The sequence below is a fragment of the Boleophthalmus pectinirostris genome, unplaced genomic scaffold (assembly GCF_026225935.1).
Source record: "Boleophthalmus pectinirostris isolate CB_2022bp ecotype Guang Dong unplaced genomic scaffold, ASM2622593v1 HiC_scaffold_21, whole genome shotgun sequence".
NCBI classification, from domain to species: Eukaryota; Metazoa; Chordata; class Actinopteri; order Gobiiformes; family Gobiidae; genus Boleophthalmus; species Boleophthalmus pectinirostris.
The window spans coordinates 158163-287494 of NW_026571175.1; the positions used below are offsets into that span (position 1 = coordinate 158163).

The 129332-nt window shown below is 42.2% G+C and overlaps 8 protein-coding genes and 1 pseudogene across 21 annotated transcripts in view; 4 read left to right on the forward strand and 5 right to left on the reverse strand.

Moving 5' to 3' along the window:
- LOC129410099 (uncharacterized) overlaps positions 1 to 5826 on the reverse strand; it is a 17005-nt gene extending 11179 nt beyond the window's left edge. For both annotated transcript variants that reach the window (XM_055157431.1, XM_055157430.1), the window contains exons 1-4: positions 5568 to 5826; positions 4730 to 4846; positions 4517 to 4630; positions 3583 to 3639 (exon numbers count right to left, since the gene is read on the reverse strand). In XM_055157431.1, the coding sequence (XP_055013406.1) occupies positions 3583 to 3639; positions 4517 to 4630; positions 4730 to 4834 (276 nt within the window). In that variant the 5' untranslated portion in view covers positions 4835 to 4846; positions 5568 to 5826. The remainder of the gene's footprint in view (positions 1 to 3582; positions 3640 to 4516; positions 4631 to 4729; positions 4847 to 5567) is intronic.
- A 686-nt stretch (positions 5827 to 6512) lies between these two features.
- On the reverse strand, positions 6513 to 33873 carry sema4ab (sema domain, immunoglobulin domain (Ig), transmembrane domain (TM) and short cytoplasmic domain, (semaphorin) 4Ab). 7 transcript variants are annotated; one of them, XM_055157276.1, is made up of 16 exons: positions 30419 to 31356; positions 30183 to 30325; positions 29446 to 29903; positions 25553 to 25713; positions 23146 to 23205; positions 22954 to 23052; positions 21840 to 21933; positions 19944 to 20066; positions 19400 to 19527; positions 17825 to 18006; positions 17397 to 17541; positions 14310 to 14496; positions 10160 to 10269; positions 9583 to 9749; positions 8227 to 8315; positions 6513 to 7436 (listed from the first exon to the last, which is right to left on the reverse strand). In XM_055157276.1, exons 3-16 carry the CDS (start codon positions 29549 to 29551, stop codon positions 6784 to 6786), a joined length of 2304 nt encoding a protein of 767 aa, XP_055013251.1. In that variant the 5' UTR covers positions 29552 to 29903; positions 30183 to 30325; positions 30419 to 31356; the 3' UTR covers positions 6513 to 6783. The 7 variants fall into 7 exon arrangements, with proteins under 7 accessions (XP_055013251.1, XP_055013253.1, XP_055013252.1 ...); XM_055157278.1 differs by lacking the exons at positions 30183 to 30325; positions 30419 to 31356 and adding an exon at positions 32773 to 33873; XM_055157277.1 differs by lacking the exon at positions 30183 to 30325.
- Positions 33874 to 34293: 420 nt separating this feature from the next.
- LOC129410131 (uncharacterized) lies at positions 34294 to 36408 on the forward strand. Its single transcript, XM_055157562.1, has 3 exons — positions 34294 to 34536; positions 34621 to 34660; positions 34830 to 36408. The coding sequence occupies exons 1-3, from the start codon at positions 34431 to 34433 to the stop codon at positions 36406 to 36408; spliced, it is 1725 nt and encodes a 574-aa protein (XP_055013537.1). The 5' UTR covers positions 34294 to 34430.
- A 282-nt stretch (positions 36409 to 36690) lies between these two features.
- On the reverse strand, positions 36691 to 39632 carry s100v2 (S100 calcium binding protein V2). The gene is made up of 3 exons (XM_020933318.2): positions 39213 to 39632; positions 37978 to 38109; positions 36691 to 37313 (listed from the first exon to the last, which is right to left on the reverse strand). The coding sequence occupies exons 1-3, from the start codon at positions 39219 to 39221 to the stop codon at positions 37143 to 37145; spliced, it is 312 nt and encodes a 103-aa protein (XP_020788977.1). The 5' UTR covers positions 39222 to 39632; the 3' UTR covers positions 36691 to 37142.
- A 10-nt stretch (positions 39633 to 39642) lies between these two features.
- Positions 39643 to 44940, forward strand: ssr2 (signal sequence receptor, beta). The gene is made up of 6 exons (XM_020933317.2): positions 39643 to 39784; positions 40185 to 40345; positions 41694 to 41792; positions 42624 to 42732; positions 42860 to 42937; positions 43625 to 44940. The coding sequence occupies exons 1-6, from the start codon at positions 39734 to 39736 to the stop codon at positions 43733 to 43735; spliced, it is 609 nt and encodes a 202-aa protein (XP_020788976.1). The 5' UTR covers positions 39643 to 39733; the 3' UTR covers positions 43736 to 44940.
- A 673-nt stretch (positions 44941 to 45613) lies between these two features.
- si:dkey-240h12.4 (death-associated protein kinase 2) lies at positions 45614 to 69741 on the forward strand. 3 transcript variants are annotated; one of them, XM_055157282.1, is made up of 13 exons: positions 45614 to 45744; positions 56007 to 56142; positions 61153 to 61374; positions 61913 to 62051; positions 63144 to 63270; positions 63665 to 63713; positions 63842 to 63868; positions 63968 to 64120; positions 64329 to 64374; positions 65065 to 65154; positions 65231 to 65317; positions 66093 to 66184; positions 68101 to 69741. In XM_055157282.1, exons 2-12 carry the CDS (start codon positions 56081 to 56083, stop codon positions 66171 to 66173), a joined length of 1083 nt encoding a protein of 360 aa, XP_055013257.1. In that variant the 5' UTR covers positions 45614 to 45744; positions 56007 to 56080; the 3' UTR covers positions 66174 to 66184; positions 68101 to 69741. The 3 variants fall into 3 exon arrangements, with proteins under 3 accessions (XP_055013257.1, XP_055013258.1, XP_020788980.1); XM_020933321.2 differs by having other exon boundaries at positions 45656 to 45850; XM_055157283.1 differs by lacking the exon at positions 61153 to 61374 and having other exon boundaries at positions 45653 to 45850.
- On the forward strand, positions 64578 to 64695 carry LOC129410235 (5S ribosomal RNA; annotated as a pseudogene).
- tpm3 (tropomyosin 3) lies at positions 69630 to 84264 on the reverse strand. The gene is made up of 10 exons (XM_020933311.2): positions 84080 to 84264; positions 83878 to 84003; positions 83006 to 83139; positions 79608 to 79725; positions 74078 to 74148; positions 73913 to 73988; positions 73771 to 73833; positions 72996 to 73065; positions 70833 to 70911; positions 69630 to 69822 (listed from the first exon to the last, which is right to left on the reverse strand). Exons 1-10 carry the CDS (start codon positions 84191 to 84193, stop codon positions 69819 to 69821), a joined length of 855 nt encoding a protein of 284 aa, XP_020788970.1. The 5' UTR covers positions 84194 to 84264; the 3' UTR covers positions 69630 to 69818.
- A 3505-nt stretch (positions 84265 to 87769) lies between these two features.
- Positions 87770 to 121186, reverse strand: arhgef1a (Rho guanine nucleotide exchange factor (GEF) 1a). Of its 5 annotated transcripts, none has more exons than XM_055157141.1 (22): positions 120915 to 121186; positions 119170 to 119329; positions 118609 to 118676; positions 118451 to 118505; positions 118249 to 118378; positions 117284 to 117414; positions 114046 to 114189; positions 111153 to 111403; positions 104886 to 105011; positions 103502 to 103619; positions 101538 to 101611; positions 100886 to 101057; positions 100694 to 100770; positions 97153 to 97325; positions 96661 to 96728; positions 96406 to 96591; positions 95638 to 95703; positions 94544 to 94584; positions 93957 to 94007; positions 89707 to 89997; positions 89468 to 89573; positions 87770 to 88979 (listed from the first exon to the last, which is right to left on the reverse strand). In XM_055157141.1, exons 1-22 carry the CDS (start codon positions 121134 to 121136, stop codon positions 88954 to 88956), a joined length of 2736 nt encoding a protein of 911 aa, XP_055013116.1. In that variant the 5' UTR covers positions 121137 to 121186; the 3' UTR covers positions 87770 to 88953. The 5 variants fall into 5 exon arrangements, with proteins under 5 accessions (XP_055013116.1, XP_055013115.1, XP_020788983.2 ...); XM_055157140.1 differs by having other exon boundaries at positions 114046 to 114192; XM_020933324.2 differs by having other exon boundaries at positions 117284 to 117396; positions 120915 to 121185.
- Between the last annotated feature and the right edge of the window lie 8146 nt (positions 121187 to 129332).

Below are 129332 nucleotides of genomic sequence, written 5' to 3' on the forward strand. Positions count from 1 at the left end.
CCCTCGTGGTGTCCTGTGGGGGGTGCTCTGGGAGTATGGGGTCCGGGGCCCTTTGCTAAGGGCTGTCCAGTCCCTGTATGACCGGAGCAGGAGCTGTGTTCGCATTGCCGGCAGTAAGTCAGACCTGTTCCCGGTGCATGTTGGACTCCGCCAGGGCTGCCCTTTGTCACCGGTTCTGTTCATTGTGTTTATGGACAGAATTTCTAGGCGCAGTCAGGGGCCGGAGGGGGTCCGGTTTGGGGACCACAGGATTTCATCTCTGCTGTTTGCGGACGATGTTGTTCTGTTGGCTTCATCGAGCCAGGACCTGCAGTGTGCACTGGGGCGGTTTGCAGCCGAGTGTGAAGCGGCTGGGATGAAGATCAGCTCTTCCAAGTCTGAGGCCATGGTTCTCGACCGGAAAAAGGTGGCTTGCCCTCTCCGGGTGGGTGGAGAGTCAGCACCCTCAAATCATGGGAAATAGCATGTTTACTGACTTTTCCTCAAATTTGCCATTAGAACTTTTTCTGAACATATTTCTCAGAACTATTCTCAGTCTATTATGACCACACCAACCAACTATTAATCACTTCAAAAATTTTAAAACTTAAGGATGTGATAAGCTTCCAGACAGCAAAAATAATGTACAAGGCAGAAAGGAAAGAAAAAATATTCAGAAACTTTTTAGGGAAAGAGAAAGTTCTTATAATTTAAGGAGAAGTCACCTCTTTAAAATGGCCAGATTCTGCACAACAAGAAAAAGTTTTTGTATTTCAGTTTGTGGGGTCAAAATCTGGACCTGAGTGGTGAGCTCAAAAAATGTCCAAATATGAAAATAAACATAAATATAAAGAAATAATTATAGCTATGTATGTATGTATGCACTAGAAGGAATTTAAGTTTATTTCTTCTCTGAATGTAAACTACGCTATATTTATTTTTGTATCTGGAGTAATAACGTACTATAAGAGTCTGACAGAAGCACATTATTGCTTTAGTGGGATTGTAAAAGGGGGTGGGGGTATATATTGCTTCTCCCCACTCCTTTTTCGGAATAATTGATTTTTTTTCTTAAAATGTTTATTTTTGGAGATTATAGTTGTGATGAGCAATGTAAAATAATTGCCTTTATGTATCTGTTGATTAATGCATAATAATGCAATTCATTATTTATGGAAACATCTGAATAAACTTATCATCATACCATAACATGTCTGAACCTCAACAGAAATGTGTTAGGAAAGTGACTACACTACAAACCTTTTAAAATTAGCTATTTCTGTTTTTCATATTTTTAAGACAAAATCAGGTAGAACATTTTTAAGGAGGAGGAATTTTGCTTCTGAGGGGTATTGTTACCGCATAACATAATTAAATCACCATGTAACCTTTTGTTGTTTTGAAAATGCTATATTTGCCAAAAAAATTTTTAATATATTTCAGTCCTGTTTTTGACACTCCAAGTCTCCCCTCCCTATGCTCCTCGGGCTACGTCACTCCCCCTTCAGAGTGCTATCCCTACACAATCAGCGTGCATCCGAATAATGAAAATACACATCAGGATATCAAGTTGTTATGCGGTAAGGATGTAATGATATCAAAATCTCTTTATACGATATTTTCATGATTTGTATCTCACAATATTTATTTTCGATATTTATTGCAATATTTTGTGGAGGCTTACAAAATTGTGTATATGTTACTTTTTCCTTTTAAAAGCCTTGGAAAAGCCTTGAAAAGCCTTTGGTACTGTTATAATATGAAAAATTGAAATGTAAAAGTGCTTAATAACATGCAGTCTGACAACACCAAAGGATCATGATCTGATCCTGTTTTTGCACCATGCTATTGCTGCACCTTGCCAAGGCAAGGCAAGTTTATTTCACACAAAGTAATTCAAAGTGCTTTGCAGAATGAGAAAGATATTAAAATCACAAAGAAGGACATTAAAATCACCATAACTATTAATTTAAGTAAAGAGACTTAATTCAATATATTGTAATGGCATCTGATATAATTGTGAGACGTTTGATGATGCGATTTCATGATATTTTAGTTATTTTTAGATCCTTATTGTGCACACTTTTGCATCATGATTTTGTATATTTATGGAGAATTGTCATGCGGCAGCTTGGGTGACATAGGTTTGTAGGCAGCGCATTGGCCAGAATCTTACAGCTAACTGTATGACTGGTTCAAATAGGACCCAAGAGAGATCTCTAAAATGCTCAAACATGCATTGTTAGAGCCATGCCCCTTGTGTGTAAGTCACCAACAGTCGGTGCCATGGGGTTGGCAATATTTGCTCCTCAGGTCTTGCAAGCATGTAGTTTCTTGCCATGCTTGATGTCTATGATTTGAATCTGATACTGATACTGATCCTGGACTTTTAACTTTGCAACTAATAAAGTAAAATTTTTCGGACAATAAGTTAAGCACTTTTTTCATGGTTTGGGTGGTCCAACTGGGCGACTTATATATTGGATGGTCTGGTGAGCGACTTATACTGTATATTGAAATTTTCACACTGACAGATGCAAGAGGGCACTCTCAGCTTGTGTGTCAGTATCTGCTGCTCCTGTTACTCCTGTACCACTGTCACTTGGCTCTACTGCGCATGTCTCCTGCACAAAGAGCCTCTGTCCTTTCTGAATCATGTCAGTTGATCGCACTATTACCACTGAACAATCTAACATTTAAACAAACTTATAAAGACAACCGAAACCATCCTGTCAGGATTCAGCAAGGCCAGAATAATTTTAACTGGAACTGATTCTGAGTCTTACGACAGCTACACAGAAGAGGAAGCGGTGCTTTGTTTACCTCCAGAGGTCGCGGAGTTGCTCAGAAGTGATAGAGGATGAAGAATTCAATGGATTTCATTTTTTTAAAAATATATATATATTTTTAATTAATACTTTAGAATCCCAGATACAAACAAAAAGGCACCACACAAAGATCACATTGAAACATAGCAAAAATCAAAACACAATTGTGAATAAAAAAAAATAAAAATAATAATACATTTATGAATAAAGGGGGCAATTCCAAAGCTCCTGATCAAAGGAACAACTTAACATAGTTCAGAAAGGACACAAGAAACCCAGCTTCTTTTCTTTCAATTTGGTTTCAATGGATTTAGTGATTTGGAGTGAGATGGAGAGTTTGGTAAACTTGTTCTGTTCTGTTGTTTATGCTATAGTTATCTGAAGAACTGTTCATATGTGACGTTAACAGTCTGTTGTTCTCTGTTCTATTGTTATTACTAGAACTTGCTTTTCAACATGAAATGTTGGTTCTTGGTCTGATTTTATAAAATAAATTTCCTCCAAAAAATGCGACTTACAGTCTGGTGCAATTTATAGTCCGAAAAATACAGTAATACATTTTATTAAGACTATTGCCTATGGACTTGTCTAGTCAGACAACAGAGACAAGACAAGTGCTTCGCTTACTATTCTGATCTGCATCACTCAGCGGTCTATTGGAATTTGAAGTTTCATGCATGGATGACATCTAAAACCTCTTCAGGGATGTTTTTGATGGGGGAACAATATTAAAACATGGTATAGTGTTGGCCTAATTGTTTTAGCTGAAACTCACCCAGAACAAGGTGGGCTTCCTCCCACTGTGGATAAGCACGGACCCTGAGAGAGTGACCTGAAACCAGTACAAGGAATTATCACTTGCAGTCACACTCATTCCCGTCATACTCTTCTCTATCACACTCATTGCAGTCACACTCATTGCCACCATACTGATCACCGTTACACTCATCACCATCATATTCATCATCTCATACTCATCACCGTCATACTCCTCGCCGTCATACTCATCTCCATCAAACTCATCGCCATCATACTCGCCATCATACTCATCACCGTCATACTCCTCGCCGTCCTACTCACCGCTGTCATGCTCATCACTGTCATACTCATCTCCATCAAACTCATCGCCATCATACTCCTCGCTGTCATATTCAACAGCGTCATACTCATCGCCGTCATACTCATCGCCATCATATTCATCGCCATCATATTCATCGCTGTCATACTCATCGTCATCATACTCATCGCTGTCATACTCCTCGCCGTCATATTCATCGTCGTCATCATCCTCATCGTCATCAAACTCATTGTATCATACTCATCGTCATCATACTCATCGTCATCATACTCATCGCCATCAAACTCATTGTCATCATACTCATCGCTGTCAAACTCATCGCCATCATACTCATCACCATCATACTCATCACCATCATACTCATCACCATCATACTCATCGCCGTCATACTCATCACCATCATACTCATCACCATCATACTCATCACCATCATACTCCTCACTGTCATACTCCTCGCCATCATATTCATAATCGTAACACTCATTGCAGTGACACTAATCCCGTCACGCTCATTGCCGCCAAACTCCTTACTGTCACACTCATCAACATCATACTCTTCTCCATCACATCAGACAGATGACAGAGACAGAGACATAGACAGAGAACATGAGACAGAGGACAGAGGACACACCTGTATCACAACGATGAGGAAGAGTGCGATGTCCCCGGTGAAGTGCACTTCATGCACATTCAGCACAGACACACTCAGGCACAGGATCAGAGCTGCTATCACAATCTGGATGGCCTGAGAGTGGATAGTGGACAAGGGACAAAGGACGTAGGGCAGAGAACAGAGGTCAGACTGTTGCAAACACTATGGACATATGCGTTCATTGCTGCTCACCCCCAGAGTCTTGGGCTCCATCTTAAGGTGGGACTGCAGCTGTCCTGGCGACAAAGACCCCAAGACAGGAGCGACAGGAGCGGTGTCTTTATCATTCTGAGACATCTTTCACTTGAGCTGAAGGAGACGGTTGAGGGGACAAAGGGGGACAGGGGAGAGGACAGAGAGGGACAGATGAGAGGACAGAGGGAGACAGGTGAGAGGACAGATAGTGACAGATGAGAGGATAGGAAACAGGTGAAAAGACAGGTGGCAGGGGATAGGGGGAGACAGGTAATATTAGTCTGTGGCCATACTGGCTTGTAAAAGCTTCATCTCATTAGATCTCAGAGGCTAGGCAGAACCAGGCCGGGTTAGTAGTCTGCTTGGATGGGAAACCGCTGAGGCGCCAGGGCTAAAAGTGTCATTGTGCCCTTAGGCAAGGTTCTTCACCCTGTCTAGTATGAATGTGGTGTGTTCAAGTGTTGGTGGTGGTTCTATGCTGTTAGCGCATTCTATGGGGCAATTACTTCACTCACTTTGCATAGAGCGGCCCATCCCGCTGTAACTTTCCCACTTGAACGCCATGCATCCCAGTGTGTGAGTGTGGTGCGGCCGCAGAGGACATGACACATCCCCGCAGGTCTGTCCTCATAATAACGGCCCGCATATGTTCCGTGCACACGGGCTGTTGTGCTGAATCACTGCCGTGCGGCATCCGAGCATCCATCTTTTCAGTGTGCTGCAGTGCGACCTGAACGGGAGCGACACGTCGCGATATGCAGTTTGCCTTGGCATGCAGTGACGCCGGGTGAGAGGTTTGAAGTTTGCTTTGCGTGCGTTCCGCGGGTGCTCTTACCTGTACCGAGCAGCGGTCAGCCGTATGTCCTTAGCTAAATCCCGGTGATGTTATGCTGCGGCAGGGTGTGTTCACACGCTCATGGCGCTGCTGCAGCGGCTGCTGTCTCAGGACTTCTCCAAAGTTACGGAGAGGCGGTGCTCAGCTCACTGCGGACATGCGAGTCCACACATCGACATGAATTCACTTAGAGAACTGTAGCTTATTTATGACACCAAAGCTACAAGGGCGCAGCGAATAGATCCAACCTGTACTTACTGCTGTGATAAGAGTGCTTCAAACACACAAACAGCCCATTTGACAAGGTCTTCATACCCTCAGCGACAGCAGATGAAAAACAGCAGTTTAGGCCAATTCTTGTACATTTACCCTACATAAATGTTTATGAAGGCACAATGTCCTCTTAAAATAAACTAACAGGCCTAAATGTCCTAAATAATGTCATTGAAATTATTATTTAAAAAGACTACTATTACTAATTTGCCTATTTTCCCCTCGCAATTGCATTTTTGCTTGTGACCATGATTTTTGCAGCTCCTGCTTAAAGCCTTATTCAAACGGCCTTTCTCATTATGGTGAAGTAGAATAGAATAAAAGAAAAATCTACTCAGTCATCCAAATCATAATTAAATGCTTTTCTAGTGGAGACACTCTTCTGCTTTGTATTAGCTCCATGGAGATAATGCTTTGCCCATATTCTTCCATGGTATGGCATCCTCAAAATGACAAACATACATTATTAATGTGAGCAGGGTCACCTCTCCACTTGTAACCATGGAGCCAAACTAGGACATTCCAGGCTAAGAATGAACATTTCCATGGAGATGAGCAGTATACGTAGTACACCTTTAAACAAGGCAATACATTCACACTCCACTTCTCACTAGCCTTGTCTTTGACCCTGTCTGCTGTCAAGGTTTTAGTCAGTTAAATGAAACAATTCCATAAGAGCTTTTCTTTATTTCTCTGACTTATAAACAGTGAGCAGACTGACTCTCTTGTAGAAAATACACAAGAAAACATAAGTTTGGTCTAAAATAATCTTTGTAAAAGCACAAATATTGAACACAAGTCTCAACCATGACACAAGTCCTCTGTCCCTCAACTGTGTGGGCCGGTTCCAGACTCTCCTCTTATGTCCTCAAAAAGCAGGACAGTAGCAGGTCCACAAGTCACAGTGGGACACTGGCCACGTGTTTTCTTTTGTCCACATGAGTCACAGTGGGATATTGGGCAGGTGTCCATTGGAGCTGGTGCTGCTGCGCTGGCCTTTGGGATGTGGCTCTATGGTACCCCCTCGCGGTCGGGGAGGAGTAGGGGGTTGTGGGGCCGTCCTGTTGTGGCAGTGCATACGCACAGTGTACATGAGCAGTGTGAGCAGCAGGCTGAAGCACAGCACCAGCAGCCCACTTACTATGAGGAGCTCCTTCAAATAACATGGCCCCTCAGGAGCTTTCCCAAAGCCCCTGTCTCTGTGCACAGACCGGACAGTGTGCAGTGGGAAGGTACTTGTCGGAGGTCCGCGGGGGTGTGTGCGGTGCTCTGTGAAGGGCTTGGTCAGGTGCTCTGTGATGAGCTGGGTGGGGGCATTGCTAGAGGAGGAGATGGGGATGCTGTTCTGTCGGACCTGGTACACGGCCATAGTCTGTTGGAAGCCTTTTTCAACAGATACACACAGGTAGTGTCCCAGTGTGGCTGGGGTGGCCACAAAGCTAAGGCTGCCGTCTTCCAGCTGCAGGTACAGCTCCTCTGACAGGCGACTGTTGGGACGCTCCCACTGCTGCCGGGACAAGAGGGAAGGGGCTGGGCAGTGGAGCCGGACCACCTCATTCAGAGAGACAGTGACGAGCACACCAGGAGGGCACGGGGCTGCAACACACACACAACAGTTACATTTCTGTGGCCCCAACACTGTCCTAAGGGCTGTAACACACAGACACAACAGTTACAGGTCTGAGGCCCCAAGTGAGAGATACCTGTGTTTTAAAATGTTTGAGTGAGAGATGTGTGTGTTTTAAAATGTTTGAGTGACAGATGTGTGTGTTTTAAAATGTTTGAGTGACAGATGTGTGTGTTTTAAAATGTTTGAGTGACAGATGTGTGTGTTTAAAAAATTTTGCGTGAGAGATATGTGTGTTTTAAAGTGTACGAGTGAGAGATGTGTGTGATTTAAAGTGTATGAGTGAGAGATACCTGTGGAAGCTGTTATTGTGTCTTTTGTCATGTTTTATGAATAAGGTGGGTCATGTGACTGGCCTTGGCCCAGCATGGGACTAAGGATGGAAATTTGCTTAGCTTTGTACAAAACACAAATGTAGTACCCACATTAAGCTTTTACCAGCTGTGTCCCCTTGTCTCTACATGTCTGGCTCTCGACTCCTCATAATGTCATCCACACACTCTTACACTTTGCTTTTCTATAGTGAAATACCATTTAAATCTACCATTTGTAATTAGACTGGCTGACCCACCCCTCTTGTATTCACAGGCGAGCCTGAAAAAAGACCATATGAGAGGAGTGGTCACATCTGCCATCTACTGGTGAAAAATCAAATTTAACACATCCTTAAATACCAAATACCATTTACAATAACAACAAGCCTGGGAGCCATTATGTGTAGGTTGTGGTGGTATAAAATGTTAAGTGAACAATTGTTACCTGTGGGCATGTGTGATCCAAACAGAGTTCTATGTGTGAGGGAGCTCACACACACGTCATCCACCTGCCCCTGCTCCACATCCTGGACCCTGCACACAAAGCACTGGCTCTCAAAGGCTTCATCTGGCAACACACTTTTACTAATTGGTCACCTCACACTTTCAGTAATTGGTCATGTAGGTTATAGGTCTGTAAAGAATGTAGTGTTTAAGGACGCTGCAATGCTGTTGTGGCAGACAGAGTTTAACTTTTAGTGAGGCAACATTTGTATCTGCACAGTGGTGCACACTCCCATGACAGTACAAGACCTATGCAAGAAACAATAGAAAACACCCATTTCTTGTATTGAACTAAAACACGTGGAAATTAAAGATGCAATGTAAACTCAGATATGAGAACTGTCACAGAGGAAAGTTTTACAATTGGCCTTGGAAATAGACAAGTGCATTGTGAGTCTCTAAAATAGAACTCATCTAAAGATAAACTAAAGGGAAATCAGTCTGAGGCTGACGACAGAGGCACAAGTCCTCTGCACTGCTCTCATGCTCAGTGTGTGTTCTCTCTTTGTCTCAAGACAGAAGTCTAGTTCCCACATGAACTATAAGGTCAAAAATGGAACATGAGGAGAGAGAGCACATTAATGAAAGTCTGTGGCTGGAAAGCAAACCACGTAGAACGAAGGAGAAGATAAGAAGAGATAATGTCTGTCAGTGACCAGTGCTCCTTGTAGTATGACCACTCTCATCGGGCCACGTCAGATGCAGATGACCGGCTGGTGACCTGCTTCCATGGTAGCAACCTGGAGCTCAAGGGCCCAGAAAAAAGCCCAGCAGAGGATGGACCTCCTGTGGAGAAAAGCCAAGCTTCAGCCCAGATGATGGTGCAGGACCACCCCTGTGGCCCCTGTGTACCACAGGAACACACACAGACTGTAACAAAGCATTGTGGGTCTGCTGAGAAGGTGATGGGCGGCAGCCTCTTATCTCTCCAGGACCTATGGGCCTCCAAGACTTTGGGCAAGAGGCTACAGAACCTCACACCACAAGAATGGTTTCTTCAACTCTATTGTTGGATGAACACTCTATAACACCTGCTACTTTAGAACATCTGTCACTGTCACTTTAAACAACTCCAATGAACCTACTTGCACTGATAGTTGTAGACTGTTGTTCTGCCATACTGCATTTCACAGTATACATGTACATGCTCTTTTTACCTTATTTTAATGCATTCCCTTATGTTTATTATTATTATTATTATTCTCTATTACCATAACTGATCAATCAGCAGGGCATTTTTTTCAACAAGAATTTCTTTAGTCGATTACAGCCCTAAACTCTAGTGTGTGATACTTACAGAACAGTGGTCACAGAACGGCCCACTTCCGCACAGACACGCCTGCCACTGTCCCAGCCACAGAAGGGGTCCTGACTCAGCACACACTGGGCACAGGTCCGGTAGAAGGAGCAGTTGGCCATTGGGAGGCTCAGAACCCCTCCCGACATGCCAATAAATATGACATCCTGCAGGAGAGCACGTACTTCACACTAGGATTGTCAAAAGGATACTAATCGATATTAAAACTAGTATCATCTAGATATTAATTTGAGCAAATATTGATGATATCGGGTTGTACCAGCGTAACACTACATAGCCTGGCATATGCCCTTAACCCACTATGGCGACTGAGGGATTACACAGATATAAGGCAACATGGTAATACAACAACTGATTGTTGATCATTGTAAAATTATGTTGAAAATGACATTCCAGTGTCTAAATGTTTTTATTATCATTCTGGTATTGAGTATTAAGCCTATTCCTTAATATCAAAATTGAGTTTGAAATGTGTACACTCAGCTCTGCAACATCAGGTGTATTTGTAGTATTTGTAGACTTTACTGCTGATGATACACCAGGTGGAGGTGAGTACCTTGGAGAGCTTCATGCTAGTGATGGTCTGCGGCTGCTTGAACACTTGAATCTCCTCAATGATGTGAGGCCCAGTCTGCAGCAGCACCACCTTGTGGATGAGCCCTGTCACTGACAGAAGAGCAACGGTGAGGGTGACCAGTTTGTATTAGTCTTTACCATAGACTGTAGAAAGAAGTGGACTAAGGGAGTATGTTGTCAGCCATAGCGTTCGGCTCCAGTCAAATGCAGCTGATCGAGGCTGGCAGTTAGAGGGGCAAATATAGGAGACAATGAGTATCAACTGTAAGTATCGTAAAAACCAAAGAATCAATCCAGAGTGAGGCTTTTGAAGGTACTGTCCCTTCTCACCTGCACTGCTGGTTTGGCAGGGGGTACGTGATTAGCAAAGCTAGCAGATGTGACCTTGGGGAAAGAAGGTGCCTGATTAGTCTGTTATTAATGTTCATATCTTGATTTAGCAAAAAAATTGTGAAATAGGACCAGCATCATATAGAGAGGTAATCTGAACAGTGGTGGTAATATGAACATTTTAAAGATCAAAATGACAAGCCTTACAGTTGGATTTTTCAATAGAATATTACTCGGACCCAAGGTCAATGGAGCTAGAAGCACCCCCATGCTCACTTCTTATTTGGAAAATGGCAGCTAGCTATATACTATGGAGGGATTAAAATGGCAATAAGTACTATGTTATGACCCTGTTATGGAGGTTTTATCACTACTGTCCGGTTCAGTAGAGTTGTGATCACAGAGTGGTACTGTTTTAGTTGCAGACACATGTGTGCTAGCGTTATCAATAGAAACACATGCAATGTCAGTGCACTAAATGAGTGTGCAGCTGGATCAGAGCGAGGGAAGGAGGACACCACACACACAAAGGCAGATGCACACACAGAGACAGAGGGAGAGGAAAACTGGACTTTTAGTCAAATTGTGCAGATTTAAGTCAAATCTTGTGAAGAGGAGACAAAACTAGGAGATAAAAGAACACACTCTGCTCTCTAAAAAAGAGAGTGTAAATCCACGAGCTCTTACTGACACACGATTAGCTGTAGACCTGCTGATTAAAATGTGCAAGTCTTATCAACCAAAGCAGAGATCACGATTTACTGATCTTTCGATTTTTAGCACTAGGTTTAAGAGAAGATAACACTGAGGTAGTGCACAGACTAATAATGAAAACACTGTAAACTTTGCATATGCTCACAAAATGGCAGTGCCCCACGCAGGCTTGGTACTTGGTAGTTGAAACTTGGTAAATATTAGTATATTACAGCCCTGCCTTCATAACAGTTGCCCCAAACTTATGCCAGCAATTTTGAAGTATGCAAAATTACTGTCCATCTTGGTCCAGAACTGCAGTGAGTCAAATGAGGCGACTCACTGGTCTCACATAAGTCCGGTCTCTCACCTTGACCTCAGCCAAGCACCATCAGGACCTGGGAAAACTTTGCTGATCTGTCCAATGGGCCAAGATACTCTGGGGAGAGAACGTGTGTGTGGTGTGTACATTTGAATTAAGTCTGAGCAGCTCAAACTTCTGAGCACATTTCATAAGAACTGCATTCAGCACTTTAGGATAGGTGCAATACATCATATTATTTTTAGGTCAACATTATGGCATTTTATAAATATTCTTAATATTTATAAATATAATGTAACAACTAGGGATGCACCGAAATTAAAATCTGTGGCCGAAACCAAAAATGAATATCAAATGCAGTTACTAAGTTTTTCCCTATTTTTTTTTTTTTTTTTAATATTGCATAAATAGCCCAGAATAAACTTTTATACATATTTTTAAAAGAAAGTAAATGTTTATTTAATATTCTTTATATATTCCAGTAGCCTTTCCAGTAAGTATACCAGAAAGTTTTTCATTCACATTAGGCTAGGCCATCAAACATAACAACAATTCCAAAAAAACGTAAGTGCATTAAAGTGGATAAACCCAAACAAATTAATTATTGTCCTTTTGGCACAAGTCTGCTTAGCCACAGTAGACAGGCTCATAATGTAAACAGAAGGCTCAAGTAAATGTCAATAAATGTGTGCTTGTACCCTCATACACTTAGGGTGTGCTCACATTAGGATTTTAGAACCCACGCATGGATTGCCCCGACAGCACGCTACATTTGTCCAGTGTAAGTGCAACTGAACTGTGCCCAGATACGGATTAGAGCCTGGCCGATATTATCGGCCAATATGGGCACCTGGAGACATATCGGCTATTGGCCGATATGCTTGCTGATATGGGCCGATATTTCACGTGGGCATGTTATACCTCGTTATAAATATTAGACTCTCTACATTATGTTCATATAATCCAATTTATAGACAGATAAATGTCCTAATATGTGGCTCCGCATCAGTATTTATTTGCGGTGTAATTTGTCTGTGTCCGTACTGTCCCTGAACACACCCCCAGAGTCACGTCACTTCACTCACGTGCTATTGTTTACACCCGCAGCGGTGCGCAACACTGAGATTATATTCTTTTTATGGACAATCGTCTTGAGTCTGGATTAAAAGGACTTTTATTAGTGCAGATTTGTGATGTGAGGAGGAGCCTGTGTAAGCAGTGAGTGTTGGAAATATGTTAACTTTGAAGCTAGTTAGCTGTTAGCTTCTGTAGCTCCCGCACATAAACAGGCTGTTTTCTATTGGCCTATTGTAAAGTGACTGTATTGTCCGTATATTTGCTACTGGACCAGCATTGATATGTAAATGAGCTGTGAATAGACGTGTGAATGATCCACATTTATGCATATAATTAATTACCGCGGTGCGCACGTTTTTACGGCTAAAGGCTAATAGCGATAGTTTACTAGCTAGGAGTTATGGGTCGGTCGCGATCGAAGCGGCTCTTAGAGCCGACTCTTTGAAGCGAACAACAGGAGCACGTTTCTTATTGGGAGCCGTGTTTTCTCTTTTTCTCACTTTTTCTCTTCAAGTCGCTTGTAGACCCGTAGTTTGACAGCAGCAGCGGCTGAAAACGAAACTTTCAGAAATATACGTGTGCATAGGATTTAAAAAAAAAGTGTATATTTGGCTGCAGTTCAGCATAAAATGAATAAACCAGGACTAATCTTGGTCTTGAGAGAGAGATAGAGACCGAGTCCCGACACTCAGTCCTGGTTCAATTCTGGTTTAGTCCTGTTTCACACATGGTTTAAATCTGTTTTAGTCCTGGTTCAGTTTTAGTTTAGTCCTGCTTGCAACAAAACAATCTCAACGAGTCGCTTGGGAGCCGAAAAAGCCGGCTGCTTTAGTGAGCCGAGCCAAAAGAGCCAGTTCTCAAAAAAAAAACTGGAATACCCATCACTAGTAGCTAGAATGTGATGCAAAAATGCCATTAGGCCAATTTACTGTATGTAAATATGATGTAAAGAGTCAGAATAACAATAAATGTTGCCTAAATAAACCCAATTTAGAATCCACTAGAGCCAAACCTAAGTTTTTTAAACAATTCAAGATTTACAGTGAATTTTTACATCACTAAATATAGCAGCGTCAACTCCCATTATATCAGTTTCATATCGGCCACAACAAAATCCATATCGGTCGGGCTCTAATACGGATGGTTGGGACCTTGGCCTGTTTGGAGGAAGTGGGTCAAAACACGGCACAGTTGCTCATGTACACACAGACACACGACTTTACTATACAATCCCTGTGTGCGTGTGTGTGCGTGTGTGTGCGTGCGCTGATGTTACTCATACGAGGAATACAGTAAATAAACTCCACTCCAAAACATTTACCTTCAGTGAGGACTGTGACAGACAAAAGTTTAGCTGCCTCTTGTCTCTGGCTGTCCTCACTCCTCTGCTCTCTTTTTATATCCATAAACTCATGGAGGAGCACGCATCATAAAAGGACGCACATCTGTCTCACTATTTAATAGATATTTCTGCTGCTGGAAATGTATTGTCCCTTTTCCACAAAAAGAAAAAAAGAAAGAAAAATAAATGTACTGTGGGGCCAGTCCATTTAAAGCTCTAAAAAAAGTGCTTTACAGTAGTTTCAATAAGTGATAATAAATTCTGATTATAGTCAGGCTGTTCCTTTACACACTCTACATGCTCTTCCTCCTCCCTATTGTTACTGTGCCTTTGGGGGGTTACTGTGAGTTTAGGTCTGGCACATACCTGTGAGTAGAAAGAGTGTGGTATATGGCCTTCCGTTGGCTGCTTGCACCCTCTTCACACTGATGTGACTGTAGCTGTGCTGTGACACTAATGTCAGCCTCTTGTCCACCGGGCGCACACTCTCATCGGTCAGAAAGTTTTCTTTAACAAATCGCAGTGCACTATCTGAGGCATTGTGCAGGCCACACTGGACATGGCAAGAGAAACAGCAGTTATTTGAGAGGGGGTATTATACTTCTTTGGAGTATTTAGTGCTAACACATAACATATTTAGATCACCTTTTATGGTTTTGTAAGTGCTATATTTCGCAGTTTCAGAGTATTAATTAATCATTGCATTTATATTGCGCCTTTCAAGATACCCAAAGCACTTTACAGTTCATTGTTCATTCATTCCACACTCAGTGATGGTAAGCTACTAGCCACATGCTGCCCTGGGGCAGACTGATGGAAGAGAAGCTGCCAATCTGCGCCATTGGCCTCTCCGACAGATTTTGCCACTGCCCAGTACTACCTAGGCCTGGCCCTGCTTAGCTTCTGTAGGAGCTATTTGCTTATTTTGTTGATTCTAAAACTAGTTTATTATTTTTGTTTGTTTAATTAGCTTACTAATTTAGTTTTGTTAATTTGCATAATATATTTTTGCTATGTTAAGATTATTCTTGCTAATTTCTTAGTCTAAGTTAGTATTATTTACGTTAGCACCTTTTTGCTTTTGGTTTAATTTGGGTCACCTAGGGGATAAAGGAGGGTGGTACACATGGACCAGAGTGCACGTGGGTGGACCTATGTTTTTTTACCAGTCAAGAGGAGAGGCAGCAGAAGTAGGCCTTCAACATGTATTCCTTGTTGCTTGCCAAAAAAATGGAAAATAAATCTTGGAAAATCAGCTCTGGTCATGGACATTGATTTGTACTGCGTAAACCACATACCCATGGTGCCCAAAGGTGATTATTTGAGTTATGTTTAGTTCTGAGTTTGCTCACCGCTTTGTTTGTTACTTTTATTTGACAAATAGTCACTACAGCTTCTGAGATCTGACGGGATCAGGCTTTGACAAGTCAGTATGGCCACAGAACTATTAACATGTTTAATTATTTTCAGTTTCTCACTCCCTTTTCAGAGCTATCATAATATTATCAGCATGCATTCCGCTAATATAACTACTGCACATTGGGTTTGTTAAGTTGGAGTGTATTACTTTGTATCTTCCTTTTGTACATTTATTGAAACTGTTGTGCGGGAGCATGGATGATTGGATTGTATGCTGAGTTTTGAATAGGCCCAAGAGAGATAAGTAGATTACTCAAACATGCATGGATGAAACCTCTTCAGGCATGCTTTTGATGAGGGAACATTAAAACATGATAGAAATGAGATGTGTGATATTTTTCCTGGGATTTGCTGTAGTAACTCCCCCAATTTGGGGGTCACTGAGTTCTTTGATGTCCACGGGCACCACTGATGCCTTCACCTTCCAAGCCTTTTTCAGCTCTTCTTTGGGTGCCTGGTATTCTTTTTAGTTTCTCATGTTTCTTTTTCCTTATATTGCCATCTCTTGGTATTGTGATGTCCACCACCACGGCTCTGCTCTGGTGCTTATCCAACACCACTATGTCTGGTTGTTTCGCCATCACCATCCTGTCAGTCTGTATCTGGAAGTCCCACAGGATCTTGGTTTGGTCATTTTCCACAACCTTTGGAGGTGTTTCCCACCTTGATCCTGGGGTCTCCAGCCTGTACTCTGCACAGATGTTTCTGTACACTATGCCCGCCACTTGGTTATGTTGCTCCATGTTTGCTTTCCCTGCCAGCATCTTACACCTGCAGTTATGAGCTGGACTGTCTCAGGAGCCTCTTTGCACAGTCTACACCTTGACTGATGTGGTAGATCTGAGCCTCTATTGCTCGGGTACTCAAATCCTGCTTCTGTGTAGCCATTCAGACCAGCCCTCGCAAGCCACTGGTAGGATATCCTGATATCAGCCACTTCAGTATCTTCATGGCAGGACAAGAACATAACTGAAGTGGCTGATATCAAGAAATCCTACCACTGGCTCAAAAGAGCTGGTCTGAAAGACAGCACAGAGGCACTTATCCTGGATGCAGAGGAACAGGCCTTGAGCACCAGAGCAATAGAGGCCCAGATCAACCACACCAGACAAAACCCAAGGGGTAGACTGTGCAAAGAGACTCCTGAGACAGTCCAGCACAGAACTGCAAGTGTAAGATGCTGCAGGGAAAGCAAACATGGAGCGACATAACCAAGTGACGAGCATAGTGTACAGAAACATCTGTGCAGAGTATGGGCTGGAGACCCCAGGATCAAGGTGGGAAACACCTCCAAAGGTTGTGGAGAACAACCGAGCCAAGATCCTGCGGGACGTCCAGATTCAAACTGACAGAATGATGATGGTGGAAAAAAAAGAGACATAGTGGTGTTGGACAAGCAAAAAAAAACAAAGCCATTGCAATACCAAGCATATTGATATGTAATATCAGGAAAAAGGAACATGAGAAATTAGAGAAATACCAGGAGGAAGAGCTGGAGAAGATCTGGAAGGTGAAGGCATCAGTGGTGCCCATGGTGATCAGAGCACTAGTGGCTGTAACCCCCAAACTGGAAGAGGCTACAGCAGATCCCAGGAAAAAACATTAGACATCTCACTCCAAAAAAGTGCAGTACAGGAATAGCAAAGATACTGCAGAAAAACCTTAAACTTCCAGGTCTCTGGTAGAGGACCCAAGCTGGATGAGACCACCTACAGAGAGTGAGTATGTACAGTATGTATAGTATAGTATTCTTACTGGAGCAAACATGGAGTATACATTTTGGTTCCTCTTCTCACTGTTGCGATGTGCCGTATTTCATTAGTGGCACGCACGCGATTGTGTCATGTTGTGAAATGTGATCTGAAGGGGACTGACTTAATGAGGGAGCAAAGAGAGGGGAGACTCACAAAAGTGATGTTGTTTTCAGCAAAAAACATATTCAAAACAATAAATGGTAACACAGTGATCTAAACATCTTATGTGTTAGCAGTTAATACCCCACTCTTAAAAAAGTAAGAGTATGATGGAGCTGACCTCTCCAGGACTGGCTATTTTCTCATGGAGTCTCGAGCTCCATTGCAGCGTATCCCTATTCAGGACTTTGTAACTCCCAGAGAATGCTGACCTGAAGCTGCCAAGACTGAAGACACAGACGGCCGAGAGACCAGACTTTAACCGCCTGGAACAGAGGGGACAGGGAAGACACAGTCCCATTAAATTACAGAAAGGACAAAGACACAATCCTACCGCAGAAAACAAGCTCAGACACGGCGCTACTCGAGGACAGAGACACAATCCCACCACAGGGGACAAGCTCTGAGACACAGTCCTCAAAGACACACAGTACATATCGGTATCAGCAGACAGAGGTGTCAGAGGGACAGAGACAGCTGTCCTGTTCTCTAGTAGGACTAAGATCTCACTCAAGTGCAGTGTGGGTAAGTCCTGTGTTGTTTGCTCACCACTGAGAGGTGAAGACACCGTAGAAAAGCGTGTCTTCAGGAGCAGCACCCTGTTCTGGTGGGAGGATGTCCATATCCTGGATCAGGTTGTAGGGCAGTTCTCCGTCATCCTGACAAAGCAGCTGAGCTTTGGCGAATGTTGTCCAGCGTCTCTGCAAGGTCCTCTGTCCCCCCACATCACTCTGCGCATGGGAAAAGGGATATCAGCACATGGGACATGAGCACAAGGAACATCAGACATTTTGTTTTTGAAGTTCAAATGTTCAAATAAACTTAAATATCTGTACTTTCACCATCACAGCTGAGACAGTAACAGCCTATAAAAAGTTATCATTGCCAGATGTGACCACTAGGGCTTGAAGAAGTTTTAAGCATCCAGGTCAACACGTTTGGCATTTAAGGAGACTGGCCTCTTCCAGACAGTGTCAAAACATCCTCTTAGAATTATAAGGTTCTATTTGCGTTGTGGGGAGTTCTTAAATATTGAGGTTTAAAGAAGGCTACAACAGTTATATGGGGTATTAAAGGGACAGTTCAGAATTTTGGACATAGGGTCTCATTTCCTTGTGAGCCAGAGTGCTGGAGATGTGTGGATATACTTTTTGAAATAATCCATCCAGTCCTTGTATTTGGAGAGGTTGCTGGTGCTAGGTTAGTGCATGTCAATGGCCACTGTTGGTCTTACCCATTCCACAAAACACCCGAAGCAAATCTATTATTACACCAGACTGTCCATGGAAATGTTTGTGTTGATAGAATAATTTTAGAAGTAAAATTAACCTTGCATCGCATGAATCGTTGCATGTTGAGGGACTATTTTCTCAGCAGTGGAATTTTACTCTGCTATAGTTAGTTGTGATGTAATCAATTCACTTCAAAATAGAGTCGCGAGAGACCCGTTGTAGCTAGTTCCACTACAGTTGGATTGATCAGTGGATTACAAATGATGTGGCAACATGGTAAATCAGTGTGCATTTATCAATTGCAAAAATAAAGCCAGCAGGTGGGCACCACAAAGTTTTCACCACTTTCCAGTAAGAGACCCAAGAAAACTATGACTTCTAAGTTGCTGGTTTGGACATGGCGCCAGGTGATATCACTCCGCCGCTGCCGAGCTTTCTATCAGGAAGTACAACTTGCTGCTGCTGCTCAGACATAACAGACTTCAAATGCAAGGTTGGTTTTACTTCTAAAATGATTCTATGGACACAAACCTTTCCATGGACAGTCTGGTGTAATAATAGATTTGCCTCGGGTGTTTTGTGGAGTGGATAAGACCAACAGTGGCCATTGACTTGAGCTAGACTAGCACCAATAACCTCTCCAAATACAAGGACTGGATGGATTATTTCAAAAGTGTCTCCATACATCTACAGCACTCTGGCTCACAAGGAAATGAGGTCCTATGTCCAAAATTCCGAATTGTCCCTTTAACTGCTAAGACATTTAGATCACATATATACATATATTAATATGTTTAATAAGTGTTAACTCTCTGAGCAACTCCTTTTCTCCAAACATACCAAAACCGTAACACAGGCCAATGTATACTAAAGCATGGTGTGAAATGCTTACAATGCAAATCTGAGCCACACGGGACACCAGGAGCCTGTCGATGAAGTCATACTCGCGCCCAACTTCACTGAAAAAGAAGTAGATCTTCTCCTCCACTGGGACAAACATGGAGCGCATAAACGTGGGCTCTGCACAAAAACAGGTGTCAAGAGTCACCTCCCCTTCATTAGAAGTTCTGCACTGACATCATTTTGCTTGAAAAACTCTCCTCAACATTCTGAGTAGCACTGAAGCAGCACTATAAGCAACATAACAGGCAAAATTTATTTATTTGCTTTTTAAGCCTTATTTTGTCTGTAAAGCTGTTGTTTTCGCTCCACAATATTTATTTCCCCACCACACGAACTCAGAAACATTTTTCTCTAAGACAGAAGTCGCAACTGGACTTTGTTCCTTTTGACCAAGGAAGAGCGATCAGTAGTGAACGCTTGCCGGCCGCACACAGGATTTGACAGATTGTTTCAGTACAATTGTGTGTTTGTTAAAGACAAAGTAAATAAAACAATGATGAATGACTAAATGAAGGATCTTTAAACAGACTTACCCTCCAGCCAGCCCAGAGTGTCGTCTAGCTTCAGATCCCCGCGGGCGGCTTCGCTCAGGTGTCGAGAGATGACAGGCCGGTTCCCTCTGTAGTCTGCCACTGTGGCTGTGTACAGCTCTCCCTCTGAGACAAAGCACATGGCATACATCACAGGTGGGTACTACTCACCTAAATTTAGTAAGTTACATTCACTTACATTGCTCTTTCTTTCCCCAAATACTTTTTTACTCTTACTTGAGTAATTTCTTGGACAACTACTTTGTACCTCTACCTGAGTAATATTATATTGAAGTTACTTTACTCTTACAATTTTTGCATGCTTTACTCACTGTCATTGCCATACTGTCCAGTGTCCTCGCTGCCCTGTACTGTGATCTCTTCAGCTCCTACTCATCGAGGCAAGTGCCAATGAGGAAATACAGTATCTATATATAACATTATCACTTATGCTGTAATTTCCCATCTAGATAGATATCACGGCCATCCTGCCCGCTCCAGTACATTTGGCATTTAAAACCAAAGCATGATGCAGGCTGACAAGCTTTGTACTCATTATTGCCCATTATCTTGTGGCTGAATGTCTATCTAACTTTGTGGTTTATTAAAAAATTTATATTATGCATTACTTGTATTGTTATTGGCTTTCAGTGTTGGGAAGGTGACTTTTAAAATGTATTCCCCTACAGATTACAGATTACATACCCCAGAATGTAATTTGTAACGTAATCCATTAAATTACTTAAAGTGAGTAACGTAATCTGAATACTTTGGATTACTTGATTTGCTGTAGAGAAGCAAAGACTAGGATATTGTAACATAAGATGTTTTGTTTGCTAAAAGAAAATAAAAAGCCCAGACTTTACTTAACCGTATAAAAAATATTATTGATAGTTTAGTCCTGTTAAATCAATGTCAAATCCTGGTTTAGTCCTGGTTTAGACCTGGTTTAGACCTGGTTTTAGTCCTGGTTTAGATCTGGTTTTAGTCCTGGTTTAGTCCTAGTTTAAACCTGTTTTAGTCCTGGTTTAGACCTGGTTTTAGACCTGTTTGAGACCTGGTTTAGATCAGGTTTAGATCAAGTTTAGACCTAGTTTTAGTCCTGGTTTAGATCTAGTTTAGACCTGGTTTTAGTCCTGGTTTTAGATCTGTTTTAGACCTGGGTTAGATCTGGTTTAGATCTAGTTTAGACCTGGTTTTAGTCCTGGTTTAGTCCTGGTTTAGACCTGGTTTATTCCTGGTTTAGTCCTGGTTTAGTCCTGGTTTAGGGGGATATAGCCCAAAATGTGAAACCAGTAAAATACCGCCCTGTAATTCATTTATTTCAACAAAGTAACTGTAATCCAATTACCACTCACTGAAACAGTAACTGTAACTGAATACAGTTACTCATAATTTGTACTCTGATTACGTAACTCCGGTACATGTAATCTGTTACTCCCCAACACTGTTGGCCTTAATGTTTTAAATCTTTGGACAGACATGCTAATAGAAGTGTGCAGTATTAATGGAAGGCATCTGAGAGCAGAAATGCTCAGATTTTGATTGATGGACAGAAGAGGAGCGATTTTCACCTCTTACATCACAAAACTGGGAAAATACAATTCCAGGTACGTGTTTGATGAGGGAGACATGTTACAACATGTCTTAAAGCTTAATAAAGAGCATTTTACATAATATGTGTGCTTTTTTGTTTTGAAATAATTCATATAAATAAAATGTTGTGTCTTATGCTTATTCGTTGCAGTGTATTGCTGAGTAGCCCACAGCAAAACGCAAATTCTATGGAAAAAAATAATAATTGGAATTTTATTTGCGGCACTTGAGAGAGTGAGCTCCATCTTCTATCAAGACATTGAGGGCACTGAAGGGGGCTGAGTCCTCAGATGTGTCCCTTACCCACAGCAATGGCCGTGTTGGGCTGATACGGGTCATACGGGCAGCGGCCTCTTCCTTCATCTGACCGCTGGCTCATGGACAGTGTCTCCGTGTCCTGGGGAAGAGAAGAGGCTGGAGGTGACCAGAGCCATACAGGGGTGTGTGTGTATGTGTCTATACTGATGTGCATATGCGTGCATGTTTGTGTGGGGAGGGAGGAGTGGTGCCAGAACTAACCCTGTCACAATAACAAGTGTGATATATTTCTGAAGTACAGTCTATCACCAATTATTGGAATAGAATGAAAAAGTTTAATATTTTACTCATTTCAGAAAGTCAAACCTATACAAACTCATTAGAGAGAGAAGGAGAGAAAGAGACGCAGAGAGACAGAGAGAAACTTTACTGATCCTGAGGGAAATTTAAGTTTTGCTGGAGCAAACTGTTGCAGTTTTGCAGCAGCGTTTCCACTGCACTTCTCTGTCACCTTTGTGTCTCAGTCAAAGGTCTCAAAGGTGCAGTTTAACAGATGGACTATGGACTGGACCCTCAGGCAGGGTCAGCAGATTAACTTTTTTTTTTGGCTAGGAAGTGAAAACCGTGTCATATGAATTCATCTGCACATAGAGAGAAGGCCAAGGGTATGTGGCACTGGAGACAAAGCAAAGGGTGGCTACATTGAGCATTTCATTTAAAACTATAAAAAAATAAAAATAAAAATTAGTTGAGCTATTTTCATAGCAATTTCCAGGGGAAACCAGGCAAACACAATAGGAATGGCCTCGTTCTTACTCTGCTCTTTCTCTCCGCAAACAGCATCTCAAATGTCCATAGCTAACTACTTAGCTACCTACTTAGAGGTAGAAACGCAGATTTAAAGCACAACAAAGATTTAAATATAAAAACCAAAAAACAAACAAAAAATAAATAAATACATAAATAACAGCAGAATGAAAAAGTTCAATACTTAAATTGCATCAGTAATGAGCCGCAGAAATGATTAATTCAACCTTATATGACTGTAACCTTACCAAAAGTGCAAAAGCAGTGCAAAAAACAAAAAGGTACATACGAATATTGAACAATAAGTCGATCTAGTTATTAATGTGACAGGCTTAGACAGCAGCAGACTCACGATGTAGACACAGCGCGGGCTGAAGGCGAATGTCCCACATGTGTAAATGTGAGTTCTGTTCAGGAACTCCAGAACACGGATGAAGTTGGCACAGTCCTCCTGTACAGAAGAGCATTCTGTTACACTCTTTTACACTGAGATCCATAGCAACAAGAGTTCATGTAAGTAAGCAGGAGCCTTGGACATTCTCACCACTCTCTTGCCTTTCATGGAACATTCCTCAGTGTCTTTTTCCGTAGGGCTCCACTCCAACTGCAAACACCAACATACAAATATACATGTAAAGTGCTAAGATAAATAACTGCTTAGCTATTTTATATAACCACTAGCCTCTCAAGATCATACTGAAGTGTGGTATATGGCTAACATATATAGATGATAAACAATAATACTGAAAGTAACTATAAAGCAGAATTATCCCCCAAAAAGTCACTAGATACTAAATGTATCTAAAATGTGTAGATCTATAATGAGTTACTGATAACTCTTTATTTTGGGGTCCACTTATTAATATCGAACTAACTGCTGATTTGCATAAAGTGGTCAATTTGGTGTACATGGTTAGTACATTTCTAATTAGCAGCAGGGTAAGGTTATGCAGACATGAAAAAGGGTTGAATCAATACTAAATATCAGTAATATTAAATTAAACACTTATAAATATGCAAAAGAGCATCTAGTTAAATTTTAATATGCATACACTAAAATAAATTGCTACCAGGTTATTTATACAAATCTCTACAGCGCAAATCTAATGGTGGTACAGAAAAAGGCCCAATAACCACTCCTATAGTTCATCATTGTACAGAGGTCAAGTGAAGAGAAGGATAGTGATCACAGCTTCATAGATACACACTAACAGAAAAATTACAAAAGATTTTTCTTCTTTCTTATTATTGTTACCATCTTCTTCAATGACAATATTGTATAGTGGATAGAAGGAGGGATAGGATGGAATAATATTTTGATTGCAGCCTACGAAAGCCTTCTCTACACACTAACAGGTTTAGTTGTTCATTATTTTGCTTACATTACATCATAAACTAGCAAGTTGTAGTAATACAAATATTCATTAAAGGTATCAGTTCAAATAATGTGATATTTTTCCTCAGTAGTTCTTAAAAAGTGGTAGCTCTTAAACTGGTGCTGCCAGTTTTATTGCTTAGTTTAGAGTCCAATATCTCTACACTTTTGTCCTTTGGGTAAAAAAAATACTGTAGCTACGGTGTGTCTCAACGTATACACTGTTCAAAAAATTTAAAGAACACTTTGAAGACACATCAGATCTCAATGTGAAAAAAAGTTGGATACAGTATCTATACAAATACGAACAGGGCAATGTCTAAAAGATACTCCCTTTTTTAATGGAAATTACATTTTCAGCCTACAGAGGGCTTCATTTTATAGACACCCTGAAAATCAAAGTGAAATAATGATGTGGCAGGCTGGTCCATTTTGTCAACATTTAGTTTCTGCAACTCAAAATGCTTCTCTTGTGTGCCCCCCATGTGCTTCTATGCAAGTTTGACAATGTTATGTCATGCTCCTAATGTGTCATGTAGGATGTTATCCCAGATCTGTGTAAAGGCATCACTGAGCTCCTGTAGAGTCTGAAGAGCACCCTGGCATTGTCTGATGGACCCAAACATAATGTCCCAAAGGTGTTTTGTTGGGTTTAGGTCAGGTGATCGTGAGGGCCATTCAGTTGTATCAATCCCATTCATCGTCCAGGTTCTGCCTGCAGACTCTTGCCACATGAGGCAGGACATTGTTGTGCATCAGGAGGAACCCAGGACCTACTGCACCAGTGCAGGGTCTGACAGTGTGTTCATGGATTTCATTCCAATACCTAATGGCAGTCAAATGTTTGGTTGTTTTCTAGCCTGTAGAGGTCTTTGCGTCCCTCCATGGACATGCCTCAAATGAGCATGGCTGCAACCTGCACACACAGCTCCTTCCACCTGGATAAGCTGAGGCTGGCTCCTTTTGTAGGCCACCTCCTTTAATTGGGTGAGAACATTTGATAGGTCAGGTAAGTACAGGCAAGTTATTTTATTGTTTAGTAATAGTTAGCAATATCTAAACAGTGATGACAAATATTCAATTACATCTAATACAAAAATATATGTGTTTTGATTATAGAAAAATACTAGGAAGAAAAACCTAAAATATTTGTGCACCATCCTAACAACATGGTTACTTTTCTTACTTTTTGTAACAGGTAACTAAACTGCACTAGGCACATTCTAAGTCAATAAACATTTTAAAATTTTCTATGTTTGCCATTTTTTTTACATGGTAAGAACTCCACATGCAAAACCATTTCTGTTTTAGGGGTTGTCTCATCATTGCCGCTCTAGAGCACCTGTTGTTCATTTCCATTAAAAGAGATGGCATCCTTTTCTTCCAAAGACATTGCCCTGTCCATATTTGTACCAACAGATTTTTTTTCAGATTGAAATCTGATATTCAAAGTGTTCCTTTAAGTTTTAGAGCACTGTATATAGTTCTGCCTTAATGGTTTAGACCTGATTTATACCAGTTTAGATGTGGTGGGAAACTCCACTGAGATTAAACCTGTAACCTTCTGCCTGTGTACCTTTCGTATGAGACTGATGCCCTGGCGGTGTCTAACGTCCAGCACTAGCACAGCGTCTTGCGCTCCCACATACAGTATGTGGTGGTCTGGGCTCAGCAGTAGAGTGGTGCAGTTCTGGACATCATGAAGGAGGAAGGAGGTCAGGGCTCGGCCGGGGCTACCTGCATTCACAAACATGGAGCATCATTCCTGAGAAATCACAAAGGCTACATTTGATTTATGATTTTATTGTTCCTCATCCTCAGTTTACAGTGCTCAGCAGGAGACTATGGACCAGTGGACTCACTTGGTCATTGCATCCAACAGATCAGTGTGTGGATGCAAAACAACTTTCTCCAGCTAAACTCTGACAAGACTGAAGTCATAGTGTTTGGTCCACAGAAACAAAGGGACAGTGTCAGCAGTCACCTCCAGTCTCTCTCTCTAAAACCTTCAAATCAGGCAAGAAATCTCAGGGTAATAATGGACTCAGACTTGAACTTTAACAGCCACATCAAATCAATAACATCTGCAGCCTTTTACCATCTAAAAAACAGAGCAAAAATCAAAGGTTTACTGTCTAAAGCAGACTTGGAGAAACTTATCCATGCGTTTGTCTCCAGTAGGTTAGACTACTGTAATGTTCTGCTCACTGGTCTCTCCAAACGAGCTGTGAGACAGCTGCAGAACATCCAGAACTCTGCAGCTCGGGTCCTGACTCAAACTAGGAAGTACGAGCACATAAGTCCTGCGCTCAGGTCTCAGAGAATAAACTTTAAAGCAGCTCTGCTTGTGTACAAGTCTCTCCATGGCTGAGCACCAAAGTCCATCTGTGACATGTTAGTGTCATATGAACCATCTCACACTCTGAGGAGCTCAGGGACCGGCCTCCTGCTGGTGCCCAGAGTCACGACTAAACAAGGGGAGTCAGAGTTTCAGGTTCATGCAGCTAAAACCTGGAACAGTCTTCCTGAACATGTGAGACACACTCTTCTTTGACGCCGTTTAAATCCAGGCTCAAAACATTTCTGTTTAACTGTGCAAATAACTGAAAGGTTTTCATTCCGCACTCTTCTCTCCAATTTATGTCTCTCTTTTTTAATTTTAATCTTCATGATTACTTATGTTTTGATTTGTTTTTATTATGATTTTAATGTATTTCTTATTCTGTAAAGCACTTTGAATTACTTTGTGTACGAATTGTGCTATACAAATAAACTTGCCTTGCCATTTGAAACACATCCAGCAGCAGTTTGAGACAAGACTGAAATCTGACCTGAATGAATAGTAGAATGCCATATGATGTTATGCTTTCAGATGGCTGTTGAATTGGTGGCTCAGTGGTTAGAGCTCTCGTTCCACCAACCCGAGATTGGAGATCCACTTCCCAATCAGTACTCTCGTTGTGTCCTTAGGCAAGAAACTTCACCCATATTGCCTACCATGAATGTGGTGTGTGTGTGTGTTGGTAATGGTGGTCTAGAGAGTCAGTTCTGTCAGTCTTCTCTGAGCAGCTGTGGCTACAGAAGTCTCTTACCACCACAGTGTGAATGAATCCTGACTACAGCAGAGTGATAGAGCTATAGAATGAGAGATAAGAGCTAGATAACCACCAATCCCCTGGTAATTGGACATAATGGGTTGCATTCACATTCTCAAATTTGATGAGGTCTTAATTTCAAGGTCTACTGTCTGGAAGATTCACTTCAAAAGAAATAACGAAACTTGTAATATAATATTTATTTTGGATTGGCTCCATATACTTTGGGATTGAATAATGGCACCATGTTCTGAAGTTATTAAAAAAAACTTTTTTGTTTTTGATTTATGTTTATAGAGGTTGAGCTTTGTGACAGTTTTTGTTTCATGTGGATAGAGCCAGTAGTTACAGAGATATTAACCATAAACAAGATCAACAAATCTGCAATGTGACAGGTAAACAGCAAAGAATTCTACCATTCTGACTTGTTCTCTAGCTGTTAACTAGAGGGATGCTAGAATATGCTTCATCTGAGCCACAAATGCACATGTATTTTAGCAAAATAGTAAGTGGTAGGATTATGTATAGTTATAAAATGCTCATGTCATTTTACTTTTACATTTTGCTAATTAGCATGGAGACATGATCCCTTATCAAAAAGCTGCCTGAAGAAGTTTCACACATCATCCATACATGTTTTTGTAATTTAGCAATCTCTTCTGGGCCCTTATCTTCCTTATGGTTAGGAGTACAATCCTATCCAAAGCTCAGCCCTCAGCATACAGCAATTTTCCATAAATATACAACAACATGATACAAGGTAATATACTACAGCTTAACAAACCTGATGCAATGTGCAGTAGTTTCACAAAATGCATGCAAGTTGTGATAGCAAGGGTGGGTGATTTAACATGGAGAACAAAGGGAGGGAGGACTCAATGCATCATTAAAAGGTAAACTAGTGCTCTAAATATATTATTCATTAGCAATTAATACCCCGTAGAAGTGTAATACACCTTTGTTAAAAAAGTAAAGTTTATGTAATTTTTTTTTTCTTATTATTTTTTTTAATCATTTATCCTGCAGACAGAATAAATATGTTAAAAACCACTGACAACTCAATTGTAATTTAATTACAATAATAAACTCATTCAATAACCTTGCATGCCTATAGCTGCAAAAGTCTGGCTGCCTATCCATCTGAAACAAAATCTGGCACAAAGTTCAGCCTCTGTCAGCACAAATAAACAACAACATTGAAGGGAAATTCCAGCCATGTGCTGCTTTGGGAGTTCACACTTCATTGTGACTGGTTAAAGCAAATATGTCAGATTTTCATGTTCGTCTAATCCTCACTTGGTTTGGTGGATAGTACCTGTGCTAAATATGGATCATAGTTTTACATAAGTTACATGGCAGTTTGGGGGGAAAACGTTGAGAAGAAAAGTACAAAAATACAAGATGTATCAGTGAGTTAGTTTTATAACTCACTGATACATCTTGTATTTTTGTACTCTTTCTTTTCTTCTTTAAACTTTGATTTCAAAATAAAGGTATTACTTATTTGTGTGTCTAATATTAACTAGTGTGTCATTCTTATCAAGTTTTGGCCCTTGTTTACATTATGGTTCTTGGTGAGTGATGGAATTAACACACGATAAATATACACCTGACAATACACAAAAGCACAACATAACCATGTCACCTACACTGCACATGGACACAGGATCAGATCACCATATCGCCCCAACTGTGACAAAACCTCCAGCAATAAGAGACCTCTGGAAATATCAGGTGCCACAGTGGGGTGCCAGAGACTCTAGTTGTATCCTTAGGCAAGGCACTTCCCCCACACTGCCTAGTATGACTGTGGTGTGTGCAGATGTGGTGGTGGCCTGCCTCCGGGGCAGCTGTAGCTAAATTAATACTTTGAAGTGACATCAAGTTAGAGGTGTTCTGCCTGTGTGCCTCTACTCCAGAGGAGTGTTCAGCAGTTGGTGACAAAATACACACATTAACTAGCAAAAAAAATGTTTTAAGATTGTCTGAAAACCAAAAACAAAAAGTGGCTAATGACTTGTTTGATAGCATCAGCTCCAGTTTAGTCAGTTCTTTATGGTCAGATTGTGTCAAAATAAAGATCAGATTAAAATGTAACTTGGGTAACAGAGCTTCAGAACAGTTATTATCACAGCCCCAGAGAATGTTGATGACATCAGTTGCAGAGTATCAATAGTAGCTCACCACCACCAAGTGTGGAGTGAATGAAACATTCACTGTAAAGTGCTTTAGGTGTTTTGAAAAGCACTATATAAATCCAATGTATTATTAGTCCCAATTGTCAGATATAACAACAGTTGATTTGTTAATGATCTTCAGTGAGGTGTTGATTGTTGCAGTGGTGTGGACTAACCACAGACTGTGTGGGACTGACCTAATGAGAAGGAGACTCTGGGTGTGACGCTACTGCCACACTGTGGCAGGAGCAGAGACAGCACCAGCAGACACAGCTCTGACCTCTGCATCTCTGACCACTGCATCAATGGTCTTGCATAAAAGGGCTCAGAGGGGGATACAGAGGGTCACAGAGGTGTACAGAGAGGATACAGAGGCACGGTGTGTCAGCGGAGTACAGAGGGGGAGTCAGAGAGGGGTACAGAGGGTCGGGGTACAGAGGACAGTACAGGCAGTCAAAGGGAGGTTCAGTGGGGTCAAAGGGGAAAACAGAAAGTCAAAGAGGAAGTCAGAGCGGTCAGGGGGTATATAGAGGGTCAGAGAGGGGTACAGATGGAGGACCACAGGTCGTCAGGCAGGAAGAGGCAGGGTCACAGAGGGTCAGGGAGCTTTGGGGGCGCCACGTGCTTTGGTCCCGACACTGGACCATCTTCTGACCTGTAACAGAAGAGAGGGACTGTGAGAGGAGCACTCTGGCCCGATACAGAGGTTGTGGAAAAGACAAATTAGTCACATCACAATGTACATTACACTGAACTGAAGGCTACAGTTCAAGGTGCACAATAATAATACATTCAAGAGCCACTGTAGAGGTCTGAAGTAGGCACCAAAAGATTTTTCAGTTATCACAGTAAGTGCAGCCTTTGCGACTTGACACTTGCGCCAACTCCAATTTGATCGCGCTGAACAATAGAAAGTCGGAAAGAGAGTCGTTACCTCTTGGTTTGAGTGGACTAGACTCATGGGTGAAGAAAATGAGAAACTGCCACAACAGACGTGCACGCGCTGGAGTAACCCAAGTTTTGAACGGAATGGTGTGTCATGCGCGCACAATTCTCCCGTAAGCCGACGCGCCAGCCCTAGCCCATCGCAAGCAGAGACACGGAGTCAGGTGTGTTCGCACAGATAAAGCCTGTAAAGCGGACAAAAGCTGAAACAAGTCCGTAACTGACCCCGAGTTGACGCGGAAGGGAATCAGCCAATCACTCGGTCCGTACGCACGCAACGTAGGTGGTTGGGAGTTGGAGCACAATGCGAGAGCAGCGGGCTTTTCTCTCGGCCTTTCCCCCACTTCTCCACAAGCATGCAGCACAATAACAAACCTATACGGAGCCTCAAGCCGTCCAGATCGAGCGCCTCCAGAGGAAAGCCTGATTATTACAGCTAACAAAGAGGCTGGATAATCTCAATTCTACAGCGTCTCCACAGCTGGAAGGGTACTGGGCTACAGTGTCTTCAGTGCAGAGAGCAGAGGCAAGGAAGCCGAGTTTACTGTCTTTATGTTATGATGACTAAGAACACTGTAGAGGAAGTAGAGCATTCAGCCTAGTGAAATCCGAAAATTACCCAAGGACAAACAGGGTCAAACTGGCACAACTGGTGGAACAGTGACAACTGAATACTCAGAACCTCCAGAATTCCCTGCCTGAGCTGCAGAGGCTGGGGTTTAGGTAGTGACCATTCAGGTCAGAGAGAGGACTTTTAGATTTAAACTAACTGGATTTGAGAATTTGAATTGGCAACCCAACTGAGGAACTCATGTGAAATTCATTCTACCTTCTGATCAAGTAATTATCTTGAGAAGCAAAATATAATTTTATAAGATCGCCAACTTGACCATCATGTCCTATGTGTTTGTAGCCTAATAATAAATCTCTATTGTATAGCAGAGATTAAAGTTCTATTTGGTTTGAGACAGTTCGGTCAAGTATTCTGGCCTACTTTAACTGAACACATTGTGGTACTGTCTATTCAAGTGTGCACACAGTTCCACTGTAAGAGGAGAGGTAGAGACAGAGGTATCTGGTACCACAGTAGTGCTATGGAAAGGCAGATCTGGCACAAATAACTATAATAACCAAAACTTGTTCTCAAGTAAGAGTAGTGTTACAACAAACAATACTAGTGAAGTAGAACTGAAAAGTAGTCATCCAAGAAATGATTCAAAGTATTTGGGAGAATGACTTAAGTAAAATTGACTGTTTGGAAGTAGCTGATTTACAAAAGAAAATATTGAATAATGTGCAAAGTTTGGATTTTTGGATGGACACAAAAATTAGACAAACTAAATCATAGAATGCTGCAACAAACACAAATATTCAAATCATCTCATATTGTTGCATAAAGCTTTTGTCAGAAGAGGGACCGAAACCTTTATTCAAGAAACTTAAAAAAAAAAAAAAAAAAAAAAAAAAAAAGTAGGAGTATGCTGCTAGAAAAGTACTCCGAAAAGTAAAATTGCTTTAAAAAGGTACTCAAGTAAATGTAACTGAGTACTACTCTAAAAGCAAAAGCACAATAGGCCTAATCATGTCTGGATATTGGCACCTGGTCACTGGGTTAGATCTCTTAAAGCAATGTTATATATGCCATGCATTCTCTGCAGCAAGAGCAAGTGCTCAGCAAAGCAGTTATTTGCATTAAAATATAATGTTGTTTTGAGTTCCGCTTGTAACAGACCGACTCTCTGTATGTGTTTAGTAAGTGTAAGTAAGTGAATTCTAGTTCAACAGTAAAACAGATGAATGGACTGACATTAGAATCTACACCGGGGTCTCCAACCTGTAGCTCTCCATTCCCTTTAAAGTAGCTCCCAAGGGAATTATACTGTTGTACTGAAGAACAAAAATTTTGTTAATGACTTGCCTATTACTATTGTAAATATATCATTTTGAAGCCCAACTTTGTGCACTAATGAATGGACAATAACTTATGTTTTATAGGCCTCTAATTGTACCCCAAGGCTTGCCCTCTTTCTTATAATTGACTCAATTTCTTGCAGCTGCTAAAATGAGAAGCTCTCTGGCATTTTTGGTAGCTCACCGGAGGAAAAATGTTGGAGACCCCTGATCTACAAAATGGAAAAGGGACAAATTCTATGAAGCATAAACAAAATGGACTGATTATTTGAATCCATAAGATCTGACTTTATGTAGGATTTCTTTGTTTGAGCAAATGTGAATAATTATATTAATGAGTGTAGCGGTACTCTTCCCACTTCCCAATCGTTTTATTATAAATGAAACTGAAAAAAAGCCCATAGTACGCTATTTTCTGATCTATGTTATGATGTTGTTTCCTCACCAGAAACAGACCTGGAGTTGTGTTTTGTTTCATTCACTTCACACATGTTTAACACACAAACCTTGCAATATTTAAAATGTGTTCTTCTCTCAGACTGAGAGCAATTATTATTCTTAATTTATTTTAGAGCCTATTTTACAAAACAAGGAGTTGTTTTGTAAAATAGGCTCTAAAATAAATTAAGAATAATAATTACAAAAAAAAGAAAAAAGGCAGCACTCACCCGAACAGTGTGATGGGCTTGTTTAGAGTGGCGGGTGGCTGCTCCCCCTGCTCCTGTCTCACACCTGTGCAGTGAGCAGGAGAGGGCTGCATGTGAGGCACAAGAACAGGCCGCGCAGCAGCATCGCTAATAAGGACTAAGAAGATTGACCAGGATTAACCATGACCTGGAAAAGCAAGAGGCTAACGGCTAAGGCTTTTGTCACCTGCATCAAACCTGGAGCTCTGTCTTTAAATGGCCCATATCACACTATTTTATTTTCAGATCTATGTTATAATGGAGTGTCCTCATCACAAACAGACCTGGAGTTATGTTTTGTTTCATTCACACATGTTTAACACACAAACCCTGCAAATTTAGGAAGGGTTCTTCTCTCATACGCAAAATACTCTGTGTGCTAAAATTCAAAATTTAAATCTGATGTAATGAGAAAGGCTTGATACTGATTACAGTACCACAGAAGCCAAATAAAGAAATGCTGCCCTACAAAGGCATAACATGTTTGGTCAAAAATGAGTTCATGTCATTTTGTTTGTACTTGAGAGCTCCTTTATCATGTGAATAAATAGCTCAAAATTGACCTTTGACCCTTATTTGTCAGTTCGTGTTCTCTGCCTTTGTATCATGAGCTAAAAATAAGGAGTCATGCAAAGGCAAACGGCAGTAACAGTGTATGTTTTATTTGTGCTTTAGTTCATAAATATATTTTATTTTAAAGTCAAACCTCTTGCCTCCTTCTTTTTGTTGCAGCCTTGGCACAGGGCCTGAACACATTCAGTAAATAAACCTTTGAATTCAATTATACTTCAATGATCTTTAATGTATGTAAAGTATTGTGTGTATTTATTCATACTGTACACACTCTACTGCAAAGTCACTTGTGTTAAACTGTTTCACTGTGTAAGTGTCGCCGCACGATCCTGATCAGCACTAAACAGGAAATCCAAAGCTCTTCTATGTCATTTCAAACAATCACATGATGACTGGAGCTTGGTGATGTTTTTTCTTAGAATGGATGGAAGTCTGGGCAAAATCAAGCAAATAATGATCAGGCCAGTTACTGACTTTGGCCTTTGCACCGCTCCTTATTTTTGGCTTATGATACAAAGGATGAGTACAGGAACTGACAAATATAAAATAACAACTTTTCACATACAAATATTTCTTCATTATAGCAACTAGTTGTCAAATGTTGGGAGCTCTACCTACTTTACTTTGGTCTGGACAAAATAAAAACTTTGAAGTAATTTTTCTCAGTTTCACACTCTGGAGAATTAATGCCTTTTGCTTTGTAGGGCAGGATTGCCATTATATTAGTACGTTTTAATCTGTTGTAAATAATTATAATGTGGGTTTATATAGTTCTGGTTAAGATAAAGAAAATCCCCTATTCTCCATCACCCATGTCCTGTTCATATAGACTCATTTCTTTCAATATCAGTATTTGGTCAAATGCGTCAAATCGTTTCAGTAGTTTTAGTAATTTTTTTCACAGTCATCAGACAAAAGAGAATGCGTGGATGTTAGTACTGGGTCACAAAAGTAATTCCGATGTGATGTTGTCTTTAAGGTCGGAGCTGATGAGAGCTGAGGATTTGAATATAGAACAGGGAGAGTGCGCTGCTGCTCTTTATCTAGACAAATGACTGTGGATATGAATGCATAGCACACAGTGTGGCACAGAGACGTGGGCAGAGATGACTCCTACGCTGTACCTGCTGCTCTTGGGCATCACTCTGAGATCAGAAGCCCTTTCTGTTGCAGGTAAGACACTTTTATAAAATACCATCTTTGACCTGGTTCACCTAATGTCCTCCTTCATCTGAGCTTGTGTGCCTGTCTTCACAGAGAAGAAGATCATCCCAGTCCACTCAAACACCACTGTCAGGTAGTACATATGTTTATTGTGCCTTTGATATGAATTAATAAAAGGAAAACTTGCTAAAGAAATACATAAAAAATAATACAGTGTTACTACATATATTGGACACAGAGAGTATATACGAGTATGTGCTTAGTAAGTGATATGCAGCTTGACCACAGTTTGCTCCCAGCAGGCAGCACATCATTGTGGCAATGGAAGAGGAGAGCAGAGTGCTTCAATCAGCCCTGCACCTATTTGGGAGACACTCCTCTACATCAGCTCTTCTGTTATTTCACAACAACACCTTTGAGCTCCTTAAGGGGGTGCTGTCTTCTTCAGCAGTGCAGCATGAGCTCAGCCTGCTGGGTCATGGCCCCAGTCCTTCCACTCCCACAGGGGGTGCTCTTCTCTCTGGATACACCGCAGATAAGCTGATCCATTTGCTCTGGGCTCTCCTATCTACTCTCCCAGGCAGGCTCAGCAGCATCACAGTGCTGAGCTGTAACCTGGGCCGGCACACACAGTTCACATCTAAAATACTGTACAGTCTCAGGTCTAGAAACATCCACACCACAGTGTCCTTCTTCTTCTCCCCTGTGGCGGTCAGTCCAGTAGGGGACATTCTCACTCATACAAAGGGTCGGTGGACATCTCATGACCTCAGACAGCAAATCACTGCTGAACTGGGCCTCAAGCCTGTTTGGAGAAGAGGTGAGCTGGGCTGTTCTGGCCCCCTATACAGGGAATATAAGGGTCCTGTGTTGTTCTCTCAGACTTTAGACTGGCCCAGCCATCCCCAAATGTTTGTTCCCAAGGCCCTACGCAAGAAGTATCCATGCATTGACTGTCTGGAAGGGCTGACATGGAGTCTGTTCTTTGAAGAGAGTGAGAAGCGCCGTGCCCCTGATTTCTCTTCAGAACAAGACCAAAAAAACCTGACCATCACATGGCTAAGCGTACCTCCACAGGCCACAAGAGTGTTCAAACATATCTCTAACATTCAAGACCTCCTGGTGGAAATCCGATACAGTGCCAGAGAAGAGATGTCCTCCAACCTGCTCTATGTTCTCAATGACTGTGTTTATAGAGTGCACTGGTTTAACCTGAGTGTGAGTCTGGTGGGGAAGTTCCTCCAGGCTGATGCTGCAGCAGAGAAGGAGCAGTTCCTGCAGAGCTTCAGTGATAAGGCAGGCACTCTCCAGAGCCTACAGCAGGGCCTCAAAGCCTCAAAATTCCATGAGTTCTGCAAACAGACCTTCCAGTTCGGCCACTGCAACTACAACTGTGAGCTGTGGGGACAGTATTTCATGGTCGCTGTGTTCTCTGTGTCAGTCATGAACTTCCGGGTCTTTTCCCTCTTCCTCATGAGCACCATCAGCTGTGAGGTGGGCCTGCTCCATGGAGTGGACTCCCATGTATGCACCTCCTTTGTGGGGGATGTGCACCCTATGATGAGTGAGGTGCCCTGGCCCAGGCACCCACGCAGGGGTTTCTATGGCGGGACCATTACAGAGTTCGAAATGGCTCCACAGGAGCAGCAAATATGGCTGGAACAGGTGGTGGCCAAAGAGAATGCACTGTACATTCAGGCCAAGCAGATTATGAGTGTGGTGGACCATGACCAACAGACAGAGCTGGAGATCTTCGGCCGCGTCAAGGTCATGAATAAGTATGTCTTTGCGTCCTACCTGGAGTTCTTCAGAGGCACCCCTGAGGGAAAAAAGCTGAAGACTGGATGTATCCTCACATCCCCAGAAAGTGTTCAACCATGACACAACTTCAACAGCACCCAGCAGAACAGAACAACACCAAGCAGCATCCAACAGCACCCAACGCAGCAGAGCAGTACTCAACTGCACCCAGCAGCACCTAATGCCACCCAGCAGCACACAACAGGACCCAGCAGCACACACTACCTAACACTACCCAATAGCACCAAGCAGCACACAACAGCACCAAACAGCACCCAGCAGAACCATAGCATTCATTTTTCTGTATTCTGTATTGTAAACCACCATATTAATTGCCATTATTCAAGAAATAGTCAAACTCCATTAACTGAATACTCACAATTTATTTAGAATAACACTTTTATTAAACTCAACCTTAAGTATAATGCTAGAAAGACCATGTTTTTTCATTAAAATGCTTTGGAATGATTGTCTGCTGGTAATAATAAAATATTTCAAAAAGTATATTTACTAAGCTCGCAATTAGTTCTTAAATGTAGCACTGCTGGTTGTGACTATGTGAAGCAGTTTGTGGCAGTGAGTGGCTAAGACGGGGTAGGAGCACATGCTGGAGAGAGTGAAGGGCTAAAGGGGGTGTGCTGTGTTGTCGGGACAGTTGTGTGTGCATGTGTATATAAGTGTGTGTGTGGGGGGGGGTGTTCAGGCCAGTTGTCGGGGCCTGTGTGTGTGTTTCTGTGTTAGTGTTTGGGAATGCAGAGGTGGTAGAGTAAATGGGACCGGTTGTTGAAGACGGTGTGGGGTCAGGGCCCCAAGGCTCACAGCAGGGCACAGCTGCAAGTTGAACCCGCACCCTGACTCAGGATGTTGTGCTGAGATGTGGCCAGTTGCTGGATAAGGCTCCAGAAGTGACTGAAGGAGATGCCTTCTCCAGAGCCCACGCCCATCTTCCTCAAGATCTCTGACAGACCTTGCTCTGAGCCAATGCCCTGAGAACACACAATACATGAACAGGTGAAGCTTTAGACAACAGAAAAGAGAGGAACCATAACCATAACAGAGAACAGGAACTGTACAAAACAGTACAAAAGAACCACAACAGAGAACAGCACAGAGAAACCACAACAGAGAACAGCACAGAGAAACCACAACAGAGAACAGCACAGAGAAACCATAACAGAGAATAGTACAAAGAAACTAGAACAGGGAACACTACAGAGGAACTAGAATAGAAAAAAGTACAGAGGAACTAGAACAGAGAACAGTAGTTTAATCTTTATTTGAAGGGACAATACACAGAGACATTAAGATAATAAAAACAGAGCCATTCCGCACCAGATAACAGCTAAAATAGCTAGTTTCCATCTGCAGTCCCTGATTTACAGAAATAAAAAGAGACTGCAGAGTACATGCTGCAAGTAGTCAACATGTACAGAGGAACCACAACAGGGAGCAGTACAGAGGAACCACAACAGGGAGCAGTACAGAGGAACCAAAACAGGGAGCAGTACAGAGGAAGAACAGGGATTAGTAGAACATCATCAACATTAGTACAGTGTATGTAATTTATAAAATTGCTCTGGAGTAAGCTATATGAGGTCACATGACCTCATATGAGGCCCCGTTGTGGCTCTGTAGGGCCCAAAACCTTACCTTAACCAGGTTGGGTAGCTGAGTAGACAGGAGGCCCTTAAACTCATCCGTTTTTAGGGTGGGGCTCTTGTCGGCAGAGGCAGAGTGGAACTTGGACACCAGCGTGTGGATGGCGTTCTCCAGGTCTGAGTACTGCACACAGACAATAAGTTTGAACACACTTTTGCATTTATCCTCATTGGAGATATCAAAACTATGAATGACACATTTCAAATCCACCCTTTTCTTTGATCACTGCTTTACACTCCTGACATCCCTTGACCCTGATAAGGCACACCTTGAATTAAAAAATAAAAATTTCAGGAGACTTCACAAAGCTCACCGACAGAAGGCCAAGGGTTTGTCAACAAAGCAAAGGGAGGATACTTTGAATAGAAAAAAAAAAAAAAAAAAAAAAAAAAAATATATATATATATATATATATATATATATAAACGTCATATATTTATTCTGTCTGTTTATTCATCTAAAATGTAGAAAGGTAGAAAGTTGTAAATAATACAGAAGGAACACTGAATGAGAGGGTGTGTTCAAACCTTTAACTGGCAGTATATGTGGGTTAATATATTCAAATAATACATTATTTGAGTAATGGGAGCCTGATTTTGGTCCCCATGGAGTGATGAATACATGATGGAAACACATTATTTTATGCATTCTATGAGTAATTCAATTTCTATTTGCAATGATACATCATAAATAAAACTTCTGCCTAGGCAAACCAAGACGTGGCTTGCCACGAATTGCCTTGCCCAGTGACACAATGTATGCAATACCGGTGGGGATTCTGCTACCACCAACTTCTGTCATGCGTCAAGCGTCCCAGTGCTGACAGCGTGGTCCCTGCGGCTCAGCGTTGGCACGTTTGCGACAGTTATTTCATGTATGTGGCCCGACCGCCTCGGAGCCGCGCCTTTGCTTAAGTAGCATGGCACATGCCAAGACAGGCTTTCTGGGCGGCAAAGATAGTTACTTAGTCTATGCCTAGTCTAGGCCCTACTTAAGCCTAGAACAGACACAGGGGCAACTATAACAGACATAACCGTGTGGCCAGACGTCTCCTTCATCATGACGCATAGGCCCTACTGTGGCCCAACTCGCGTTCTAAACTAAAGCATAGATCAGAGTAGACCGAAGAGATAAAGTTCTCCACACGCAGCTTTAGGCGATACAACTATGCGCTCTAAAGTTTTGGCACACATAGCTATATACTTAAAAAAAAGACAACTACCTACCTGCGGCATGTTGCGCTGTGAGGGGGCGCTGCTGCTGCTGCTCACTTTAAAGAATGTGCGTATCCAAGTGGAACGAGGACCAGGTTCCCAGAAGAGCCGTGTACCGTGCGGCTTTTCGCAGTGAGAGGCGGAGGGAGAGAACCACTCTTGCTCCTGGCTGATGTGCAGTTTGTTTGCAGACTGTGGATACGCGCCACACCCTAGAGCTGCTCCAAATACTCCACCCACGAACTGTCACAAAGTTTAAAACTACAAAACTTGAACACTGAATTAGTGATGCTATATGTCTATGATAAAAGCAATAGATACAACAGGAGTGTTTTATTTAAGCTTTTGCAGGCTACAGTCAAAAGAGCAAAGAATACGCAATATTAAACTAATGAGTAACAGACGCTCTACTCCTAACCAAACACCGCCTCCTCCTAACCTCCAGAGGGCGCTGCGCTGTGCCGATATGATGCGCATGCGCAGAGCGGAGGGGATCGGACACGTCATGTTTGGAGTGGATGTAAGTTGTGCGCATGCTTCACCGAGGACTGTCAACTCTGTTATCTGAAGAGAACGCGCTGAAGGTAAGGCTCCATCATTTTTCTGTCATTTAGGAAAATATTTAGGGTATTCTGGGATAGCTCTGGAGATTTATTATATTAAAAGTGACTTTTTCTCATAACCGTAGAAATCTAGAACTGAGCTTTATGTGCACGTTCTCTGGATGCGATTCCCAAAGTCCACGTAAGCGTAATTTCCAGAGGCTGAATGAAAGATGAAGTCTTTTCAAGAAAGACAGTTTTACTAAATGTTATATTAAAGGCTTCACAATATATAGAACATGCACTTAATTCGAGCAACAGTGGCATTTACCAGCCGCTGATTCCGATATGTGTTGACGTATCGGGAAGGTTAAAGGTGTAGATGTTGCCTGGTGGTGATGGCAGTAGTAGCTGAAGTTGTGCTCCCCTCTCGTTTGTGCAGATGATGACCGCGCTGCTCCTCTCGCTCCTCCTGCCCCTGCTCGGCCTCTGCACCGCAGAGGACGGCGCTCGCCTCCTGGCCTCCAAATCTCTGCTCAACCGCTACGCCGTGGAGGGCCGAGATCTCACCCTGCAGTACAACATCTACAACGTGGGCTCCAGGTGAGAGAGGACCGCACGACTGACTGTGCTGTGCCACCGCAGGCCTACTTATTTAGTAGAGTGTTTTTCCCACTGATCTGAAGATTGGTGGCTCAAATCCCACTCTCGGTCACCTGACATAATTTGTGGAGCATTTGACCCACAGGTTGGTGGTGTAATTCTAGCTCCCACAAATGAATGCTGTCGTTGTGTCCCTGGGGCAATATACTTAACCTTCCTCTGCACTTGTGTCTGTGCACACTGGTGTATGAATGTGTGTGGGTGGTTCCTTGATGTAAAGCTCTTTGAGTGCCTCAAATGTGTAAAAGCGATGTATAAAAAGTTAACCATTTTACAAAGTAGTGGCTCAAATATAGAGTAAAGTATTATCAAGTAAGTCTTGACATAACATCTGATTTATAGTTTGAGGTATATGTAAGTGTACTTGAGAGGACAAAACAAAACATAAAAAATAATCCACAAAATGTGTTATTTTCAAAGGATAGACACAAAAATGGAAAAAAAAGTGGTGTGACCTTTTCTTACTTACGGACTTATTCATGGTGGGAAGAGTAATCAAAACTTTTACTCAAGTAAGAGTACCATTACAATGTCAAATATGCCATGGAAATAAAAGTTAAAGTATACTGTAGGCTTGTTGAAACGAATGAAAATCAGATACTTATTGATCTGAATATTGATATCTGAATTAGACTAATTTGAGCAGGTATCAATACAAAAAGTCATTCACAGGACAGAAATGAACCTTTCCTGAATAGCTTTACGTATGTGATCTTATACTTCTGATACAGATCAAGATAATTTTAGACAAGTAGACCACTATGCTTGATTGAGCTAAAACACAGGTGTAAGACAGCATGGTAATAGAAAAGTACTAATGATTTAATGTTGGAAATCACATTCTGTTGTCTAAATAAAGAGTGTTTTTTTAATTATTGTTTTGGTATCTAAATTCGTTTTGAGTATCTTGCTTCGTATCAAAATCAAATTTGAAAAATTTGTGTCATGACAACACTAGTAGGGCTGTAGGCTTTGGTTGGTTAGATTGATTAGTCATTGGTGTGTTATTTGACCAAAATGTATATTGAGCTGCTAGTCATTTTATTTAAACTATAAGGATGGGACAATAGTTGAAAGGAAAGTGAGTAATTTGAGTTGGCTGAAGATTTGATATTATATACAATACATTGTTTCTTAGAACTTTTAAAGTTTTGTCAGTATGAATAAAGTGTGTGTATTGGACGGGGTCTTGCACCTTTGGGATGATACTTAACATCAAAACGATGGCCTAAATGTTGTTTTCTATGACAATGAAAATGACATCTTAAATCTTGTATTTGTTTTTCAGTGCTGCTCTTGAAGTGGACTTATCTGATGACTCTTTTCCCCCGGAGGACTTTGGAATAGTTTCAGGAATGCTTAATGTGAAATGGGACAGGATTGCTCCGTATCCTTTCCAAAAAAAAAAGGTTTTCTTAGAATTTGGGTCACATTTAGAAGTTTCCATAAGAACTGACAACAGTCATCTTCTGAGAGTTTTAAATTAAAAAAAAAAATAATAATAATAATAAAATATATATCTATATATAAAAATAAATACGTTTTAAAAAATCTAATAAAATCTAATATAATCTCAAAATGAGAACTTCAGTTTGTCATCTGGACAAAAGTTTATTTGGTCGAATATATTTCACAGCTCATCCAAGCTGCTTCTTCAGTTCTGGAAAGATGCTTGTAGACACTGCCTTTTATCTGCTGGAAGGGAGGAACTAACTAAATTGAAACTACTCTGAAACTAACACGCTACTTGTTTAGTGTTTCTCTTCGTTAACTAGGGCTGTTGAGCTTGCACTGATTAGCATAATCATTCAGGGTTGTAATGGATGCTTTCACACCTCTGGGCCTGACCTGGCTCAGAGGTGTTTCAGAGTAGTTTCATTCATTTCAAAACTCTAATTGCAGTCCTGGAATTGCCCAACTCTATTGAACTAAAGATAAAAGGAGATGTTAACTTAAACTACTGGTTCATGACCTCACATGGTAGAACAGAGCATCTTGAGCTTTGGAGATGTAGACCGATTGAATTCTCCTTTATGAGTAATCAAACGTGTGAATGAAACACAACACAACTCCAGGTATGTTTTTGATGCGATAACAGCATTAAAACATAACTAAAAGCTCACAAGCCAATTTTGCATAGTATAGGACCCTTTTTAAATCTACAGTTTATAAAGCCAGTAACCTGTTGTGCTCACTGTCCCTTGACCTTCTTGTTCAGAGCCAGTAATGTGTCTCATACAGTAGTGCTGCGGCCGCTCAAGGCTGGCTACTTCAACTTCACATCTGCGTCAGTGAGCTATGTGGCACAGGAAGGAGGGCCTGTCGTGGTAAGTCTGTCCCGAGTCAAATGGTAGAGTGTGGGTAGTACCCTTTTATCCACATTCACCCTCTCGTCATTCCCCCCTCCTAACAAGCCCCTCTCTCCTCTCCTCATGCCCCGTCTCCCTGTCTCAGGTGGGATACACCAGTGCCCCAGGACAAGGTGGTATCCTGGCTCAGAGGGAGTTTGACCGCCGCTTTTCCCCCCACTACGTAAGGCACAGCTCCAGAGTAACATTTTTATATTCAATTTGTTGGGTTGCAAAATGTTAAGAATTTTCAGTAGAAATCTTGGATTTGACCATCTGCAAGAAAAACTTCACACACTGCTTTTATGTGACTGAACGAAATCTCATACCACAGTACAAATATATTGTATAAGCAGCTGTATAAGCAGCTGTATAAGCAGCTGTATAAGCAGCTGTATAAGCAGCTGTATAAGCAGCTGTATAAGCAGCTGTATAAGCAGCTGTATAAGCAGCTGTATAAGCAGCTATCTAAGCTAGCTATACAAAAAAGTCCCATTGACATGACAGAAATGAACCTTTCCTGAATAGATTTAGAATGATGTGAAGCTGCATCAGAAGTACTATGGAATCTGACAAATTACACATATATAAACCCACATGGTAATGTAACTGAAAGTACCACGATTTAATGTTGAAAATGGCATTCCATTGTGTGTGTGTTTTTTTTGTTTTTTTTGTTTTTTTGCTGCGCTATTGAAATTAGTATTGAAATTGAGTTTGTTGTTGAAATTGTAGTATGTAGGACAGTGCTATTTTATACAAGAATTTTTAATAATCTGTGTATTTAGCAGTTTCTTTCATCATGTTATTGTGATGGAAAAGGTTAGCTGGTTCTTTGAGTAACCACCCTCTATGTCCCTGTATGCTGCAGCTGGACTGGGCTGCGTTTGGAGTCATGACCCTGCCCTCCATCGGCATCCCCTTGCTCCTCTGGTACTCCAGCAAACGCAAGTATGACTCATCCAAAGCCAAGAAGAACTGATGCCCTTCACCCCGATGGACGATGAGGACAGCAGCTGAGCATCTAAGGAGCCTTCTATTGGACATATTTTCAATACTTTGTAATTACAGGAATGACAGATTTTCTACAGAACTGTGGAGATGTGTGGGTATAGATGTGTGCATGGGGCCAAGTAGTGTGTCTGCGGCAGCAACAGTGTGTGTTCTAATGGACTGAGCTGTGCTAGCAGAATCTAATCTTGTACCTTTTCATGTTGAGCAGGCCGTCAAAGGCATTTAAGGAGCAATATTATGCAAAATTTTATTCTTGAAGAGTTTTTCAGACTAAAATTTAGTTTTTTATACCAGTACAAGTAAACATGGCTAAACTGTATGTTGTTTGAACACCATCAACTGTCCAATAGCTTTTTTGTCATTTTAGTCCAAACTGCAGTTTTAAGTTCTTGGTGCACAACACTGTAATCAGAAACACCTGGCTGTTAGATCAATCAGTTTTTATACCGCAGACCCTGGACGTCCTCCCCCCTCACTCATCCCCTCATTCACTTTTGCCCAGTTGAACAGCTCTGTTTGAAATGGTTAGCCGCAGAGCTTAGTTTAGTCTCACTTTAAAGAGACGTGCTTTTTTCTGGTGTTAAATAATGTGCATCTCATTTGTAGAGAATATTACACTTTACTGTAAAATAGGGATCTTTTCTTAAGGTTTAAGGTTGGGTTAAGGCTAACAACTTGACAACAGAAACTAATTTGCTTCCTTTTTAAAAGTGCAGAACTGTGCTGCTGTCCCTGTCTCTTCTCAATGGCATTTCATGTAGCAATCAATTTAAAATTTTTTGAACATTTGTGTATCAATACAATGAATATTTCAAAGTTTTGGAGGTAAATAAGCAGAGAGCACCCAAGCCATAATTGCAGGATTCCACAGAATTGCAGTATGTTTACGATAAGGGAAAACTCAGTTAAGATCATTCAAGGTAATTTTGCATAACATCTCTCCTTTCAATGTTTTGCCATTTGGGGTAAGTAACTTAAAACAATACAAAGAAGTCCAAAGATCCATGAATAAATGTTCAGTCCCCTTTTAATAGCACGTGACTACAGTAGTGGGCACTCTGAAGCCCATCACACCACTTGCACATGCACTGTTGTCTATATTGGGTTTGTAAATTATTTTTGAAAATGGCATGACTTATTGAACTTTTTGTTTAATAAAATCACACACAATAACATCTGAGAAACTCATAACTTCATAACAATGAGTAAGGTATAAGAGTTCAAGAGTGATTTGTAGACACCCCTGTAAAGCGAGAAAAAAGGATCAGCAGTTTTCAGATTCTAGAATGTGATTGTCATACTGCCAGATGGGCTCAAGAGCCGCATTTCCCTATCGATTACATTTGTACTTTGCCATGAAATACCCAAAAAGTAAAGTCACAAATGTTAAACCTGATTTTCCTCATTTTAGCTGCCCTTATCTGTGTTTAAGATTACTGGTCTATAGATTTTTTTTCCCTCTTATGAAAATGCACAGTACAATGAATAACAACATATTTTGCAGATGTACAGCTATTGTCTACAGTACACTACAGTAGAGGTGTTTTTTCAGTGCAATCAAAAAAATAATAAAAATAAAATAAAAATAAATAAATAAATAAAACCCTAGGCTCCTGGAGTCTAAAATCTGCAACCCAAAACCCACCAGAGACCCTTCACACTAAGATACAAAGGAAATCGTCACCAGCACCAGAGAGACTACAGGGCGTCTGTGGCGCAGGTGGTGTGCCACTTTGGGGAGGCTCTCTGGTACAGGTGATGTATCTCCCCGCTATATAGGCTCTCTGGTGCAGGTGACCCTCTCTCTCAGTTTAGGCTCTCTGGTGCAGCTGCCGCATCTCTCCTCCCTTTAGGCTCTCTGGAGAGGCAGTTAGAGGAAGTGAAGTTTCCGCATTCTCCGTGCGCTCGGAGCGTCGTGTCCACACACGTCTTCAGCAGACCAGGGTACCCGGACCCTGCCGCGCCGCGCCGTTTACTGTGAGTTCGGCTTTTGTTTCTCGGACATTTGTGACGGTTGTATTTTTACCCCTCTACCCTGGGAAAGGAAACTCATCCAGCCACATAGGCGTCATGACTCCAGCAGGTAACGCTCACAGAAAGCCCCGTGCTGCTGCTGGGATGTCAGACAGGCTTCTATTTGGAGTATGCTCGTATTGAACCTGCTTTCTTTACTAAACTAATTAATAATTTCTTATTAGACCTAAAATCAGGAGTTGGTCTTTATGCCTTTATGAAACTGTTTTATTAATGTGTTTCTTCTGCTTTAGAATTTATTGTAATATCTAAAACTATTTATTTCCTAGACTACACACCTCTTTCTGTTCTCTTCTTATTTCGGGGCGTTAGATGCCACAACATACGTGGCTATGCTGTGCTGCACTGTGGCCTTATCCTTTTTATTGCTTGTTGCTTCCACAATTTGTGATTCATTGCTCATCGTCAAACTGGGTGAGGTGTCTTGCCCAAGGGCACAACTGCAGTGCGTAAAGTAGAAAACAAATGTGATGCATTGTCTTATGTCATCCACACTGCAAAGGCTGCAATGGCCTTACCTGTCAGGAGAAAAAACAAAAAAAGACATACAAAAACAACTTATAAGATGACAGAGGGAGCAGTTCACATGTCATGAACACAACCCTTACCCGTAAAGGCATCTTCTAAGAGAGTTCAGGATTTTCCTTGTCACACAACAGCCACATTGTTCGAAATATATATTTGAGCCTTTGAACATTTACTTTGACCACTTATACATGAGCACACAGCACCACCTTGTGGCGTAAATGGGTAACATCAGCGCTAGAAAGGCACTAAATAAACAGCAATAAACATGTGGAAATTATAATGTAACTGAGTGACTGCATAAATACAAGATAGATCAGTTCAATAAGTGTAATCCCATACTGAGGAACAATGGCTGCACTCTTTTCATTTCATTTTACTTGAAATAAGCAGAGGTGGGTAGTACTCAGATACATGTACTTGATTACCTAATGAAATTGTACTTTTCAGAGTACTTTTCTAGCATATTTTAACTCCAACTTGAGTAGTATTTTTTTTAATTGAAGTAACAGTACTCTTACTCTTGAGTAAAGGTTGTGGTTACTCTTCTCACCACGTCTACAAGTGATAAAAGCTTTATGTTGACAATATGAAATGATATATTTTAGACATTTGTGGTTCTTGCAGCGCTTCTTCAGATATGATTTAGTTTGTCCAACTTTTGGGTCTATCCTTTGAAAATACCAAATTTTGTACTTTATATTTTGTTCTTCAAATTACATTAATTTCAAATTATTAATCATAAGTCTCAATTCAACAGTTCCTCTTTAAGTTACTTTTACTTGAGTAGTTTTTCCAAATATTTTTTTACATTTTTAACTGAGTAATTTCTTGGACCACTACTTTGTATTTCTACTTAACAGTAACATTATTTTTAAGCAGCGTTACTCTTAACACATTTTTTGGGTGCACTCCCACTTCTGGAAATGCACCACCAAGGAACATTTTTCCAGATCTCCAACCATGATCTTACAAGAGGAGGCCTCCTATACTGTAGTGAGCATGTTGTTGTGTCCTTACACTCATTTGAATACTCCACTTGCTTTTATTATTGATGCTTATCTCACCTGTGCCAAATTCTTTACATAGTTATGCTGTTGTCACTGAAGCCACAATAATGTTGATCAGCCTGATAAAATATTCCCTGACTGTGAGACATTGAGCTGACAGTGTAAGACCGAGTCGGTGAGAGCCTGGCACATGAAGCCTTGAAAAACACATCAGTCTTTTTTTGTGTGTAGGCCTGACACCAGTCAGAGGGGACACAAGGTTCTTCACATAGGCCAGTCAAAACAGACACAAACACACGTGTGATTAAATATAAAAAAGTAAAAGATTCTTCATGGAGATAGATACTTTTTATAACTTTGGATGCAAGGATCCAGCTTTTTCAGTTCCAATACGATTCCCGTACTGTAGCTGTATCTGCTGATACTGTTTGTAGAGGTGAAAGCCCGCTAACAGTATTTACAGTACAGTATTTACCCAGTTTTTCAGTGCCATAAACATGAAAAGGAAGTGTGTGACCTCCCTCCCTCATCTTGCTGTTGAGGTCACTTTTAGCAGTCCAGTAGACATTAATTACAAGAAGTACAACCAGCCATACCTATACCTAACACAACCTGCAAAAGTGTTTACTCAATGAAAGGGTAATCGCACCAGAGCAGACTCACCAAGGCTGAGACTGAACATTACTGGAAAGTAGAGCCCGACTGATATGGATTTTGTTGTGGACGATATGAAACCGATATAATGGGAGTTGGAGCTGCCGATAGCCGATATAATCACCGATATATTTAGTGATGTAAAAATTCACTGTAAATCTTGAATTGATTAAAAAACTTAGGTTTGGCTCTAGTGAATTCTAAATTGGGTTTATTTAGGCAACATTTATTGTTATTTTGACTCTTTACATACAGTAGATTGGCCTAATGGCATTTTTGCATCACATTCTAGCTACTGTTACTGTCACTGCTAGTGATTCCAGTTTTTTTTTTTTTTTTTTTTGGAGAACCGGCTCGGCTCACTAAAGCAGCTGGCTCTTTCGGCTCCCAAGCGACTCTTGAGATTGTTTTGTTGCAAGCAGGACTGAACCAGGACTGAGTGTCGGGACTCGGTTTCTATCTTTCTCCTGCACTCGAGTCCAAGATTAGTCCTGGTTTATTCATTTTATGCTGAACTGCAGCCAAATATGCACTTTTTTATCCTATGCACACGCAGATTTCTGAAACTTTCGTTTTCAGCCACTGCTGCTGTCAAACTACGGGTCTACATGCGGCATGAAGAGAAAAAGTGAGAAAAAGAGAAAACACGGCTCCCAATAAGAAACATGCTCCCGTTGTTCGCTTCAAAGAGCCGGATCTAAGAGCCGCTTCGATCGTGACCGACCCATAACTCCTAGCTAGTAAACTATCGCTATTAGCCTTTAGCCGTAAAAACGTGCGCACCGCGGTAACAAATATACAGCCAATATAGTCACTTTACAATAGGCCAATAGAAAACAGCCTGTTTATGTGTGGGAGCTACAGCAGCTAATTGCTAACAAAACCTAAACTAGCTTCAAAGTCAATGTATTTCCAACACTCACCACTCACACAGGCTCCTCCTCACATCACAAGTCTGCACTAATAAATGTCCTTTTAATCCAGACTCAAACCGATTGTCCGAAAAAGAAAATTATCTCAGTGTTGCGCACCGCTGTGGGTGTAAACAAACACACGCGAGTGAAGTGACGTCACTCTGGTGGTGTGTTCAGGGACAGTACGGACACAGACACAGACAAATTACACCGTAGATAAATACTGATGCGGAGCCACATATTAGGACATTTATCTGTCTGTAAATTGGATTAAATGAACATAATGTAGAGAGTCTAAGCTTTATAATGAGATATAACATGCCCACGTGAAATATCGGCCCATATCAGCAAGCATATCGGCCGATAGCCGGTATGTCTCCAGGTGCCCATATTGGCCGATAATATCGGCCAGCCGATATATCGGTTGGGCTCTACTGGAAAGGCATATGGGAGAGAGAGGTATCACAAAACGCTGATGCAGAGTGGCTCCCAGAGACCACAGCAACCTTGAACAGAATCCAGTCACCTTAACAGTGGCAATGTAATATATATCCAAATTACATCCAAAATTGTAGCATTTGTACTTCTCGTGACAAAAATATAACCAGTAAAAAGTAAGAAACCAAATCTGAATCTTGGGCTCACTTCAGAGGACTGCAGGGTCCTCAGTGATGTCATCACATGAGGAAAGACAAAACGGCCCTTTAACTTGGTTTTACTGAATGGCTTTGATGAAAGCAGGCTATACTGTAAAACTGTATTTAAGACATTCTTAAATACAGTTAATTTGTGTTAATTTTGAAAACAGTTTAATATGTTTATGCCAAGGTTTGTAAAAAAAAAAATTAATAATAATAATAATTTTAATTACATTTTTTAAATTTTATTTTTAATAAATAATTTGTGCAAGCAAATGTTATTACGGATTTTATGTGTGACCCATTTCATCAATGACATTTTAATACTTTAAAGCTATAATATTCTTTCAAATTTGGTTTCTTCTTCCAAATGTGTATGTTATAACTAAAATAATATAGTACAAAGTAGGCCTGTAACGATAACAGATTTTGCTGGACGATTAATTGACCGAGAATTTATTGCGATAAACGATAATATTGACATTATAAGACAAACAAAAACAATAGGCCTAAATAAAACAGACTTGTTAACATAGGACTAGCCTAATGTGTCTGGCTCACAGCAAGGACTTGTTCATAAAAATGCACTTGAAAAAAACATTGCTGAACCAAATACAACCAAAGCAATAAAAAAGTTTTTCTTTACAAGCTCTAAAGACATTACAAGCCATGAACTTACTTCCAAACTAGAAGAGCTACAGCAAGACAAAGACTGTGAATGGTACTAGATCACACCACAGTTTCATTTCTCTGTCAAATGGTAAATTAGAAATGAGGAGAATATCTCAAGATCATTTATGAACTGAAGTGTCAGTTTGTGAAATACAAAATGAGATTGTGTCAGATTTCTCTCTGTACCAGCAGGTCAGTACATGCATGTATTTATGACATCAGGTGGTTGGGAATATTTCAGAGTGTTCAGATGAACATGGTGATGTTTATGTGAGATTCATGAATGGAGATGATTGAACCCTCATGTGTTCTCCTGAACATCAACAGAACCATGTTGGGTCCCATTTCAGCACAGAATCTGTTGTATTAAGGCACCAGAAGTTCAGAGGAGAAGAGCACAAAATTATCACCTTGACACTGCAGGTTATGACAGGATCCAAACATGACTTCTGAAGTTCATTAGTAGTTAGGAACACTTAGTGTGCAAGATACAAACACACATGATCTACATGGAGGTGGCAAATATTTTTCCAGTATGTTGGTATTTTCCGCTGAGGTTGTTTTTCACACTGAATTTTTAAAATGTAATTTCTAGCAGTTGAACAAATAACAGACCAGATTATTGTATTTTGGTAACTTTTGTGTCCGTATCAATTTTTTCCTTTTTAATATTATTGCCTTCTTGTAATATTTTTATGCAAGTAGTTGATAGCCAAGGTCAGTTAACTACAATCAATTAACGAATCTGCCCAGGGACTAGAGGTGGAAATTAGCACTGGTGCTACAACCTGGTACAATGCATCTCTCCTGTTAAGGTTAATGTAAAAATTGTGCGCTGTCCCTGTTTCAAAAAAAAAAAAAAAAAAAAAAAAAAATAAAAAAAAAAAAAATATATATATATATATATATATATATATATATATATATATATAAAAAAATGTGTTTCTCACCTTCCATGGTGGTAGGTCTCTCTCACCCTCATTCAGCTCGGGTCCTCTACCAGAGGCCTGGGAGCTTGAGAGTTCTGCGCAGTATCTTTGCTGTTCCCAGTACTGCACTTTTCTGGACTGAGATGTCCATTGTTTTTCCCGGTATCTGTTGAAGCCACTCTTCCAGTTTGGGGGTTACAGTCCCGAGTGTCCGATCACCACAGGCACCACTGATGCCTTTACTTTCCAGGCTCTCTCCAGCTCTTCCTTGAGCCCCTGGTATTTCTCTAGCTTCTCGTGTTCCTTTTTCCTGATATTACCATCGCTTGGTATTGCGATGTCCACCACCACGGCTCTGCTCTGTTTCTTATCCACCACCACTATGTCTGGTTGGTTCGCCATCACCATTCTGTCAGTCTGTATCTGGAAGTCCCACAGGATCTTGGCTCGGTCATTCTCCACAACCTTTGGAGGTGTTTCCCACCTTGATCCTGGGGTCTCCAGCCTGTACTCTGCACAGATGTTTCTGTACACTATGCCCGCCACTTGGTTATGTCGCTCCATATATGCTTTCCCTGCCAGCATCTTACACCCTGCAGTTATGTGCTTGACTGTCTCAGGAGCCTCTTTGCACAGTCTACACCGTGGGTCTTGTCTGGTGTGGTAGATCTGGGCCTCTATTGCTCGAGTGCCCAGGGCCTGCTCCTGAGCAGCCAGGATCAGTGCCTCTGTGCTGTCCTTCAGACCAGCCCCTCTCAAGCCATTGGTAGGATTTCTTGATATCAGCCACTTCAGTTATGTTCTGGTGGTACGCCCCATGTAGGGGTTTGTCCTGCCATGATGGTCCCTCCAGCATCTCTTCCTCTGGACCCCACTGTCTGAGACATTCTCTGAGCACCTCATCTGCCGGGGCCTTGTCCTTGATGTTCTCAAGGAGCTTGGATGTTTCATCCTGGACAGTGGTTCCCACACTCACTAGTCCTCGGCCCCCTTCCTTCCGGCCTGTGTACAGTCTCAGGGTGCTGGATACCCTGCAGGGATTGTAAGCTGGCCAAAGGAGGATATATATATATATATATATATATATATATATATATATATATATATATATATATATATATATATATATATATATATATATATATATTATAGAATAGGTTATAGAATCAGAGACTTTGTGATTTAACAGGCAGAGTTTTCCAATTGTAATTTGCTTTTGATCAGTTTTTCCATCAATACTATCTTAACTTTTGTTGCTTTACTTATACATCATGAAAAACTGTTTCTTTGTGAGATAACAAATGATCTTCCTCAAATAAAAACAGAATAAATAATGCAAACAAAACTTTTTCATGATTTTGTAGTTAATAGTAGTTGTTAGTTAATAGTTGAATTTTCTCAAAGGATTAATGACACTTTTCCAAGTATTGTACCACAAATAATCTTCAATTGTCTTCCCTTATAACAAGCAAATAGTGTTTCACTAGCTAGGACCACACCAACAACGACATAGTGCGAAGAAGTTTATTGATAATGTACGAAGCGAGGCAGAGATGGCTGGTTGAGACTATGGGTGGGGGCTCCGTCTCAATCTGCAATTGGCCCAGCCAGAACGGGACCCCCCTTGTAGGGGTCTTATGACTGAAAGACAAAATGGAGATGGGAGGGTGGGGTCGAGTTCGCAGAGACAAACTGGGATGATGGGAAAGGCAGCTACATATAGGCTTCTGGGAAATTCGAGCCGTGGTGGAGGTGAGTTGTGGTTCGCTGGTGAGAGGAGAGGGCAGCTGAGGCGTGGTCCTGCTCCTGAATCTCACTTCATCATATTAACTACATTTAAGTCTATTAAAGATAATTGAACCATTCTGCAGGTGGAAAAGTACCTAAACTACCAAAAATGACCCATGAGACTCATTTTCAAAAATTCCATTTGAAATGAAGGAAGTTAATAGTAGATGTTTTTATTACTTTAAACTAATCAGAATATGCCAAAGTTTCTCTGGTCAGAACCAAAGAAAGGGCCAAAAAGATCACATTTGGTCTGTGACCATATTTGGGGCTCTACATCATTCACATGAAAGCTCAGAAAAGTCTGAGATTGTTGTCAGGAATGGCCATTCTCTCAAATATTCAGGTTCAACACTTAAAACAAAAAAATTTGAAAATTTGAAAAATAAAAAATTGAAAAAACAATTGAGCAGCAACCAAATGTGAGATTTTGGGGGCTCACAGTGCCCCCCTTAATAAAGATCCCCAATACCTGACAACAGATTCAGAATCTATGACCAAGAACCTACAATAATACACATTTTCAGCTTCCTATTTCCTATTTCCAGCAGCTCTATTTTTGATGAAGTTCTGGTCTCTCAAACATGATTATAATTTAAGGCTTCAGAGAAAGTGAACATGGCCCCAAAATTTCAACGGGCCATAACTCAGGAACGACTCAAGGGATTGAGCTAAAATTTGAAATTCTTTCATTTGGTGATTTTTGAAATTTTTAGAGATTTTTTCAGCCAAATCTGAGATGGCTCATAGGGGAGATTCCTTGAAAATGGCTGATTTCATATGGACTGACCCAGCTTCTGGACTCAATTTATTCTTAGTTATACAAACACTGTACATGATTATTGGTGTTTTGGTTCTCAATACAACTATCCAATCAGAAAGCAGAATGAGCCTCATGAGTCTCTCATTTGGGTTGCCAGCTTCCATGCGGAAATCCAATGTGTTTAAACCTAAAAATCCCTAAACCCCAGTACCTGCATCAACCATGAGTCAGTGCTAGTGCAGCCTCTGCAGCTCAGGGAGGGAATTCTGGAGGTTCTGAGCTTTCACGTGAGACGTGGCCTGTCCATATGCTGTGAATAGGCAGCACCGGTTCAGTTGTGATTGTAGTTCCTTCTTTAAAGAATTGTAAAATTGCAGGATACATACAGCTCCTTGAATGATGATGCAAGTGTATTTACACGGAAATCTGAGTTTATTACGTTGTGGGTTATAATGCTGCTGTTTGTTTTTGTCTTTGAAATGGTTAATTCTATGGCAAGAGTACATGTTCTTCATATAAGACTAATGATTATCAGAACACCATTATAATTATTTTAATAACTCATTTCCACCAGCTTCAAGTCCAGCTCCTCTGACCTTCTCCAAAGTCATCACTATTAGCACTGCTGCTGTATGCTTTTAGATAGGACTGCTGGTCTGATAAGCAGCAAAGCTGTTTCCAGCCTCCCAGAGCAAGGGCCTGTTGACTTGTTGGTGCACATGAACACTTAACATTTTAGGCAGAGGTAGGTAGAGTAGCCAAAATGTGTACTCAAGTAAGAGAGACAGAGGAAGAGAGTTACATTATTGATCCCGAGAGATCAAGTGTTGCTGTAGAAAACTGTTGCAGTTTCCAGCAACATTTACACTACTGTAGCCCCAATGGCCTTTGTGTCTCAGTCAAAGGCCTCAGGGCAGTTTAAAAGGAGGACTGGCCAGGTAGGGACAGCAAATCCTGTGGAAGAGCCAAAAGTGTCCCTCATCTGTTTCTTGCAACATCACAGCAGTGGACCAGTGGAACCAGTGTGTACAATTTGTCTGCTTAGGTTACATGGAGTGGATAAATGCAGTGATATTTTACAGAGCATGTATGGAAACAATTTTGCGTTATGGTTTGTCAACATGGTTTGGCCCTGATCTTGCCCCTGTTTTGTCTGCCTCTAATCAATACCAGTCTCTACTATTGGCTGATGTGTTTTTTTTTTGCTATTTTTCCTTTTGCGATTTTTTTATTTCTGTGGAGTGCCTGGAAACTGTTGTGTTTTAGTTTTGATCCTTTTTCCAAGAGCACCCTTTACCTGCTCCCACTGATTGGAACACCTGCAGCAAACAGCCACATTTTTGTTTTTTTTCTGTACACATGGTTTGGTAACCTGTCAGTCTAATTTAAATCACAGATTTTTACCTTGACTAAAACAGCGGGCAAAGTAATGAATGTGGCCCCTAGTTCACCTCATCTGATGCTTGAGGAGACTCTACCAGTCTTCTCAAAAAACTAAGCAGGAAGGTGGCCAGCGACCCAATCCATGTTCTTCAGTTAGTTTAAGGTGATGCCATTAGGCGGAAGGTATCGGGTCCCAAACTGTAAACTGAACAGATTCAAACATTCCTTTGTGCCATTAGCCATTTAGCCAATCTGCTAAACTCAGTGTGCAGTTAAAAAATAAAAGTACAGTGAAAGGCTTAGGGACTGTACAGTCAAAAACTGCTCAGTGTGTGAGCCAAGTAGCCACAAAAGCAGCCAACCAGTCTATTGCCATGGGAGAAAGATGTGAAGAGTCATCACAAGTACTGGTACAAAGTAGTGGTCCAAGACCTGTATTCATGACACAGATTAAAAAAAAATATTTGGGAAAACTGCTACTCAAGTAAGAGTAGCTTGAGTATATGATATGTAATTTGAAATTAATATTATCTGAAGGACAAAACCTGGAATTTTCAGATAGACACAAAAATTAGATAAACTTAAGCTTAACACTAAACATATCTGTGGTGCAAGAAACTTAAAAGTTCAAATCATTTCATATTGTCAACATAAAGCTTTTATCACTTGTACATTTACAGTGGGAAGAGAAACAGTAGCCTTTACTCAAGTAAGAGTATGGTTACTTCAATAAAAATATTACTCCTTAGTAAAAGCATGCTACTACAAAAGTACTCTGAAAAGTACAATTTCTTTAGAGGGTTATTCAAGTAAATGTAACTGAGTACTACCCACCTGTGATTTTCTTCAATAGGATGGATATGTGATTTGTTGAGGTAAATTCCTGTGAAGAGTTGACATAAGGCCCGTGCTTGTGTGTTGTGCTTCAGTGATGGTCAGTATACGCTGTGTATGGAAAGGCTACGAGCGAGTGCTTCTGCCCTAGTGACGAGCCCCAGTGAGCATGGCACTCTTCAAACCTGAAAACGTGGAGGACTTCTACGAGCTCCAGGAGGTGTTGGGAAGGTGAGCACACATATTATTATTTATTATTTGTTTTTTTATTTAATTCATAAAGTATAAAAAGACAGCAACAGTGTCAAAACATCAAACATACAAGAAATGAATAAAAGGGAGCAGAAAGAAGAGTAATGTTATGTTATCTGCCCCCTTTTCCCTTTTCAAGACAAAACATCAACAACAATAGTTGCTTTAAAACATTTCAAATCAGTACATTTCAGTTCAGGCACAATTATTAATCAATTGCAAACAGAAATCTTCACTATTGTGTACAACAGCTTAGTTTTCTTTTTCATACATAAACATTGCATTGATTTTATGTTTTTTTTTTTTTTTTTTTTTTTTAATGCCATTATTGTACTTGATTCTTTTATATCTTTGTCAAGACTATTCCATAAGTTTGCTCCTCTCACAGCAATGCTTCGCTTCATAACCTTTGTTCTGAATCTGGGTTTTTTAAACATGTAGGTTCCTTATAAATTGTAATGGCTTGTTATCTCAAACAGATTTGAATATTTACAGGCGGTGTCGGCTGCAAGGTGGGGCATTTGAGGGCCGTGCCCCCCCTTAGCGGCCACTGGTGCCCCACCCCCCAGCGCAGGCCGTTATTATGACTATTTTAAAATGATTTTGATTGGCACATTTCACTTGGGGCTGAGGGCACAAACTTTACTGTGACATCAATGACATCACAGTCTGTTTATTTAGTGTAGTGTGATTGGACAACTGTTCTGTCACTCATGTCACGTCACGTCAACCTGCTGCGTCAACTCGTAGCAGCGTTACGATTAGCGGCAGCTGCTACTTCAGCCTAAAGCTCCACACAGGAAATGGCGAAGACAGAGTCAAAGACACATGGACAGACCCGCCGCCAGGACCCGGGACTGTAGCCGCCGGGACTCGGGACAGTCGCTGCCGGGACTGGGACTCTCGCTTCCGCCGCCGGGGCCAGGGCAGTCGCTCGCTGCTCTATCCGCCTTTGCCCGCTCGTTTCTGGGTGTAAAAGTTTGACCTGAGCATAGCGCGCAGAGGCATAATTCTACCTGGTGTCCTGGTGCTGATATGGACTGACGGTAACTTTCAGATTTAAGTGGGAAGTGGGATTAAGACTAATTTTACAACCAGCTCGTGCACTCGGCTCCTGGACCTCGCGTCACGGACCAGACTGGACCAGGATTTTGACCAGTTTCATCTCTTCATATTGGACAATAGACTTTTGAAGACAGAACCAATGGGACAGCGGATAGAGGAAACACTCTGCTTCAGTCTCTGGAGAAGGTAAGAGGCTGGTTTTCATTAGTTTGCGGCAAATCTGAACTTGGAGCCTCACAGGTAAATTGTGTTATAGTGTTAATAGTTAAATAGTGCGTAAATGAGCTCGCGGGTGCGATGGAGCTGCTCTGGTTGTTCTGTCGTGGAGGAGCGGCATCTGTGTTCATGTCTCTTATTGTAGTTTTGCTGACGTTGTTGGGTCTGGGTGTGAGCGGCGTGTTACGTTGTGTTGTTGCGTAAAGTTTGTGCTTGGCTGTTCATTGTGCTCTGATCGATACTGTTCAGCCAATACTAACCAAAATGTCTGTTTCTGGTATTTGTTATAATACTACAGCCTATATATATAATACATATATTATTCATAATATATATTTATAATTTTGCCCTTGGTGCCCCTCCCAAAAAGTATACCATCAGCCGCCACTGGTCCTGGTTTAGTCCTGGTTTAGTCCTGGTTTAGTCCTGGTTTAGTCCTGGTTTAGTCCTGGTTTAGTCCTGGTTTAGTCCCGGTCCCTCAAGTCTCAGGTCACTATAGAACAGGACTGGACGGCGTTACCCTCGCGCACCACGTTCACTACAGCCCTGGTGCTGTCGGATGCGTGGCTATTTCTAGTTCAGAGGTGTTTTTGACGAGAGGTTGTTGTTTAATGTTTACAACCAGTGGCCTTATTGTTTTTTAATAAACCTCAACCTTTAATTATTGTCTTGTGTGCGTATCGTCTACCACACAGCCTCAACAACTATTGCAGCTAATAATAATAATCTTAATATAATGATGATAATTATAACAACAACACATAATTAGCCTAATACTGTTAAAGAAAAACGTGTTTGATAGCATGTCTGCTGTGTATGACTCCACCGCGTTAAAATATTTCTCAAATGGCAGTGCCCCCCCTGCTGGTGACCCATGCCCCTCCAGGAGATGTGCTCTGACGCCGACTCTGTTTACAGGTCATACATTGCACTTTGCTTTATACATTACTTTGAGGATACGTAAATCAACAATATCATGCATTTTCAACACTTTAAGATGAACAAATAATGGGTTGGATGGCTCTCTACAATGACTGTTGGTGATAATTCTCAAGGCCCCTTTTTGTAAACTAAATAATAAAAGACCACATATAAGACCACATGGGAATAATATAAAATATATATAAAACATATTTTTAAAATCACAACCTATTGTCTAAAGAATTTGTGTTATTTTATTGTCATCATCAAAACAGAGTTTGAAATTTGAGTGTTTTATGAGCTATAGGCCTCATGTGTACAAGTGCACTGTGACTTCTCTGATGGACTGTATCTGTCTATCTATCTGTCTATCTCCATGGAGACACAATTAGGCCAATTTACAGGTCAGATCTTTGGTGATGTGAGCCCACACTAGGGATGTGAATATTTGGCAAAAACTATTCGAAAATCAATGACAGCTATTCGAATATTATTCGAAAATCGACCCCCCTTCCCCCGCCCGCACGCACACGTGCATATACGAGATGACAGATGGGGTATTTAAGCGCAAAAGTTTTAATCAAACAGCAACCTTCCAAATCAGAAATGAACATCTTAATTGAGCAACCCACATATGAAACAATATGAAATTATATTCAAGACTATCTCAATTTTAAAAACGCATGACCAAGCACATACTGTAGCCCACTGCGCTACTTTCATTGAGCTGCCCGCTGCAGAGACTCGCTCCGATGGCACAGACGTCGCAGACACACCTAAGTAAGCGCTCGCTAACTTTGTCAATCGGGGGTATTTCTGTTTGTTTGTTTTCCACCATGTCATCGGGTCAGTGTGGAGTGGGGGGCATATATCCTGGCAGTACTGAGTTCATTTGCGCATGTTCCCCTGTTTCGGCGTGTTTTGCTCTCAGATGGCTCTGCGTGGTAGTGGTTGATCTATGGTTTGCGAGCTTCACCTGACAGATTTTACTCTGAACATCTTTGTCACTTAACAAAGTAAATGACGACCATACGGAACTTTTACTTTCTGCATTGTTAATGCTGCGCGGTAAGTTTTCTTCTTCTGTTATTCCGGAGCAGCCTCTACACTCGGCCTAGTCTACCGCGCCTACAGGGACTTTTACAGTCTGTTAGCGCCACCTTCTGGCTGAATGCCGTACATGAAATATTGGTTAGGAAACGTCTTTATTCGAAATAACTATTCGATATTCGAACGTATGACGAATATTCGACTATTCGTAAATCATGTCTCATCCCTAGCCCACACACAAGATATGACTTGGCAAGACATGTTTTTCAAGATATATTTGAACAGTAAAAACACATGTAAGTGAATACATGTAAGATAAGATACAAACGTTTTAGGTGCATTCTATAAATGTTTAAAAATGTTATTTATTTAAAGATGCACTATGCAGCTTGGAGATGTTACCGCTTTGACTGAAATAATGGTGTTAAGCTTATCTTGTTTGGAATGTTCCACAATAAATCAGTGCTAAATATGTAAATATGAGAGAGAGCGCACTTGGGTACACTTTTCTGGACTGATATGTGTGATGTTTTTCATTGGATCTGCTTTAGCCACTCTTCCAGTTTGGGGGTTACAGTCTCTAGTGCTCTGATCACCACAGGCACCACCGATGCCTTACCCATCCAGTCCACTCCAGCTCCTCCTTGAGCCCCTGATATTTATCTAGTTTCTCGTGTTCCTTTTTCCTGATATTACCATCGCTTGGTGTTGTGATGTCCACCACCACGGTTTGTTCTGTTCTTATCCACTACTACTATGTCTGGTCGGTTCATTACCATTCTGTCTGTCTCTGGAAGTCCCACAGGATCTTGGCTCGGTTGTTCTCCCCAACCTTTGGAGGTGTTTCCCACCTTGATCCTGGGGTCTCCAGCCTGTACTCTGCACAGATGTTTCTGTACACTATGCCACTTGGTTATGTCGCTCCATGTTTGCTTTCCCTGCCAGCACCTCTGGCTCTTGTCTGGTGTGGTAGATCTGGGCCTCTAATGGTCAAGTACCCAGGGCCTGCTCCTGAGCAGCCAGGATGAAGCTCTGTGCTGTCCTGCCTGCTCCTGAGCAGCCAGGATGAAGCTCTGTGCTGTCCTTCAGACCAGCTCTCTCAAACCATTGGTAGGATTTCTTGATATCAACCACTTCAGTTATGTTCCGGTGGTTCGCCCCATGTAGGGGCTTGTCCTGCCATGATGGTCCCTCCAGCACCTCTTCCTCTGGAAGACATTCTCTGAGCACCTCATCTGTCGGGGCTTTGTCCTTGATGTACTCAAGGAGCTTGGATCCTGGACAGTGGTTTCCACACTCACTAGTCCTCGGCCTCCTTCCTTTCGGCTCGCTTACAGTCTCAGGGTGCTGGATTTGGGATGGAACTCTCCATGCATGGTCAGGAGCTTTTGTGTCCTAACATCTGTGGTCTATAGCTCCTCCTTTGGCCTGTGCATGAGGCTCCTGAGACAGTCAAGCACATAACTGCAGGTGTAAGATGCTGCAGGGAAAGCAAACATGGAGCGACATAACCAAGTGGCAGGCATAGTGTACAGAAACATCTGTGCAGAGTACGGGCTGGAGACCCCAGGATCAAGGTGGGAAACACCTCCAAAGGTTGTGGAGAACAACTGAGCCAAGATCCTGTGGGACTTACAGATACAGACAGACAGGATGGTGATGGCGAACCAACCAGACATAGTGGTGGTGGATAAGAACATTCCTGTCATATGACATGCTGCTCTGTGCCTCCCCCAGTGGCCACTTTGGGCAGGTGCGGAGAGTGCGTGAGCGTTCCACTGGGCAGCACTATGCTGCTAAGTTCCTGAAGGTGTTTAAGAACACGCGCAGCCTCCATGGCCTGGAGCGGAGCCAGGTGGAGCGTGAGGTGAACATCCTTCAGGCCCTCAGACACCCCAACATTGTGGCCCTCAAAGACCTGTTTGAGAGCCGCGAGGAAGTGGCCCTGATCCTAGAGCTGTGAGTTCAACACCAAACACAGAACATCAAAGCTTTTTTTCTGTGGAAACACAAACATCCCTCTGCTACCAGCTACTGTCATACAAACATGTTCTTTCATTTATAGGAGACATATTCTGCCAAATTGGCTGTGAAACCTGATAGTCCCTTTGGGATGATCAGTACAACAACATTATAACAGACAAAACTAAAGGAGGAGGAGGAGTAGAGAGAGAGGAGAAAGAGGACATGGTTTTGTTAGATGTGCACAGGTCACCAGCTCTGTTGACTTTAGACACCTTTATTTAAGGGCCATGCAAAACTGTAACAACAGACATGAAAATGAGAACAACCATGTCTGTACACACTCACACTTACCTACTTATGGGGCTAATTATCTTTTTTTATTGCATCAAGAACATGGTTAAAAGTTCAGATGTGGGTTAGGTTAGGGTTTAGGTTAAGGTTAGGGCTATGGTAGTGACAATTAAAGTTAGTAAAGTTACGTAAGTATCAAAAAGTATCAAAAAACATGGAAACCCATTGTGTGTGTGTATAGGGTGAGCGGAGGAGAGCTGTTTGATTTCATCGCTGAGAAAGATGAGCTCCTGGAGTCTGAGGCTATCTTGTTCATGAGGCAGATCCTGCAAGGCCTGTCCTACATGCACCAGCAGCGCATCGCACATTTCGACCTCAAGGTACTCTCTTTACCCAGATCTGGAGCAGATATGACAAAAATACCGTTTAAGCGCCTGGAGAAAAGACACTTTGACTATGGAAAGCAGTTTTAAACATAAAAAACCATCAGTATGGGCCCCTGTGTCTCAGTATAGTCTCTCTAGCCTCTTTTCCACTGGTACGGGTGACTTGGGCTGCCTTGGCATGGGTCTGTTTGGTGTGGCTCCATCTAGCTCTGTTGTGTTTCCATGTTCTAGGCTCCAGATCCAGGGGCTCTGTAAGACACTTATATCATCCAAACACAACTCATGTTTTCTAATTTAAATCTAATCAACATGCCTACTGTAACATACTAGATTAAAAACATATTACCAAGTTTTCAAACACTGCAAAGAAATATAACTTGGAAATAAATTTCTTTAGATACTTATAGTTAAGATAATACTTAAGCTTCAAAGGTAACAAAAAGAGGTAACAAATTTGGAACTGCACTCCAGTGATTTAATGAGTCTGGTATCTCAAACATACTCTAAGGTATGTAAATCTATCATTTCTAAACTTTACTGTAGTCTAATAAATAGCAGGGGCAATTCAACTGTTATACCAACCGAACATATAGGAGACTGCTCATAGCCACATATTCTTGCCTTGTGTTAAAGTTAAATATGTTTTGGACAAGTGTTGGATCAAAGATTAGATAAATAATAGGTGCTACTGTTACTCAAAATGTGATGACACAAGGGGGATGTACATAATTAACAAACAATGTCAGGTTTTTATTCAAAATTCTCTGCACCTGTGCTAAAAAGTGACAAAAAATAAATAAATCTAAATGGTACCACATTTAGATATACAATAGTTATTATGCTATGGAAATATAATATTTTGATCTTTATTTGCAAGTGCCATGCATCGAATATTTAAGTGTCTCAGTGGTGCCCCTGTGTCTCTAGTGCCCCTGTGTCTCTAGGGTCCCTGTGTCTTTAGGGTCCCTGTGTCTTTAGGGTCCCTGTGTCTTTAGGGTCCCTGTGTCTTTAGGGTCCCTGTCTCTCTAGGGTCCCTGTCTCTCTCTAGGGCTGCTGTGTTTCACTTGTACATTCTTTTGTGTGCAGCCGGAGAACATCATGCTGTCGGAGAAAGTGTCGGAGCCGAACATCAAACTGATCGACTTTGGCCTCGCACAACGCCTGGAGCCTGGGCAGGAGTACCGCAGCACCAGCGGCACCCCCCAGTACATTGGTGAGCACTCCATCCCACAGTATCCCACACCCCTACAGCTGTGAGTACCCCACCTCAGAGTACTCCACACACCTACAGCTGTGAGTACCCCACCTCAGAGTACTCCACACACCTACAGCTGTGAGTACCCCACCTCAGAGTACTCCACACACCTACAGCTGTGAGTACCCCACCCCATAGCACCCCATACCCCTACAGCTGTGAGTATCTCACCCCAGAGTATCCCATTTTTTCAACAGGTGCATTTTGATCAAAATTCTGAATAGTTTACAAAATATGGTGAGTGTGACAATCGACCCTTGTGATGACCCACCTCAGTTGTCCCCTTCTTTAGGTTTTGTGACATACATGTGTGAAGGATATGCTCATGTAACACCTTTGTTTTTCTTCACAGCTCCTGAGGTGATCAAGTATGAGCCTCTGACCACGGCTGCAGACATGTGGTGAATATGTTGCATTATTATTATTAGTAGTTGTTGTTGTAGTAGTTGTTGTAATTTCTGCTGTTAAACAAATAAATAAACCTACTAAAACTGCAGTTCTCTCCTCGCATATACTTTTTGTCTTGTAGGAGCATTGGGGTCATTACCTACATTCTGTAAGTTACTTTTCCTATTTATACGACTTTTATTACATGTCCTGTTTGTAGACAGTGAATTATAACAGTACTGCCTGGACACTGTCTTTATGTCCTCAGTCTGAGTGGTCTGTCCCCGTTCCAAGGGGACACTAATGAAGAGACGCTAAAAAACGTGATTGAACTGAAGTTTGTGTTTGAGGAGGGGCCCTTTAAAACCACAAGTGACATGGCTAAGGACTTCATCCAGAAGCTCCTGGTGACCAGCACAGAGTGAGTACCCCACAGTGGGAGGAACTGATGGAGGGCAGGCATGTGCTGGGGCAGTACCTGTTGTGGGGAGATTTACTTTGTGGGAGTTCTTTTCTGAGACACACTTGCTATGGGGGAGTAGCTGGTTGGGGGGGACTTGCTGTAGGGGACTAGCCAACTGGGTGAAACTTACTCCGGGGGAAAATGCTGATGGGTGCTCTCTGTGCAGGGAGAGGATGACTGCAGATGAGTGCCTGCTTCATCCCTGGATAAAGGTAACAACACCTTAGACCAGACCAGACTTACACCATGGTGTCCAGACGTCTTTCCACTTGGACCAAGTGAAAGGCCACAGACCAGGGGCCTGTACTGTGAATCATTCAGAAGGCTTGCATTTATCTGAGCTTTCAAAGTGCCACTACTCTTTAATTCAGTCTCAAACCCTTTCAAACTTGCAGTAGGAAGTATTTTTCTATGTGTATGTGGCCATACCAGCTTGTCAAAGCCTGATCCCATCAGATCTCAGAATCTAAGCAGGGCCGGGTCTGGGTAGTACTTGGATGGGAGACCACTGGGAAAATCAGGTGCCACAGTGGGGCACTAGTTGCAAAAAAAACCCAGTTGTTTTGTTCACCCACATTGCCTAGTATGAAAGTGGTGTGAGCATGAGTGATGGTGGTGGTCAGAGGGGCTGATGGTGCAGATTGGCAGCCTCACTTTGTCAATCTGCCTCAGTGCAGCTGTGGCTCAATAGCAACTTACCACCACTAGGTATGGAGTGAATGGTAATTCTGTGAAGCCAGAGTCCAGAAAAGTAAAACTGATGCATTATTATTATTCAGAATAATGTGGTCCATTTCCTCAGGACACTGAGGGCCAAGAAAAGTTCGAGTTTGACAGCCCTCACATAGACTGTATAAGGGAACACACAGCACACCATGTTACTCCTGCTTTCTCTCTCTCAGCCCATCACTCGTAAACAGACAGATAAAAGAAATCGATCCTCCATCAACATGAAAAACTTTAAGAAGTTCAATGCCAAACGCAAATGGAAGGTATGTGTCCTGTCTTCATTAATACTCAGTAGTATTTATTGAAATGAAAATTTAAGTAGTATTTACCTGTGTACAGATGTCCTTGAACATGGTGTGGATGTGCACTCGACTGCTCAGCCTCCGCCAGCACAGGAGGACCAGTCCAGAGGCCAACCCACTGCAGGTGGGACGTGCAGTCCTGTCATCTGTGGACCACACACCCCAGTGTCCCCCTGTCTCCTCTCCTGGTCACATTCTTGTTCCATTATCAGAAATATGCCTGAAGAGGGGTTAGATGTCATCCATGCATGAGTATTTTAGCAATCTCTCTGGGCCCCATGTGAACCCTCTTTACAATGAGCTGTAAGATTCTGTGCAATGCTCCGCCCACAAGCCTACGTCACCCATGCTCCCACACGACAATTCTCCATAAATATACAAACACATGATACAAAACTTTACACAGTGACTTGACAAACCTGATGTGATGTGCAGTAGTGTCATTAGCAGGATGATGCTGGCTGTGTTTTATGGCTCTGAAGGGGGAGCATTATCACAAGAGAGGGGGGAGTGACTTAATGTGGAAAGGAAGTGGAGGTCAGACTCTGAGTGCCAAAAACAAAAGGGAAGTTTATAAAACATGTTACGGTATTTTCTGTGAATATAGCATTTTCTAAACAACGAAATGTAACATGGTGATCTAACTGTGTTACACCTTAGTTGTTAATACCCCATAGAAGTGTCTTTGTCTCTGTCCCTGTCTCACTCTTTCTTTCTCTCTGTCTCTCTCCTGTTCCTATTCATATTATCAGGGTTAAACACAAACTTTTCTCATGAACTCTCTAGTTCTTGGTAGTACAGGCGTCTTGGAAGGTATTTCTGTGTGCCTGGGTATACTTGTGTCTACATGTATATACTTGTGTGTACTTGTATTCATGCAGTGTGTTGTGTTCCCACAGAGGGAGTGTGACAGTGATGTGGAGGACATCGAGGTCAAACCAGGATCTTTACTGCGGAGGCGCCTCAGCAGCTCCACTTAGGACTGCCAAATGTAACTACACCAAGCCCTTCTGTTTGAAGGAGACTGCCATAATGGTTTTCTTTACTCTTTTGAGGGCTTCATTTATGTTTGTGTAATGCTGCCCTGCTTTTGTGTGAGAGCTCATGTCTGAACCTGGGTCCTGTGCTCACTGTAGTTTTTCAGTCGTGTGTATGAACAAAAATTTTACTTACGTACGTGATTTTTGTGAGCTATAAAATGACAAATACATGGAAATTTGCGTTTTTATCTACACGCGTTGAACTTTACGCATCAAGAGATTAGGCAGAAGGAGATCTGAGCTCAGCAAATCAAGAAGTCAAGAAGTTTGTGGAAGTTTGTCTTTGTTTGTACATACACTTTTTGTGCCACTTTTTATTGCACTCCGTGTTCCTCTGTGCTTCTCTGTGCTGCTCTGTGCTCCTCTGTGTTCCTCTGTGCTGCTCTGTGCTGCTCTGTGCTGCTCTGTGCTCCTCTGTGTTCCTCTGTGCTGCTCTGTGCTCCTCTGTGCTCCTCTGTGCTGCTCTGTGCTGCTCTGTGCTGCTCTGTGCTCCTCTGTGCTCCTCTGTGTTCCTCTGTGCTGCTCTGTGCTCCTCTGTGCTCCTCTGTGCTCCTCTGTGCTCCTCTGTGCTCCTCTGTGCTGCTCTGTGCTCCTCTGTGCTGCTCTGTGCTGCTCTGTGCTCCTCTGTGCTGCTCTGTGCTCCTCTGTGCCGCTCTGTGCTCTTCTGTGCCACTGTGTCCTCCTCTGTGACTCTCTGTGCTCCTCTGCGCTGGTCTGTGCCTCTCTGTGCTCCTCTGTGCCTCTCTGTGCTCCTCTGCGACTCTTTGTGCTCCTCTGTGCTGCTCTGTGCCTGTCTGTGCTCCTCTGTGCCTCTCTGTGCTCCTCTGTGCTGCTCTGTGCCCTTCTGTGCCACTGTGTGCTCCTCTGTGACTCTCTCTGCTCCTCTGTGCCTCTCTGTATTGGAGTCACAGTCTCACTGAGAGACCAGTCTAAAGCCTGTGGTTTTCAACAGGAAGTCTCTCAACCTGTGTGCTATTACTAAGTCATTTTCATATCACTGTTGTGGTAGATATTGAACAAAATGTGAAGTCAATGTGAATACATTTTCACTAAAGCTGCACTGTTTAACTTTTTTCCGGTGGAGGGCCTGCAACTGCTTGTCTCTGTGGAAATGTTATTGTTTTGTTTGGAATTTTCCACAGTATTGCATTTAAAACTGTGACTCCAAGTTACAGGTATATCCAGGTATTTTGAGCAATTAAAAATGTGTAAACTGAATAAATACAAGATAGATAAGTTAATGCCACACAGTGGAACATTCTATACAAAGCAGTGACATCTCCACTGAGACTTGCACGGATCATTCTTTTATTTTGGTCATTTTTAATTGCTATTGTTCTAAAACTACTCCATAAAAGAACAAAGTATGTATTATGAACAAGGTAACCAAATCAGCTGGCTTTAAAAAGCTTTTGCAGCTGAAGTTTCTTTACCAACCAGGTAGCTTCTTCAGGGCTTGTATTATTGACTATGACTCCCACTAGTAGCAGTAGGTCCCTGAGACACACTTGCTATGGGGGAGTAGTAACCTGTGGTTTAACCTCAGTTGGTACAGCAATGAACTTAAACCTGGTGGGAGTTACAGTCAACACAAGGCTAGAAAAAGCTACCTGGTTGGTTGCAAAATGTCAGCTGCAAAAGCTGATTTGGTTAAAAATAATTTGGTGTGTGTAAAATTTCAAATATCTTATCACTTTATGACTCAAAATTGGAGTTCCATCCACTTCAAGTGGGTAAAAGAGAATGGAAAACAATTATAACATGGTAAAGGTGTTTAGTCCAGAGGGTGCTAATACTCATAGGTACTGACCATTAGAGCAGCTGGGAGTAGATGATTTCTGATATGTACATGTTTTTCTTCTTACAGAATTCTATAGTTTGGACCATTTCCAGACCAGTGGCATGTGATCTCCTCCAGGCCTGTGTAGCATATGAACCATACTGCTCTACCACGCTCTGTTTAACCCCTGTCACACTGGTAAAGAAGCAAAGCAGGGTCCTACAACCTGAACTGGGACTCCTGACTGCTGAATCCAAACTGCATTGTACCTACACAAGGGTATGGTGAAGATATGAAGCTATGCGCACATCAAACCTGTGTCTGAAGACACAAATCCCAGTTTCTGAACTTAAAGATACAATATGGACCTTTTCTGCTGGAATGTCTGTCATCTGATTGTATCTATGGAGATGCTATTGCTGTGTCTAGAGTAGGCTTCTTAAAAGTATCTAAAATCAGATACTAATCGCTACTAAAAGTAGTATTGAAATTAGATGCTAACTTGAGCAAGCATCGATACTAATAAAGTCATATTCACAGGATAGAACTTTCCTGAATAGCTTTAGAATGATCTTGAGCTGTATCAGAACAAGTGTAAGAGCACATAGAACCTACCTGGACTTATAGAACCTACCTGGACGACTGAGAGATTACACAGATAAAAGGCCACATAAGAATATAAAAGAAACTATTATCATTCAGTGTTGAAAATCACATTCTGTTGTCTAAATAAAGTGTGTTTTTAATACTCATCATGTTATCAGAATCTGTATTGAATATTAAGTCTATCCCTTGGTATCGAAATCGAGTTTGAAAGTTTAGTATTGTGGTAATTCCAAAATATGGCATTAAACCTGTATATCTCCATGGAGAAAAGCAAGTGATCAGACCAAGTTACAGGCAAAGCATCTCCATGGAGACAAGCAGATGGCAGACCCGTCACTAGAAAGGTTCCATATTGCACCTTTAAGACAACAGCCTTTGTGTCCATTACCTTAAAGTGCCTATAACAGCTTTAGACTTTTTAAACTTTAGACTTTATTGTCCCCAAGAGGAAATTCATTTTCACGTACACAGAGGCTGTTGGTCTCTTGGACTACCCATTTTACTAAAACACAGTTAGGATAATTATATAAATATATATATAAGATTATATCATCATATATCAGTTTTTTTTCCCAGTTTACTTTGTGGTTGGAAATTATGACATCACCCCAGTGAAATCTATACTGTTATCTAGCAGCCATCTTATACACTGGGTCAAAACTCCTCTAATGTACACAGAAATTATTATTTAACAAATAAAAATGTAAGAAAATAACTATTTAGTTGCAAAGTTTAAAGAAAGATCAGAAAAATGTGTTTATGTGTAAATTGCGTTAAAATTTGGGATAGAATGCAATATCATCAATATGTTTTATAACTCTCTACTTCCTATAATTTCAACATATTTTCCACTTTTTTTTCTTCCCAAATTGCTTCTTGATTGGAATAAAACTATAATTTGTATTCACAACAGGTATTATCCCACCAAATTAAGTCAAAAAGAAAAACCTGTCATATGCACTTTAACATCAGATTTTGTGTGCCAGAATAAAAGAAGGAAATACACACTATTTTACTTAAGTGAAACTTTAATAGTAAAATTACAAATGCATGATAGTAAGACCGAAACTGTTATAAAATGGAACAGATTACATGTGAATAAAGTTGTGTGTTGTGACCGTGTGTATTTTGTTTCTCTGATGGCTTCGACGTGTTCTGAACCAAAGTGAAGAGGAGACAACACCGGCAGGAGGGCGGCTTTAGCTGCACACAAACAGAGAAGCATTAGGCACATCTAAGCTTGGGTCTATTGTCTGAACATGTCTGACTGGCTCAGGCCACAGACACATATAGATATATACCAAAAATATATAAGGATCAAGATCAAGATTTAAACTGGACCATAAAAAGCCCCATATTACGCTTTTTTCTGATCTCTGTTATAATGTTGTTTCCTCGTCACATCCTCAAAAACCTGCCTGGAGTTGTTTTTTTTGTGTGTGTCATTCTCACATGTTTAACACACAAACTGCATATTTAGGCTGATTTCTTTTCTCAAACAGAAAGCACTCAGATAATTAAAATAATAAGGGGTTGCTCAAACTTGTGAATGAAACAAAACACAACTCCAGGTTTGTTTGGTTTTTTTTCTTAGCAGGTAACATTATAACATGTTTTGTATAATAAAAGATTTGTATAATAAAAGATAGCAGAGTGTTCCCTGTCTACATCTCCAAACCTCGAAATGCTCTGTTCCACTTTGTGGTTTTTGTCATGAAGCGGTAGTTTTCAAAATAACAGGTACCTATTACCTTTAGATCAGTAGAGATTCACAAATCCAGGGCTGAAATAACCCATATGATTCTACTCAAGGTGCATGGAGTTTAAAAACTTTATTACCACACAACATCACAAGGTGGAGCAAAGTGTCAGGAACAGGTGAGATTTTAACTCCTGTCTCCCACATCCTAACTCGCAACCTAATACATGAGCTATTCTTCCACTGATTCGCCAGCACCGAAGTTTGGTATTTACATGAATATAATGAGAAAAAACTTTAAAAAATTAAATAAATATGCAAGGGTTTGTGTGTTAAACACGTGTGAATGAAACAAAACACAACTAAACTACATTAAAACATCCATCCATTTTCTTCTGGTTTTCTGGTGTAAAACGTAAGATGACAGGGATCAGACAGTGCTCCTCACCATAACCTGTACATGAACAGTACTGCAGTACTCTTCACCGTCACCTGGGGGCAGTGCAGTACTCACATGGAGGTCATGTCATTGAGGGCGTGGTCGAGCTCCTCGCTGATGGCTTTGTACTTGAGCTTCTGCGCGTACAGTTCATCTGTGCACAAATGTGTGTCATAAGCCATGTCTGTCTCCACAGCTCCACAGCTCCACAGCTCCACAGCTCCACACCTCCACATCTTCACATCTCCACATCTCCACACCTCCACACACACCTCCACACACACCTCCACACACACCTCCACAGCTCCATAGCTCCACACCTCAAAACCTCCACAGGTCCACACCTCAAAACCTCAAAACCTCCACACCTCCACACACACATCCACATCTCCACACACACACCTCCACGCACCCACACACGCATCTCCATATCTCCACACACACATCTCCACTCACACCTCCACACACACATCCACGCACACCTCCACACACACACCTCCACACACACACCTCCACACACACATCCACGCACACCTCCACGCATACCTCCACACACACACATCCACACACACCTCAGCACCTCCACACACACCTCCACACACACACATCCACACACACCTCAGCACCTCCACACCTCCACACACACACACATCCACACACACATCCACACACACCCCCACATCTCCACACACACCTCCACACACACATCTCTACACACACCTCCAGATCTCCACACACACATCTACATCTCCACACACACCTCCACACACATCTCTACACACACATCTCCACACACACCTCCACACACACATCCACACACACATCCACACACACATACACATACACACACACCTCCACACACACACATCCAAACACACACCTCCACATCTCCACACACATCTCCACACACATACCTCCACAGACACCTCCACACACACACCTCCACACACATATCCACGCACACCTCCACGCATACCTCCACGTACACCTCAGCACCTTCACACACACCTCCACACACACACATCCACACACACCTCAGCACCTCCACACACACATCCACACACACCCCCACATCTCAACACACACCTCCACCACATCTCCACACACACATCTCTACACACACATCCACATCTCCACACACACCTCCACATACATCTCTCCACACACATCTCTACACACACATCTCCACACACACCTCCACACACACAACTCCACACACACACCTCCACATCTCCACACACATCTCCACACACATACCTCCACAGACACCTCCACACACACACCTCCACACACACCTCCACACACATATCCACGCACACCTCCACGCATACCTCCACGTACACCTCAGCACCTTCACATACACCTCCACACACACACATCCACACACACCTCAGCACCTCCACACACACATCCACACACACTCCCACATCTCAACACACACCTCCACATCTCCACACACACATCTCTACACACACATCCACATCTCCACACACACCTCCACATACATCTCTCCACACACATCTCTACACACACATCTCCACACACACCTCCACACACACAACTCCACACACACACCTCCACATCTCCACACACATCTCCACACACATACCTCCACAGACACCTCCAAACACACCTCCGCACACACCTCCACACACACACCTCCACACACACACCTCCGCACACACACCCCCACACAGACCTCCACACACACACCTCCGCACACACACACCTCCACACACACACCTCCGCACACACACCCCCACACAGACCTCCACACACACACCTCCGCACACACACACTCCACACACACACACCTCCGCACACACACCCCCACACAGACCTCCACACACACACCTCCGCACACACACACCTCCACACACACACCTCCACACACACACCTCCGCACACACACCCCCACACAGACCTCCACACACACACCTCCGCACACACACACCTCCACAAACACACACCTCCACACACACACTTCTGCATACACACCTCCACACAGACCTCCACACACACACCTCCACACAGACCTCCACACACACACACCTCCACACACACACCTCCGCACACACACCTCCGCACACAAACCTCCGCACACACACACCTCCACACACACACCTCCGCACACACACCTCCGCACACAGCTCCCCGCACACAGCTCCACCCACACAGCTCCACACACACACCTCCACATCTCCAACAGTGTTAAAGCAGACGGGACATTGGACTCACCTTCCAGGTCATCAATGGTCTTCTCCAGTTTGGCCACAGACCTCTCTGCAAACTCTGCTCGCGTTTCTGCCTGTCAGTCACAGCAAATGTACAACTATTTCACTCTAATGTTATGACAACACAGACGGGATGCTCCCGTGTGTAGAGATCCAAATTTGAAATTTCGTCTGCAGTTTACTTACATAAATGTAAGAAAAAATTTATTTTGTACATTTTCATTTAAAAATAGTGCATTTTATGTGTAAAAATGGCAAAAATGTACAATTTGTGGGACATTTAAAACTGAAACATGAAAAGAGCCAGGTTACTTAATTTTATTATCATATATGAGACATCTTGATGGCGGCATGGTGGCTGAGTGGCTAGCACTCATGCCTCACAGCAAGAAGGTTCCAGGTTTGATCCCTAGGTTGCCCGGGCCTTACTGTGTGGAGTTTGCATGTTTCTCTTTGTGTCTGGATGGGTTTCCTCTGAGTGCTCCAGTTTCCCCCATCACCCCAAAACATGCTACATAGGTCTCCAGGAAGAACCGTTGATAGCTAAGATCAATTAAATACAGTCAATAAATGAAACTGCCCAGGGACTAGAGGTGGAAATTAACCTGATACAAGCATCTCTCCGGTTTAAGTTCATGTAAAAATTGGGCGCTGTCCCTGTCTTATTAAATAAATAAAATGTTGATATCTCATTGAGCATCTCATATAAAAAATCCCTAAAACTTCACCAGACTTAGAATGAGATCCACTTCTTTGTATAGTCCATAATGTGTCCTTACCTCTTTGAGCTTGTCAGTGAGGATCTTGATCTCCTCTTCATACTTGTCCTCCTTCTGAGAGTACTGTGGACACAAGCAGAGCAGACTGTTTCACATGTGTTTAGTTCTTACCCATCAAAGAGATCAGGACAGGAGCAGGTACCTTCTCAGCCTGCGCCTCTAGAGATTTCAAGTTGTTGGTAACGTTCTTCAGTTCCTCCTCCAGCTCGGCACATTTCCTTTAGCGTTGGACATGAGACAAAAGACAAAGACATGAATGTCACTTGTCTGTAGTGGAGTGACCAAATAATGTGAGAGTGTATCTTACGCCTCGGCCAGCTCTGCCCGCTCCTCTGTGCGCTCCAGCTCACCCTCCACGATCACCAGTTTACGGGCCACCTGGGATCACCACACGAGGCTATCAAAGACTACACAGACTAATGGAAACAGGCTGGAGGTCAGCTCCTCAAGAGACACCCAAGTGTGTTAGGGTGCACACTCCAGAACTTAATGTAAATGAGAGCAGGTGAGAGGTGAGCCGGTCATGTCATCATGAGTTCAATGTTTGTTGAATGTGAACTGAGAATAATTGGCCCAAGCTAGTCAAATAAACAGAGACTATAGAGCAGTGGAACAACTTCAGGTAAATATGTTAAACCTCACTTTATTAAGTGCGAACTTAAATTATATTTCATAAAATTTTGATTTTAAATTAATTAAATTCAATAAACTTGGCTTATCTTTGTCCCCTGATACAAAGTAAACATGTTCAAATGAAATGGCTTTTACTGATAACAATTGTATTTTTAATTACAAACACATTAGACATGATGGACAAGTTGTTTATGATACAATTTGGGTTAATTTGGTGTTTTGTTCTCAGGATACCCAGCTGATGGACAAAATGGCGCTGCCAGTCACATTCAGAATGAGCCTCACACGAGTCAGTCATTTGGGTTTCAATACTGATATCCACTTGGTTTAAACCTAAAAGTCTGTGTTTGTATGTGTTTATGTGTGTGTTTGTGTGTGTGTGTGTTTGTATCTGTGTGTGTGCGCAGTGTTGGGAAGGTTACTTTTAAAATGTATTCCTCTACAGATTACAGATTACATACCCTAAAATGTAGTTTGTAATATAATCAATTAAATTACTTAAAGTGAGTAATGTAATCTGAATACTTTGAATTACTTGATATTGTCGTGCTTTTTAAAACTACATGAATGTAGCAACCACATCCTGAAAATTCTTATTTGTTCTCTTTAAATTGTCTGTTGAGCCCAAGTCTCCATGAATAAGCAACTGTTTGCTGTAGAGAAACAAAGACCAGGATCTGTTAACATAAGATGTTTTGTTTGCTAAAAGACAATAAAAAGCCCAGTCTTTCCTTCACCATATTAAAAACATTATTGATAGAGAAATTATTTTTATATGCGATCACCTTAAATTATGTCCAACCTACTGTTAGGTGTCATATTGTTTAGACCTGGTTTTAGCCCTGTTTTAGTCCTGGTTTAGACCTGGTTTAGTCCTAGTTGAGTCTTCGTTTAGTCTTAGTTTAGTCCTGGTTTATTCCTGGACTGGGTTAGTATCGGTTTTAGTCTTGGTGTTAGTTCTGGTTTACAGGCGCACAGGAGGAAGCGCGGTTTACGCAGCGTATGCGAGAAACACGCCGCGCACGGGAGGACAGCGGTTTCCGCGCAGTAGCTACGGAAGGAAACGTGGTTCGCGCATTCTCAGGCTGATGACGATGATAAAGGTGTGTGTGTTTGTTTGTGTTTGTGTGCGTGTACCCTCATGTCCATCCATCCATCCATCCATTTTCGTCCGCTTATCCGGGGCCGGGTCGCGGGGGCAGCAGCCTAAGCAGGGACTCCCAGACTTCCTTCACCCCAGACACGTCCTCCAGCTCCTCCGGGGGGACCCCGAGGCGTTCCCAGGCCAGCCGAGAGACATAGTCCCTCCAGCGTGTCCTGGGTCTTCCCCGGGGCCTCCTCCCGGTGGGACATGCCCAGAACATCTCCCGAGGGAGGCGCCCAGGAGGCATCCGGAACAGATGCCCGAGCCACCTCAACTGGCTCCTCTCGATGTGGAGGAGCAGCGGCTCTACTCCGAGCTCCTCCCGTGTGACTGAGCTCCTCACCCTATCTCTAAGGGAGCGCCCAGACACCCTACGGAGGAAACTCATTTCGAGCGCTTGTATCCGCGATCTCGTCCTTTCGGTCACTACCCAGAGCTCATGACCATAGGTCGAAGACTGACCGGTAAATCGAGAGCTTCGCCTTTCGGCTCAGCTCCCTCTTCACCACAACGGTCCGATACAGCGACCGCATCACTGCCGAAGCTGCACCGATCCGCCTGTCAATCTCCCGTTCCGTCCTTCCCTCACTCGTGAACAAGACCCCGAGATACTTGAACTCCTCCACTTGAGGCAAAGACCCCACCCACCCGGAGAGGGCAAGCCACCTTTTTCCGGTCGAGAACCATGGCCTCAGACTTAGAAGAGCTGATCCTCATCCCAGCCGCTTCACACTCGGCTGCAAACCGCCCCAGTGCACATTGCAGGTCCTGGTTCGATGAAGCCAACAGGACAACATCATCTGCAAACAGCAGAGATGAGATCCTGTGGTCCCCAAACCGGACCCCCTCCGGCCCCTGACTGCGCCTAGAAATTCTGTCCATAAATACAATGAACAGAACCGGTGACAAAGGGCAGCCCTGGCGGAGTCCAACATGCACCGGGAACAGGTCTGACTTACTGCCGGCAATGCGAACACAGCTCCTGCTCCGGTCATACAGGGACCGGACAGCCCTTAGCAATGGGCCCCAGACCCCATACTCCCAGAGCACCCCCCACAGGACACCACGAGGGACACGGTCGAATGCCTTCTCCAAGTCCACAAAGCACATGTGGACTGGTTGGGCAAACTCCCATGAACCCTCAAGCACCCGATGGGGAGTGTAGAGCTGGTCCAGTGTTCCACGGCCAGGACGAAAACCACACTGCTCTTCCTGGATCTGAGGTTCGACTATCGGCCGGATTCTCCTCTCCAGTACCCTGGCATAGACCTTACCGGGAAGGCTGAGGAGTGTGATCCCCCTATAGTTGGAACACACCCTCCGGTCCCCCTTCTTATACAGAGGGACCACCACCCCAGTTTGCCGGTCCAGAGGTACTGTCCCCGACCGCCACGCGATGTTGAAGAGGCGTGTCAGCCAAGACAGCCCCACAACATCCAGAGACTTAAGGTACTCAGGACGGATCTCATCCAATCCCGGAGCCTTGCCACTAAGGAGCTTTCCAACCACCTCAGTGACTTCAGCCAGGGTGATGGATGAGTCCGCCTCCGAGTCCCCAGCCTCGGTCTCCTCCTCGGAAGACGTGACGGTGGGATTGAGGAGATCCTCAAAGTATTCCTTCCACCGCCGGACAACGTCCCCAGTCGAGGTCAGCAGCTCTCCCCCCGCACTGTAAACAGTGTTGGTGAAGAACTGCTTTCCCCTCCTGAGGCGCCGGACGGTTTGCCAGAATCTCTTTGAGGCCGTCCAATAGTCCTTCTCCATGGCCTCCCCGAACTCCTCCCAGCTCCGAGTTTTTGCCTCCGCAATCGCACGGGCTGCAGCACGCTTGGCCCGCCGGTACCCGTCAGCTGCTTCAGGAGTCTCCCGAGCCAGCAAGGCCCGATAGGACTCCTTCTTCAGCTTGACGGCATCCCTTACTTCCGGTGTCCACCACCGGGTTCGGGGATTGCCGCCGCGACAGGCACCACAGACCTTACGCCCACAGCTCCGAGCAGCCGCATCGACAATAGAGGCCGAGAATGAAACCCACTCGGACTCCATATCTCCAGCCTCCCCCGGAATCCGGGAGAAGTCCTCCCAGAGGTGCGAGTTGAAAGTCCCTCTGACAGAGGGCTCCGCCAGACGTTCCCAACAGACCCTCACTACACGCTTGGGCCTGCCAGGTCTTTCCGGCTTCCTCCTCCGCCAGCGAACCCAACTCACAACCAGGTGGTGATCAGTTGACAGCTCAGCCCCTCTCTTCACCCGAGTGTCCAAGACACGCGGCCGGAGATCAGATGACACGACGACAAAGTCGATCATCGACCTCCGGCCTAGGGTGTCCTGGTGCCACGTGCACTTATGGACACCCTTGTGCTCGAACATGGTGTTTGTTATGGACAAACCGTGACTAGCACAGAAGTCCAATAACAAAACACCGCTCGGGTTCAGATCGGGGAGGCCGTTCCTCCCAATCACCCCTCTCCAAGTGTCACTGTCGTTGCCCACGTGTGCGTTGAAGTCCCCCAGGAGAACAACGGAGTCCCCGGTCGGTGCACTGTCTAGTACCCCTCCCAAGGACTCCAAGAAGGCCGGGTACTCAGCACTGCTGTCCGGCCCGTAGGCCGACACCACAGTGAGAGACCTGTCCCCGACCCGAAGGCGCAGGGACGCGACCCTCTCGTTCACCGGGGTGAACTCCAACACACGGCGGCTGAGCTGTGGGGCAATGAGCAGGCCCACACCAGCCCGCCGCCGCTCCCCACGGCCAACGCCAGAGAAATGGAGAGTCCAGCCCCTCTCAAGGAGTTGGGTTCCAGAGCCCAAACTGTGCGTGGAGGTGAGGCCGACTATATCTAGTCGGTAACGCTCAACCTCCCGCACAAGCTCAGGCTCCTTCCCCCCCAGCGAGGTGACATTCCATGTCCCCAGAGCTAGTCTCCATGTCCGGAGATCCGGTCGTCGAGGCCCCCGCCGTCGACTGCCGCCCAGATCTCTCTGCACCGGCCCCATATGGCTCCTCCCGCGGGTGGTGGGCCCACGTGAGGACGGCCCTACGTCGCTCCTTCGGGCTAAGCCCGGCCGGGCCCCGTGGGGGAAGGCCCGGCCACCAGGCGCTCGCTGACGAGCACCCACCCCAGGCCTGGCTCCAGGGTGAGGCCCCGGTGACGCCAATCCGGGCGACGTAACTGGCCTCTGTGTTGCACTCATCATAAGGGGCTTCTGAACCGTTCTTCGTCTGACCTGTCCCCCCGGACCTGTTTGCCTTGGGTGACCCTACCAGGGGCATGAAGCCCCCGACAACATAGCTCCCGGGATCATTCGGGCACTCAAACCCCTCCACCACGATAAGGTGACGGTTCATGTCGCAGGTCACTATAGGACAGTAGTGCAGATTTCATGAGCCTATGCAGGTTGTTTTCACCAGTGACAATAGCTCCGGTTTGATATTTAAGTTATAGGCGATTTTATATTTGTTATTTTTTTTATATCTCACGTGGGGAGAAGAATTTCCCAGACACAAATGCGTTTTTACCTGTGCGCTGCTGCCTCAATTCTACTCGCTCTTCGACCTCGTGCATTGTGAGACTGACGCCGCCAACGTGAACATGACGTTTACATCGCTCTTATTGCCACGTTCTGTTTGGGTTTCCGGCAATGAGTGGAATTACCAAAATAAAAAAATAAACAAATGGGATGTAGCACAAAATGTGAAAACAGGAAAATACCGCCTTGTAATCCACTTATTTCAGCAAAGTAACTGTAATCCAATTGCCACTCATTTGTTTGTGTGTGTGTGTATGTTTGTGTGTGTGTGTTTTCTGTGTGATGTGTGTGTATGTGTGTGTGTGTGTGTGTGCGTGTGTGTCTGTGTGCATGTGTGTCTCTGTGTGTGTATGTGTGTGTGTGTGTGTGTGTGTTTGTGTGTGATGTGTGTGTATTTTTGTGTTTGTGTGTGCCTCTCTGTGTGTGCATGTTTGTGTGTGCGTGTATGTGTGTCTGTGTGCATCTGTGTGTGTGTGTGTTTGTGTATGTGTCTGTGTTTGCATGCGTGTGTGTGTGTGAAAGAGAGACAGACCTCCTCGTACTTGCGATCGGAATCTTCTGCGATATGCTTGGCCTCCTTCAGCTGAATCTCCTGAAGCTCCATCTTCTCCTCGTCCTTCAGAGCTCTGTTCTCAATCACCTTCATCCCCCTGCAGCCCACACACACACGCACACACACACACACGCACACACACGCACACACACACACATACATACACACACACACACACACAGAGACACACATGCACACAGACACACGCACACACACACACACACACACACGCACACACACACACACGCACACACACACGCACACACACACGCACACACACACGCGCACACACACACGCACACACATACACCCGCACACACACGCACACACACACGCACGCACACACACACGCACACACACACATGCATGCACACACGCACACACACGCACACACACACGCACACACCCGCACACACACACGCACACACACACGCACACACACACACACAGAGTGGCAGAGTGGTTAGCAGTGATGTGTCCCCCACCTCCTCCTTCATCCATCACCTCTTCCTGTCTCTGCCACCCCCTCCTTCTGCCCCCTCCACCTCTCCCTGTCTCATCCCGTCCCCTCCACCTCTCCCTGTCTCATCCTGTCCCCTCCACCTCTCCCTGTCTCATCCTGTCCCCTCCACCTCTCCCTGTCTCATCCTGTCCCCTCCACCTCTCCCTGTCTCATCCTGTTTCCTCCACCTCTCCCTGTCTCATCCTGTCCCCTCCACCTCTCCCTGTCTCATCCTGTCCCCTCCACCTCTCCCTGTCTCATCCTGTTTCCTCTACCTCTCCCTGTCTCATCCTGTTTCCTCCACCTCTCCCTGTCTCATCCTGTCCCCTCCACCTCTCCCTGTCTCATCCTGTTTCCTCCACCTCTTCCTGTCTCATCCTGTTTCCTCCATCTCTTCCTGTCTCATCCTGTCCCCTCCACCTCTCCCTGTCTCATCCTGTTTCCTCCACCTCTTCCTGTCTCATCCTGTTTCCTCCATCTCTTCCTGTCTCATCCTGTCCCCTCCACCTCTCCCTGTCTCATCCTGTCCCCTTCACCTCTCCCTGTCTCATCCTGTTTCCTCCACCTCTCCCTGTCTCATCCTGTTTCCTCCACCTCTCCCTGTCTCATCCTGTTTCCTCCACCTCTCCCTGTCTCATCCTGTTTCCTCCACCTCTTCCTGTCTCATCCTGTTTCCTCCACCTCTCCCTGTCTCATCCTGTTTCCTCCACCTCTCCCTGTCTCATCCTGTTTCCTCCACCTCTCCCTGTCTCATCCTGTTTCCTCTACCTCTCCCTGTCTCATCCTGTTTCCTCCACCTCTCCCTGTCTCATCCTGTCCCCTCCACCTCTCCCTGTCTCATCCTGTCCCCTCCACCTCTTCCTGTCTCATCCTGTTTCCTCCACCTCTCCCTGTCTCATCCTGTTTCCTCCACCTCTCCCTGTCTCATCCTGTTTCCTCCACCTCTTCCTGTCTCATCCTGTTTCCTCCACCTCTCTCTGTCTCATCCTGTTTCCTCCACCTCTCCCTGTCTCATCCTGTTTCCTCCACCTCTTCCTGTCTCATCCTGTCCCCTCCACCTCTTCCTGTTTCCTCCACCTCTTCCTGTCTCATCCTGTTTCCTCCACCTCTCCCTGTCTCATCCTGTCCCCTCCACCTCTTCCTGTTTCCTCCACCTCTTCCTGTCTCATCCTGTTTCCTCCACCTCTTCCTGTCTCATCCTGTTTCCTCCACCTCTCCCTGTCTCATCCTGTTTCCTCCACCTCTTACTGTCTCATCCTGTCCCCTCCACCTCTTCCTGTCTCATCCTGTCCCCTCCACCTCTTACTGTCTCATCCTGTCCCCTCCACCTCTTCCTGTCTCATCCTGTCCCCTCCACCTCTTACTGTCTCATCCTGTCCCCTCCACCTCTTCCTGTCTCATCCTGTCCCCTTCACCTCTCCCTGTCTCATCCTGTTTCCTCCACCTCTCCCTGTCTCATCCTGTTTCCTCCACCTCTCCCTGTCTCATCCTGTTTCCTCCCCCTCTCCCTGTCTCATCCTGTTTCCTCCACCTCTTCCTGTCTCATCCTGTTTCCTCCACCTCTCCCTGTCTCATCCTGTTTCCCTCCACCTCTCCCTGTCTCATCCTGTTTCCTCCACCTCTCCCTGTCTCATCCTGTTTCCTCACCTCTCCCTGTCTCATCCTGTTTCCTCCACCTCTCCCTGTCTCATCCTGTCCCCTCCACCTCTCCCTGTCTCATCCTGTCCCTCCACCTCTTCCTGTCTCATCCTGTTTCCTCCACCTCTCCCTGTCTCATCCTGTTTCCTCCACCTCTCCCTGTCTCATCCTGTTTCCTCCACCTCTTCCTGTCTCATCCTGTTTCCTCCACCTCTCTCTGTCTCATCCTGTTTCCTCCACCTCTCCCTGTCTCATCCTGTTTCCTCCACCTCTTCCTGTCTCATCCTGTCCCCTCCACCTCTTCCTGTTTCCTCCACCTCTTCCTGTCTCATCCTGTTTCCTCCACCTCTCCCTGTCTCATCCTGTCCCCTCCACCTCTTCCTGTTTCCTCCACCTCTTCCTGTCTCATCCTGTTTCCTCCACCTCTTCCTGTCTCATCCTGTTTCCTCCACCTCTCCCTGTCTCATCCTGTTTCCTCCACCTCTTACTGTCTCATCCTGTCCCCTCCACCTCTTCCTGTCTCATCCTGTCCCCTCCACCTCTTACTGTCTCATCCTGTCCCCTCCACCTCTTCCTGTCTCATCCTGTCCCCTCCACCTCTTACTGTCTCATCCTGTCCCCTCCACCTCTTCCTGTCTCATCCTGTATCCTCCACCTCTTCCTGTCTCATCCTGTTTCCTCCACCTCTTCCTGTCTCATCCTGTTTCCTCCATCTCTTCCTGTCTCCTCCACCTGACTCCTCCTCCTGTCTCTGTAGTCTTACACTTTTTACTTATCCTTGTCCAGTAAGCGGGATTCTCGCGATATTTGTGAGTCACAAAGTCACAATAATCCATCTTGACATTCTCCCATTGGTCTGGCAGTGGGTGGACCAGTCACACAGCAGCGTTATGGTTTGTGCGAAAGCCAAAGGCCAAGCGCTCAAAGAACCAAAACATACATGGCAATGCAGACAAACGTACTTCAGCCTATTTTAGTGAAAATACAGACTGTCTGTGATAAACATGCAGAGGGATGTGCTTTGTGCGTTTATGGACAGGGAAGATGCTGTTTTTCTCTCAATTGGATGTAACAATAGTTAGATTTTTGGCTAGTTCGAGTTGTGATGCTTTGACTAATCAGATTTATATATTTGTCATGACATTTTCCTTTTCCCTGATCTCTGAGAGCTGTTCACATTGGTCATGTGTAGAACTCTGCAGAGTGACACATGTCAGTCTGGTGTGAGCCAGTTTACCTCTCACTCTCATCTGCCGCCTTCTCTGCCTCCTCCAGCTTCTGCAGTGCTGTGGCCAGTCTCTCCTGAGCCCGATCCAGCTCCTCCTCCACCAGCTGGATCCTGCGGTTCAGAGACGCCACCTCCGCCTCAGCCTGGGCACAAGCACCTCACAGTCACTCAGGCATGAAAGCACCACCCCGAAATGCACCACCCTGCGCTATGATGGCAGAGTGCTTAGCAGTCATGTGCCCTGTATAGTGAGTGGCAGAGTGGTTAGCAGTAGGGATGCTCCCATCTTGAAACTACCTATCAAATATTGGCACTGATCCAGGAAAATTTGTTGGATCAGGCATCAGTTCCATGATATCAGTTCAGGCAATATCCTCTGGATGTAATAAGACTATTTTAATAATGATGGCCCAGAAAGTCTCAATGTTTGGACTTTTATTCATTTAGCTGTTAGTAGCAGTAGTTACTTGAAGGGTAAATAACAATTTTTTTTATTTTTTTTGGGAAAAATTCACATATTTAGTCCATATCTATACAGGTATCTAAAAAACTAAAAAACCTGGACCAGTGCATCCCTAATATACAGTCACGTTCTCTGGTTAGCAGTAGTTGTGCCCTTTGGAGTGAGTGACAGAGTGGTTAGCTGTCCTAAAAGGCACTGTGCTATTGTTGTGCAGATTACAGCCGTGGTGCCTGGCTGACATCATGGCCAAAATGGGGCTCCCAATCCCTGACAGCTGGGGGATTGGAGTTGGGCATGACAACAATGGAATGCAGCAGGCTTCGCTTACACAGACCACAGACTGCAGCACTTTCAGTGAGGGTTGAATATGGTGAAGAAATAATCAAAGTTCTGTGACCACATGGAAATAAGTACTCACATCAGCCGCCTTCTTGTCAGCCACCTCCAGTTTCTCCTGAGCATCCTTTAGAGCCTCCGAGTACTTGTCCAGCTCGTCCTCAGTGGACTTGAGCTTCTTCTGCATCTGGAGCAGCTCATCCTCATGCTGCAATTGGTACAGACAGGGTTATGTCTCACATGGTGGTTAGATATGGTTCACACACACAGAACGTACAACTTACCTGTTTGCTTCTCTCCTCTGCTGCCTTTTTGTCTGACTCGGCCTGTTCTGCTTGGTCCAAGGCATTCTCCTTGTCCAGCTTGAGCATGAGCATCTTCTTCTTGATGGCCTCCATGGTGAGCGCGGGGCTGGGGTCTCAGGCAGAGGATGAGTGCTTGTGGTCTCAGAGGATGGTTGTGAACAGTGACAGTTTGAAGTGCTTCAACAGTGATCTTTATGCCCCCACTCTGGCCCCTCCCACCCCCCACGCCGCACTCATCTCTGGAGACGCTCTGTGTCAAAGACTAATTATTGTTCTTCTATTTTGGGCAAAGTAGGGACCATGTTATTGTAGTGTATTAAGTGACAGCTGTTACTGTCAAAAATGTTCATCTGCTCTGATCCCAGAAAGTGAAACTATAAATATTATTTACAAAATTGATATATTAACACAATTATTCGGGCCACACTTTAAAGGAGTTGTGTGTATCCTGTGATCACAACTGAACCTGGACCTTAACTTGCAGATATAGGACACACACAAGTTTTTGTCATTGTCAGTATACTATGAACAGGCCATGTCTCATACCATGAGAATTCACTCACTGAGCTGCAGAGGCTGCACTAGCACTTGTCTCCATGGAATTTAATATATAAGTAAATAAATAAATACATGTTTCCTACATGTGGTGACAGATGTCAGGCTGGAGGGAGATTGAGGTCTTCTCACTAAAGTTGTATTTTATTTGCTGTTCATGTGAGTTTTTGATGTTTACAAATCAGGGCAATAATAAATGTGAACTACAAGCTAAAACTATTCTCTTGATAAATTTGCCACAGCTTTATTGGTTAGGACATGAGCAAAGTTTCCTCATCTGCACTCCTTTGGCCTCATTTCATGAATGGGCAGGCACCAAGCCTCCAAACTCTTCGGGAACAGACTATAACACGAGCAGCACACAGACCCATGCTGTTACCCATGTCTAGCCCTTCTCCAGGCTCCAGCTCTACACCACAGGGGCCACAACCACCTGGAAGTTCACTCTGACATTGGCCCTCAAGTCCAGCTCACATCCATTGGGTAGATACTGCATAGACTGTGCAATGAGTGGAGTGTGCAATATTTTATTGTCTGACCCCCTGTGACCCCAGATCTTTGGGACAACAGATGGAAATGTGCCTTACGCGACAATCCGGTGTATTTACATTCATGTTGTGCCATGTTTGTTCATTAACATGCTCTGTCCCAATCAAATGAATAAATAAAGAAGTGACTTAGTTGGAACTACATCAGGTGAGCTGATTTGTGCTGTCCCTCTCAAATAACCTTACAGTCACAAGCTATAACCAACAGTTTTCCAGTTTGTCACCTTTCTGCTAAAAATCTAACTCCAAACCAGATTGATCACAGGATCCTGAAACTATGTTGTTTAAATCCATTTTGTATATTTTTCTTGAGTTTTCAGACAGTCTAAAAACGTGTTGTCTCTTTTTGACTCTGCTTGCTAATGTGTAAATTGTGTCACCATATTAACTGATGAACATCCCTCCATACACACACATGTAGAATACACCCAGATGCCACTGCAAAGTCTCAAAAAGACCATAAGACAGGCAAGGGGTTTGCTGATGATTATAAACTGTATTCAGTCTGTGGATCTGGCTGGTGGAGCTGGTGAGAGCTTGATCGCCCACTCCTTCAGCAGGAGTCACAGATTATTGTCCACAAAATTCCATCCAAAATGCAAGAACAATTTAGGCACATTCTCTGGTCAGTTTAAACATTCATTTAATACAATAAATGTGTAATTTATTTTTGTTTGTCAGACTATTGTGTAAATTGAGTGAGCTAAAGTTTTGGAAAAAACTCAACTCAACTTCAACAAAATGGCCGAACTATTGAAAGATTTGTGCAGTATGATGGCTCTGGAGAAAATGGACTTTCTCAGTCTATGGAGCAGTGTTGGAACAGCACTCTACTCCTGAACATGCCCCTCTGGGTGAAGGCCTCATGTAGAGGTGTGACACATGATGATTACTCTGCTCTGCCACAACTTCACTGGAGCTAGTTTCATCTCTGTGGTGGGGCTGAAGATCCTCTCTCTCTCTGAACTGGTGCAATAGCACTTTGAACCTGATCAGCTGTTTTTTTCATGTATCCATTTTAATGATTTTCGTGATTTTGTGAGACAAATTAAACAACAGATTTGTACCAAATCCAATCAAAAACTGTTTTGCTTTGGTGATTCCTGTAGCTCCATTGTCTGTGTGGAGTGAGAGTGTCCGTGCTCGGGTGGTGGCTGAGGGTGAAATGCTATCCTCTCCCTGGCCTCCTCATGGGCCTATTATGGGCTGCTCCGGGGATTGAGTGGAAGAATGCGTTACAGGAGCGGTGACTCTGCGGCTTAGGCTTGTGGGGTATAAATAAAGCACATTTGGCTGACATTGTCCTGGGGATTATCATAAAAAAGAGGAGGGGAATACAGTGAGTGAAGGAGGGAGCAAGAGATGGAAGGATGTTGAAAGGAAAAGAGAGAGAGAGAGAGAGAGAGATGGAGAGAGAGAGATGGAGAGATAGAGAGGGAGAGAGAAGGAGAGAAAGAGGGGGGAGGGAGGAGCATCTGCCACCACTGACATCACATGGAGTAGACCTCCCCTGATGAACTACCAAACTGAAATCTATGTGCATTTTATAGCTCTGTTATGGAATACCTAGTTTCAGAGTACACACATTGCACAGTGTTACATATACAAGTATATAACTTTAGGCAAAAAATAGACAGAAATAAAAACTTTTTTTTTCATTTTGTTTATATTATTGCACACAAAAGAAAAAAAACAACAACATCCTTACTGAGAGTAGGCTTGCATCTCCACAAATCTGACTCTTATTTGACCTGGAAGAGGAGCTCCTCCTGCTTGTTTCCATGGAAAAGTTGTTTATTTAGCTATGACTTATCAGTCTTCATAGTGAAGGATTTTAACTTTCTATTTCCATGATTTTATTTAATAAATCTGGTGAGATTAATATCAATGACATTAATTGAAGATTTATTTATTAATTTTTTTTTATTACATTTTCACTTTGCTTTCCATGTTAAACACTGTCATGAGTCCTTCTCTCCATTACAGCTTTTATGATAAAGCACCAATCCCATTCACTTCCTCCCTCCACCCCCCAGCCCTCAATCACATCTACAGAGAGGAGAGTCAATGGGAACAAAAATGATGAAAGGAAAGATAACTGGGCGGGGCCAGTACTTGTGTTTAAAGGTGCATTGTGTACATTTTCTGGGGGAGGGTTTGCCAAATGCATTTCTCCATCTAGATGTTGTTATTGCTTTGTCTGGAATGTTTCACAGTTAGGGTAGTTCATGGAGACTAAACCAGAGCAAGTTACAGGTCAGATCTGTAGAGAGGCGACCCTGCTCACAGTCAGAATGCCTGTTTTTCTAGGTATTTTTGAGCTATAAAACCACCTGTAATTTAATAAATAATAATAATGCATCATTTTCATATAGCACTTTTCTGGACACTCAAAGACATGTAAATGTAAGGTAGAGCTGTTTAAAGTCACACTGTGGAACATTCCAGGCAGAGCAATGACATATTCATAGAAACAAGCAGGTGATGGACAAGAAAGGCCCATACAGGAGACAAACAGGAGCACCTCTGTTAGCCACAGGGAGGCACAGGACACTGGAACACACCATTCATCTAAGGTGATCTTTATTCCACGTTTATGCAGCATGCTTACACCACAAAGTCTGGATTATTTATTATTGCCACTTGTATAAGATTTATCACATCAATCTTAAATAATAGGCCTTTAAATAAAAAAACACATTCACACATGTCATAATGGCTCAGGTTTATATTGCACTTCCTAGGTTCTCAAAGCACTTGACGTGAGTCCATATTTCACTCTCCCTCAGTTTCACTCGGTCTTTAGCTACCTCTGAACCACAGCCACCAGGGAAGACTGGCCACATTAACCCACAGGCATGGAGACTGCAGTGCCTTGCCCAGAGATACACCAACAGTAAGCAATGCAGGCAGCAGGAGTCAAACTGAAAACCTTCAGTTACATTCTCAGTATACAGAAATAATGAATAAAGCAGTGAAAGAATACTTCTATTCTATCACTAAATGAGTGGTTAAACACTTGTGCAGTGACAGCTGTTGAACCTGATTGTCATCGCCAGGCCCATAAAGAACCCATCCCTGTACCACTAACCCCCACAGTTCAGCAGGAAACACACAAATATGTGTGTGACTTGTTCTTTTACTTTGGCATTTAGACCCTGACAGGCCAGGCTTTGTCTGATGTGATGAAGGGAGAGTATGATGGAAAAGGAGGATGCAGAGAGGAGACTGAGCGATGTGCTGCTGGAGAGCAGTGCAGATGGCTCAAACAGCAGAATGACAGAAGGTACAGACTGGTCCCACTGGTCGGACAGACAATGACTAGTGATGGCTGATAACCCTGATTTGTGATTTGTTCTGATGCCAAGTAACACTTGGGCAAGTACTGTGATATTGATTCAATACTGATTCCAAAGAGTTTTGTATAAACATGCATTGAATTGTCCATTGAGCACTGAGCATATGAGCAACTGAATACTAAGCTGAAATATAAATGATGTATTTTAAAACTGATTACAGTTTGATCATCAGCTAATACTTTAGCATTAGAATCAGTATTGTTCAAAATCATTTCAGTACCAAAACATCAGTAGTTTGGTATGGGGCCTCCTGACACACAGGTGAGTCTGGACATAGAGCTTCATCACAGAGGATCAGGGTGATGGTAGTAGGCATACACTGTAGAGTCTATGGGGGAGGACCTGGTAGTGTGATGATCCTGAGAGAACATCCAGTGGGGTGTGCAGGAGGTCAGACCTGTGAGGCTGCCTGCACATCTGGAACAACAGAACAACAGAAGCTTAGAGACTGCTCAGCTCTCACTCACTCCATCCAAATTTGTCTTTGTCTGAAATTATATTTTCAGACATACTAAGAGCTCTGTTAAGTTTCACTTTAAAGCAGACCTGTTATGCAAAATGGACTTTAACCATGGTTTAACCGTGGTATCGTTTTCCCCATTTACCCTTTGAAGGTTTATTTGGAGTGATTCGAGCATGTTTGAGCAATCTTAAATCCCTTATTTTCAAAACACCATATTGCAGATCAATCCCAGTGAAACCTTCATTGCTCTGTACTTATTGCATTCTCCAATTTAACTTTCATAATGGTGAGAAAAGTAGGATTCAGCAGCATCATGCAGTTATTTTGGTACAAATGAAAATAAAGTCCCCTGATCACTAATGTAATCTGCAGCGATCCACTGGAGGTGACGACAGGTCCACAGCTCTTTGTTATGATGACGTTTACCTTGTTCTTCTCTCACCTTTGAACCTGTCCACTGGCCTCTCATCCTCCTCCTCATCTGTGACTACCTCTTCATCACTGGCGTACTGCAGCTCCTGACTCTGCCAGCGCACCGTGCACACCTTCTGCAAAAGATTACACACGAGACTCAGGAGTATACACCCTCCATAGCTCTAATGTAGTCACGATAATAACATTTAAAATGCAGTTTTGGTACTACAAATTAGACTCAATATTCAATAACATGATGCTAATTACATTTCTGGGTGCTGCTGCCCCCTGTGTGCCCGCTGACACACTGATGAGGTGGCGCATGTGTTGTTCCAGGCGTGCCCGCTCCCTCTCGCTCTGTTTGAACCTGCGCTCGGCGTCTCGCAGCCTCAGCAACTCGTCCTGGAGCAGACTGTGCTGCCTCTGGAGCAGGGCCAGCTCTCCTATGGCCCCCACCTCAGCCCCTGACGATGGACTGTCCCCGTCCCTCCTCAGGCGCCACTCCTCCTCCGGCTGTAACAGCAGCTCCAGGATGGAGTCCTGTTTGATCACAGCCCCCTGCGCACACATGTGAAGGATCACAGGCTTCAGAGTTCGATTCAGTCAGAAGAAAAGCACATTAAGTCAGAGCTGCCTCAGAGTCCAGCCTCTACAGTCTGTGATCATTAGTTGCTGTCCTTCCTTACTTGAGCCTCTTGGCTCTGCTCTCTTGTTTGTGTTTGATTTCTCTCTATTGTCTTTACAAAGTCTTTTTGTATTCTCACTACATTTTAATGGATCTATTTTATAATAATAATATAATTGTGCTGTTTTGTAACTCCTATTCTTACCATCTGTCCAGGGACTACAGATGAAAAAAGCCTCTCTGGCTAATTTTGGTACATTTACAGAAATGTTGAATAATGTTCACAGTCCCTGTTAACTGAACCAAATAAATGAATATATAAAGCAAATTACCAGGAATGCTTTTTATGTTATAACATGGATAGCTTCTGAAGTCTTCTGAAGTCTTCACTCTTTCCTCAAACAAGGTTATCATTGTCACAACTAGTGAAACTGATATAACCCCAAATGACTGAACTTTGGATGGTATAAAGCTAACGTTAGAGCAGCTGTCTGGGCCTGGCAACTGCGTGTCCCTCTTCATGTAGTGGTGAAAGAAACTTACTTTGCAAGATGGCGCCTGTGGTCGGCTGTGCTTCTGCTGCCTCTACTTTTTGTCGTATATTTGTGATTTTCCTTGTGCTATATTTTGCATGGTCAGCCCTGTCAACAAATGTCGTGGCTGCTATTCAATATGACAAACACATGTTACTCCGCATCAAGGTGCGCATGGAAAACTTTTCTGTTTCTTGGCCAGGTAGACAGTTATTCCTTCAAACTCTAGAATGCTCCACGTCATCATAGCGGTGGTCTCGCGCTCGTTTACCGGGATGACTTCTGGACACGACAAATGAAACCGGTCGCGTTCAACTCCTTTGAGCTGCAGATGACTAAAGCTGGGAACATTGTTTCATTTTATTGTTTCTTAATCTATCGACCGCCTGGTCCAGCACGTGCATTCCTGGATGATTTCTCAGACTTTTTATCTTCAGTTATTAAGCTTGAGAGAGATTTGATACTTGGTGATTTTAACCTCCACGTAGATGATCCTTCATGTAATTCAGCCGGTGAGCTGGAAACACTGACAGATTCATTTGGTCTAAAACAGCATGTGTCTGGTCCAACACATGGTCATACTCTGGATTAGGGATGGGCATTCGATGAAATTTTCTTAATCGAATCAGAAGAATTCACGATCGATTATCGATTAATCATTAACGTTTTTATATTAAAATGATCATCATTATTATTACTATCTGCACTACTAATCTGCATAAATAAATTCAACTTTACGACATATAAACCGTAACGACTCTAGAGCCACAATAATCTGTTTGACATTATAATGTGTTTAATTCAGTTTTGTGCAACTCTCACAGAAACGAAACTTAAAACCGCATTGCTAATTTGCATAAACTAAGCGAAGATAAAACTGCAGCTCTTGTGTCGCTGATGTGGTCAATTTCTGTTGGATTAAAAGACATGATTCAGTGGAATACAGGTTAGTGTGACCATATTTGCGTTTGTCAAAACCAGGACACCGTACGGTGGTGGGAGGTGGGGACTCGTCATCGATATTGGGCGACTCTCACCTGGCAAAGCTTTTTCCCACTGGACACCGAAACATATGTGCTGCTTTGTGCACTGTGCACATGGACTCACACTTGTCCCGAACGCAAAGGAAATTTCTTGTACAAGTCATCGTTGCCCTTCAGTACGTTGCAGGCTGCTCGCTCCTTCTGAGTGCAAAGAGCTACATGTACTGACCCCTGTTTGGTCACGCTACGCACAGCACCCTACATTCGGTTTGTCGATTAAAATGAACGTAATCGATGAAATTCTTAATGATCAATTATCGACTAATCATGCCCATCCCTACTCTGGATCTTGAATTTTCCATCTTATCATTGACCAGTTGAAAATTAAGGACATCCAGGTATCAGACCATAGTTGCATTCTGTTTAGTTTTATCTTATAACTTAGAATGTCTCAGTTCAAAGAAAGTGACAAAAAGGCATTTTATTTCCCAAGATACTGTGGAAAGATCAGACAGATCAGCTTATGTTTCCAACCTTGTGTCAGCGAACAAGAAAAATCCAAAAATCCAGTCCTGTTTAATACCATTGAGAAAATTGTTTCACCTTCAACACCACAAATCCCTGTTTATACAAAGAAAGAACTCTAAGAATTTATCACAATCAAAGGTGGACACTATCAGAGCATAACATTTGTGACTGGGGACTTTACCTTCCATGGTGGTCATTGGTCTTCCTTTTACCCTGTTAGCCTTGAGGATGTCATTGGTATAATGAAGAGTGTGAAACCATCCTCATGCCCGCTAGATGAGGTGCCACATTCACTTTTTGTAAAAGCATTTGATCTTTTTGGTCCACATGTCTCTTGAAACAGGCTCGGTTCCAGCTCCTTCAAACAAGCTGTGTTTAGTCCAATTTTAAAGAAGCCAGATTTGGATCAGTCTGTGCCCAAAAATTATAGGCCAATATCAAAATTGCTTCTTTTATCTAAAATAATTGAAAAAGTGGTTTCCAAACGGTTAACTGACTTTTTGCACGGCAATAACTTATTTGACAATTTCCAGTCAGGCTTCCGCATTAGGCATTCCACAGTCACTGCACTTCTGAAAGTCTCTAATGATATTCTGATGGTGGTGGACTCTGGCCACTATACAGTATTGGTTTTATTAGACCTCACATCAGCTTTTGATACTGTAGAGCACAAAATGTTATTGCATCATTTACACAAAGTTTTTGGAATTAGTGGGACAGTCCTAGATTGTTTTTTGTCTTATCTGAGTGATAAACCCTTTTGGGTTTCCATCATAATGTCATGTCTGAAGTGTAACCCTTGACCTGTGGGGTCCCGCAAGGGTCAATTCTGGGGCCACTTCTTTTCTTAATGTACATTTTTCCAGTTGGTCAAATTGTGAAATGTTTCAAGAATGTTTCTTATCATTTGTACACTGATGACATACAGTTGTATTGTTCTTTTTAAAGAAACAGAAATGGACCCTCCTCTTTTGTATCAAAAATTGGCTTTCTGAAAACTTCTTGCAACGTAATGATGAAAAAACAGAAACTCTTATTCTGGTACCAGATGAAGAAAATCCTCAAATTAAAGATCATCTCGGCTCACTGAGCCCCTCAGCCCAATCCAGTGTTAGAAATCTGTGAGTGCTGTTGGACAAATCTATGTCTTTGGAGCAGCACTGCAGCCAAGAGGTTAAAAGCTGTTTTCATCAGCTTCGGAACATAACTAAACTCAGACCAATTTTATCAAATGCTGATCTTGAAATGATTGTTGACTCTTTTATTTCATCTCATTTAGATTATTTTAATTCTCTTTTTACTTGTTTTAATGCTTCTACATTTAAGCAGCTGCAACTTGTACAAAACACGGCTGCAAGGTTTTTAACAGGAGCAAACAGACGAAGACACATTACACCAGTTTTATCTTCACTGCACTGGCTTCCTGTTAAGTTCTGTGTTGATTTTAAAATATTGGTTTTAACTTCCAGAGCTTTAAATGGACAAACCCCAGTACATCAGGGACTTACTGCTCCTACTTCTCAGATCGCACCCTCCAGTCCTCTGGTCAGGGCCTCCTGATGGTCCCAAAGACCCAATTTAAAACTCGAGGTGACGTTTGCTTTCAGGCTGTGGCTCCCAAATTATTGAATGCCCTGCCCTGGCTCTATGTGAGGCCAACTCTATAGACTCTTAAAAAGCAGCTCAAGACACTGCTCTTTAGACAGGCTTTTAGTCGACTGTGTCTGTAATTCCTCTATTCTTGTTTATGTTGTTTTTATGTTGTTTTTTGCTCTGTAAAGCACTTTGTGATTTATTTTTTTATCTGTGAAAGGTGCTATATAAATAAAGATTTACTTATTTACTTACCTGCAGTGCGTGGAGGCCTGTGCTAAGGCTCAGCAGTCTCTGGCAGATCTCCTGTTAACACATGGACAACATGGTAAAGCTATTGGTTTCACTCACAGGTATCTCACTCAGAACAGGATCATACAGTGTTTTCCCCATAAAGAATAGAATTTTCTTAAAAGTTACATACTGCAAGACATTTCGTCCACCTTGCCACACATTTTAACTCCATTTGGAACATCCCAAGGTGAACCAGCTCATGAATGCCACCAGGAACACGTCTGGACACACCTCAGTAGGAGTTGTCACCTTTTCACTTTGAAATGTGTGTCCTCTGGTCATATCAGAGTTTATAAACATGGTGCTTTGAATAATTTGCGGTCTGATGTTTGGATCACATACTGCTGGTTGTTCTGATCGACCTATTTCTTGCAAAAAATAAATTCTTTGTCGTTGCTTCAACAATCATAAGTGTCTACAGAAAGAGTCTTTTTCATCAACAGCTACAATTTGGAATGTTAACAGCATTTGCATCATGTATATTCATAACATGAACTCTCCCTACCAAATACATTATAATCAGATATCAGCCTCATTACGCAGCTCACCTTGTGCACATGTGCCCCGTTCAGAGACACTTCCCCATGACCTAAGGAACAGGAACACAAAGGATCAGTATCACTGGATATGGTGTAGACATTTTTAGTATAGCTAAAAGGTATGTCACTTTCTGGATGTGACACGTCACGAGCATGATTCCATGGATATACAATGTTAAAACCATATTTGGGACATTGTCCATGGAGACAGATCATTTTTATACCATACTACTGGCAGGGTGCAAGGCCGCTCACAGTGAGGACACATGTTTTTCAGTATAATAAATACATGAAAAACTAAATGAGAAAATGCTAAAAAAGCTGCATATTGTGGCTTAAAAAAATATTTGTTGATATATAAACCTGCTTTAATTTTATTTCCCTTTTGAATGTATTCAGTTGCAGGTGGTTGAAAAACCAAAAATGAAAAAAAAACAAAACAAAAAACTTTGGCCAAGTGGACAAATGATGCTATATAGAGAAAACGAATAGCATTTCCATGAAGACAAGCAGGTGACGAGCCATACAAAATATAATTATGTTATTATAATAGATAATGTTAATGAAATAATGGCCAACAATGGCTTTTATATTATTTGTATCTATTTGATGAGTGGAGTGCCCAGAGACACACATGTAGGAGCATACAAGTATCTGGTAAAAGTTTCAAGCGAAACATGACTATAAAAGTGACTTTTTAAACTGTATCACACAGCGACAGGTGTCCAAAACACATGTGTGTGTTTAAACTATATCAGGCTGATTCTTTAGATGTTCTTGGACACAAATCTATAATAATCTTGACAGTTAGCCTAGTCCTGACCAAGTTTGTGCCCAGTTGCTTGTGACTATGGCAACTCAACTATGGCCTAACTCCGGTTAGGCACTTTGATGGAATGGAACTGATGATTTGACAAATGAGGATTGCCAAAATAAAACTTTGACTATAGCTCGCTTGATGGAAAAAATCCCACATGTATACTGTATAATGCTTTGTAAATTCTAAGCTGGTGACAACATAACGTTTAGGTCATAGTGTCAATAGCCTAAACTGCGAGTGACTCTTGAGGTTTCAGTGATGGACATAGAGCCAGGGTACTCACACATGGGGCCCTGTTCTGATGTAGAACTGCCAGACGAGCCCAGGAGCAGCTCACTCAGAGTGTCCACTGTGGGAAAAATCAGCAACACTTGCAATCAACACTTGTGGATCAATAAAGTTTGTCTAAATCTAAATCTAACGCTTTGTACCAGGTACATTAACATCAATGTATAAGGCATAAATAAGCATGTCCACATCCAAGTAAAAGACATATTTGCAGTAAGATAGACTCATCTCTCAGATGTCTGACCCACACATTTCACAGCTTGGACTATGGTTGTGTGTAGACACAGAGCGACATTAGGGTTTCTGAACATAGTACCCCCGTGTCAGGTTTCTCCCTCTCCCTCTGGTGGCATGAAACTGGAACTACTCTTCCTCAGTGTACATGTATTTATCCCTTTAATAGATCTACCCTCTTTTTAGAAGTCTGACACAGTGAGTCAGACTGACTGTGAGACAGTAGCTCACCAGAGAAACACTGCAGTATTCTAATTATATACACAGACATTATACTGAAACTTTTTTTTAACCAATGGCAAAAGAGTCTTTTGTGTGCTGTTTAGCTCCTGCTTGTTGTATCTTCTTTGGTTATGTACCTTCTTTGGTTGTGTACTCTCTTTGGTTGTGTACCTTCTTTGGTTGTGTACCTTCTGTGGTTGTGTACCTTCTTTGGTTGTGTACCTTCTTTGGTTGTGTACCCCCTTTGGTCATGTACCTTCTTTGGTTGTGTACCTTCTTTGGTTGTGTACCCCCTTTGGTCATGTACCTTCTTTGGTTGCCTCCAGCAGCAGTCGCTCAGCCCGCGGTGCCTGCAGTGTGTCTGCCCGGAATAGAGAGCGTGTGTTGGCAGGGTGCAGACTCTGACCACTACTCAGCTCTGATAGCTCAGAGAACAGCGCCACCCTCTGGTGGAGCAGATCCAGCACTTCACTGTCCTTGTGCTGCAGATCAGCTGTGGACCAAGAGTTTGGACATGAAGATGTGAGTGAAGCTGAGTTCCTCCTAAGACAGGTTCACTGACCTTTGAGTCTCCTGATGCGGGCCTTATGTTCTGACTCTATCAGCGGAAACTCCTCTCTGGATGGACACCTGAGTCAAACACAAAAAGACAGTGCATCTGACAGCCCATAAACTGGAGCACAGAGACAGGAGCACAGAGACAGACGGGAGCACAGAGACAGAGAGGAGCACAGAGACAGACGGGAGCACAGAGACAGACAGGAGCACAGAGACAGGAGCACAGAGACAGACTGAAGCACAGAGACAGGAGAACAGAGACAGGAGCACAGAGACAGACAGGATCAGACAGAAGCACAGAGACAGACAGGATCAGACAGGAGCACAGAGACAGACAGGATCAGACAGGAGCACAGAGACAGACAGGATCAGACAGGAGCACAGAGACAGACAGGATCAGACAGGAGCACAGAGACAGACAGGATCAGACCGGAGCACAGAGACAGACAGGATCAGACAGGAGCACAGAGACAGACAGGATCAGACAGGAGCATACTTGCGCGCTGCCTGCTGGATGTGTTGACTCCACAGAGTTCGTTCCTCTTTAGAAGCAGCGTGCAGCTCGTACATCTCAGGAGGAGAGGCGTCGCTGATGCAGAACAGCCCCCTCTCCTGGTTGGCGATGGGTCTCACGATGAGGTTCTGCAGGGACAGAACCGGGGGCTTGTCCTGGGTGAGACACAAAGACAGGTTCTATTATTTCGACCACAGACACAGTGAGTGAGAAATACTGCAAACACTGTACAAACAATGTAGTTATATGTTTTCTAATTTTCATTTTCGGATTTGATGGTTCCTCCTTGCACTAAGTCACTCCCCCCTTCAGAGCACTATGACAACACAATCTGAGTACATCCCACTAATGAAACTACTGTAAGTTGCTGTGTTTGTTGTATCGTGTTTTTTTTATATATGCATAAATTTATGGAGAACTGTCGTGTGGGAGTATGATTGACGATTGTGGGCGGGGCCTTGTACAGAATCTTACAGCTAACTGTAAGGATGGTTTGAATAGCATCCAGGAGAGATCTCTAAAATGCTCAAATATGCATAGATGACATATACAACCTCTTATTTTTGATGAAGAAACAACTTGGTAGAAAGCTAAAAACATAGTATCTCCCCTTTAAATACCTACAAGTACCACGGTATACCTATCAAATATCTACAAATACAAAACATCAGGTCAGTCATAAACTATAGGACCAATCAAGTAATAATAATATACTTCTACCTTTAGTATCATTAGCATACATCTTTGTAAAGCATTTCTTCAGGTCATACTTGGGAAAGTACCAAGTACAAACAAGGATGAACTATTTAAGTATAATTCATTAACTCATAAATTGCTAGATTTGTGTATGTATTCATACATTGTTCATTACCAGGGGTGGGACGAAACAGAATTTACACTAGACGAGATGCCAGATAGGGTTTACGAGATCGAGACAAGACGAGATTTTGAAATAATTTGCAATAATCAGACTTAGGTATAAAAATGACCAAATTAAGTCATCTGCTTTTAATAACCCAAATTCATTCAACAGAAATCCCTTCATGCATCACTACAAATTATTACAATTAGGGGTGTCAAATTATCGCGTTAATTGCGATTAATTAATTACAGTCATATTTAGCGCGTTATGTTTTTTAATCGCGTTAATCTCATTTTTAATCTCTAACTTTACTGTTTCTGTATGTGAGTTTCTTTATTATAAAACCTGTTTGTATGTGTTGTTGGGACAACAACACACACACACACAAAAAACACTTATACATTTTTTTATTTCGGTAATTCCACTCATTGCCGGAAAGCCACACAAAACGCGCGCAGTAACAGCGATGTAAACGTCATGTTCACATTGGCGGCGTCAGTCACACAATGGACGAGGTCGAAGAGCCAGTAGAACAGAGGCAGCAGTGCACAGGTAAAAACACATTCGTGTCTTGGAAATTATTCTCCCGACGTGAAATATAAAAGAAAATAACAAATATAATATCGCCTGAAAACAACCTGCATAGACTCATGATGTCTGCACTACTGTCCTATAGTGACCTGCCACATGAGGGGACACACACACAAACACACACAAACACAAACACACACAAACAAACACACACCTTCATCATCGTCATTAACCTGAGAACGCGCGGACCACGTTTCCTTCCGTAGACACTGCGCGGACATCGCTGTCCTCCCGTGAGCCTCGTGTGGATCGTGTTTTCTCGCGTACGCGGCGTAAACCGCGTTTCCTCCTGTGTGCCTCTAAACCAGAACTAACACCAAGACTAAAACCAGGACTAAACCAGGTCTAAACCAGGACTAAACCAGAACTAAAACCAGAACTAAAACCAGGTCTAAACCAGGACTAAACCAGGACTAAACCAGGACTAAACCAGGTCTAAACCAGGTCTAAACCAGGTCTAAACCAGGTCTAAACCAGGACTAAACCAGGACTAACACCAGGACTAACACCAGGACTAAACCAGGTCTAAACCAGGACTAAACCAGAACTAACACCAGGACTAAAACCAGGATTAATCCATTCCAGGACTAAACTAGGACTAAAGTAGGTCTAAACCAGTTCTAAACCAGGACTAAAACCAGTGATCTCATATATATTTCTCTATCAATAATATTTTTAATATGGTTAAGGAAAGACTGGACTTTTTATTGTCTTTAAGTAGACAAAAGTTATTATGTTCAGATTTCCTCGTCTTTGCTACTTTACAACAAACAGTTTCTTATTCATGGAGACTTGGGCTCAACAGCCAAATTGGAGAGATTTGTTAAACAATAAATGACTTTATAAAGTCACTTTTTTTAATTTATATCAGTCTTTTGATCTGCCACAATAATGTAATAATGAATTTAAATGAAAATACCTCAAATTGAAGGCTTTTCTCAGCAATTTTTAGGTGAGATTAAAATGAGATTAATTAGATTAATTAATTACAGATCATAATTAATTAATCTCTAAATTTTTTTTTATCGCATGACAGCACTAATTACAATACTGAATATACATGTCTATTACACGTCATTTTTATTATTTAAATAATTCGACTAAAACTGGACCTGCTCCTTTGTTTTGTGTCGTTCCAGCTTCTTTCCCCTCCCTCACTGCTGCTGCACTATACGCTCACGATGCTGAGGGACACAGACAGAGGAGGAAGACTCCTTCTCTCTTTTTTCTCACTATAAACTAAAAACTTATAAAACTATAAATTAAAGTTATGGATGAACAAGATCTAAATATCTCTTTGTGGTTCTTTTACAAAAAATGTTTAGCAGCAGGATGTACAAGTGAGAAACACAAAGCCAGTGACACATACAGTACGTCCTGCTAGAGCTGCTAGTGTGACCTCAAATGGAAACCTAACAAAAACTATATCAATTGTTCATGTTGTTTTGTCTGCAAAAAGTTTTGTTTGTGCTGCTTTAGTTTTGGTGATATTAACAATTATTTATAGGTCAAATTGGAAGCTTCAAAATGCTCTAAAATGGCCCAAAATGGCTAAAGATATTCCAGAGGGAATGTCCTGTCTCATCACTGAGCAAAACAACAGAGCAAAGAGAGAGAGACACGGAGAAGATTTTTTCCTGTTATGTCTCCAAAATTCATCTGGCTCCCCCTGGAGGCTGCTGTGATACTGCAGGACACACTTTTGTCCTGAGGGATATCACTCCCTTCAAAATGCCTTGATACTGGATCTGATGACCCGACCTGTTGCACTGCACTGAGACTTTTCTTTGAGCTTTTCTGTTATTACTGTATTTTACTGCTCAGTGTGCTTAAACTGATCATTTGGAATATTCCAGGTTGAGCAATGACATTTCCGGGGAGACAAGCAGATTGTGGACCTCCCACCAAAAAGTGACATCTTGTTCATTTATGTGTTACTATGCACAACTGCTCTAGACCACTGTGTGAGAGACATCCCCATTAAAAGAACTGTAAAGTCCTGTACAGAATTTCACATTTAGGGAGAACCTGCCTCCTGGTCAAATAAACAGTAAATATGTATGTCAGTACCAGACTGGTGAAGATGTACTTCTGGTCCTTCTCCTGTAGAAACACCAGGATGTCGGTCATGAGGAGCACCTGCACCTCTGGAGAACACAGCAGCAGTGAGCAGGACAGAAGAGCGGGTTGGATAGGTGGTCTACAGACAGTAGGCCTACAGAAGAGCAGAATGGACATTTAGGCTTACAGACTGCTCCTGACCTTTAAGGCGTGACCCAGGGCTCTTCCAGAACAGAGTGCCCTCGTGCAGCAGGCTTCGGCGCAGCAACTCCTCAGGCCTGAACACTCGCCCATCCCTGACTCGGGCCACCACCTTCGGGTCCAGAGTGGCATGAATCTCCTCCACCCTCTGGCTCTTCTGTAGCTCGTCCATCTTTAGATACACATAAGTCCAATACAAGTTAAGTACGAGCTCTCCTTCTGCCTGAATCTCTCTTCTGGAAAATATATTCACATTTAATTAGAATTTGTATATTTTAGTTTCCTATCAACAGATTAAGGTATTTATTATTATATTATTATATGATTTTTATTATTTATTCAAATTTTTATTATTTATTCACATAATTCATTTTTTATGGAACATTGTAATTTCTAAAGGTGTATGTTGTCTTCCTTTTCACCTGCAGCGACTGACTAATGACACCACCTGTTAGAATGCCACCATGCGTGCAGGGCGGCGCGCAGGGTGGCGTGCAGAGTATTACAAAATGATATTTGTCCCTATAAGGCAGTTGCATCTCAGGTAGGAGAAGGATATTAGGGTTGCTAATTTATCCAGGGGTTAAACAGGGGTTGCTCAGAGAAAAATGTTAAGAACCACAAGTCAAATGTATGTGGTTCTGGTTCTGACCTGCTGTTCGATGGCAGTCAGAAGTTCTCTGGCCTTCAGCAGAGCCTGGGAGAGAGAGGATGCCTCTTCTTCATCTGGATACACACATACACACACACACACGCACACACACATTGACCTTGTTTTTAGCTTGTTACAAACAACTACTATCTACATTTAGAATATCATGAAAAAATTTCATAAAGTGAAATCCATATATTACATAGACTCATGACAAATGAGTGAAGCTTTCAAGCCTTTATTTCTTGAAATTTTGTTGATCATGGCTTACAGATGATGAAAACCCAAATATTTAGTGTCTCAGAAAATTACAATTATACAAATACATTAATTAAATTAATAAATAGATAAATGTAGTTAATAAGATTAACTGAAATTCAGGAGCAGGACCACGCCTCAGCTGCCCTCTCCTCTCACCAGCGAACCACAACTCACCTCCACCACGCCTCGAAATTCCCAGAAGCCTATATGTAGCTGCCTTTCCCATCATCCCAGTTTGTCTCGGCTAACTCGACCCCACCCTCCTATCCCCTATTTTGTCTTTCAGTCATAAGACCCCTACAAGGATGGTCCCGTTCCGGCTGGGCCAATTGCAGATTGAGACGGAGCCCCCACCCATAGTCTCAACCAGCCATCTCTGCCTCGCTTCGTACATTGTCAATAAACTTCTTTGCATTATGTCGTTGTTGGCGTGGTCCTAGCTAGTGAATACATTTTAAAAATATAAATTTATACAGAAATATCAGGCTTTTGAAAAGTATGTCTATGCACTCAGTACTTGGTTGGGCCTTTGGCATGAATGACTGCATCAGTGCGCTGTGGCATGAAGGAAATCCTCCTGTGGCACTGCTCAGGTGGAATGGAAGCGCAGGTTGCTTTGATTGCTGGCTCTGCTGTCTCTCATCTTCCTCTTGACAGCATCTCAGAGATTCTCTGTGGGGTTCCGGTCAGGAGAGTTTGATTTGCAAAAGATATGCAAAATGTACTTTCATCTGAAAAGAGACTTTGGACCATTGAGCAACAGTCCAGGTGTTTTTCTCCACAGTCCAGGTCAGACTCTTTTGACATGTCTCTTGTCCCACAGAGGCTTCATCTGTGTGGAGAGGCTCTTGATGCACTGACTCTAGACTCAGCCCACTCTTTATGAAACTCCCCCAAATTCTTGAGTGGATTTTGAGGGAAGGCTGCGCTCATCCCTTTGGCTGGTGCAACTTTTCTTACCACATTTTTCCTTCCAGTGAAGAAGTGAATCTTCTTGGATACAGCACTCTGTGAACAACCAGCTTCTTTAGCAATGACTTTTTGTGGCTTTCTCCTTGTGGAGGGACAGTAACTGTCTTCTGGACATTTGTCCACTCAGAAGACTTCCCCATGACTGTGTAACCCACTGACCCACACTCAGAGACCATTTAAAGTTTGAGCTAATTAAGGTGTGACACTCTGACTTTCCAATATTGAACTTTATCATAATATTCTCATTTTCTGAGACACTGAATTTTGGGTTTTTATTATTCGTATATTCATAAAAAAAACAAAAAAACAAACAAACAAACAAACAAAAAAATAGAAATAAAGGCTTGAACGCTTCGCTCTATGTGTCATGAGTCTATGTAATGTATGGATGTGACTTTCTGAAAAATGTTGAACTTTTTCATGATATTCTAATAATTGGAGATGGACTGTCATGGTATTTAGAGGAAATTATGGGTTTTATTTCCTAAATAAAAGATGCCTTTAAAAGCGCTTGAAGAATTTCCTCTTGGGGATGAATAAAAAAGATTCTGATCGTGCACTCTTATTTTGAGTGGGCTTTCCTCTCCACAGATGCGACCTCTAACGTGGCCACCTGCTTGTTTCCATGGAGATGGATAACGCCTCCTTAGATTGTAGGAGGCATTATTCATTTCTTCATGTTTGCTTCCAGGTGAAGCTGTGACTGAATGCATGTGGGTGCCTTAGCTTACCCACGGTGCTGTCCAGGATGTGTTGGATCAGGACAGGGTATTTGCAGATTCTCTGGGTCACTAACAGAATACACTCCTGGTATCCATGTCTGCGGAGGGCGGGGCTGCGGCTCACGCGCTGTGGGCAGAGCACAGCACATACACTTATGCACTAGCACCAACAGGGGGCTCCAAAGCACAGCAAAACAGTCAGGAGGCAGAAGAGCAGGCCTGCAGATTTTTGGCTGTTGCCTGTTCTGTCTGTTAGTGATGTGTAACATAAGTGATTTATTTATACATTTATCCATTCATATTTAAATTTTCAATGTACAGTTTAATTTTCACAAATTTTGAGTTCTGATTTATTTTTAAAGTAATGTAATGTAATGTAAATATAAAATAAAAAAGAAGTAAAAAAACAGGAAGTAGTTGTGAGGTCTAGAATGGAATCTCTCTACCATGTCATTAATAGACAAAATTCCATCCAAAATGTAGAGACAATTTATGCTCAAGGACGACATTTAACCAACACATTGAACACAATGAGGTTTTTTTTTCATTCATTTTTATTCATCTAATCATAACTATTACGTATTTTAGACTTTGGCCCTTGTTGGTTGGTTGATTGTGGTTGGTGGGTGACACTTATTGAATTATCTCTACATGTCTGATTTGCTGTCCAATCAGTGAGTAAAATTATAACCTTCACCCAAAGAGTTGAAATATATATGTATAAAGTTGAAATATATATATATATATATATATATACACACACACACACACATATATACGTGTTAACAATTTTTTAAATGAAAGGTGTTCCCTAACCTGTCATATGGACTTTATTTTATGATATATTATATTAAGAGTTGTTGATGTTTTTGGGCAGCTGATGGGAGCAGTAAAGCGTGTAAAGTGTCTTGCTCGGTGACACAGTTAGCAGAGTAAGCCTGATGTGTTTGTTCAGCCGGTGCTTGTGAGGTCATCTGATCTGAATGTGGAGCAAAGGGACCAGAGGGAAGAGGAAGTGGTGTGCTAGTCAGGAGGAAGTGAAACTCTGTCTCATTCACCCTCTCTTCCTCTCACTTAACTGTCCCCCCTCCCCTCCTCTCTCCCAGCCCTCTTCCTCTCTCTGTCTCTCTCTCTCTCAGGCCCTCCCCCCCTCTTTTTCACTCAGCTCCCCTCTCACCCCTGTCTCTCTCTCAGTCCCTCTTCCCCCTCTCTCACCTCTCTCTCTGTCTCTCTCTGTCCCTCCCCCCACTCAGTCCCTCTCACCCTCTCTTTCTCTCTCAGTCTCTATCCCCCTCTTTCACCCCTCTCTCTCTTAGTCCCTCTGCCCATCTCTCTAGTTCTCTCTTTTCTCTTTTACCTCGCTCTCATCCCCCTCTTTCTGCCTCCCCCTCACCTGGATGAAGGCCTGGACCCTCTTGTCTTTACTCAGTGTCTCCTTGTACACTTTGACAGCTTTTAAGTGACGTGTGCAGAACTCAGCGTAGGTTTTCCTCATGTCCTCTGCAGGCTGGCCCGAGAACTGTTACAAGAGAAGATGGTGGTTATTGTTTTGTATTGTAAGTAGAATTGCCAACACTATCAAAAATAATTTGCTAATATATATATTTGCAGGTACTGATACTGAAAAAGACAGGACAAAGATGAACATTTCCTTAGAATGATGTTGAGCTGTATCAGAACAAGTAGAAGAGCACATAGACTAGTCTGCACACATGGACACTATGAACCTACTGCACCACATATCACATCACACACATATAAAACTTTTTTTTTTAAAGGAGGTCTTTTACAATATAATCAGGAATGCCAATGCTCCTAATCTCCGTGGCCTTAGGCCTGCCTGGGAAAGAGACCTAGGTGTTCCTATAGAACAAGTTGAATGTTGATGGTGCAAATCCAACTACTGGCATGATGGCACATGTTATATGAATGTGACAAAGACAACCTCCTTTGGGGCAAAGTAATTAGACTTATTAACAAACAGTTGAATGTTACATGGAACACAAACCCTGGACTTTTCTTACTTGGAATTATTCCCGCAAAACAACTACTATACCAACAAACTCTGGTGTAAAATACCTCTTATAACAGGATGTCGGATGATAACTCAAGAAAGGAAATGTATAAGTGTATGTATAGAGGTGCACATGCGTGCTGTGTGCATGTATAGGGTATGCATGTCAATGTATGTGTGTAGTTATATGTACACAACATATATATGTATATGTGCTCTGTGCATGTCTGTGTGTGCATATATGTCCTATATATTAATTTCACTCTCATTTATTATAAGGTACTATATGTGTGTATGTATGTATATATATATATTTGTGTGTATGTATGTGTGAGTGTACATGTGTATATGCATGCATGCATGTATTTATGTGTGTGTGTGTGTGTGTGTGTGTGTGTATATATATATATATATATATATATATATATATATATATATATATATATATATATATATATTAGTGCTGTCATGCGATAAAAAATTAATTATGATCTGTAATTAATTAATCTAATTAATATCTTTTTAATCTCACCTAAAAATGGCTGAGAAAGCCTTCAATTTGAGGTATTTAAAAGACTGATATAGAACAAAAAAAAAGTGACTTTATAAAGTAATTTATTGTTTAACAAACTTTAACAGATGCAGTCACTTACATTCCACAGTATCATCATTATTATTACTATTACTAATCTGCAGTGTTGGGAAAGTGACTTTTAAAATGTATTCCCCTACAGATTACAGATTACATATCCCAAAATGTAGTTTGTAACTTAATCCTTTTAATTACTTAAAGTGAGTAATGTAATTTGAATACTTTGGATTACTTGATATTGTCATGCTTTTTAAAACTACATACTGCCGCATCCTGCAAATGTTGTTCTTGTTTGTTCTCTTCAAATTGGCTATTGAGCCCAAGTCTCCATGAATAAGAAACTGTTTGCTGTAAAGTAGCAAAGATGAGGAAATCTGAACATAATAACTTTTGTCTACTTAAAGACAATAAAAAGTCCAGTCTTTCCTTAACCATATTAAAAATATTATTGATAGAGAAATGCTTTATATATGAGATCACTGGTTTTAGTCCTGGTTTAGATCTGCTTTAGTCCTACTTTAGTCCTAGTTTAGTCCTGGAATGGGTTAGTCTTGGTTTTAGTCCTGGTGTTAGTTTTGGTTTTGTCCTGGTTTAGTCCTGGTTTAGACCTGGTTTTACTTCTGGTTTTAGGTCTGGTTTAGTCCTGGTTTAGACCTGGTTTTAGTTCTGGTTTTAGTTCTGGTTTAGTCCTGGTTTAGACCTGGTTTAGTCCTGGTTTAGTCCTGGACTGGGTTAGTCCCGGTTTTAGTCTTGGTGTTAGTTCTGGTTTAGAAGCACAAAGGAGGAAGCGCGGTTTACGCAGCGTACGTGAGAATACGTATGCGGCGCACGGGAGGACAGCGGTGTCCGCGCAGTAACTACGGAAGGAAACGTGGTCCGCGTGTTCTCAGGTTAATGATGATGATGAAGGTGTGTGTTTGTGTGTGTTTGTTTGTGTGTCTTTGTTTGTGTGTGTTTGTGTGCGTGTCCCCTCATGTGGCAGGTCACTATAGGACAGTAGTGCAGACATCATGAGCCTATGCAGGTTGTTTTCACCAGTGACATTTAAGTTGTAGGCGATTTTATATTTGTTATTTTCTTTTATATTTCACGTCGGGAGAATAATTTCCAAGACACGGATGTGTTTTTACCTGTGCACTGCTGACTCTGTTATACTGGCTCTTCGACCTCGTCCATTGTGCGACTGACGCTGCCAACGTTAACAAGACGTTTACATCGCTCTTACTGCGCGCATTTTGTGTGGGTTTCCGGCAATGAGTGGAATTACTGAAATAAAAAAATGCATAAATGTGTTTTTTTGTGTGTGTGTGTTGTTGTCCCAACAACACATAAAAACAGATTTTATTTTATTTTACATTTTTTTTGGAATAAAGCAACTCGCATACAGAAACAGTAAAGTTAGAGATTAAAAATGAGATTAACGCGATTAAAAAACATAACGCGCTAAATATGACTTGCAATTAACGCGATAATTTGACACCCCTAATATATATATATATATATATATATATATATATATATATATATATATATATATATATATATATATATACACAGTATATTAGGGCCCGACCGATATAGATTTTGTTGTGGCCAATATGAAACCGATAAAATGGGAGTTGTTGCTGCCGATACCCGATATAATCACCGATATATTTAGTGATGTAAAAATTCACTGTAAATCTTGAATTGTTTAAAAAACTTAGGTTTGGCTCTGGTGGATTTTAAATTGGGTTTATTTAGGCAACATTTATTGTTATTCTGCCTCTTTACATCATATTTGCAGACATTAGGTCGGACTAATGGCATTTTGCATCACATTCTAGACACTAGTGATGGGTGTTCCAGTTCTTTTTAGAGAAATGGCTCTTTTGGCTCAGCTCACTAAAAGCAGCTGGCTCTTTTGGCTCCCAAGCAGCTCTTCAGAAGGTCTAAACCAGGACTGAAAAAGGACTAAATCAAGACTAAAACAGATCTAAACCATGTGTAAAACAGGACTAAACCAAAACTGAACCAGCACTGAGTGTCAGGACTCGGTCTCTATCTCTCTCCGTCTCTTGAGCCCAAGATTATTCCTGGTTTATTTATTTTATGCTGAACTACAGCCAAATATGCAAGTTTTTTCTCTCCTATGCACATGCAGATTTCTGAAAGTTTCGTTTTCAGCCACTGCCACTGTCAAACTACCACGAGTCTGCACGCGGCGTGGAGAGAAAAAAAGTGAGAAAGAGAAAACACGGCTCCCAATAAGGAGCCGGCTCCCGTTGTTCGCTTCAAAGAGCCGGCTCTAAGAGCCATTTTGTTTGCGACCGACCCATCACGACTAGCTAGTAAAGAAACTAGCGCTATTAGCCTTTAGCCGTAAATACGTGCGCGCCGTGGTAATTAATTATATGCACAAATGTCATAATTCACACGTCTATTCACAGTTTATTTACATATCAATGCAGGTCGAGAAACAAATATATGGCCAATATAGTCACTTTACAATAGACCAATAGAAAACAGCCTGTTTATGTGTGAGAGCTACAGCAGCTAATCGCTAAACAATGAGAATGAACCAAAACTAGCTTCAAAGTCGACATATTTCCAACACTCACTGGTCACACAGGCTCCTCCTCACATCACAAGTCTGCACTAATAAATGTCCTTTTAATCCAGACTCAAACCGATTGTCCGTAAAAAGAATATAATCTCAGTGTTGCACATGGATCTATGTCTGCGGCTGTAAACAAACGCCCGTGACTCTGGTGGTGTGTTCAGGGACAGTACGGACACACACACAGACAAATGACTCCGCAGATAAATACTGATGCGGAGCCACATATTTAGACATTTATCTGTAAATTGGATTAAATTAACATATATATATATATATATATATATATATATATATATATATATATATATATATATATATATATATATATATATATATATATATATATATATATATATATCTATATCGGCCAACCGATATATATCGGTCGGGCTCTACAGTATATTATACGATTATAAGATATAAAAAAATATATATTTTATTTCCCTTTTTTCCCTATACTTCTTCATTGATTTTGTTTACCTATCACTATATCTGTATTAATTTATTATTATTATTATTATTATTATTATTATTATTATTATTATTATTATTATTATTATCATGATTATTACTATTTCTGGAGACAGTGGGGGAGGATAATGGGAGGAGGGTTTGGGGGAGGGGAAATTGTCCCATTACATTACTACTAGTTGTTTTTTAAAATATCTGCTTTATGTACTCAAAAAAGGATTGGAATTAACAGTCAGTCATTTTAATTTTGAGGTAGGTTTAATTATCCTCATAGGAAAATCTGTCCTGTACATTTGATCCATCTCTCAATGCCACTGGTGGAAACCGTCAGGAGCAGTGGGAGACCACACTGCAGTGCCCAAGGACCCATCACCAATTTAGCCTGTTATGGTCTGGAGTACCGAGTTGGAGGCTTAGTCTCTCCTGCATGTTTGCGTGAACTTGTCATCATTTGAGATTCGGAAAAATCAAGATCTAGAGCTTTTATGTCCCTCTCTGTAACTCAAAGAGAGAAGGAGCAGTTCCCAGGCGTCCTCTAACTGTGTGTACCAGCTCAAGATGGTGGACAGTTGCTCTCCCAGATATGAGAAGATCTGAGTACAACAATGAAACTATTGAATATTTTCCTTGGATTAGAAAAAGTGTAACAGCTATTGTGTGACTATTTACTGTAGGCAGTGCTCTTAAAGAGTGGGTATTTTGCAAAATCCAATTTTTTCAGCTTCCCACCATGTTATAAAGTTGTTCCCTCATGCCTGAAAATGTTTCATATGTCATCCATATATGTTTGAGTAATTTAGCAATCTCTCTCGGACCCTATTTAGCAGCATGAGCCTGTACGAGGCTCCGCCCACACGTCACCCATTCTCCCCACAGCCATTTTTCAAAAGCAGGATATGAAACAATGCACTGCAATTTGACAAACCAGATGCAATGTGCAGTAGTTTCATTAACGGGATGCACGCTAATTGTGTTGTGATAGCGTTCTGAAGGGGGAGTAACTTAGGGCACGGAGTAAAGAGAGGGGACACACACAGAATTTTCAAAACAATAAAAGTTAATGTAGCCCATCTATATATTTTGGATGAAATGTTAATTTATATAGTATTTATCAATTACAGTATATGCACTGCTAATTTATTAAATTTGAATGTAATTAAAACACACTGTAGCATCGAGAGCAGACAGGAGATGGGTGGTGCTGATAGTTGGGGGTCCAGCAATAAAAGTAGGTCAGACACACCCATCCAGTGTTGTGAGTGTGGCCTGCACTCAGGTGTTGTAGCCCTGCGTGCCTCGAATGTATTGAACCGCTTGGATAAAATAAATGTTGCAAAACAGAACCATTCGCCTGGATTATTTAAGAGTGCAACAGTAACATGGTGACATATGAAACAAATATAAATGTTTTGTGTTAGAGAGGATATTCCACTGACACATCACATATTTAGATCACCATGTTGCCATTTATCGTTTTGAAACTGCTATAATCACCCAAAACAACATATTAACATGTTTTTGGTGCTCTGAGTGTCCCCTCCTTTTGCTCTCCATAATAAATTACTCCCCCTTCAGAGCAATATCACAACACAGTCAGTGTGTATCTCACTAATGAAACTCTTGCACATCACATCAGGTTTGTCAAGTTGTTGTGTACAGTTTTGTATCATGTTTGTGTATATTTATGGAGAATTGTGGTGTGGGAGCGTGAGTGACGTAGGCTTGTGGGCTGAGCCTAGGACAGAATCTTGTAGCTAACCGTGAGGACGGTTTGAATAGTGCCCAGGAGAGATTGCTAAATTACTCAAACATGCATGGATTCCATATAGAACATCTTCAGGCATGTTTTTTGATGAGGAGACGTATAACATGGTGGAAAGCTAAAAAAACAAAAAAAAAGAAGAAAAAGATTTTGCATAATGCTCCCTCTTTAGTAATGTATAGCCCATAGAAGTGTAATACTCCCTCTTTAAAGCCTGACCTGGTCAAGAAGAATGTCCCCCAGTCTGTGGATGGCAAAGTTCCTGGACGAGCCGGGCTCCAGGCTCTCGAGGCGCCGCTGGAGGAGATGGCTGAGGAAGCGTCCGTGGATATGACACAGCTGCTCCAGCTGGGGGAACAGGGTCTCCACGGTGCTCGGGTCTAGGTGGAGCTCGTCTTGTAGACCCTGGCGGTACACTCGCTCCAACACCCTCAGAGTGCGCATGTGGTGCAGCTCGGTCTGAATCAGCTCTAAGGAGGGTGTACAGGCACACAAGATGTGTTATATGTAGGATCACCAAAATATATGCCCAGACATAAATCTGTACTATAGCTATCCATATTTAATATATTGTTACAGTCTTTAAATATACATTTATACTGGAAGCTAAATTAAAGAGGAGTTTTTTTTTTACTTTTACTGGGTACTGTATGTTATTTCACCGAAAACAATGTATTAACATGTTAAATGTAAAATGAAACTTTAAGTTAGGGTAAGAGAATGTAGGTGTCAGTAAGCTGATGACTTGGAAGTGATTCTATGTTTTACATGTAAATACTCTGTTTTCTAGTATATTTCTATTTAAATTGTTGTCTTTGGATGAACTCCTGTGTAAGATAAGATAAGATAAGATAATCCTTTATTGTCTCCCATGGGAGAAATTTGTCTTGGGACAGGGGGTAACATGTTTTATCAAAAAACAGGACAACACAACACAAAGCAGCACATAAACAAACACCATAAAACAAAGTAAATATGAGACCAGTATGACCACGAGTGATGCACCAACACGACCCTTAAATTATCCTTGACAGGCCCTTGCATTCTTCTGTTCTATTAATTATTGCACATTCCCTAAGCCTATGTGCAGTTTTAGTTATAATTATTGCACATTCCCTAAGCCTATGTGCAGTTTTGATTGCACATTCCCTAAGCCTATGTGCAGTTTTAGTTATAATTATTGCACATTTACTTAGCCTATGTGCAGATTTAATTATTGCACATTCCTTAAGCCTATGTGTAGCTTTAATTGCACATTCCCTACACCTATGTGCAGTTTTAGATATAATTATTGCACATTCCCTACACCTATGTGCAGTTTTGATTGCACAATCCCTAAGCCTTTTATAATTATTTTTTGACTGCATTATCTGAGTTAAGCAGTTTAACAGCTAGTGGTACAAAAGAATGTTTGAATCTGTTCAGTTTACAGTTTGGGACCCTGAACCTTCTGCCTGATGGCATCAACTCAAACTGACTGTGAAGAACATGGGTTGGGTCATTGATCACCTTCCTGCTGAGCTTCCTCACAGTCTCCTCAAAAATTTGCTGAAGTGAGCTTGGGGCCACACCCATTATTTGACCTGCTCTTTTAGTCAAGGTAAAAATCTGTGCTGTGTAGGTGTAGTCTTGAGTGGAGTTTGGGTCTGATACATGGTCAGATCCTAATAATCTTGAAAGCTTTTACCACACTCTCTTTTCAGCTGACCAGTCTGTCTACAAGAGGGGTGTCAAACTCATTTTGGTCTGGGGGCCGTGTCCAACCTACTTTGATCCTAAAGGGGCCAGATCAGAAAACTCATGTCATATAAACCCCAAAAATAACAATAAGTATAAAAAGTATAAATAAATCTATTACAGAAATCTTTTTTAATTGATGAACTCTTTCTTTTACAAAATATTATTATGAACAACCTGAAACTTTAAGAAAAATACAATTTCAACACAAAGTTTTAACATTAACTTGTATGCAAATAGAAATAAGTCAATTTTTGTTGTAAAATCCTACACTCGGCTCCACTTTTCTCATGTTGGACATTTTTCTGATGAGGGTGTCACGGTCAACAGTCAAAACGATCGTCCTTTAAGAGCGTTTAGAAAGAGACAAGTCTTCATTTGTGCTGCTCTGGTGGGAGGGGCCACGTACAGAGACGCTAGAGACGCTGCTGTGATAAACACCACAGAAAATTAACAAGATTTTAATAGAAAATATAATTAAATAAAATCAGCCGAGGGCCAGATTAAAGGTCTTGGAGGGCCGAATGTGGCCCCCGGGCCTTATGTTTGACACCTGTGGTCTACAGGGATAGTAGTTTTAGAATAACCTTCATCAGAACTAAAAAAGACCACATAAGCTGCAGAACCCGATTTTCAAACCACAGTAATAATTGGGTGGCTCACCCACTCACAGTCAATCCTAGCACTGCTTATGGTTCTCTCATTTGAATTTGGGATCCATAAAAGACTTTTTTACAATACAAAAACAATTAACTGACTGATTTACAAGAACAAATTCAGGTATTCCATCTTGAGCCCATATTACACTGTTATAATGTTGTTTCCTCATCACAAACAGACCTGGAGCTGTGTTCTGTTTCATTCACACGTGAATGAAGGTTCACAGGGTTTGTATGTTAAATACAAACCCTGCACATTTAGACTGTGTCCTCCTCAAACAGAAAACACTCCAGCTTGTGATGTCATGTGGTTATTCAGGAAGTGCTCCACTGTGTTTCTAAACTCCATACACCTTCACTAGAATCATTTGGACAACTCCAGCCCTAGAATTGCCCATTTTTACAAAACTGAAAAATGTAGCTGTTTACAGCTTCATGACATCGCAAGGTGGAACAGAGCATTCTGTGCTTTAGAGAGTTAGACAGACTCATATTACTCAAATATGGGAATGAAACAAAACACAACTCTGGGTATGTTTTTGAGGAGGCAACAACATTACAACATTGAGTAATTGAGGACCTTTACAGCTTCGTGACAGTTAATTAGACAAACAATGTTTGGTCTTCATCAGTAACACACTGGAACTACTATTTTATTATCTAATTATGCTATAGTAAGGGATGTGTTAGGCTGTTGCCCAGGCGATGGAGCTTACCGTAAATCACGTCTTGTCTCTTGATGACTGCTCGGTGGTGTTTCTGGAGGTAGGTCCTGTCCACAGCCAGGCTCCAGGAGTCTGCTTTAAAGTGTTGGCCCTCCACGTCCGAGTCCTCCAGAGCACTGCTGTACTGGCCATCTGCTGCTGCGTGACAGTTCAGCCATCTTAACAGAATCCACTTAATGGATGGTACAGAACATAAAATACTCATATATATATATATATATATATATATATATATATATATATATATATATATATATACATTGTTTTTAACCTGTGGTTTAACAGAATTATTAGAAAAAAAACTACATAATGAAACTGGTCTGGACAAAAATGATGGTACCCTTAACTTTATATTTTGTTACACAACCTTTTGATGGAAACTCTGCAAACAAATGATTTCTGTAACTGTCAATAACACTTCTGCTTTGATCAACAGGTATTTTAATCCACTTCTCATGAGCAAACTGTTCTAGTTGTCTCAGGTTTGAAGGGTTCCTTCTCCAGACGCATGTTTCAGCTCATTTTACAGCCGTTCAGTAGAACTGAGATCTGGGCTCACAGAAGAACACTACAGAACATTCCAGTGTTTTGTTATTAGCCATTCTTGTATGTTTTTAGCTGTGTGTTTTGGGTCTTTCTGACATTAGTCAACACTTTTCATTCCAAAATACCTTGATAGTTTTGAGATTTTGTTGTACTTTGTACAGATTCAAGACACCCTGTGCCAGATGCAGCAAAACAGCCCCAGAACACAACCAAGTCTCCTTCATGTTTCACAGTAGGGACAGTGTTCTTTTCTTGGTCTACTTCATTTTTGCGTCTGTGAACATAGAGCTGATGTGTCTTGCCAAAGAGCTTCAGTTTTGTATCATCTGTCCAAAGAACATTCTCCCAGAAGTTTTGTGACTTGTCAGTCTGCATTGTGGCAAATTCCAGTTTAACTTTTTTATGATTTGCTCTCAGTAGTGGTGTCCTCACATGAAGTCCACTTTGGCTCAAACAGTGATGGATGGTGTGATCTGACACTGATGTACTTTGCCCTTCAAGTTCACATTTAGTTTCTCTGGAGGTTCTTCTGGGCTCTTTGGTTCCATTCGTATGATCCATCTCTTGTATTTGTCATCAGTTTTCCTCTTGCAGCTGCATCCAGAGAGGTTGGCTTCAGTCCTGTGGACTGTAAACTTCTGAAGAACATGTGTAACTGTAATCACAGGAACATCAAGCTGCTTGGAGATGGTCTTATTGTCTTTATCTTTAACCTGCTTGTCTATGATTTTCTTTCTAGTCTCCTGACACAGTTCTCTTCTTCTCTTTCTCTGCTCCATGTTCAGTGTTGTGTCCATCATGTCTCCAAACAGCACAATGACACATGTCTCCCTTTAAACAAACAGACACCTGTGATGCAGATTAGAGACACACTGAAGTTTAACATGTCCCTATTGTCCAACTGTTTACAATCTTTTCTAGGGGAACCATCATTTTTGTCCAGGCCAGTTTCATTAATTTTTTTTTTTTTTTTTATAATTCTGTTGAGCAGCAATTCAAAAACAGTGTCTGATTTTCATTGGTTATTTTTCAGGAAATTTTTATTTATTATTGGTTTTGTAGATTTTTCTTTCATTACCAGAGGGGTACACCAGCAACAAACCACGACTGTGTGTATATATATATATATATATATATACACACACACACAGACACACACACACACACACACACACACACACACGACCAGTCAAAGGTTTGGACACACTTTTTCATGTATGTTTCTTCGTTGAAATTATTTACACTGTAGATTGTCACTAAAGGAACAAAACAAAAGCTATGAATGACACGTGGAATATTGTAAACAGAAAAATATTTTTTTAAATGGCCAGCTGTGAAATGAAAACCATTTCTGGACACTTCATTAAGAATCCCACTGAGGGAAAGCTAAGGGTTTACAGCACTTTCAACAAAGCAAAAGGTGACTTTGGATATATGAATATAAAATATAAAGCAATATATTTAGTCCATGTTATAGCTTCATATATTTGTTGTCTTCCATATGTATACAAACAACAAACACTGATTACGAGTGGGTCCAAGTGTGTGACAGGTTGTGTATGTTTTTGTTAAAGGGCCTGTGTGTGATTTTTAGCCAGGAGTGAGTTAAATGTAGCCACAGGTCAGGTTGTAAAATACATACTTTATGTCTTTCTGTCTTTTTTCCTTACGTGGCCAAACCTCCTTCTCAAAGCCTGATCTCATCAGATGCTCAGCAGGGCCGGGTCTGATCAGGACTTGGATTGGAGACCACTGGGAAAATCAGGTGCCACAGGGGGGCACCAGTTGCAAAAACAGTTGTTGCATCCTTAGGCAAGACACTTCACCCACATTGCCTTGTATGACAAGCCGAGCCCCAGTGCAATTGTGGCTACAATAGAAGCTTAACACCACCAAGTGTCAAGAGAATGAATAATGCACCAAACTGTAAAGTGACTTTGAGCATCTAGAAAAGCATTGTTTAATTTGTGCTCTGCATTTGACCCATTCTTCAATATCGCTGGGGCCTCTCAGAAGCAGGGGACAGCACGTGGCACACCTGGGGATGGCACACCTCCATGATCTTGACCTATGGTACATGTTTTAGGTTGATGGGGGAAACTGGAGTGTCTGTAGGAAACCCACCCAGACACAGGGAGAACGTGCAAACTCCACACAGACACAGGGAGAACGTGCAAACTCCACCCAGACACAGTGAGAACATACAAACTCCACACAGACACAGGGAGAACGTGCAAACTCCACCCAGACACAGTGAGAACATACAAACTCCACACAGACACAGGGAGAACGTGCAAACTCCACAGGAGAACATGCAAACTCCACACAGACACAGGGAGAACGTGCAAACTCCATCTAGACAAAGTTAGACCATCCAAACACTGCACAGAAAGTCCCAGGTGACCTGGGGATCAAACCTGGAACATTCTTGCTGTGAAGTGTGAGCAGTAGCCACTCAGCCTCCATGCTGCCTAAGGTTCCACACTCATTTCTAAAGCTAAGGTTCATTTTTCCTAGTTTTAGTATTGATTACAATCTGCTTTTCTATACTTTTTTCTATACTTTTGACAAATGTACATCAATTAAGAGCATCCTGTATGTAGCCTCTCCCAGACTATTTGTTCATCCAAGTTACTATGGTACATTGTTGACTTTTGTGTAAACATGTAGAAGCATGGCTGACCTCCATCATCGCTGAGGGACTCCACTGACATGGCTCTGGTCCTGAAGATGAGTGAGTCTGTGGACTGAGACAAGATCCGCCGCAGTCCAAGAGAGGAGTCCTCACTCAGAAATCTACACACACGACACACACTGATGTAAAGTTTAATGTTGTGTCGGTACCATAGACTGTGTTGCACAACATTCTAACAGCCAGTAATATTTGATACAGATGGGGGCCAGGTAAAATGTATTGTAAAATTCAGATTTTTGTTGTAATATAGTGGGTTCTTAGGTCTAATCACATACAAAAATAATCAGATCCAAAATTTGTGACTTTACCTTTTGAATATTTCATGGCAAAGTACAATGTAATCAATAGAAAAATGAAAACAGGATGTTAACATATGGGCACTTCTGGCTCCTTCTGACCCTGGCTCCCATTGATTTATATTGAAATATTGTGACCTCTCTCTGTAATTGCTGCTGTGAGCCTTGTCACTGTGGTCTTAAAATGTCTCTCCACATGATCTTATGTTTTCATTTAGCTATTTTGTCAGTTAAAAAATCTTATTCCTAATATACAGCCTAGCTCCAAATTTGGCTGGAGCCGAAAGCTATGGGTGACTTCTTTATACACTCTATGGTGGGGACGTTATATCAACTTACATCCTTTACCGGAGACTGATCTACTTGCCAAAACTCATAATCTTAACACTCTCCTAAATAAACAAATAAATATTTGTTAGTAAAGCTACCAATGCAGTGGCTGTTGTGTGGCATAACACAACAACTTAACATTGGGACTGAACACAAATGTCCCCATGAAGTGAGTATGTATATAAAATTCAGTCCTGACAATGTGATGCATACCTGCCCATTCGCCCACATGCACACACAGATATTAGTCACATCGCAGAGTTTTGCTCAGCAGATTCTCCTTGTATTTGCATGAAACCTAAGAGACACTGGTCGCATAATGTTTACCCGACAATATTATTGGAGGAGACGCTCTTGGAGAGAGATAAGCCCCGCCCCCGACAGGAGCCTAGGATGGAGCGGCGGAAGCTGTCTGAGGCATACACAGCAGAACTAGGCCTCTCTGGGAGCCTGCGGGCTTCAGGAAGTGCTTTAGTATCATAGAATCACTGTAAACATCAATACATGAAATAAGAATACCAAAGCTTACCTTTAGTCTTCACTGTATCATTCTGCAGTGAGGAGTTTAATATGGCAGGTTTAGCCTATACAGAAAAGCATGAATGAAAGAGGGAGAATTCAAACAGACATTAGACCATCTCAAATGTGGAAAGAGTCAAGAGAGTGAGAGGCTGTCCCAATATTTACCCTGTGCTTGGTTTTGGAGCAGTCTGGGCAGCCGTCCTGACAGTGACTGTGGACAGTGACACCGCACACTAAAAGGAACAACACATCAGTGGTGTTTTTAGAGATGTACAGCACAAAGCTTTTAAATAAACACAAGACTTATGGAGGGGGTCTTTCATTACACTTCTATGGGGTATTAATTAACATACTTAAATCACCATGTTACCTTTCATTGTTCTGAAAATGCTATAGACAGATTAGTTATTTATCAGGAGACATGCGTAGTAGTGCACCAGGTAACGTGGTCTGATAATGCCTCTATATTTGCAGAAAAAAATGTATTAACACGTTTAATACGTTTTCATTTGCACTACTTTTATTGTTGGAAAATGCCTATGTGAAACTGTTTAAACCAACATATATTGCATAACCCAAAGACTAAGTTAGAAGTTGAAATGTATGATTATTCAAACATGCATGAATTAATACAAATACAACTCTGAGTAGCCTCACCCCAGAGGACAGACAGACACTGTGACACTTTTGTACATGTTACCACAGGTAAAGAGAGGCAGGACTCACAGGCACAGTTTAGGGCCTCCTTGGCAGTGATGCGCTTGCTGCAGGCCGAACACATGGTGGTCCCTGAGACAGTCATGGAGGTGAAGAGGTGTGTACTGCCTCCCCGTACCCTCCTCTCCCGAGACTCCTTTTCCGACCGGGTCAACTCTCTTTCCTTATGCTGCCACGAGACAGAGAATCGTTCATAATAAGTTCGTTAATTGTGATATTAACACACGCTATTTGCAATTTACTACAATTTCAAACTCAGTTTCAATTCTAATGAACAGACTATAATTATAATCATAATCATAATCATAATCATAACTATTTCTTTAGACAATAGAATGTGAGTTTCAACATTAAATGGCAGGTTTTTTTTATTCCCATGTGTCCTTATATGTGTGTAATCCCTCAGTGGTCCAGGTAGGTTCCACAGTGGTCCATACTGGATTCACCAAGTTCATTTGAAAACAAACTGGCAGGTCAGTGACTAGAAAATTTACATGACGCTACTTAAAGGACATTTCTCATAAGATCACAACAAGTTCTTCCTCTGAAAATATAAAAAATAACACGAATGCCAAACCAGATCAGACCAGAATGTTTTAAAGAGGGAGCATTTGACTTCTATGGGGTATTAACTGTAACACATAACATATTTAGATCACCATTGTACCCTTTATTGTTCACAGATAACAACATATTAACACCTTTTATAAGTTTCAGTTTCAGTCCACGTGCATCCTGCTAATGAAACTACTGCGCATTGCATCAGGTTTGTCAAGTTGTAGTGTATTGTTTTGTACCATGCTTTTGTATATTTATGGAAGACTGTAGTGCGGGTGCATGGGTGACCTAGACTGACGTTTGCATGCATGGATGATATCTAAAACCTCTTCAAGCATGTTTTTGGAACAACGTTATAACATGGTAGAAATCTCCAAAAAATTATTTTGAATAATACCTGCTCTTTAATCAAAATCAGGAGTAAACTACATCTGAAATGGACTTTGTTTTAAAATACAATTAAATCCAAAATCAGGCCAAGTGTAAAGCAGGACTAAACAAGACAAAGTGTATGAAGACCTACCCACCAGAGAAAAGCCACAGTGGTTTGAGAAGCACCCATACATACGGCAGCACAATGGGGCATATGAGGAAGTGACTACACAGAGTCTGTAGGAACTTCACTGCGCAATCTCCCCAGTGTCTTTGTGACTGTATTTATCCGAGAGATCCAAATATCACACACTGCCATTTCTATGGTAACAGTTGAGTCAGATGTTCAGTGAGCAAACTGCCAACAAGCCAACACAGAACATGACAGCCGCCCACAGAGCCAGTCCCACTTCTGCAACAGCTCCAACTGTGCACTAGTATAATACTGCTAATACAGGGCCCATCTCAGCTGATCCAGGGGCCAATCCAGGAGCCAATCCAGGCATCCAGGGGCTGTGGGACAGTGTGCACTCCACAGACACCTCTGGACACAAAATGATCTCTGATATCGTGGTACTTTTTGCAGTCCATTAGAGATGTACTAAAATATGCCTGTAAATGTCTTGGTTGAGGTTTGAGTAAAAAAGTGGACTGCAAACTGAACACAAAAGTTGGGAAATATCACTAAGACACTTTTCCTAATTTTCTCAAAGACTATAAATCTGATATTTAAATTTAAATCCTTAAAACAACTATTGCAACGGTATACAACAGTATATGAGTACTTTACTCCCCTTCCTTCCTCACACTGTCATGTCACTTACTTGCAGACTCATGTCGCTGAGCTTGTCCTGCTGGGGTTTTGTCACACAGCTGTCTTTAGACATGGAGATATTCCCGAGACAGAAAAGGCTCAGTGAAGCAGACTCCAGCAGAAGCTCAGTGTGCACATTGGAGCATACTGGAGCGCCTCTTGTGCTGGTGCAGCCGTGTTCCTGTGAGTGTGAGTAATGCCGCCCCCGGACGTTCAGGCAGGCGGAGCTCATGCGTGGTACAGGCTCAGCTGAAGACACGCTGCTCTGGCTCTGTGGGACTGAAGCAGGGCAGCACAAGTTCACTGTGTTTATGATATTGGTGAGGTCATATGGGCAGTATCTATTAGAGGAACTGTATGTTGCCTGTGCTCTTACAGTAAAAAAACAAACAAAAAAAGGAAACACAATCACAACTGAACCTGTATCACACACAGCCAAGTTTGTCTCATTCGCAGTATATGGACAGGCCATGCCTCATGTGACGCTAAGAACCTCCAGAATTCCCTCCCTGAGCTGTAGAAGCTGCACTAGCACTGACTCATGACTGGCTACAGGTGCTGGGGTTTAGGTAGTGACCCATTCAGATCAGAGAGAGAGTCTTTGTAGGATTAAACCAAATGGATTTCAGCATTGAAACTGGCAACCCAAATGAGGGACTCATGTGAAGCTCATTCTGCTTTGTGCCTGAATCAGTCTGCTCGAGAACCAAAAAGCATCAAATTATAGCTAACATGAATAAATGAGACATCAATTTCCAGTGATTTTGTAATTAAGTATTCAACATTAGTATTGTTATCAGTAACAGCTATAGACCAAGGCTATTTGATTTGAACATTTACCTTGTACAAGAGGACACAGATTAAGTTTTTTTTTAAATTAATCAAAATCTTACATACAACTCCTTTAAAGTGAACTTGAATGATTGAAATGTTTTTAGTTGCATAAACTCATAAAGCAAATTTAAATCCACAGATCTATAGCCTACCTACTAAAGTCTACCTGCTCAGTATGGACACAGGTCATGTACAAAACCAAAAGGTTACACATCCTGACAAACAGTGTTGGACTGCACAATGCTTGAGCTGAAGTTCACAACAAATCTAAAACAACTGCGCTTTCCAAGGTGGAGAAACTCACGGACAGTGTACACTCTTGCGTTCCTTTGGCAGTGACAAAGATAGAGGCTACAGCCTTTTGTTTATACAGATCTGTATAACATTATTACAGCCTGCGAACTGCAAACACAGCAAACAAGTCTATACAATGTGCCAAAATTAAATGCCTCCGCTCAATTTCATTTCTCTCTAGTGACGAGGTCAAGAATCAAAATACACTAGAGAATTTGCAAAAAAGTGCAAGTTCGAATGCAGTCAGCGAAAAGTCATATATTCAGTGTTGTCAATGATTCCCGAGATCGAGGATTTAAAGTAGGAACAAAGAGAATGTTTGGTGAATTTCATCAATGGGAAAGACATTATTGTCCTTCTTCCTACGGGATTTGGGAAAAGCTGACTATACCAGTTAGCCCCGTTAGCGGCACATTACATACGTCATGACCAAATAGCAGCGATTGGTTAAATGATAAAAAGTACCTGCCTACTGTCGAGCGAACGAAATCTAACACTGCGAACTCAGACGGTTTCCATGAAGTGAAATGAAGTGAAACCGGCTGATGAATCAGGCTAGTCCTGTTAACCAAAAAAAAAAGAAAGAAAGAAAGAAAGAAAAAAAAAGCTATTTAATAGAATAAATAAAATAAATTCAGAAAAGGAAAATAGAGTCATTAGCATTATTGTTAAATTTCACACAAGGCCTGTATCATATATGCTATATGTTTTGTTGTTGTTTTTCCTTGTTGTGCACATGGCAAGTGCCCAGCGAAGCCTCACAGTAGGATTTTTTCTCACTTTTTCTTTTCTTTTAACAGTGACGACGAGCATAGTGTCAGTGTGGAACATTCCAGGAACAGCAATACCATCCATGTAGACAAGCAGGTGAGGAACCTTCAAATGGGTAAAGAGGTTCACTTAAGGAGGCTGGATGCACAGATGGCTGCTGACCTAAAAAGAAAACTGGAACAGGATTGTTCGCCTGGCGGCTTCTTCCTGCATGTTGATGACTTTATATTTACTTAGGAAATAAATATTAGCTTGGATCATTTTGGTAAAAGAGTAGGCCTACAAATATTGAACTGAAAAGTCTTAAATGAAAAGCCTTTGTCAGGTTGAGAGGCGCACTGCTTGCACTTTCACACCAGAGGGCGATGTGGCTCTTTTTAATGAGCCACTCGAGTCACTGCTGGAGTTCAGAGTTCACGACAGTCTTTTCTCGCATCATGATTGATTCAGATATTTGTGTATTTTCTTTTTGGACTATGAAATAGGAATAGGCAACAGACAGTGTTTCCTAGAAGAGTGTGATTTCTTCTGATAGCCTATGTATCCCACAGCCAAACAGTGTAGTAGTAGTAGTAGTAGTAGTATTAGTAGTGTAATTCCAATTACACATTAGTTTTGCTCAGCAGTTCACTATTGATAGTCATTCTTCTTTCTTCCCTTGACAGTTGGATAAATTCTTCATGGAAGAATGTTTGTCCTTTGTGGACCTTGTTGGATGAAGATTTGTTGATGGGCAGATTTATGAAGCTGCTGGAAAATACACAAGACATTTCCACAGACATTTTGTTATAAAAATGCATTACCCGGACGTTATGTTTATCCTACATCATGGCACTTCTGTGTGAAAAAGGTCTGTTGTGTAAATACAGATAACATAGGCCTTTTGCCCATGAAAGTGTCACCCTAAACTCTGTGTCTAGTTACGATTAGGCAAAACTCTATAGTTAAGGTTAGGAAAATGGTTGGGCTTAACTTTAGTTAGTAGTGACATTACACTGAAAACAGCGGACAGGAAACAGTGGAGTTTGTTTGGCGATCTTGAATGGAATGGCCACTGTTTTTTTACTTGTAAGGACTTGTGGAATCAGGCAAATGACGTGAGGGTCCTCTGAGCCGAGGTCTGCGGGCTGGTTCTGCTCCAGACTGACGCCTCACACATGTAGTGCTAAATGAACATGCTGGTGCTGCGGCGGACGCGTGTTCTGTGGTGAGTAATAGTGTTGTGAATGAGGAGGGACAGGAGGCCCCACAGGAGCACACCAGAGCAGGGACACGGCCTCACCTTCTGCAGCCCTCGTGCACCCATGTGTGAACATAAACTCAATAAAGAAGTGGACTAAGGGAGTGTGATGTCACCCACAGCATGTGGCTCCAGTCAAATGAAGCTCATGAGGTAAGCAGTTATAGGGGCTAATTTGGAGCCAAGTTCCATATTGAGTTGATTTACGGACAAAATAGTAAAATTAAAAAAACAGGATCTAGAGCAAGTTAAGACCACAAACTGTATACAGGGTTCCCACTCTTTTTCACTCGCAACATTTCAAAATTTTTCCATGACTTTTTCATGACCTAAATGAATTTTGACTTAACAGCACCCGATAGAATTGGTCAGACTTCTAGGGCTAAATATGAAATGTTAACCCTTTCCACTCAGTGTATTTATTGTCGTCTCTTTTAAACAAAAGGCACAGATGTTCAGAAATCATAATAGCCTCATGAGAACTTAACAGAACGCTGGAGTTGAGTGAAAGAGATACTAAAATTCCATGACGTTTTCAGGCCTGGAAAATGACTTTTCCATGACTTTTCCAGGATTTCCATGACTGTGGGACCTCTGTGCATATGTAAATGTACATAGCTAATGTGCTAGCCTCTGTGTTACAAATAGGAAGTTCACATGCAGGTTCTTCTGGTTCCTACTGACACAGGCTCAATTGACTTACATTACAATACTGTGGCCCCTCTCTCTGTGCCTGCTGCTGTGAGCCTTGTCAGTTTGGTCTTAAAATGTCCATATTAACCCGCTCTACATGATTCTGGTGTTTGTTTTTTTTCACTATTTTGTCCGTCAAAAAATCCCGTTCATCCAGAGCGAATCTGGAGCCTAGCTCCTGTAACCATGAGCATCACAAGCTTCTTCTGAGTGGTGCTGAACGCTACGGGTGACGTCACACTCGCTTTGTCCACTTCTTAATATAGTCTATGGTTAAGACAGACATTTAATATGAAAATGAGAAGGCTCATATCAGCAGTTACTGAGAGAGGAGAGTCAGTTTTCCATGTAAAGTCACTTGGAGTCGATGGAGCCAAAGGCGCCCCCATGCTCACTAGCGGGTTAGCTACTGTATGTCCATTTATATATACAGTCTATGTGTGCGTCCTGCTGTGCTCAACCTGTCCACACAGTCAGTTCACCAAACTAGAGCGATCACTAATGTTCTGTCTCATCTGAACAGAGTGGTCCAAAAAATGACTCAAGTAAGAGTAAAAAGTATTTGGATAAAAAGATTACTCAAGTAAGAGTAACTTAAGTAAGTGTGAGTAAGTGTCATTTATAATTTTAAGGTAATTAGAAGGACAAAACATTAAGGACAGGGTATAGACTTGGTAAGACATAATATATTCAGATCACAATGTTTCCTTTTCTTGTTAACATGCATCTGAAACAATGAGGAAACATTATAAGACGTATAATACCCCCTCTTTAAATAATGCACAAAATCTAGTGTTTTCAAAGGACAGACACAAAAATGATGCAAACCAAATCATATCAGATGTGTGTCTGTCTTTTTGTGTCTGTCCTTTGAAATACCAGATTTTGTGCACCTATTCTGCAAAATTGACATAATTCATTCAGAGTCAAGGATGGGACAGTGAGCTGTCCTGGCCCTGCTCTTGCATAACTCACCAAGGTAACGCTCTGCTGATCAGATGAGGATCCTCCTACTCCCCCCCATCCTATTTCGTAGATCACTACTTTGTACGTCTACATGAGTTATATTATTTTGAAGTAATGTTACTTGGCTATTCTTCCACCTTTAACTGTAGCATGGGTTAGGAGAAATGGACATATTTCCATAGGGGACAGTAAAAGCTTCTTAAGAGTGTGCAGTGCTCCTCAAAGGGACAAATGTGATGGCCCCTCACACCGCCAGCCCCTGGGACATTTGCAACATCCGTAGGTCGTGCCCTGTCTGCCCTGTCTGTTCTGTCCCACACTCAGAACGCCTCCAAACAACACAGGGAGATGAGAGTGCCTGCCCAATCACTTTAAAGCACATAACATTAGGAGAGATGTGGAGGCAGAAGCCATTCCAATTTCCTTTATCAGATCATGCCTGTGTGTGCGGGAGGGCATCAGGCTTAACAAATGCGGTCAAACGAATACACAATATCCAACTTGTAAAAGGCCACTTTCACCTCCTCACCTCTGTCTTGTTTTGTGCAGTTTGAACTGGTTTAAATAGATTTGGTTAATAGGTCAAGATAAATTGACTTTTATTTCTGAGCAGTGCACTGTCACTTAACAGCCTGATATAAAACTACTGCAGGGCGTGGCAGATTAGATTATTATATTTAACACAAACACTGAAGCATTTTTGTAGATTATGATAAATAATGATGATATGATAGTTGTGCTGTGTAAATCTGTGTAAAATGCCTGCACTGCCCTGATCTCTCATGTCCTGATGACCTGTTGTCTTATTAGTGCAGCAGATTACTGAAAAAAAACAAACATTCACTTTGGTATAAAAGCATGAAATTTGGCACAGATACTCTCTAAGGGCCACTATTTTGGAAAAAAGAGTTGGCCACTCAAAAATTCTATATGGCGGCCATAATGGTTATTATATAAATTATTCAAAAGTGATCCAAGCATAACATTTGATATAAATACTCTCTAAAGGACATGATCACGGAAAAAGATGCTTGTCACAAATTGAAGATGGCCACTGTTCATGTAGAATATTCATTATTTCAATTTGTGGCCATACCGCCGTGTCAAAGCCTGATCCAATCACATCTCTGAAGCTAAGCGAGGCTGGGTCTGGTTAGTACTTGGATGGGAGACCACTGGGAAAATCAGGTGCCACAGGGGGGAGCCAGTTGTAAAAAAAAAAAAAAAAAAAAAAAAAACTGTTTACATTGTGTCCTTAGGCAAGGCACTTCACCCACATTGCCTAGTATGAAAGCGGTGTGTGCGTGAGTGATAGTGGTGGTCAGAGGGACCAATGGTGCCGATTAGCATGGCAGCTGTGCCTCTGTCAGTCTGCCCCATGGCAGCTGTGGCTACAACAGCAGCTTATCACCACTGAGTATGGAGTGACTGAATAATGATCTGTAAAGTGTCCTTGTGACAAATGTCTGTGGAAAGTGCTATTAAAAAAAAAAAAAAAAAAACGTACTAATTGTTCAGATGGTGATGCAAAGAAATACTTTTCCTTCTCAAAGTAGCTTCTGTACCACCACTTTCATCGAGTTGTTCCAGGTCCAGGGTCATTGGCATATTGTTGATCTTGTGAAAGAGTGGAATGTTGGTGGGAATCATTTTATACCCATCATGTTCAGAAACATGATGGTAGATGGTGATTGGAGAGCTCTTTGTGTCTTTCTGACACATTTGTACAGTATGATTAAGGCCGAGAGTTTATTCTTCTACCACCTCAATCACAGACATAGTACACATTTATGTTTAGGATACAACTAGGTTCAGGTCACCTACACCTCACCCAATCATTCATCCAGTGTCATTCAAGTCCCGTGTGGTCTGTACACCTTCCGGGTAAGCACACATGAACAAGGCATGTATTGCCCCACTTACCCTTGGTTCGGTTCTTCCACAATGGCACGACCTGTCAATTCAGCTCATCTAACTCAGAGTCCTGCACTGGATACCCAACGGGTACACACAAACAGTTGCTGAAACGGGCAGGTTTTAATGTTCTGGAATTTTATGGGAGGGTATGTGGACAGGTAGTGATTACACACGGCCAGGTCAGGTGAATCAAATGATAGATGAACAGCAGAAAAATACGTGACCAGGGCGTACGTTGCCATGGAAACAAGTGTCATTTCCCATCTTTTCCCAGAACAACGACAGACCAGGCTGAGACAGACTTTAGAGTTTTTCTTACATAAAACTATCAGCACTCCTGGTTCAGTCCTGGTTTAGTCCTGGTTTAGTCCTGGTTTAGACCTCGTCCAGTCCTGATGTAGTCCTGGCAATCAGCTCGGCAGTTGCGGCGTTTATATATGCTAATGACACTGGTTTAGTCCTGTTTTAGATCTGGTTAAGTCCTGGTTTAGACTTGGTTCAGTTCTGGTTCAGTCCTGGTTTAGTACTGGTTCAGTTCTGGTCCAGTCCTGGTGTAGTTCTGGCGATCAGGTCTGCAGTTGCGGTGTCTATATATTTATAATCCACTAATGACACGGTGTAGGTTCAGTCCTGGTTTAGTCCTTGTTTAGTCCTGGTTCAGTCCTGGTTCAGTCCTGGTTTAGTCCTGGTTCAGTCCTGGACTACTTGCCTGTTAGACTAATGGACTGACCCCAATTTATCATGGGCACGGGCAGGTAACAGGTGGAATATTAACGGGTCCGGGCAGGAGCAGATTTAACTTTAAAATAATCACTGGTTAACTGGTGGGTGTGGTGCTCTATTGCATGGGTGCGAGTGAGTGCGGGTCTCCAAAAATGGACCAGTGCAGGACTAAAAATGGTGGCCATCTTGAATTTTTCAATGGCACACACCTTTTTCCATGAGAATGTTCCTTGAACAATTGTACCAGTCTTGATGACAGCATCACCATTTGATCAGCTGACATAAGGATTTAAAAGAAATGGTGGCCATCTTGAAAAATGCCGGTGGCATCTCAACCATCAAGCACCATTCTCCAAAAAAAAAAAAAAAAATTCTTAACAGAGTATTCTCACAAAAAAAATAAATAAATAAAATCACTCAACATAATGAACATTTGACAGAAATAGTGACCATCTTTCATTTTGAATTTTTGAGTGGCCGATGCCTTTTTCCTAAAAAGTGACCCTTAGAGAGTATCTGTGCCAAATTTCATGCTTTTATACCAAAGTGAACGATTTTCTTGAAATATGCAATTCATCTGCTGCACTATATATACACCTGAATTACTGAGCTATGGTCACTGTTCATCTCAACTCTGGAAAAAATAAAAACTTCAAATAGCCAAATATACCATGAAACTATACTAAAACGGTTGTGAATTCAAGTTGTGCAGATTTTCTTTTGCAGTGGAGCATGAAACTATATTTCTCCTTCTAAGCCCTATCCTCCTTATAATGCATTTGTCCAGTGGCAGCAGATCAGACCAGATGAGCCACACATTGTGTTATGCTCAACAGCATGTTAGAAAATGGACCAACCTGTGCTGTGTCCCTGAGAACAGACACATGAGGCTCATCCTGGCTGCTCTGGAGCAGGTCCTGGGCACTCGAGAAATAGAGGCCCAGATCTACCACACCAGACAAGACCCACGGTGTAGACTGTGCAAAGAGG

Coding starts and splice junctions, on each gene's coding strand:
- tpm3 (XM_020933311.2), bottom strand. CDS start 84,193: ATGGAGGCCATCAAGAAGAAGATGCTCATGCTCAAGCTGGACAAGGAG. Junction 84,004..84,079: donor CAGAGGAGAGAAGCAAACAG/GTAAGTTGTACG, acceptor TACCAATTGCAG/CATGAGGATGAGCTGCTCCA. Junction 74,149..79,607: donor CCGATCGCAAGTACGAGGAG/GTCTGTCTCTCT, acceptor TGGTGATCCCAG/GTGGCCCGTAAACTGGTGAT.
- ssr2 (XM_020933317.2), top strand. CDS start 39,734: ATGCTTCACCGAGGACTGTCAACTCTGTTATCTGAAGAGAACGCGCTG. Junction 40,346..41,693: donor ATCTACAACGTGGGCTCCAG/GTGAGAGAGGAC, acceptor TTTGTTTTTCAG/TGCTGCTCTTGAAGTGGACT. Junction 41,793..42,623: donor AAATGGGACAGGATTGCTCC/GTATCCTTTCCA, acceptor CTTCTTGTTCAG/AGCCAGTAATGTGTCTCATA.
- si:dkey-240h12.4 (XM_055157282.1), top strand. CDS start 56,081: ATGGCACTCTTCAAACCTGAAAACGTGGAGGACTTCTACGAGCTCCAG. Junction 64,121..64,328: donor CTCCTGGTGACCAGCACAGA/GTGAGTACCCCA, acceptor CTCTCTGTGCAG/GGAGAGGATGACTGCAGATG. Junction 65,318..66,092: donor CAGAGGCCAACCCACTGCAG/GTGGGACGTGCA, acceptor GTGTTCCCACAG/AGGGAGTGTGACAGTGATGT.
- arhgef1a (XM_055157140.1), bottom strand. CDS start 121,136: ATGAGCTCCGCCTGCCTGAACGTCCGGGGGCGGCATTACTCACACTCA. Junction 119,330..120,914: donor TCAGCGACATGAGTCTGCAA/GTAAGTGACATG, acceptor GTCTCGTGGCAG/CATAAGGAAAGAGAGTTGAC. Junction 101,612..103,501: donor CATCCTGGACAGCACCGTGG/GTAAGCTAAGGC, acceptor GTGTGTATCCAG/ATGAAGAAGAGGCATCCTCT.
- s100v2 (XM_020933318.2), bottom strand. Junction 37,314..37,977: donor AGCTACCCAACCTGGTTAAG/GTAAGGTTTTGG, acceptor GTGTGTTCTCAG/GGCATTGGCTCAGAGCAAGG.
- LOC129410131 (XM_055157562.1), top strand. CDS start 34,431: ATGCATAGCACACAGTGTGGCACAGAGACGTGGGCAGAGATGACTCCT. Junction 34,537..34,620: donor AGAAGCCCTTTCTGTTGCAG/GTAAGACACTTT, acceptor CTGTCTTCACAG/AGAAGAAGATCATCCCAGTC. Junction 34,661..34,829: donor CACTCAAACACCACTGTCAG/GTAGTACATATG, acceptor TGCTCCCAGCAG/GCAGCACATCATTGTGGCAA.
- sema4ab (XM_055157278.1), bottom strand. CDS start 29,551: ATGCAGTGGTCAGAGATGCAGAGGTCAGAGCTGTGTCTGCTGGTGCTG. Junction 23,206..25,552: donor GCATCAGTCTCATACGAAAG/GTACACAGGCAG, acceptor TGGTGTTTGCAG/TTGGAGTGGAGCCCTACGGA. Junction 14,497..17,396: donor AAATAGCCAGTCCTGGAGAG/GTCAGCTCCATC, acceptor TGCCATGTCCAG/TGTGGCCTGCACAATGCCTC.